Source organism: Peromyscus maniculatus, chromosome 1, assembly GCF_049852395.1.
Source record: "Peromyscus maniculatus bairdii isolate BWxNUB_F1_BW_parent chromosome 1, HU_Pman_BW_mat_3.1, whole genome shotgun sequence".
Lineage (NCBI taxonomy): Eukaryota > Metazoa > Chordata > Mammalia > Rodentia > Cricetidae > Peromyscus > Peromyscus maniculatus.
The window spans coordinates 186,982,903-187,127,081 of NC_134852.1; the positions used below are offsets into that span (position 1 = coordinate 186,982,903).

The window sequence follows — 144,179 nt, forward strand, 5'->3', positions numbered from 1 at the left end:
GGGGAGGCAGAGATAGGTGGATCCTTGAGACTTCTTGACTAGCCAAGCTAAGCTAATTAGGTAAATTCCAGACCAATAGGAGACCCTGTCTCATAAAGTAATGTGAGAACAATTGAGGAAGATGCCTAATGTCTATCTAACTCCCCACCCCCACCCCGCTTCTGTGCATGCACATCTGTGTACACATAACACACATATAAGTCTTGGAGACTGGCTGTGTAACTCAATGGTACAGCCACCGTTAATATACTTTAAGCCTCCTTCAAACCTTGGGAACGTGCACCCCCATCCCAATTTCAGATCTTGATGCCACATTCTTTTTTAAAAAGATTAATTTCTATATTTATGTAAGACCATATTATTATGATGTCTCTACTGATGATCATTAAAATGAAATTATCCTTAAAATGTTCTGAGCTCAAGCTTGACAATGCCTGTGGATCTTCACAGCTGGATTTGGCCAAAGCAATCCTCATGTTTATTTCATGAGCACAAAAGACTTCTGAACAGCTGAAGTCAAATGTGAAGTTCAGAACACAGGCTAAAGTACACAAAGAACTGTGCAATTACTTACACATCCCGGGCAGAGGATACAGAACCCAACTGGTGCAGACAACTAGCTCTTTGCTCTGCTGTTTTCAAAAACTGTGTGGGAGGGAGATGCAGATAATTGCCTCACTTCTCCATTTCCTTCTGCCTGTCTAAACATTGAGTCTGTAGTTACTTGGTGTCAGTGCTTGAAATGACAGTCAGGAAAATGAGTGCTCATTTTAGAATTTAGAATCCAACATAAATAGTAATTTAACCCCATAGGAGACTTTCTAAAAGTGCCCAACTTGAAATTCATGGTGGTGTTGACTAATTTCAGTCCATGCATACACTTTACAGAATTTAATACAAAAATACTCCCCAGTTTATAGTTAAATAATGTGGTATTTGAAAAACTATTCAGCTATTAAATTTAAAAACATGCACTTTGTCAGGCATGGTACACATTTAATCCCAGCCCTTGGGAGGCAGAGGCAAGCAGAACTCTGTAAGTTCAAGACCAGTATGTTCTACATAGCAAGCTCCATGACAGCAAGGGCTACATAGGGAGACTGTGTGTGTGTGTGTGTGTGTGTGTGTGTGTGTGTGTGTGTGTGTGTGATCTGTGTATGTATGTATTATGTATGTATGTATGTATGTATAAACACATATGCTCTGACTAAAATAGTTTTAGTATAACCTATACATCCTTCACTTAGAGGATTAATTTGTGAGATATACTATAAATATATATTCAGCCAAACACATGGACCATATAAATACTAGAAAAATACAGATAAATAAGCTTGAGTAACAATAGAAAGCAATTCTTTTATTCAAGTGTAGTGTTCCATGCTTGTAATATCAGCACTGGTGAGGCTGAGACACTAACATAGAGTGTGCAACCAGTCTGACTATACAGCAGAAAGAAATAAAAAAAAAAGCTTTTTTTAAATTTTATGATATAATTTAATTTTACATATTAGCCACGGATTCCCTTGTTCTCCCCCTCCCCCCCCCCCACCTTCTTCCCAGCCCACCCCTGATTCCCATCTCCTCCAGGGCAAAGACTCCCCTGAGGATTGAGTTCAACCTGGTAGATTCAGTCCAGACAGGTCCAGTTCCCTCCTCCCAGGCTGAGCCAAGTGTCCCTGTATAAGCCCCAGGTTCCAAACAGCCAACTCATGCACTGAGTACAGGACTCCGTCCCACTGCCTGGATACCTCCCAAACAGATCAAGCTAATCAACTGTCTCACTTATCCAGGGGGGCTGATCCAGTTGGGGGCTCCTCAGCTATTGGTTCACAGTTCATGTGTTTCCATTCATCCTGAGTGAGGTAACCCAGACTCAGAAAGACAAACATGGTATGTACTCACTCATAGGAGGACACTAGATGTAAAACAAAGATGACTAGACTGCTACTCACAACTCCAGGGAGGCTACCATGAAAACAGGACCCCAAGAAAGACACAGGGATCGCCCAATGACAGAGAAATGGATGAGATCTACATGAACAACATGGATGTGAGTGGGGGTAATGAAGGGCAAGGGTCGAGGGAAAGAGAGCTTAGGGGAGTGGGAGATCCCAGGTGGATCAAGAACAGAGAGGGAGAACAAGGAAAAAAAGACCATGATAAATCAAGACCACACGAGAATAGGAAGAAGTGAAGTGCTAGAGAGGCCCACAGAAATCCACAAAGATACCTCCACAACAGACTATTGGCAATGGTCGAGAGACAGCCCGAACTGACCTACTCTGGTGATAGAATGGCCAAACACCCTAACTGTTGTGCTAGAAATCTCATCCAATGACTGAGGGAACGGGATGCAGAGATCCACAGCCAGGCCCCAGGTGGAGCTCCAGGAGTCCAATTGGTGAGAAAGAGGAGGGTTTGTATGAGTGAGAATTGTTGAGACCAAGGTTGGATAAAGCACAGGGAAAGAAATGCTTTTAATTTAAGTTCTCTTGAAAATTACTATTTATGTATCTCCTAAAGATATAGGAGAAGCTAGACCCTCTGCCTTTCTTATGGAAGGTGGTAAACAGTCATGTCACAAGGACCAAATTTCATGAGTTCTTTAGATTCCTTATCTTGTTGACATAGAGACAATATGTAGTGAAGGGGAAGAGGACAAGAAAGAAAAGTCTAATACAAAACAAAAAATAGTCACAATTATTTCTGGATGCTTTATAGCCTAAGAAAATATTGAATTCTTATCCTTATGCCTTCAAAAATTCAAGAGGAAATCCATTTGGAGAGAGGATGGGGAAGAAAGAGGAGAAGGGAGACATGTGTATTGTCTAGTTTTATGTCAACTTGACACAAATTAGAGTCATCAGAGGAGAGGAGAGAGCCTCAGTTGAGAAAATGCCTCCAAAAGACAGAGTTGTAGGCAGGCCTATAGGGCATTTTCTTAATTAGTGATTGATAGGGGAGGGCACAGCCCATTGTGGGTGCTACCATCCCTGGGTTGGTGGTCCTGGGTTCTGTAAAAAAGCAAGCTGGGAAAGCCATGAGGAGAAAGCCAGGAAGAAGTTACCCCTCCACAGCCTCTGCATCAGTTCCTGCCTCCAGATTCCTACCCTGTTTGAGTTCCTGTCCTGGCTTCCTCAGTGATGGACTACAGTGTCAAAATGTAAGCCCAATCAACCCTTTCCTCTCTAAGTTGCTTTTTTGGTCATGGTGTTTCATGGCAGCAATAGAAACTGTTGTATTTTTAAAGTGGCATAAAGGAGTCAAACCACACAACAGAGCCCACGTGGGAGATTTATTAAGGGGAGGGGAGAGAAGGGGCAGAGAAGGGAACAGAGACCAGTCCCTGGGGACAAGAGTGAAGGAAGAGAAAGAGAAAGCCATGAGAGGTGGGCAAGGGCCGCCTTTTCTAAGGAAAGAGTAGCGAATGTGCAAAAGCGGTGCTCTTGGTGGCTGCAGCTGAGGATGTATCCCGTCAGGACCCTAAGGGCAGGCCAGTACGGATGCCTGAATGCTAACAGAAACCCTAACTTAGACAACATGGGAGAGAAGGGGAAAGAGGAGGGTGGAATGGAGAGGGCGGGTGGGAGTGGGGAGAAAGATAGTTCACACAACTGGTGCATTCTGAATTTATTTCAGAGGAGTCCACATATAAAGTACATTAGCTTTGGACCACAAAATATTGGCAAAAATGCACTCGGTGTTTGGAAATGATAGGTTGAGCGGCAGTCCCGGTACTCAGGAGGCTGAGACAGAAGCATGGCCACAAATTCAAGGCCCACCTGGGCCCTATAGTAAGTATAATTCAGGTATAAGTATAAGTCAAGTATAAGTCAGGGATACTTAGCAAGCCCCTATCTCAAAAACAAACAACAATAAAAAGAGTAATAATTTCAAGAAATGTATAGGGAGAAACAGCAGAAAAGAAAAAGAAGCAGAATACTTCATAAATTAAAAGTGATTCCCAGCCGGGCGGTGGTGGCCCACGCCTTTAATCCCAGCACTCGGGAGGCAGAGCCAGGAGGATCTATGTGAGTTCGAGGCCAGCCTGGGCTACCAAGTGAGTCCCAGGAAAGGTGCAAAGCTACGCAGAGAAACCCTGTCTCAAAAACAAAAAAAAACAAAAAAAAAAAAAAAAAAAAAAAAGTGATTCCCATCAGGATTTTTTAGTGATTAACATATGAATTAGTAATTTTAATTTTAAAAGAAAAACTTGATTTTTTCTGTTTAAAAATATTTTATATGTATGGATGCTTCACCTGGGTATAAGTCTGTGCACTCCATGTGTGCAATACCCATAAAAACCAGAGAGGCATTGGATCCCTGAGAACCGGAGTTACAAATGGTCGTGAGCAAACCACATGAATGCTGGAACTCAAACCCAGGACCTCTAGAAGAGCAACCTGTATTTTTAACCACTGAGCTCTCTTTCCAGCCCCTTTGTACCACTTTCAAGTGATTTTTTTTCCTATGGACTGTCTTAAATTCCTTTAAAAAGCAACTTTATCTAAATATAATCCATGCATGACTCAATCCATCTATTCCAAGTGTACAACTGAATACCCTTTTTCAATCGACTTGTGTACCCATCAAACACAGTCTATTTTAGAACGTCTTCCTCACCACAAAAAGAACCTCAGATCCGTTAGCAGTTAAGTTCCTCATTTGCTTCAAATGCAGCCTAGGAAACCACTAATCTGCCCTCCATCTCTGTAGACATGCCCAGTCTGCATATTTCACATAAACACTCAAACACTGTGTTGTTTGCTTTTCATCTACTGGGATTACAAATGTGTGTCACCATAACTAGTTTATTTAGATCTTTAAAATGTTCTTTTAACAATGCCTTATCCTTTCAAGAATACAAATTTGCACTTGCTTTCTCTTGAATTCTAAAATATTCTGCTCTTTGTAGCTATAGTAAATGGAATTGGTGTTGGGTTCATGTTTAGATTGTTCACTGCTGACTTAGAAAACTGCAATCAATTCTTCTAATCCTGCAACTTTGCATAACTTATTTGATAAGTGGATTAATAGAATTTACTACATAAAAGATCATAGGCATTTGAAAATTGAGAGTTCTAGTTCTTCCTTTCCAGTCACGATTACTCTATTTCCCTTTCTTGCGTGATTGCCCTGGCTGGAAGCTTCCAGACAACATTGACTAGAGGAGCTAAGAACATCATCCTTGCCTGTTGCTGGTCTTAGTAGAAAGGATCCAGTCCTTTATCCCTGAGTCTGAGGAAGGGTGTGAGCTCTCTATGGATGTCTTCACCAGGCCAGAGAGGTTTCCTATTAGTCCTGCTTTGCTGAGCTTTTATTGTTGGGTCTTGTATCAGGAGAGGTTGGTGAGCTTCTGAACTGCCTTTACCGTCCAGGGAGATGTTTATGTTGGGCTTGGTTTCTCTTATTCTATTGATACAGCATATTATTGTGTTAGTTAAATGAAGAAAAAAAAACTGAATGCAAAAACAAGGTAGAAATGATGTGAATGTTAGAGAGCCAATGTAGGAAACTCAACATCCAGACACTAGCTCCAGATAGAGCAGGCAGGGATGGAATTACCAGCGGAATAGCATGAGAAAGTGTTTCAGAGAGAACGAAGATGCAATTTTAAAGGGATCCACCATGTGACCAGCATGGTGGCTGGGCACACAATCATCCCAAGTACTGTCACCACAAATTGTCAGAATACTGGAGATGTAAAGAACAGTTAACCTGTCTACCTACCTGGGTGGTCACTGGAGAGAAATCTGCAATTTGTATCATTGTTTCCTTACAGATAAGATGTTGACTCACTCCTCTGACTTCTTTGCAAGGTTTTTTGTTTTGTTTTTGTTTGTTTGTCTTTGATTTTCTGCAAATTAAAAATGTGCTTGGGTATTTGTCTTGTTTTGTGTTCTATAAGCTTCTCAGGCCTGTGCTTTGACATCTGCCAATGGTTCTAGAAATCCTCGGCTGGTATTGTTTTGAGCACCCCTTCTGCTCTGCTCCCTTCCCATTGTAGAAATATTACCTGCTTTAAGATTGTTCCACTGGCCGGGTGTGGTGGAGGACTCCTGTAAGTCCATGCTCTGGTGAAAACAAGAGGATTGGAAGTTCAAGGCCAGCCAAGATTATAAGCAAGTTTGTAGCCAGTTTAGACCACATAGTGAGGTTTTCTCCCCCCTCTCCCCAAGAATACATTCCACAGATCTTACTTACTTTAGCCGTGTCTGAGATGCTGAACCCATGGAAAACACTTTTACTGTGTCATTGGGTTTTAAAATCTTTAGTTACTTTTATTTATTATTAAATTAATTTCATTATTATTGTGTGCATGTGTTTGCATGATGTGGGGAGGGCATGCATACCACATGTGATGTGTGGAAGTAGGAGAACAACATTCAGGAGTCAGTTTTCTCTTCTACAATAAGTTCTGGAGACTGAACTCAGGATCATCAGGCTTGACAGCAATGCTTTCTTTAACAGCTGAGCCATCTCGGTGGCCCTCTGTCAGTGGTTTTTATATTTAGCATTACTTCTGATTGTTAGAGTTTCAATCTCTCTGGCTGCTTTGTCATCTGTTTGTACATGTTACTTTTTCATTGGTACTTAATGTATAAATCACAATTATTTAAATATCACTGACTGGAACTGGCCATCTCTTGTCACCAAATGAAGCTTCCAGTACAGGAACTGAGTTACATCCAATTGAGTTGGCCAAAGGGGTACCATGGGAATCTCCTGTTGCTGGAGGGCTTCTCTCCAGGTTCCACCAAACCCCGAAGTCCCACAATCCACATATAAAATAATCACTCAGACAATTATATTACCTGGCCATGGCAGGCTTCTTGCTAACTGTTCTTATATCTTAAATTAACCCATTCCTATAAATCTATACCTTGCCACGTGGCTGGTGGCTTACCGGCGTCTTTACATGCTGCTTGTCCTGGCGGTGGCTGCAGTGTCTCTCTCTCTCCTTCTTTCTGTTTCCCCAATTCTCCTCTCTCCTTGTCCTGCCTATACTTCCTGTCTAGTCACTGGCCATTAGTGTTTTATTTATATAGAGCAATATCCACAGCACTTCCCCTTTTCTTCTTTTTTTTTTAAAGGAAGGTTTTAACTTAAACATGGTAAAATTACATATAACAAAACAATTATCGAGCAAGAATTGCAGTTACAGTATTAAAGAAGATGTCCTATCTATCTTATATTTGTGAGTTTAAGGTTTTATATCTAACTTATCTTTTATCATAACTGAGGAAATTATAACTATCTAGTCTTTAACCACATCAAAGACCTGAGAAGGAACATAATGGTACCTGAGAAATGGTAGATGGATGCAAGCAACTTTTGGGAATCTTGCAAGAGTAGACCAAGACAGCTGGCAGCCTGGACAGTCACCTAATGTTTCTCAGCATTGTTGGTGCATTCAAATTGGCTACAGGCCTAGAGTATCTGCCAGACCATTTTCAGAAGCAGGAATTCTGAAAGACCATCTTACCCTGTCTTGGCAGAATACAGTGGTTGCTTTCCTTGTGTCCCGCTTGTCCAGAAAGGATAGCATTGCATTTGTACTGTCAGCCATCAAGGCAAGGGCAGTTCTTTGCCAAGTAGGCCATTTTGTGCCAAAAAGACAAACTTCCAAATGGAAATGTCTTAGAAGCCCAACATTCTCTCCGGATCAAATTGGTGTAGCCAAGAGCAATTGTGTCTCACGTCAACAGAATTCTAAGTTATTTAAATGCCATATTCTCTAGGTCTATGAAGTGTTCGAAGATTACCTATCTATCTGAAATATATCTATGTATACCTGGAAGACTTAACTAACATGGCTACAAATATGATTATCATAGATGACTAATTATTAATTTATTTTTAATTATCCATCACAATTTTAAATGAGTTACATAAACATAATACCTCAAACAAGAATAGAAATATATATATATATATATATATATATATATATATATATATATATATATATAATAACAAAATTAACTTCAAGTTTGTATCAATAAACTAAAATTTATACCAATGTAAAACATTTTAAACAAGTTGTTCTTTAAAATTAGGTTTATTAATCTACCCTTTTTATCTTATCATCTCTATATCCTCCTATATATCTATATCATATCCCCTTTTCTTTTTTAGAAAGAGATCACATTTATAATCAACCTGTTTTAAATAAAAATATTGGTTTTTCTCTGTCCCATACCAGAGGGCTCTTCTGATTTGGGACAGAAGAATCTCTTAACCATTTTTTTAAAAAAAGCAATAAGTCTGGGTTTAGAGAGGGAGTGAGCCAATTCCACCTCTAAAGCCAGCCTGGTATATTTGGGAATTTGGGTGTAGCATCTCTTACTACTTCCTGCTGGAGGGGGGCGCTGTATCTTATGGGGACGCAAAGAAAATTTTAGGCCTATGGGGTAGTCCTTGAGGCTGTATTGTGTGAACCAGTTGCCTTGAAACCTCTCTGGATGTTAGATTATCTGGGCCATAGTGTCATCAGAGACCTTTCAGGGGGTCTTGGCTGGTGAAACCTGATGTATCTTAATCTGGAACAAATCAACAGCCTCTGGCTTTCTGTGGAAACAAAAGCAGAACCTCTTTTCCAAAGCAACATACCCTTAAATCCAAATTTTAAAGTCAGGGTACCTTTAAAATATACATATTGGTTTAATTCAACATCTTTTTCCATCAAATTTTTTTTGTAGTTAAAAATCCCAAAAACAACACAATCCAGATTATCTGTGTAATATTCATCTTTACGTGGCTTTTTTTTATATTAATTTATGTTTTTTTGTCTCTTTCAAGCCTACGTATATTTTACATACATTGTAAACGATTTTATCTGAATCAGTCTTATTGTGAATCTATTGCTTTAAACTGTAGCATTCTAAAACTGAAACGGTGCTGTGGCTGCTGGCTCCGCCTATTTCAGCTTCCCAACATGGCGTTTTCCTCCAGTTCTGTGAGTCATCAAGTCTCAGAAATAGTGGGTCTAAGCTTTTATCAAAGCAGCATGTAGCCCAGAAACCTCTTTTTTTTAAAATAGTAATAAAGACTAAATCTACCATACAGCATAATGTGCGGCAGACGCCTCATTCCCGCCATACTGCTGGTCAAACCTGGGACCTGCCAGTGTTCAAACCTGGGCGCCAGATATTGGTGAAATTATTTTGGCCACTCCACATAGTTAAAAGGATATTTATTTAATGGCGTAACTCACTAATTAAGTAATAGGTAGGTCGCAGGGTCTGGGGAAGGTGTATCGCAGTCCAGCGGTGTTCTCTGGAGCTCTGCTCAGTCAACCTCCACCGTTCAGCATCCCAGCACAGAGAGAGCACACAGAGAGAGAGCTGGCCCATCCAGCTCTCGGGTCTCCCGGCACCTCCCCTGGCCCCACCTCGTAGGCGTGACAGTTGCCAGAGTCTCAATGGGGGTTGGAACTTCCAGATCCAAGCTGGAATAGCTACCCACTACATCTCCCCCTTTTTGTCTAAATAAGAAGGTTCTAAACTAATACAAGACTATATACAAAGGAATGGTTATCAAATATTGTCCAGGAATAATGAGGGATAATGACCTAGATAAGATGGAACTACAACCAATGCAAACAATATCAAGCAAGAAACACATACTAAAATCCAGAGAAGTATAAAGCATAGGTAAATGGCATGTTATAAAGATCATTCAATGGTGCCCTATCCTAAAGAACCTGAATCTAATACTTAATATGTTCTATCTAAGATATTATATATACTAAGTTGTAACTATAACTGCTAGTCTTCAACTCGAGCCGTTGGGCACCATTTGTTGCTGGAGGGCTTCTCTCCAGGTTCCACCAAACCCCGAAGTCCCACAATCCACATATAAAATAATCACTCAGACGCTCATATTACTTATAAATTGTATGGCTGTGGCAGGCTTCTTGCTAACTGTTCTTATATCTTAAATTAACCCATTCCTATAAATCTATACCTTGCCATGTGGCTGGTGGCTTACCGGCATCTTTACATGCTGCTTGTCCTGGTGGTGGCTGCAGTGTCTCTCCCTCCTTCTTCCTGTTTCCCAATTCTCCTCTCTCCTTGTCCCGCCTATACTTCCTGTCTAGTCACTGGCCATCAGTGTTTTATTTATATAGAGCAATATCCACAGCAATCCCCAGACAATCCAACTGTTGCCAACTGTAGGTTGCTCCCAACAAACTGACAGTAAGGCCCCACTGCTGAGGACAACACCTGCACAACTCATTGAACATGGAGAAGTAGACCTGGCTCCTACATAGACCCTTCACCCCCATGTTCTAGTATCTTTGTAGGAAGGTACTCTGCAGGCTACTGAAAGAAAAACAGAAAGACCAACCCAACCACAAAACCTTTGATCTACAGTCTGTCCTGAATGCAAAATATGCTAGGGCAGTTGTGGTACAGAACTGTGGGAGTAGCCAACCAATGTCTGATCTGACTAAAGGCCCACTCTGGGAGAGGGAACCCATGCCTGACACTGCTTGGTTGACCAAGACCCAGAGACTAGATAGCCCAGAGACTAGGGTAAAAATCAAATACTTTAAAAAAAAAAAAGGTAACAAAAGGATATTCTTCTATACTCATAGATTGATGCCTTGCTCAGCCATCATTAGAGAAGCTTCCTTCTGTAGCAGATGGGAACTAATACGAAGATTCATAGCCAGACATTACAGAGACAGCGAGATCTTGGATCACACAGCTCTAAATGGGATGTTTCCATCCAACCCCTCCCCTTAGAGCTCAGGGAACCCCCCAGAAGAAGAGGCAAAAGGAATGTGTGTGTGTGTGTGTGTGTGTGTGTGTGTGTGTGTGTGTGTGTGTGTGTGTGCCAGCAAGAATGGAGGACACCAGAAGAAGAATGCAGCCTTCTAAATCAACTGAGCAAACAAAGGTCTTATAAAGTCACAGAAATGGAAGCACCGAGCACAGAGTCCACACAGGTCTTCACTATATCCTGTGTACATAATATAGCTCTTACTTTTATGGGATTCCTGAGTATGTGAATGAGTGGGTCTCTGATTCTCTTGGGGCTATTTTCCTTCTGTTGATTTGCCCTTTCCAACTTCGACGTAATGGTTCTTGTTTTATCTTATTCTATTTTGCTATATTTTGTTGTTATCTCTTAGACGCCTTTTCTTTTCTATTGAGAGACAGAAGGGGAGTGGATCTGGATGGGAGAGGAGGTAGGGAGGAACTGGAAGGTATAGGAGGGGAAACTCGAATCAGGATTATATTGTATGAGGGGCGTGTGGAATCACTGGCTGGTAATTCTAAAATCTGTCACATCGCAGCTGATTGCAGTGTTTGTATCTTCTATTTTTCTTCTTGGTTCTGGGAAGGTCTTATAATCTTTTTTAAAGCTACATAGGATGAACCAAATAATAGAAACAGAGATAAAGAGGCTGTATTGTGAAGTATTGTGTCAACTTGGCTGGGAACTGGAGCTGTGTTTATCTCCATTCTATGGATCTCCGTTCCGTACAGTTACAGACATTTTGAGTATCCTGGAAACTAGCTGATCATGGAGTGCTGTGGGATGGTCTGTATGTCAAATTGCTCTGATTGGTCAATAAATAAAACACTGATTGGTCAGTGGCCAGGCAGGAAGTAGGTGGGACAAGGAGAGAGGAGAGTTCTGGGAAGCAGAAGGCTGAGGCAGAGACACTGCCAGCCGCCGCCATGACAAGCAGTATGTGAAAACGCCGGTAAGCCACCTGCCACGTGGCAAGGTATAGATTTATGGAAATGGATTAATTTAAGCTATAAGAACAGTTAGCAAGAAGCCTGCCACAGCCATACAGTTTGTGAGCAGTATAAGTCTCTGTGTTTACTTGGTTGGGTCTGAGCAGCTGGGGGACTGGCGGGTGACAAAGATTTGTCCTGACTGTGGGCAAGGCAGGAAAACTCTAGCTACAATGGAGAGTAAGGGGGGAAATGTTCTCCCTTTAATCCATTTGACAACTCTAGTGTAGCCTCCAAGTATGGTTGTGTAACAAGGCCCCAGTCCTTAAAACCTAGCACATAGGTCCCAATACCTGCCAACATGGGAACAAAGACCTAATCCATAGATCCAGGAAATGTATTAACCTTGCTTTTTGGCTTCTGTAGTTCTGCTTCTTGCTAACTGAAGTGTGACAACCAGGATGTGGTTTTTGTGCGTTAAGGACAAAGGGCTCAGGGCTGCATGATTTGGGCAAGTGCCACTGGCCAACAATCCTTTCTTTTTGGCTTTAAGAGTGTCTGTGTGGCAGTCTCTGGTGTGCTTACAGTTGCTGATTGCCCAGGACAGCTACAACAGCCAGGCACTTTTAACTACTGCCTTCCAGATCTTGCCTCCATCTCCAGAGCGTCCTCTGGAGATTCAGTTGCTTGTCTGCTGATGTGGATGTGGGTACCAGTTTGGATTATTTGATCTTACTGATGTGACTCTTTTATACCCTGTGACCTTAATGAATCCCTAATCTTGTAAGATCTACTACTTAAAAAACAGACAAAAACAAACAAACAAAAAACTTGAGTAAATGTTTCTTTTGACTTTATTTTTTTTTTCACTCAAATTTATAATCTGTAAGCAAGCATGGCAAATGCTCAAGGTGAATAATTTGCCACATATACCCGCAATCTAGACAACATGGACTGCTCTTTTCCCTTAGCTTGTTTATGTCACAGTAACTTGGAAGTAAACAAAAACAAAAGAAAGGGTGTCCTGGGTGTGGTGGAGCATAAATAAGACCAGGCAGCATGGAGGGAAAGGATAGTCTATCTCAATTAGAGGAACTTGAGCCTGGAGATGCTGGGCAAAAAGAGTGTACCTTATGGAGCCCTTATCTCCAGCCCCAACCCAAGGAGGCTGTTCCTTCTTTGCAGCTTGCTGTTACTGGCAGCAGCCCATCTAGCATCTGCCGTTGGCTGCTGCAAATTCACACAAGCTCCCCTGGACTGTCCATCTCAGTGCTAGATGCACATGGATTGAAAACCCTTAAGTTCCCTTTACTTCATGGACTGGCTGATGCAGTGAAGAAGGGGATGTAATCCAGGGCCTTGTGTGTATCAGGCAAGTCTCTTACCACTGAGCCATACCCACAGCCTCACAGTCTCACGGTCAGCACTCTTACCGTTCTCCTCCCCACTCACCCATCAGTTTTGCACAAACAGCAGGGACACAGGAGAGCCAGGGCTAGGGGAAAGGGTATGCCGTGGAGGAGCACTTGTCCTACCACCCCAGAAGTAGCCATGTGAGTTCTGAATGAATCGCTGAAGCAACCCTGCCCCCAAAGGAGTGACAGCACCCAGTGAAGTTTTCCTACACGGACAGAACTTGTCCTCTTGTCTCAAATCATAGCAGTGTCTGCTTGTACTTCATGCACTTTCAACCTCAAAACCCTTCTTTCCTCTATACTGGAAATTTTCAGGACTAATTTGTTTTTGCCTACATGCTAGAACAGCTCAAGAGACAGAGAGGAAAGTGAGCAAGTCTTCCTTCTCCGAGACAGCCTCTGTCCATGTGCCTACACTGAACTATTTGCAGCTCATGGGCCAAGAGCCCAGAGTGGGGTGAGGAAACAATGGAGCAGAGGAGCACCTTCCTCACAAACCTTTCCCAGGGTTATGGAGTGGTGATTCTGACCTCACCCACCCTTACTTCTGGGGAAGATGATCAGCTCTTTAGGGCCCAATTTGCATTGTCTCTTGGCTTAATGGTGGAAGCATGAGCCTCCACCTGGGTTCTCTTGGGAGTAACCCTCATTTAGCCATATATGACCCAAACTTCTTTCTCCATCAGAGGCTGAACCTTACTCCCTCTTTCCTTATTTACTTTCCTGACTTCTCATGGAGATGAGGCTGACTGGGGTTCCCACCATGGTTAAGGAGGATCCCCTCTCTTGGAAGATCCAAGAACAAGAGAAGGGTAGATAGAATAGATACTGGGACTTCCTGAATATCAGCACATGTCCGACAACCAGTGCAAGCCAAACAATTCTGCAATGAATAAAAATTAAGATTCAGGATACCTGTGCCAATTCTGAAGCCACAAAGCATCAGTGTTTTCCATGCGCACAGACCAGAATCTTCTAGTTTTTAGACTTCTCAAGTTGCCTGTAATCACCCATGGTGCAGGGTCACAAGCCCAATATCAGTAATAACGTCAAAGATAGTTTTGATTCCAGGTGTGCCATGTGTGCAAAATGCCCCTATATTCAAGTCTTCTATACTGGTGCAGGGGGTGGCAGGGGGAGCATGAGGAGTAGAAAAAAGTCAAATTCTTGGTGACCTGTGTCAAAACTGCTTCATTTAAAAAGCTGAGCTGGAAATCTGGGAAGATTTCTTGGGATTTCCTCTTCTTTTTTCCTCCCTCCCTCCCTCCCTCCCTCCCTCCCTCCCTCCCTCCCTCCCTCCCTCCCTCCCTTCCTTCCTTCCTTCCTTCCTTCCTTCCTTTCCTTCCTCCTTTTCTTTCTTTTTTCTATAGATGGAAATGTCTGTTCCACCTGGTCCCACAACCGTTCAGTCCCAAATAAACATACAGAGGCTTATATCAATTGCAAACTGTTTGGCCTATAGCTCAGGCTTACCACTAACCAACTCTTACACATTAATTCAACCCATTTCTATTAATCTATGTTTTGCCATGTGGCTTTGTGGCATTGCCTGTGTTCCATTACATCTTGCCCCCTCAGCAGCACTCAGAATCTCTTCTGACTCTACCTTCTTTTCCTTGTCTTTCTGCTTGGATTTCCCTGCCTGGCTCTATTCTGCCTTGCCATAGGCCATAGTAGCTTCTTTATTAACCAATGGTAACAACACATATTCACAGCATACAGAAAGACCATCCCACAGCACTTCCCATTTTTTGTCTAATCAAAAAGGAAGGTTTTCATTTTAATATGGTAAAATTACACGTAGCAAAACAGTTATCAAGCAAGAATTACAGTTACATTATCTAGTCTATTTATATTAAAGAAAATACTCTACCATCTAGCCTATATTTGTGAGTCTAAAGTTTTGTGGGAGCCCACAGAGATTTCCTAGTGAGAACTTACTCAGGATCAGAGAATCTGAGCTTTACCCAGCAGGGCTATATAATGGGATGATGACCACAGGCATGTTTATCAGGTATTTGGAAGGATCTACACTCAGCTGTACAGTATGCTTTGATATTGCAAGGGGGAGGTCTTTTGCCTCTTCCCGTGGCATTTTATTAAAAGCTTTTTGAATAAACCTTTGAGACTGTTGGGTATTGATCCAGGCCCTCCTAAAGCTATCCTGTGTTTCTGTCTTTGTAGCTATAAGTTTTCCTGTGTCCACCTGGCCTATGGTTAGGACAAATCTCTCTCACTCACTGGTCTTGCAGCCACTTGGACCCAAATAAACACACACAGGCTTATATTATTTTTAAATTACAGCCATGGCAGGCTTCTTGCTACCTAGCTCTTACATCTTGAATTAATCCATTTTCATAAATCTATGGTTTGCCATGTGACTTGTGGCTTACCGGTATCTTTACATGTTGCTTCTCTTGATGGCAGCTGACAGTGTCTCCTCTGCTCTGTCTTTCTTCTTCCTCTCTCTCTAGTTAGAATGTCCTACCTAACCTTATTCTGCCTCACCATTGGCCAAACAGCTTTATTTATCAACCAATCAGAGCAACACATATTCACAGAATACAAAACATCCCACAGCATGTCTTTTTTCTCTTTAGCTAGGTCTCTCTCTCTCCACCTAATATTTTCTTATCCCTCGCTTCTCCTCCTAAGAACCCTATAAAAGATGGGAAAGGTAGGGACTGGACTCCCACAGTCTCCCACAAAGTTTCATATCAAATTTATCTTTTATCATGATAAGGAAAACTATAATTATAACTATCTAGTCTTCAACTCCATCAAAGACCCCAGAAGGATATATTACTTAAGTAAACAGTAAATGCATTGTAAGCAACTTCCAAAATTCTATAAATGACAGAGACCTCTGCTGCCTGGACAATCACCCAAAGTTCATCTGTAACATTGGGGCATCCATCTTTAGCCTATAGGCCTAGAGTCTCTGGCATATTTTTTGGTGAAGCAAGAAATGCAAAAGACTGTTCTGCCTAATAACAAAGTTCATCAGTCACTTTTCTCCATGTCATGCAGAATGTCTGACAGTTTCTTCTGTGAAGCAGGAACCTGAAGGACCATCTTGCCTTATTTTGGCAAAGTTCAGTGGTTATTTTACTATGGGTCCTGCACATCCAGTTCATACAATATATTGTCAAGCAGTCCAGGCAAGATCAGTTTCTTGCCCAGATGGCCAGCCTTTTCTATATTGTAAGCAAGCTCCCTAACAAGCTTCTTCAATGCTAATCATCCTCTATGAAGTAATTGGTGCTGCCAGGAGCAGACATGTCTCACTGTCCAGAAAAATCCAAGTTCTTAAAACATTTTAAATGCCATATTCTGTAGGTCTTTGAAGTCTTTGGAGATTGCCTATCTATCTGAAATATATCTCTATATGACCTTGAAAACCTAACTAGCATGACTATAAGTTTGCTATTATAGATGAATAATTATTAATCTGTATTCCTTAATTATACATTATAATTTTAAATGAGTTGCATAAACATAATACCTTAAACAAGAGTAGAAATATATATATATATATATATGTATATATATAGTATAGCAAAGTTGACCTTAAATTTGTATCAATAAACCAAAATCAATACCAATATAAAGTAATTTAAGATTAACAGTTATTTTTTAATTAAAGTAGATTCAATAATATATCTTTTTATCATTTCTATATCATATCCCCCTTTTTTCTTTAGAAAGAGATTGACTATGACCAATAATAATTTGTAACCAAACCCCCTAAACAAAGATAAACATCCATAATCCATTTTTTGGGAGTATGAGCTACTTCCTACTGATAGGGGCATTGGTAATCTTTGGGGGACCCTGAGAAAATTTTTTATTATGGTCAAGTCCTGACTAGAATAGTCTGAGGCTGGATTATCTCAGCCAGCTGCCTTGAAGCTATTCTGAATGTTAGATCATTTGGGCCATAGATTCCATTGGAGACCTCTCAGAGTGTCTTCCTTGGTGGAACCATATTAACCTGGAAGGAATCCACAGCTTCTCATTTTCTGTGGAAACAAAAGCAGAACCTCTTTTCCAAAGCAATATATCCTTAGACCCAAATTTTGAAGTCAACATACCTTTAAAAATATATATGTTGGTTTCACTTAGCAGTCCCCTTAATGAAATGTCTCTCTGAAGTTAAATATTCTAAAGACAACACAATAATATATGGTATCCAGACTCTCTGTGTATCTTCTATCTTTATGTGGCCTTTTTTTTTAAGTCTATTTCTTTTTTAAGGACTTTTTCTACTTTTTTTCTTTTTTACGCAGGCCTATATATATTTTTAAACATCTCATAACCCATTTAGATTTTCTTTCCATCTGAATCTGTCTTTATTGTGCATCTTTAATCTTTTTCTGACCTGGAGAGTTTTTAAACTGCTAATCTGTGTGGCTAGAACCAAAGCAGCACCCTGGCTGCTGGCTCCACCCCATTTGACTTTCCAATGTGGCAGAGGTACCAATGAGTCATGCTTACCTCCCCAGTTCTGGGAAGCAGTATTAAGTAGTGTGCAGTTGTGTTCTTGAGTCTGAAACTGTGCTCTCAAGCCTGTAGGTAGTGGCAGAGGCTGGGAGAAGACTGTCTGTACCTCGGCCTGTGGGAGAGACTTCAGGAGCTTGCCATGCCACTTAGCTCATGGCAACTGGCAGCCAGCTCCATCTTACAGGCAGCTGTTGGGAGACACATCTCTATACTGCTGATGGCATGAGACTATGAGACTAGGAAGCCCAGTGAGGATCCGTTACTGTGTGTTAAGAATCCTTTTTAAGCTTTATCAGGTCTATGTGGATCAATGCCTGAAGGTGAGTGAGAATTGTAGATGGAAATTTCTGTCTCACCTGATCCCACAGCTGTTCAGTCCCAAATAAACATACATACAGAGGCTTATATCAATTACAAACTGTTTGGCCTATAGCTCAGGATTATCATTAATTAGGTCTTACACCTTAATTCAACCCATTTCTATTAATCTATGTTTTGGCATGTGGCTTCATGGCATTACTTGTGTTCCATTACATCTTGCTTCTCTGACTCTACCTTCTCCTTGTCTTTCTGCTTTGGTTCCTCGCCTGGCTCTAAGCTGTCTTGCCATAGGCCATAGCAGTTTCTTTATTAATCAATGGTAACAACACATATTCACAGCGTACAAAAAGACCATCCCACGGCACTTGGTGTCAGAAGTGGAATGTTAATAATTGATATTAATAATTCTCAAGTTTTCATCAGTGAAAAAAATAAATCTTCCCAATAGCGATCTCTAAAGTCTCCAGAAATTAGATGGGGCCTCATAACAATGACTCTTCCTAGTCCATAATGATGCCATTTAGCTGATAAACACCACTGTATGATCAGCTTTGGAGTGCAAACTCTTCAGAATCATTCCAAGATGAGATGGTCCATCATATTACACTTCTAGGCAGAACTTCAGATAAATCTTACCCATTGCTCTGAGACTGGCTAACATTACAGCTTGTCCTTACAAGACTTAGCCATTGTTTTAGCTTTCTTACAGCATCACACAGAGATACCATTGCCCCCTAGACAGCAGGAAGTAATTTTAAGAAAATGATGCCCTCTTTCCCAAAAGTTTTGTTTTCTCAGAGTTTGGACAATTGTCATCTGTTAGGAGTTGGTTATAAGTTGTAATAGGGTTGAAGGTAGAACAATAAAGTTTAGACTCAGAATTCTCTTTTGGAAAAGAAGAAATGGGGAATAGATAGGATAGAAAATAAGGTAGATTATTGTATCTACTTGTAAACTAAATCGGTAACTATCAGCTTTAGATAATTTGTATTGGTATGGAATCATGTATGGTGATAAAAATATAAAATTATTTCTCTTTCTGTTAAAGATAATTTGCATATTGATACAAATAAAAACAAATGTAAAATTATATTTGTCATACTGTATGTATATTCTACCTCTGTTTAGAGTGTTTTATATATTGATACACATTAAGAATATTGTTGTCATATTGCACTATACATTTCTACCTCTGATTAAAATATTTTGCATATTGTCACAACTTTCAGGTCGTTATCCCTGTACTATACATCTGTTCACAGATTGTTTACTTTTATAATGTAAAGCCTTAGTCCTTAAGTTATTTATGTTGTTTAGAACTACAGATTTATAGTCACTCATGCTTGTGATAATCATAGTCATGTAGTCAGGTTTTCCAGATATACAGAAATGTATGTCAGATGGATAGGTAATCTTCAAACACTTCATAGACCTAGAGAATATGGCATGTTTTGATAACTTAGCATTCTGTTGACACGAGACACAATTGCTCCTAGCAGCACTAATATATTCCCAAGAGAATGTTGGGCTTTGTAGACTCTCCAAATGGAAGTGTGGTAATATTTTATTTGTGCTCTAATAAATAAATACTGCATGGAGATCAGAGAGAAATGCCAGCCACTATATTAAACATAGAGGCCAGGCAACGGTAGCACACACCTTTAACCCTAGCATTCAGGAGGCAGAGATTCATCTGGATCTCTGTGAGTTCAAGGCCACACTGGGAACAGAGCCAGGTGTGTAGCACACACCTTCTATTCCCACCAGTAGTTAACCATAGATGTCTGGAGGTCTGTACAGACAGACAGGAAGTGATAGAGCTGGGCAGAATGAGGAAGTGATGTAGCTGGGCAGAGAGGGGAAGTGAGGTGTCAGGGCACAGAAAGGATATAGGCATGAGTATACAGGAAGTAGCTCTCTGTTGTTGGAGGGCTTCTCAGCTCTCTCTTGGGCTGAGGATTTCCTAGGGTAAGAAATTGTGGCTGTAGCTTGTTCTGTTCCTCTGATCTCTTGGCTTTCACCCCAATATCTGGATCCAGGGTTTGTTTGTTTTTTTACTAATAAGACCGTTTAGCAATTCATCTTACATAGAAATTTGTCTTCTTGGCAGAAAATTGGCCTGCTGGGCAAAGAAATGCCCTTGCCTTTGCTGCTGACAGTATGTACATTGTCCTTCCTGGATGAGCAGGACATAAGGAAAAGTAACTGCTGAACATTGCTAAGACAGGGTAAGATGGTCTTTCAAAATTCCTCCTTCTGAAGATGATCTGTCAGATATTCTAAGCCTGTAGCCAAAAATGGATGCCCCAATGGTGCTGAGAAACATTAGGTGACTGTCCAGGCTACTAGCTTTGTCAATTCTTTCAATTTTTGGAAGTTGCTTGCTTACACTTCCTGTTTACTCAGGAATATTATTTTCCTTCTCAGGTTTTTGATGGGGTTGAAGACTAGATAGTTACAGTCACAATCCTTTCATATCTTAGCTAAGAACATATTAGGCACTAGAGTTAGATTCTTCAGGATAGGACAGCTATTGACGTAATCTTTGTAATTTGACATCTACCTATGATCTGGACATTTAGTGTGTATTTCTTGTTTTATGATATTCTTGTTGGTTGTATTTCCATTTTTGTTTATGTTATTACCCTTTATTTCTCCTGGACAATACTTGATAATCATTCTTATCATATATAATCTGTATTAGGTTTAGAACCTTCTTATTTAGACAAAAAGAGGAAGTGTAGTGGTATCTGCTCCACCCATGACCTTGGGCTATAGGGCCTGAAAGAGGTGGTGCTTCTTGTCTTCCTACATGACCTCTTAAAAGGAAAGGGGTCACATTTTTCTTGGTGTGATCAGACACCGGCTGGCCAGGTGTATTTACTACTGGACAGAAGAGAGGATGACTTCAGCTGTTTACTCAGTTCTGTATTTGTGAGTGTATTTCCCCAATTTTTATCTGAGTCAATCTGAATTATCCATTAATAGATTCACGTGGATTGATCTTAACATCTTTCTGTCTTCTCTCTCTCTCTCTCTCTCTCTCTCTCTCTCTCTCTCTCTCTCTCTCTCTCCCTCTCACTCACTCTTTTTCCCCCAGAAAATCAGAACTAAACTGTAATCAATTTGAAGTTTAGCTTATCCTTCTAGCCAGGTGAGTCTTGTCTCTGATAATCCATCTTCCATCTATATCCTCTCTAAATGGCAGGGCAGGGATCCTACACAAAGATCACTGGGGCTTCTATACTTCCTGAGCTATCTGGATGACATCTTGATTTTTAATTTAATTTAGAAGCAACCAACCATTGGCAAGTATGTTTGTACAGATGCCTTCCTGCAGAATAAAATCCAAACATGCTCCTCTAGACTATTAAGACTTCTGTCAGTATCACCCTCTGGCCTCTTGGCTTTCTTCAGAACACTTCAGCTGCCATTATTTCTAGTCATAGGCATGTGTGCAGCTATAATGGCTATCACTGTGAACATGACTAAATCCAAAATCACCTAGTAGACAACCTCTGGGCATTCCTGGGAGAAAATCTGTGGATCGATTGACTTAGCTGAAGAGGAAATCTACATCTTAACTGTGGGTGGTGCCTTTCCATGGTGTGTTGGTCCTGAACTAAATAAAAAGAAGCTGTGTCAGATTAGGGTGATTAACTTGACAGATCAGGATCATTGTCTACAACTACAGCCAGGTCAGTCACAACCAAATGGTGGTTTAAATAAAAATGGACCCTATAGACTCACGTATTTGAATGTTTAGTCTCCAGGGAGAACTGTTTGAAAGGATTTGGGAGATGTGGCCTTGTTGGAGCAAGTATATCACTAAAGGTAGCCTTTGAGATTTCAAAATCAGGATCAGGATGTAAATCTCTCAGCTACTTTCCAAGCTCTGCACATGCACCCATACTCCCCACCACGATAATAATGGACCAATCTCTGAAACTGTAAGCAAAACTCCAATTAAAATGCTTTCTTTTATAAGAGTTCCTTGGCCATGGTGTCTCTTCATAGCAATAGAATATTTACTAAGACAAGTACCCAGGGCTCAATAGGGTGGAAGTTGGTGTCAAAGCTGCAAACATCACCCATCCACGGGCTCGAATACTACCTACAGCTGCTTATTGAGCAAGAGTTCATCCAGAGGGCCCAGCAGGTGCAGCACTAGCACCATATGGTGGTTAGCCTTTCCCATGAGCTGTGTCATATCCAATCTCAGCAAGGTCCTGGCTCTGTAGCACCTACCCTCCACACTGGATGAGTGCTTCTGCATCTTCTAGACTCAGCCAAGAAATACAAGGAATGATCCCTGGATGACCTTGCCAAGGCCGTTGTTTATTCTCCACTAAAGGAATACTTCAAAGGGTGGGACCCCTTGAGAACACTGTCTATGGCACCCAAGTCATTTCCAGGTAGAAGAGCCTCCTGGAAAATGATCAGCTACATTCCCATGACAACCAATCCTCACATGCCTTTCTCAAACTTCTGTGGGAGATCTAGGTGCCTTTTGTTCAGAAGGTCCCCACCCAGTGGCAGCCCAGGAATTGTGATACTTCGGTGGATTTCCTGAACAGCAGATGCACATCCTCCCTGTGTGCATCCTGGAAAACAACAACCTGAATGGGCACATCTACCCAGGCTGCAGAAGGAGGTAAACAGCTGGAATCCTGTGATAGATAGCATTCCCATCCACTTGTAGCATGCCTTGGAGGCCTCTCACATGGCCTGGAGCCACTCTACGTCTGAATCGACATCAAACTGTCCAGTGCCCTTCAGAAGTGACCCTCCAGAGATGCCTCCGCAAAGCTCATCCTGCAGCCCTGGAAAACAGTTGCCATGCCAGAATCCTGGGGCCTTTTATGGTCAAGAGCATCTTGCTCAAGCTGGGTGTGATGGTTTGGATTAGAACGCTCCCCATGGGCTCATAGATTTGAATGCTTGGTCACTAGGAAGTGGCACTATTTGAAAGGATTAGGAGGTGTGGCTTTGTTGGAGCAAGTGTGCCCCCGAGGGTGGGCTTTGAGGTTTTAGAAGCCCATTCCAAGCCCAGATTCTCTCTCTTACTGCTTCCTTCAGATCTGGAGGTAGAATTCTCAGCTACTGTGTCTGCTTGTGTGCTGCCATGGCCCCGCCATGAGGATAATGAACTAAACTTCTGAAACTGTAAACAAACTCCAATTAAATGCTTTCTTTTATAAGAGTTGCCATGGTCGTGGTGTCTCCTGACAGCAATAGAACACTGGGTAAGACACTGGGCCTGTGGTTGGGTAAGCTAATCATCAACTCCTAACAGCAGCACATGGATGCCTTCTCCTGGGTGATGCACTGAGGAGGAATGGACTCTGTCTCCAGCCTAATTGGGCTCCTTGAGGAGCACATCTTTCCCAGCTTACTTTGGATGGTGCACTCTTGGCTCAGTAATAGCCTCAATTATGGGGAGATCACAATCTGGGCTGGAAGTCCATGTTCTTAGACCTGGGGCTGACACACTCATCTGTCAGGCACAGCTTCAAAGTAGCACTTGATCTCATGAATAGGGCTGTGTCCTCCAATGTTGGTGCGTGTATGCAGCCAGATGCAAGAGAGAACATAGCCTATCTCACCTACATAGAGCAGAGAGAGGTCTTCTAGGATAAGGCCATTCAAGGCCACCATGTGACTGGAAACATGGCACAGAGGGGCAGACACTGGTGTGGCTGTCAGGTCTGTGCCCAAGACTTTTTTTTTTTTTTTTTTTTTTTTTTTTTTTTTTGAGACAGAATTTCTATGTGTAGCTCTGGCTGTCCTGGAACTCGCTCTGTAGACCAGGCTGGCCTCAGACTCATAGAGATCCACCTGCCTCTGCTTCCTGAGTGCTGGCATTAAAGGCCTGTGCCACCACACCTGGCATGTGCCCATGAACTTTAAGGACCTCACTGAGACCAAGGCCAAGGAACACAGCATTGGGTGCCTGCCCATCACTGGAAGGCCACATGAGGGCAAGCAGCTATACTCTTTACCCCTATGGAGATAAACATCGACTGTAACATTGTCTTCATGAAAGGTGAGAAGGACCGGGTCCCCAATCCCTGCAGAGCCTCATCCACATGACCATGTAGACTGTAGGTGTGGAGTGGCCAGGCCCTGCTTCCAAGATGATCCCTAGCTCTGGCAATGGAAATATTCTTGCTGTTCTCAACTTTGGTCAAAGAAGCTTCTTATTGCAGTGGGTAGTTGTTGGTGGTGCACAGACTCATAACCCTTCAAAATGTTCAGAACACATGATTAGGAGTGCTCAGGTAAAAGGTGAGACATCTATATCAGCCAACCCTGCCTACAAAAAAAAGGGACATCTTAGAAGAGGAAAGTAAGAGCCAGAAGATGGGGAGGGGTGCTGTGAAATGCTTTCTTATGCATGGAACATTACTACCGTGTGCATGAACTCAGAGTAGCTGTGATTAGCTGCACAAGATTTAGTCATGAAAAAATTCCAGCATGAGTTATGGTGAGTCTATCATAGGCCCCATGCCTAGCTGAGGAACTACTGGCAGTTGATGGTTGCTGGGGGAGTAACAGTTACTTTGTTCTGAAAAAGTAGGATCCCATGGCCCAGAAGAAGACTCAACAGTCATGTCCTTATAAGGAGCACTAACTGGACACAATGGGTTACATAAAACAAAATATTTTAAAGAAGACATGAATTTTGGAAGGAAATATGCTGTAGGCACCTTAGAACAAGTTCAAAGGGAAGACAATAAAAATTAATGCTTTAACCGGTGGTTGTTTGGCAGAATAGGCCACCAGGGAAGGATGTAACATGTGACATGACTTTAGGCATGCATCTGTACACCCCAAATTCACACACAACACACAGTCTCCCCCCAAACAGGACAGTCTCTTCTGGACTTACTACACTGGTCTCTTGAGGTTTAGCTTGCTCAAAGGAGGCAGTCAACAGTAGCCCCTGGGCTTTACCTGCTCCAGCTGCAGCTGGGTGACTCTAAGCACTGTCTGCCAGCATCCTGATAACTGGTAACTTCCCAAAATGCTCACACATGTCTGGGCAGTCCCTCCAGCTTTGCTACATGGAACCAGTAGATGGGAATGTTTTTAAAGGTGTCCATGGACTGTGGCCACCTCAGAAACACAGAGCTAGCTCCTACATGACTTTCTGGATATGAGCAGAAAGGTTCAGGTTCAAAGAATGTTACTTATGACAATCCATGCTCTTTGAGCTTACCTTTCCATTCAATTATCCACCTCAATGTCCCTTCAAAGATGCACTGGAGAGATGGCTCAGCTGTTAAGAGTGCTGGTTGTTCTTTCAGAAGTCCAGAGTTCAGTTCCCAGTACCTACATGGTGGCTCACAAACATCTGTAACTCCAGTTCCAGGGTACTCAACACCCTCCTCTGACTTCCTTGGGTATGCAGGTAAAACACTTGTACAATTAAAAATTTTTTTAAGAGAATAGGCTGTTTTATTTTAAAGTTTTTTTGCAGTGTATTGAAGCCTAAACATAATAGGGATGTTAGACTCTGGGGTATCCTCAGAGCTTTCCCACATATATTTTCCAAATAAGTTTTCTTCTGAGTACAGGTGGTCTGGTGTCTAATACAGTCAATGTAAAGCTGAAGTTTGTCCCAATGTGGCTTCTCTGATGCTCAATTAAATGAGCATGTGACATGGGATATTTTCCCACACTCCTTGAATCAGAAATCAATTATTCTGTATTATGACAAAACACTATTGCCATATTCAGCATGGCTTGATCTTGGAGACCAGACTGAGATAGCCAGGGAACAAAGAAAGGACAGGCATACAGACACGTACAGAAAATCTGGGGTTGGGTAGGCTGTGTTTGCCCTAATGGGGCAGCCCCAACTACAACAGCAGCAACCAGAACCTAAGCATATTGGTTGTGGACATCTGATTCAAGGAGCCCTATTTATTTTATACATCTTATACAGGTCCAGCTCATCTCATTAGGAGGTCTCTGAAGGGGAGCAGTCTCGGGCTGTAAGCATCCTGGAGAAGGATGCTGAGGTTGATGTTTTCTGTACACTCTCTCAGCAATTGCATACAGACCAGAGGAAGGCTTTGCCAATTTTCCTAGCCAAACTTTGCCAAATCCCATGAATCTGAGCTACTGGAATACACATCCACTCAGGACTCCATCCTCTCCTAACACATTCACTCAGGGCTTTTTCCCCACACACCATGACTTAAGCACTTTATAGAAGGGCTTTTTGAGCTCACTGTTCTAGAGAGATAAAAGTCCATCTTGGCAGGCATGATTATAGGATCAAAAGCTGAGGGCTTAAATCTTCAAACATAAGCACAAAGCAGAGAGAGAAGAGAGAGAGAGAGAGAGAGAGAGAGAGAGAGAGAGAGAGAGAGAGAGAGAGAGCGCAATAGAGCACATTGGGAATGACATGAGGGTTTGAAACTTCAAAGCCCACCCCCACCGTTATAATTCCTGGAGGAAGGCCACATCTCCTATACAACCCAAACACCAACAACAACTAGAAACTGAGTATTGTATTCAAATGCCAGAGCCTGTGGGGCAAATTTCTCATTCAAACCACTACAGAAGGGTTTTGTCTTAGGGTTTTTCTTGCTGTGAAGAGACACCATGGGCTGGAGAGATGACTCAGTGGTTAAGAGCACTGGCTGTTCTTCCAGAGGTACTGAGTTCAATTCCCAGCAACCACATGGTGGCTCACACCATTGGTAATGAGATCTAGTGCCCTCTTCTGGCGTGCAGGCATACATGCAGACAGAACATTGTATACATAATAAATAAATAAATCTTGAGAGACAGAGAGACAGAGAGCATGACCACAGCAACTCTTATAACAAAACATTTGATTGAGGTGACTCACTTACTGTTTCAGAGGTTCAGTCCATTATCATCGTGGCGGGGAGTATGGCAGCATGCAGGCTGACATGAGGCTGGAGGAATAGCTGAGAGTCCTACATCTTGCAGGAAGTCAACTGACAGACACACTGAGGGGAGCTTGAGCAAAAGACACCTCAAAGCCAGCCCCCACAGTGACAGACTTTCTCCAACAAGGCCATAACAGTAACAGTGCCATTCCCTTTGGGGGCCATTTTCTTTCAAACCACCACAGGTTTCTCACCAGTGTGGATTCCTTGGTACACAATTTAGCCAGAACTGCAGTTAAATGCTATCTCTTAGCCCATAGACCGAAAGTCTTGCCTATATATATATATATATATATATATATATATATATATATATATATATATATATTATATAATTTACTGATGCCTAGTTAATTTGTCAGCACTTGGGTCCTCTGCAAGTGCAGTCTGCACTCTTAACTTCTGAGTCTTCACTGTGGCCCACCCCTTTAATTTCCTTGAAGAGCTACTCCACGTTTAAAGCCACTCTGGACCACCAGAATACCTATACTACCTCGATTAAAGCAGCTCCTAGGTTTCCATAGTGGATATCAACCTTTCAAAGATGTGGAAATTGGGATAGTCTTTAGCTACAGTTAACACTGTATCACATATTAGTGTATGTTCGCCATTGGATGACTGATCCTACCACATCATTCTCATGTCACTGTGACCAAAAGGCCCAAGGAATTACTGGGAGAAATTTTGGCTCAGAGGTTCAGAGATTCCTTCATGATGGGAGGGCAAAGCAGAGCACACCACATTATGGTGGGCAGGAAGAAGAGGGAGAGGAATACAGGTAGAGGTCAGGGCAAGATATAGACCACAAGGATAGACATTCCCTGGGGGGTTTTATATCTCTACACTTACAGAATTGGAGGCACTGGTCCTCAGAGGGACCACCTTGGGATGGGACACTTGTAGCTTCTGATCCCAATTTCACATCTTCAAAAGCCACATCTTGACTTTTTAGACTATTTGATAGGTATCTTCCAGGCCACAATCACAGGCCTGACTTGGGCTGATGTCCTAAAGTTGTCTCTCAAGGTCCACTTCCAACATTTTCGTATGGTGTATTAGTCGGGGTTCTTTAGAGGAATAAAACTGATATGATTTATTGGGGTGGCTTACGGGCTTGTCTAGCTAGTCCAACAGTGGCTGTGCTGTGACAGAAAGATCAAGAATCCTGTAGGTTCTGGATGTCTCAGATGGTCCTCAGTTTATTCCAGCAAAGTGCCGCCTTAGCAACAGAGGTATGAATTTGCCCGAGAGTGAGGACCAGCAGGCAAAACCAAAAAGCTTCCTTCTTTTGTGTCCTTTCCTGTGGACTATCCCCAGAAGGTGTAGCCCAGATTCATGGCGGCACGGGAGGGGGGGGGGGTTGCTTCCCATCTCAAATGATCTAATCAAGAAAATTCCCCAGAGCTGTGCCCAGCTGCTTAGATTCTAGCGGATTCCAGATGAAGTCAGCTTGACAACAAAGATTAGCTTTAGCTTTAGATTAGATTTGCTTCTTTCTTTGGTTTCCGGTTATCCTGGCGGTGCCCAAGAGAAAAGTTACTATCACTTAAGCCAGGATCTGGGTAAACTAGTTTTGAAACATGAGAAAAAGGGAAAGCCAAGCAGCTCATGGTTTTCCTGGGCCCCAAGAATGAAAGACGTTGATGGATACATTATATATATCAGCCAACAATTCTGTATTTTAAGTAGTATATTGTCACCCTTTCCTTTTTAACAAGTTCTCTCTGGAGTCTGCATACTGACCTCATTCCATTAGTTCAAATCCATACCATGTAAATAAGGGCTATTCAAAACTCCTTTAAAATGTTCTCTCTGCCAGGTATAGTGGTCCATACCCTTACATGCAGCACTGGGGACGCAGAGATAGGAAAATCACCATGAGTTCAAGGCCAGCATGGCTTGATCTCCATAGTGAGTTCCAGGCAAGCACAGCTACACAGTAAGACCCTGCCTCAAAATCTACAAATACAGCTCGGCAGTGGTGGCACTGCCTTTAATCCCAGCACTCGGGAGGCAGCAGGCGGATCTCTGTGAGTTCAAGGCCAGCCTGGTCTACAGAGCGAGATCCAGGAAAGGCACAAAGCTACACAGAGAAACCCTGTCTCGAAAAACAAAACAAAAAAACAAACTACAAATACATTAATAAACAAACTGAATAAATGAATAAAATGTTTACCTCTGTGGAGAATTAACTAATCTCCACTTTGACATACATATTCCAGAACTTGCCAGAGCAGCAGTAGACATACCATAATGCCTATGAGCTCTTTGCTGGTTTAATGCCGAGTGTGTAAGAGCGGCACCCATCTGAGGCTGGGTGGTGAGACTTTCTCGGCTTCTGTTATCCCCCTCATGACTTGTCTACCAGCATTTTGACCAGCTTTCCAACAAGTGATCTGCCTTTACATTGGGAAGGACCTTGATTTTCATTAAAAATGGATATGTCTTTAACTTTCTGACTCTGTGCTTGTAAGGTAGGATGACCCCCGCAACCCACCTACCTCCAATCAGTACAGAACGCACTCAGACACCAAATTCTTAGCACAAAGGAGATTTATTACCCTGGAGGGGCAAGCAGAAGGCAGGAGGAGACTGCAAAAACAGACAGCAAACAGCAGCAGCAGCAGCAGCAGCAGCAATCAGATGTTTTTGCAGGAGTGGGTCTTGAAGGAGAAAAGGGGACATCTGTGCTAGGTGAGTTGGTTAACCCTGCTTGGACATGGTAGCCAAATAATGAACTTTGATAGTTGCCCCATGGCTTCTTGTCCCGGGAGTGAGTCAGTGGCCAAATAAGGGAACGGGCCTTGGGGGGCTAACTTTAGGAATACAACCAAATAGTTTTTTGCAAGGGGGAGAAGTGGAAAAGGGAAAACCTGTCAGCGCCATGTTTGCCATGCTCTGACCCATCCATGCTCTGACCCGGGTTTGCCATGTTCAGGCCTGTTAAGGGAGCCCTCCAATGCTTGTGTTTCTTCAACAGTTTCAAGATGATTTCTGTGCAATAAAGAAATGATGGCTGCTCCTGTGAGAGACACATGTAGCACACTTGTTTCTACAGTTGACTCTGTCCACATGTTTTCCATTTTCAACAGGCTCCTAAGGGCTGAAGATCTCAGCATGACGCCTTAAGTCTGCCTGGGGACAGACAAAAGGATGATTTTTGGAACATTCTCCACCTCGTCTGAAGGTAAACAATTCTCTGACCAGGGTTTCAGGACAGACTAGTTTTGTTAGAGGTTATATTTCAGGCTACAGACCCTCATAAAAACAAGTAGAGGGCCTGTGAATACTTCTCATTGAAGAGAAAGGAACTCACCTCACTTGTGTCTCACCCCCCAGAATACATTGCCTTACACATTCCACATGGAGGCAAGCTGGCGACTGCCTTGCATTTATACAGAGACCCCATTTGGAGCATGTCCCCAGTGCTGCTGTGGTCCTGGTGGTTTGTTTTATGGTCTGAATATTTTTCAGGTCATGACTCCTGGGCTTCTCCATTGAAGTCCCAGCCAAGATCCTGCTGAGATGGCTAATACGAATGTGACAAGATCACCTAGGAGACGGCTTTATGCATTCCAGGGAGGGATTACCTAGACTGATTAGTCTGAGAGGGAAAAGCCCTGCCTTAACTATGGACATGGTACTATTCTATAGGGTGTGGTCACAGACTAAATAAAAAGGAGAGAAAGTGAGGATTCCTTTCACTGCCCATTTTCCCACATCCACTCTCAGAAAACAACAGCACCAGAAGGAAACGATGATGTACATTATCTGTGCTCAATACACTCACATCTCTAGTGGCATGAAGCCAGATATCACACAGACAGTTTCGGTGTTCACCTTCTGACCACTGCAGGTAGCCTTTTGCCTCCCCAGGCTGCACCCTAGAAGGTGTCATCTTTGACTTGCTTAACACTGTTCCATGATTTAAGAAGTACAGGACCAACCCTGGTGATGAAGAGAAATGTGGTGGGAAGTCCCTGATCAAGCTGAACTTTGCAAAGACTAGGGAAGGGTGATACCACTGTCAAGAGCTGTTCTCTGCATTCACTGACAACACCCACATTGTGGCTGTCAGGACAACTAGCAATGAATGGCTGCACCTATGAATCAGTGGAGCAGCCAAATATCCGGGCCACGAACTCAAGGGCCTGCTGACTGTTGAACCATTTTTCTAGGCAAGGAAGGACTCATCACCGTGCCAGATTCCACCCACTTGGACAAGTTCAATATCTCAAATTTCTTCCATGTGAAGAGCATAAAAAGTAAGACATACAGATGAGGCAAAGGTCAGCTAGGATCTATCTTATTATTTAAGATATACCAATGCTAAGACCTGAGAGACACTCCAGCATCTCCACAGGGGATTCAAGAGAAATGAAATCTTGGCAGTCACCATGAAGTCACCTGAGAAGAGAAAGATGGACCGGCTGAATGCTGTCCCCTATTCAAAGGGAAAGCTCAGCACATCCTTCACCTGCACTGCCCTAGTGCCATAGGCCATACATGAAGTGGCTGTCATAGATGAAGATGTACTGAGCTACCAGCTTATCATGAAGGTCTACATGAGGTTGCCCACCAAGGGAGACCTTAGCCTAGAACCATGCTATGACCTGACCCCCAGAGCCTGAAAGAATGTCATCAAGCTGTAGTTGGAAGTTTTCCTGTGTCCCAGACAGCCAGAGGTCAGGAAAAATCTCTCCCACTTGCGTCCCCCAAGTGAACACACAGAAGCTTATATTAATTATAACTGCTCAGACATTAGCTCAAGCTTATTACTGACTAGCTCTTACACTTAAATTAACCCATAATCCTTATCTATGTTTAGCCACGTGGCTTGGTACCTTTTCTCAGTTCTGCCTTATCATCTTGCCTCCTCTGTGTCTGGCTGGTGACTCCTGACTCAGCCTTCCTCTTCCCAGAATTCTCCTTGTCTGCTTGCCCCACCTATACTTCCTGTCTGGCTACTGGCCAATCAGCGTTTTATTAAACCAGTGTACAAAAACATTATCCCACAGCTTAAAGCTGGGCCAGAAGTACTATTATGATGGCACCATCTTTCACAGGTCCATCGGGAACTTTGTGATCTAAGGGTGGGGGTGACCCTACAGGTACAGGCAGTGAGTACTACTATGGCAAGCCTTTCAAAAATGAGTTCCAGCCCAATCTATCACACAGATCATGGAGTGCTCAACGTGACTGGGCCCAACACCCACCAATATCAGTTCTTTATCATGTTACATTTTTGTGCTTACCTGGATAAGAAGCATACCACCTTTGAATGAGTTGTTGGGAGTTTTGACACACTGGTAGGTATGGAGAATGTAGAAAGTGGCCCACAAACTGACTGCCCTAATGAAGAAGCACGCAACCATGGTGTTTGTAGATCCATATGCAGAGGCAGATGCCCAGATATCCCAGGAGTGGAAGAAGACACAGCACCAGGTGGCCCCAGAGGCCAAGGTCAAGATGAGCCAGTCCCAGCCTAGAAGTCAGGTCCCTCAGACATACCACCAGGGAATGGGGAGTACTTCCACCCAGCAGCAGAAGAGCCATCAACTAGCACAACTGTCCACATGGCCAAGAAAACCTAGCCAAGGTTTGGGGGACTTTAGCTCCTTGTCCTGATCCCTCCCCTTCCTGTGGTGTTTTCAATCTTCTGAAGGGACAGTTATGACACTTCCTTCCTGTCACTAGCAGCTACATAACAGATGGGCCAGGAGTTGCAGGGAGGGTCCGTCTTCAATGGCCTCCAGCTGTGTAAGGTCAGTCTAGAAATCTAAGCACACCTGTCCTTGTTAGGATTTTAGTAGAGATAGAAAGGGGAAAAGGAGAAATTAGGAGTTAGTTAGAGCTTAGAAGACTCCCAGTGAAGTACTGAAGCCTAGCACTCTTAGAGGAGTACTAAGGCCCAGTAACACCCGAGGCTGTGTGGGAGTCTGGGAGGTGATGGTAGCAAAGGACAGCTGCACCTCAGCTCTGTTGTCTGGCAGAATCAGCAGGACCCACACAAACCAGCAAATTGCTGAACATCAGTTCTGTACACAGAAGAATGGTAGAGAACTGGCCGGTGGTTGAGCACCAGACCTTAGCTTTACCTACTGTATCTTTGGCTAGAAACAGTGGTTTCTACATCCCAGGCTCTGATCTTGGCTTAGTGCTTTTCTATCCCCTAATAAAAATCCACTTTGAAACCACTTCCTCCCTGTCTATTCTGCTTAGGGAAGAATTCTACCCAATGGCAACCTATGGTGATCTTGGGAGTAGCAAATGCTTGGCTGTTTTCATCTAGCAAGCTGTAATAGATCTTTCTTTTCAGAAATCTAGAATTTGTAGCAAACTAGAATCTAGAATATTGAAGACATTTTGGATGGTAAAGAGTATGTCACAAGCTAGTGGCATGGGGATGAAAGTGAGCTTATTATGTGAACAAAACTAAAAAGGGATTTCTCCCTCACACCATGGAAGACAAATTGTAAAGCAATTAAAGGCTCTAAATAAAATGCAGTTAATTCAAGTCAGTGAGAACCTAAGGAAGAAGCTCAGTGAGGAGAGTACTAGACCCAGCACAAGGGAGGACATGCACTTAAGAGTCCCTGACAAAAACAGACCAAACCTCAGCAACAAGTGATGAATGTTTCTCTGAGTTTAATGTGAGGCTAGATTTCTTAAGTTAGATCTGCTCCCAGCCTCACAGGCTCATGGCAAAACCTGAGCTTTCCCCACTGATGAGTCTAGATTCTGAAGTTCACAGGCTGAGAGAGCACATAGAACACAGGTGAGCCCCAGCCCCCATTCATTGCCTATGTATGCAGCATGAAATAATTTTTACTTAAATAGCCAACTGCTGATGTGCCCCCCATCTGCAACCCTTCAAACTCTGTCTCTCAAGCCTCAAAGCAATATGACCAGAGAATAGGGCCTGGAGATTCCAACATCAAGATTAACATAAGAAAGAGACCAGATTGTAGAGAGACCTGAAGCCATACTTATCTTGGCTTCATCTAAGTAACAGAGTACTCTGGGCATGATGGCTAATCTTGATTATCAACTGCTACGTTTAGACTCAACTAAAACCCAAGCAGCTGGGCACACCTAAGAGGGATTTTCTCAAGTGGATCATTTGAAGTGGAAAGACCCACCCTAAATCTGAGCCATACCTTCTGGTGGCAGCCTATATAAAAGGACATAAAAGAAGGAAGATTTTGCTTTTGGCCTGCTTGCACTCATATTCAAGAATAATCTCATCTACTCTGTTGCTGAGGCATTTCCTCACTGGTATTAGAAGCTGTTGCTTCAGGTTCCAACACAGACTGGAGATTCTCTAGAAATGCCCTGGGACTCCAACACCAAATTGGGAGTGCTGAGACATCCAGCTCATGGTCTGAATAACTGTAGATTCCTGGCCTTTCTGTCAAGCAAAAGTAGCCATTGTTGGACTACACAGACCACAGCCTATAAGCCACTTTAATCACACACACACACATACACACACCACCACCACCACACCACACCCCACCCAATACTCTTAGACATTCAAGTAGTCAAAAAAAAAAATTGCCACTACCTCTTTACCTTTTCCTGGTAAGCCAGTATGTTCAAAATGGTTAAATCAAACAAAAACAACAAAAGGGGGGACTTGGCTCCTCCCATTTTTCATCTTCAGTCTTGTGCATCTATATGACATTAAACTACATGCATATACGACACTTCTTTTTTTCTTGAAGATACTTTAAAAGATGACTTCTTAGCAACTGGTTGAAAACAGCATGGTGGAAACACTCAGTCATCACAGCTGATTCTAGATCCAAGAGTCTGTGTTCATCCGTGATTAGTGAGTAAAGAAAGAGCCAAAGACTTTTAAAACGCAATGTTTATTTTTATATTGCAATTGATGAGTCCTTGACAAGCATTCTTCCAAGGCTGACTTGAAAGGACTCCACATAAATGGTTACACCAGTATCGCTGGTAGATACCTTTCAGAAACTGCAGTAATTGAGTTCATTATGAGAGAAGGTGCGTGTGGGTTGGCTGAGGAAGAAAAGACCAACATATCACATATAAATTCACAAAGGGCTGAAGTTATACACTGGAAACAATGAAGTGATTCTGATGGTAAAGTATCAACGGTGATGATCCAAGTGGACAATTCAAATAAAACTGTCTCATGATATGATTAGTTTTAAAAAAGGAAAGCAAGGTTGAGGATGTCATTCCCAAAAGCTGAGACCATGATTCAATCATACCCGCACACCAAGAACATATCTGACCAAGGAGGTCCTTCTCCTTGTTCATCATCTCACTTTCTCACTTTCTTCAGAGCACTTAATGCTCTGAACGCTTCCTATGTATTGGCTTACACAAATAAAACCTATCACCCTCCCAGAATGAAAACCCAAGAAAGCCGGGGTCTGCAGTCTCATTCACAGCTGAGGGCATCCTGAATGTTGCCCAGTGCCTCCTGTGTGAAGAGTTTTCAGTAAACATTGAAATGATGGAGAGTCAATGAATGAGCACCTAGTAGGGCCAGTGCCGAGGGCCGTGGGAGTATACAGCAGGTGACAACTAGTGTTTGACAAGTCGACCCACCAGGCGTATAACTCCCTAATGGGGAGCCCCACCTGGCAAAGCTGTGGGGTCACTGGCTGTGGAAACCAGTTGTTTTCTAACCTTCTCGGGTGCCACTGCTATGCCTCCCTAATAAGAACAGCTGTGGGGTGCTTTCCACAGCCCTTTGGTGGTGTGTTTTACATCTCTGGGCACACTTACAGTTGTGGATGGTCAGGTCATGATTTCTGTTTAAGCTGTATAATGTTGAAATATAGAAACAATACTAGGATATTTTACATTACTCAGACTGACATAGGATTCTCAGTCACAAAGACAGCCTTTTATACATTTTGCAAAGACCTTAGAACAAATTCAATACAGACTAAACTGCCCCTGCAGAATACGCACAAAGACTAATTCCCAGGTGTTGTTTATTGCTAAGTCAAGGCCAGGCTGTTTACATCAAGACATAATCCTTGCAGTAGCTCCCTTTCTGCATGTACCCTGACTGCTCAAGGTTCAGCGATTGTTTAATGTCTGGGACCCCTCACCAATTTAGAGCTATGTGCTTGGGTCAATGTGACATTATTAGCCTAAGAGAAACTATGTGACTTATCTGTGTTGTGAGAATGGGTAGGGCCCTGAAAATGTAACTTATAATTGTCCAGAGTTTGTCTGAAAGCTGCAGCGGCGAGTGGCGATGTGGAGAGAGATGGCTGTGTAGAGCTATGGGACAGTTGCTGCAGAGAGTGTGTGTGTGTGTGTGTGTGTGTGTGTGTGTGTGTGTGTGTGTGTGTGTGTTAAGAGAAAGAAGTATGAAGAAGAAGCATGAGAGAAGTGTGAAAAAGTGAGTGTGTGAAAGAGTGAATGAATAAAGAGTGAGGGAATAACATAGAAGTATGTGTGTGTAAGTATGAGAGAGCTGTGTGAAGGAGCTGCTGCTATGTAGAGGAGCTGTGCCTAGGAACTGTATAAAGGGCTGTCTGGGGAGAGAGCTGTGTAAATGAGATGTTCAGCTGTGGCTGTGTGGAGATTTGTAACTGTGTGGAGACAAGGAAGATGAAGCTGTGTAGAAAAGAGATGCAGAAGAGAAATGTATGAAAAGAGAGATGAGTAGTCATGTGAAATATGTATGTATGTATAGACATGTGGCTGTGTGCGGTATTGTGGAGATATGTAGCAGTGTGGAGACAGAAAGGGTCAGAGATCATTTCTTAAGATGAAGTAAAAGAGAATGTTATCATCAGAAGGCATGTGTGTTTCCTTATTTCACCAGTCATGGATAGATTAATACTTGTTCTTAATTACCCTCAGATAAAAAAGTTTCCTACCCCTCGATACTCTGAGGCATTCCTTTTTTTACCCTGAGAGGACCGTGGCAGCTGGTCTCTCATGGTCTGCGTTAGGCTAGAAAGTAAGGTACATTATAAAATTTTTCTCAGAAATTTACAATCATTTTCTGATCACTGGAAGAAAATTTATAACAACTCTTGCAAGTGATTAAGAGCTTAGGGTGACCCTTGGTACCAGAACCTTGTTATTTACTGACTAGATTCATGGTAGAGTTGTAGCCCTCAGTAGCTACAGAGAAAACATGGTCGACCGTGCAGGTATTGTTGAGCCTGGTACGCTGGGAACTGTGAGCCAGATGATGGAGTGGTGTTCTATATTTGTGTAGTAACCGGTTCATAGATTTCCCTCAAGAGGACAGTTTGCTGTTACTTTGAAGCCAGGTTACTTCTAGCTTCACTTTATTTGAAATGCTTCAATGGCTCCAGGCTGACTACAGAGGAATCTAAAATCTAAATAACTGACAGCTTATGTATGGAGAGACAGGATCCAGTTTCTCATGTGTGAACCAGGCTCCAGCAAACAGACTCTACTCTGAAGAAGGCAAGCAGGTATTTCTCCCCTCATCACTTAGCCTTCTTCAGCTGAGAAGCCCTCCCCTCCTGACACACACTTGGTTTAAATGCCACAAAGCCTTCCCAAGCACCCTTACCTCCAGCCCCAAGTCCCCTTCAGTGCAGCCCTGTGCTTTCTCACAAGTCCTTCTCCCAGGAGGACTTGGTCTAGAGCTGCTCCTGAAACTGAGTTTCACACCCTCTTACCATGGTTTACCCCTTATGATAAAGCTTCTTACAGGCCCCCTAAACTCCCACTCCCATTTCCCAAGAGTGTAAAAAAATATCCCCCCAGCTATTTACTATGCTTCCAACTCCACTCAAGTCTCGGTTCAGAGGGCATCTCCAATGAGAGGTTATCTTTGATCACCCTGATGGAAGAAACTCCTCCCCTTCTCATTTTCCTAAAAAGAACTGTTCTTCTCAATAGAAGAAATATAAGCCTTAGGGGACGTTTTCTTTGTAGCAGTGATGTAATATAATGTTGTATATTTATTATGTATTATATAATGTATCTGGTTTTTTTTTTTTCCTTCTAGAATGTAAGGTTTGTGAGCATGGGACTTCTTTTTGTGTATTGCTGTATTGGTGAAGATGATGGATGAATGTCTCTGTGTCTCGTTACACACTTTGCCTTGCAATTTTGCTGTTTTCTCTGCTGGACAGCAGGGATGTATACCGGTCATCTTAGTTTCCAACTCCTTCCTAGTTCTTTAAAGTAACCTGGAGTGACTTTGTGATACTCCTCATATGACTGAGTGACATCGATTGTAGTTACTCGCTAACAGTTCCCAAGAACGGAATTCTGAATCCATCCACATATTGCAAAAGCCGAAAAATACAACTGTATTTCCACTGACGCTTATCAGAAATTCTTAAGACTATATATACTTTAAAACTCAGGATCGCCGGACCGCAGTGGTTCAGGCCTTTAGTCCCAGCATTCGGGAGGCAGAGCCAGGCAGATCTCTATGAGTTCCAGGCCAGCCTGGTCTACAGAGCGAGATCCAGGACAGACACCAAAACTACACAGAGAAACCCTGTCTCAAAAAACAAAAAAACAAAACAAACAAACAAAAAAACCCAAAACCTCAGGATCATTCTCACTTAACCTCCCTTAAAAAATGCCCTGAAATCATACACATCAACAGTTCTGCTACAGAGTATCTGAGAAGTCCTGTTATCGTGATAAATAATGCTTAAGTCAGCTCAGGCTGCCAAGCAGACAGTGATGGCAAACTTTAAGAGCATGGGGTTTTGGAATCATGGCCATGTTCTGTCACGGAGTTCATCATAACTGAGAAAGTTGGGAATGACTTATTTAATGCACTGATGTAAAACATCTTTAAAAAAATGGGTGACACATTTTAATGTGTGCATTAAAATATGGATGTAAGACTATTTGCTGTATTTTATAGATGAGCAAACATGGGCTTAAAGAGGATTTTGGCCACTTGCTTTCACAGTTAGTAACTGGCTAAGCTGTATCTAAACCAAAGCTATCTCACTGTACCAAGCCACACTCTGGACCATCTCGTCAATCTGAGGGCACAGGGCACAGAATTTCTTCTTCTTTTTTTTTTTTTTTTTTTTCTTATTCTTGCCAGGTTTCTTTGTGACGGCGAATCTAAGGAGAGTTCTGTAATTCAAGAAAATGTGAAAAATCCTCAGGAAAAACCCAAGTTCCTCCTTGTAAAAACATGCTAGCTCTATCTCTACGTAGCCAATGCTTGGTTGGTCATTTAATAGAAAATTTATTTATCCATCTATACCAATGGTGGGAGGGGTTATGCAGACAGTCCTGGAACTCTATGCAGACCAGGCTGGCCTTGAATTCACACTGATCCTCTTGCCTTAGCCTCCTGTGTGCTGGGATTACAAATGTGCACCACCACACCCAGCTCCAACGTTCTGGATGTTTATAATGAGAGATCAAGAGATTTCAGATAACTAATAAAATACATAGGCACAGTTACTTCCCTGGATTCCTTTGCAGAACCATGACCTTCAGGTCTCAGGTCTGCTATCCCCTGAAACATCTAAGAAGGGAGGAGAGACCATCAAAAGGCACTAGGAGAGATAATATGGAGATAAAGTCTCTTTCAAGAACATTGTAGTTGACTATTGTAAAGCTAAGCAGAAGTTGACAAAATGTATATGTGATAAGAGATATTTGAAACTGGTTCAGAATCACCAAATATCACAGTGGTACTTTGGCATTAAGTAGTCAATAATATAAGAGCAATAAAGCTAAATTTAAAAAATCCCTACGCAGGCCTACAGCTCCAGCTGAAGACTTGGTCTGGACCTTACCACGCTTGTGGGAAAGCCTCCTATTATGATCCATGCAGCAGAAAGAAGACAACAGCAGCAACAACAACAACAACATACAGTCACTTTACATATAAAGCAGATAAATATAAAGACGAGGTATAAGAAATGAAAATAACATATACACTAAAAACATCCCAACAGAAACGGGCTTTATTTAAACCAGACAAGTGAATTCTTCCATTAGCATCAACTTCTTCAAGACTCAAGGATATGGAAATGAAAGGTGGTGCTCCGTAAGGTAGAGAGGTGAAGATTGACCAAAGAGTAACTGTCTTGCCTTTCAAAAAGCCCTTGTGAGGGTTCCCTCAATCCAAAAGACTGTTAGATCTTGGGTTACAGTGTGCATACAACATCCTCATTTGAAAGTGACCCATCTAGCTTAATGAAACCTTTCAGAAGGAAATGTCTGTATATGTGAGTATCATAAATTATATTTAAGTTTAGAAATGAAATAAAGTACAAATCTCAGTTTAAATACTAACACAGAAATTAAAAAAAAACTTTAACATTATTACTCATGATGTCTTGTTACATGGTTCCTAGGTACAAACATGTACAAAACAGATCATTATTTCTGACACCTCAACTCATGACTTCCCCTAAATCTAGTGTGACCAGATTAGCTATAAGAGCCCCTCAAAACTTTACACAGGGATTTGCTGCCATTCATACAGCATACACAAATGAGGATAATTTATGACAGACTATTTTAACTCAGTGTAAAGTAAATCCAATGAAACATTATAACTATGAGGGGTAAGAAGACAAAGATAAAATTGCATATAATGTTCAGTGTTTGCCACTTTCATTAACCCTTTCCTATAAAGTCTTCTCACTGCGGTCACATTTTTAGAACTTCAGATTATGTGTTTAACTTTGTGTTGAGTTGGTCAGCACCTTGATTCACATGAGCAATCACAACAAGGAAAGCGAAAAGATAGATAAGAGTGAGATCACGGGGGACAAAAACAGGAGAAGGACTTTTTTTTTTTTTTTTGTCCTAAGACATGAAACAGAAAGGATAAGAGAAGAGAGTAAACAAACAAACAAAGTGTTCACAGTGCAACATGCCAGAATCGTAGTTTCATTTGAAACCAAGAGCAAATCATGAAACGTCATGAAAAAATATAAGTAAAGGTAAAATCTCCTAGAGTAATTACTAAATGAAGTTAAAATTACCACAATGATCAGTAAACCCCAGAAGAAAAGTGAACAGCGCTCTCATTTCAGGCCCCTCTTAAACATCGCACAACTTTTCAAAGTTAATGCATGAACTTGGTAGGTTTGGCCACGCTGCACAATTTCTTTTTTAAAAAATACAGTATACAGAAAAAAATTATTATATTCCCCATTTTGTATCATAAGCTGGAAACCTAAGAGCAAAAGATCTAGAATTTTAAGTTATTTACAAATACAGCAGGTTCATCCACCACAGTGGCTTGGCTTCTGTCTCAAGGAGATGTCACCTTCTCTGGCAGTGTCTGTCAGTTCTCTGTCCCCATAGGAGGCTGTTTCATCTACTGCGCATCAGTCATTTTGAACAGTTCCAACAGGGCCCCAACAGCTCCAAAATAACCCTACAAAACAACAGAGAACCTCTGTAGGATTGTTTCTTGAGTTTGAGCCAAAGAACTATTATTGTCACTAGTTCTCAGAAAGCTGCCCTGAACTTTACAGACGTATAATATTAAAAACAGAATTCATGGCTGGGGATATGGGCTGGAAGCAGGACCCGAGGTTAGCATAATAGAGGCTATGCAGTTGACTTCCTGCAATACAAAACAAACAAACGCTGAACTCTTTGCAAAAAGATTGAGTGATCAAATAACTATAATTTATCTGAATGCATATTTATCTATACTAATATAGGAAAGAACTTAGGGCTGTATCTGGCATATGGTATCACTGCCTTCCTGTAAAATAGAAGCTATTATTTCTATGAAAATGAAGATTTCTAAAACTCAGCTGTTTTAGGAACTAGTGTCTTAGTCATTGGACTACTAAATGCAACAAAATACCAAAGAGTGGGTGGCTTATAAACAACAGAACTTCATTTCCTGGCTTTCTGGAGGCGGGGCAGTCCACAATGACGGTGTTTGTCAAAGCCATGCTCCTTGTGGAGTGCTGTGTCACCTTAACCTGCCTTTGCAAAGGGGGGCTCTTTTATAGCGATGCTATTCCTCTCCAGAGAGCTCAGCCCTCGGCTTCTCATAAAATCATTCTGGGGTTAGGGTTTTAGTGTATGAAGGGGTGGGGAGGATGCTAGGACATACAAACCCCAAGTCCCTAGCTAACTAGTCTCTAAAGGGCTGGAGACACAGCTCCTCGTTTGCCTGGCTCAGCAGTTACCTCAGAGGTGGCGAGGATATGTCGGGATCTTTACTGCAGCTGCTGAGGCCTTATCACATGCTAGAAATTATTCTGAATTCTTTACATGTGTTAAATCATTCCATCATCAATCACGGGGACATACTGACATCAATCCTCAACATACTGACTTCACACATGTTGGATAACTACACAGAAGTGTGGCTGCTGGGACATCTAATTCTACAAAGAACTTTTCATACTGTTCCCACAACAGTTTTAATAATAATTCACATTTCCAAATGACTTTTTGTTTTCATTTCAGTAACCACCTTCAAATCTCCACTGCTGATGAAGAAAGCTTCCACTGTATAAATGACTTCTTTTTGTGTGTGTGTGTGTGGAGAAGGTAACAAATATGAAGTTAGAAGGCAATTTTCTACTTGATTAATTTTGAAATACAGAGACCTACCTCATATGTTAGACAACCCAAAATACACATAGGACAATTAAGTCCCCCGTGAGCCTGACCTACCTCATGTTCCAAAAACAGTGCTTTCAGCTGTCCTTTAGACCAAAAGTCCATGGCATACGCTAGCAACTTCATTGAGACCATATTGATTCTGAGAAAGTTCCCAACAAATACAACTCTGTCAATATTCTGAAAAACAACAACAAACAAACAAACAAAAACAACAAGAAAACAATTAAACCAGGGCTTAAAACAGCATTTAGTAAAGACTCGTGTTATGTGTGTGGTTGTAGATGACCCCGCTCAGTCAATGTCTGTAAATGGAACTATTTCAGCATCTCCAAAACCCAAGTGAAACCGACAGAGCACTCCACAGAACAGAAGGGGCAGATTTTGGTCGGGCTACGCTGGCTTTTTTCTTAATGTGACAGCAAACTAGATTCAGTTGGGAAGAGGATCCTCAGCTGAGGTGTCTCCATCAGACTGGTCTGTAGGCAAGTCTGGGGGGCCATTTTCATGATTGATGTGGGACGGCCCAGCTCCCTGTGGGTGTGTCACATGGTGTCATGGATGGCTCGGCTAAGGCTGAGCAGGTCAGCGTCAGGAAGCAGCTTTCCTCTGTGGTCTCTGCTTCAGGCCCCGCCTCCAGGGTCTTGCTCTGCTTGCGCTGCTGCCTTGGCTTCCCTCAGTGATGGAGTTTGATTAAGAAATGAAGGCCCAGTAAATCCGTTCCACCCCAGACTGCCACCTCATGCTCTTTATCACAGCAACAGAAAGCAAACTAGAGCGTGGGCAAAGCAGACCAGAAAAGGAACGGGTCGTCAGGTTATTGTTTACAGTTATTATGCCAGGTTGCATTAAGCCTGATATATCTTCCGTTTACAAACATATATTATATATGTGTGTGTGTGTGTGTATTATATATAATATATACAATTGAAAATGGAGTTGAAGTTACAGTTAAATCTGTCCCTCAGCCCCCCCAAACTCCAAGCATAAAACACTCTTACAACCAACTTATAAGTGAAATGAATGTCTGTGGTGTGGTTTGTTCATCTACTAAGACTGGGATATAATGAAGAAACAATATCCATCTCTGCCTTCAAGAGTAGACTATCTTGTCTGAGCAACAGAAGGGTTAAAATACGGTAACATGGGTGTAGATTTTCATTCTGTGAAACACTTACGAACATTCCTCTCATTCCGTGCATGCAGACAGGCTTCGGCTCCCGCAGCTCTTCCCACTCTACCCTAAGGTATTTCTGAAGCTAAAGACTGAGCTCAGCCTGCAGATGCTGGACCAAGGCCAGTTGCCATGGTCACTCAGATCAAAGGCAAGAGAGCCTTGGATGGTTATTTTCTGCTCTGTCTACCACGAGTAATCAAGGTCTAGGAGTATCATCTTTGAAATGTCTCAAGTTTTAACAATAGATGTTCATGAAGACATTAGTCACTGAAAATATTCCGTGGGTGAAGGACTTAGGTACTTTCAGTATATTTCCATTAGAAATAAAGTCTGGAGCCACAAACTAACCAGACTACAGAACATGCAAGGTAAAGAAAGAGTTGTGGGGGGGGGGCGCTGAGGGACAGATTTAACTGTAACTTTAACTCCATTTTCAATTATATATATTATATAATATATATGTACATACATATAAAGAGGAATTTAACTAAACTTAGGGGGCGCAAAGTAGAACTCTTGTATCACCCTACTAGGAAGACAGATGGAGTAGAGTCAGCATTAAATTCTGACAAGCATTTCCTATTTCAAAGAAAGGCCAGGTGGGTCAAAATTACAAATGTTTGACAAAGAAGGAAAATGAGAGGTGACTAAGGAAAACAGAAGTGAGCTCTTCTCAAGAGTGACGTAAGGCTGGAGAGGCAGCTCAGCAGCTAAGGGCACATGCTGCTCTTGCAAAGGACCAGAGTTTGGTTCCCAGCAGACACACGAGGCAGTTCATAACCGCCTATAACTACAGCTCCAGGGTATCCAATGCTTCTGACCTCTGCAACCACCTGCACTCATGTTCACATAGCTACAAAGACAGATAGATACGCACATAATTGAGAGCAATAAAAACTAATGTCGGGCTGGAGAGATGGCTCAGAGGTTAAGAGCACTGACTGCTCTTCCAGAGGTCCTGAGTTCAATTCCCAGCAACCACATGGTGGCTCATAACCATCTGTAATGAGTTCTGGCGCCCTCCTCTGTATACATAATAAATAAATAAATCTTTTAAAAAAAAAGTAATGTCAAAGTAGAAGAGCTATGATACTCAAAATCTAGTAAAATTGATTTGTTTACTTGAAAAATTGTCTTCAGTACATATCAAAAGAAATGATTTGTTAATTAATAGAGTTCCTGCAAGCCAACAAGAAAGCAGGATCAACAATCCAATACTCAATAGGTGAATAGTATAGTAATAGACTGTTCACAGGTGCACAAAATGAGAATGACTGAACCAGCAAGAAGGCTCACTGGGTAAAGGTGCTTGCTGTTAAGCCTGATGACTTGAATTTAATGTCTCAAACCAGCAGAGCACAAGGAAAAAAACTGACTCCCAGGAGTTGTCCTCTGACAAGGACCATAGTATGTTTGCAGCCCTATACATACGTCCACACAGAAACACACACACACACAAATACATGTAATTTAAGAAACTTTAAAAAAGGGAAACACTAATAACGATTAAATATATGAAAATACATAATCACTTATATTAAGGTATAATTTCTTTTCTATTAGATTAAAAAAATATTTAAAAAAAAAAAGGTTAACAGCCCTCTTAGAAATTTATATATTATGCTTAGTGGAAAAACAAATTAGGACTATGTTTATGGAAGGAGTTTTTGTTTGTTTGTTTGTTTTTTGTTTTTGTTGTTGTTGTTTTTCGAGACGGGGTTTCTCTGTGTAGCTTTGGAGCCTGTCCTGGAACTCACTTTGAAGACCAGGCTGGCCTCAAACTCACAGAGCACCTGGCTCTGCCTCCTGAGTGATGGGATTAAAGGCATGTGCTACCACTGCCCAGCTATGGAAGGAGTTTTATGATGTCTGTCAAAATTATAATCAACGTACCCATTGATTCAGAAATTTATCTTTTTAATTTAATTAATTAATTCATTTTGTTTGAGACAAAGTTTTACTATGCAGACTTGGCTTGCCTGAAAGCAACTATGTAGACCAGGCTGGCCTCAGATTCACAGAGATCTGCCTGTTTCTGCCTCTTGAATTCTGGTACTAAAGGTGTGGGCTCCTATGCCCAGTTAAAAATTTATCTTACAGATAATACTGACATTTATACAAAATCGTATGTTGTACAAATGTGTGCATAATACATATGTATAAAACATACACATGTATATACTATAGGATTTTTGATAATGCAAAGGCTAAAAAAATACCCTAAGTATCAGAAAAATGCTCAAGTCTTTAATAGCATGTAGAGTACTAGACAGCTACTACAAATGCTGAAATAGAAATACAGCAATCTCAAGACACATTGTGTAAAACAGTGAGAGGCAATATTTTCAGAGGTGCATATCTGAAGCATGTGCAGGTTGAAAACGATGGTGGACCTAAACTTCTCATGTTTAAGCTAAAAAGAGGAGTAGAAGAAGGAGAAACAAGAAAAGAGATAGATGAGGCACGGGTGGCCAAGTCCTAGAAACCGCTCAGTATGAACTGATACATAGGAGTCCTTTATCCCCTATCCTTCACATATACCCAGAAACTTTTACAATAAAACCCCAAACCAGCAAAGCAGGATGCAGCATAGTATGTAGAGGGTAGACTGTATAGTTTATGATTATTTCCCAGCTGATTCTCCAGAAGATCTGGGTTCAGTTCCCAGGACCCACATGTCAGTTCACAATTGTCTGTAACTCCAGTCCCAGAGTATCTGATGCCCTCTTCTAGCCTTGGTGGGCACTACACACATGTAGTGCACAGAAATACATGCAGGCAAGACACTCATACATACACAAATACATTTTTAAAAAGAGACAATGTTCTGTAGAGCTTGCTATCTTTGAAAGCACATGTTTATGTCAATCCATATAAAACACAGAATAAGGACAAACCAAATCTAAAAACAAGGGACCTTCCCTAGTGAGATTGAAGGGGAGGTGAGTGTAGAAATGGACTTGCTTCCCTGACTGCCTGTCTTCTGTCTTTGGGACTCTGCACTATCTACTCAAAACTAAATAAAAGGTGCAATGCATGCTGCTGGGAGAGAACTGACATTAACAGCCTTAGCCAGCTGTGGTGGACCTTGTGTGTAACAACTGTCCAAGCAAGATGTGCCCACAGGTACAACAGTGATAAGTGTACTATGGGGGAACCTACTGCTTTCAGTTGGAATTGAGACACACTTCCCAGGAGGAAATTCACATCTGGTGATACACACCCAGTCAATACCTGTGCCTGGGTAGGTCAAGAGGCCCTCGTTGGGAAGCTATTGTGTTTGCTCAAAGAACATGATGTGCCTATCAAAATGATCTTCTAAGTAGTTGTCTGTGCCCACGGATTAGAGATGACGTCAGCTTTAGTCAGAGGAGCATTCACGTATAAATGACAGCTGAATGACCAGGCGTCTATAGCTCTTCCTCTAAGGCTCAAGCAATATAGTGGGAAAAGGAAAGGAAAGAATGTAAGGGCCAGAGGAGGGGGAGTGCAGAGAGCACTGCTGACTTCCGGCCGTGACGAGGCTGTCGGACTACTTCATTCACAGCAGCTGGGATGACCTGCACAAGGTTGGGCCTTGTCACAGGGGTGGGAAGGGCTCATAGGTCCCATCCCTCCCCGAGGATTTATACAGTCCATGGCTGATGGAGGATGGAGCAACATTGTCTTTTTTGCTCTTGTAAACAAACCTTCACCAAGACTCCTGTTAAAAAGCATTAATGAAAATCATTGGTGAGATTGAAGTGGGGTGGGGGTGGGGGGCTAGGGGGATAGAAAGGGGGGCTAGGGGTCCACTTGGGAGGAGGAAGGGGAATCAGTGCCAGTGGGAGAGGGTGCAAGAAAGAGTAAGGGAGGCAAATATGATCAAAATATACTCCGTACAGTATGAAAATGTCATAATAAAATGCATTATGAACTTATATATGCTAATGAAAAGATAAATAAAGCTTAAAGTTGGGGGGAAAGGCTGGAGTGATGGCTCAGTGGTTAAGAGTAAGAAAATGATGCACTTCCCAGCACCCACATCAGATAGATTACAACTACCTGTAACTCTAGCCCCGGGGGTTCTACCTCCTCTGAACTCTGGGGGCATCTGGCTCCCATGTATACCCCTGATGTGCACACATATACATCATTTAAAACAATAAAATCAATTTTAAAACTTAAAAATAAAAAAAAAAAGTTGAGAGGAGAGCATTTCATTATCATAACAAAACCCAACTCAGCTTCAGGAAATGTGGTGCCCCATCATATGACATGGCTAAAATCAAAGATTCTCCAATCAGCAATTGCGGAGAGCCTTGCAAGGCCTGATGACCTTGGATTCTGCTCTCCCAGGGAAATCTGATACTGCCAACCCCTGAGCTGTTCAGAGAGCCCACATTAACTCGGCAGCCTCTAGAAGATCCTTGGTCCCAGGGTAGTCACTCCATCACTGAACTGCACAGGAAACATGCAAGGTAGTTGCTCAAGCCAGCAGATAACGTGTACATTTTCTAATGTGAAAGAATAAAGGCAGTTGGCCTCTCCCAAAGGGATTCTGATATCTGTGAAAAGACCTGGCCCGTTCCAGCAGACTACAGGGCTGGAGGTAACTCTGGAAAGTAGGGGAAAGGGCACAGTTGCTCTGTGGGGCAAAGGGTGTCACTATGCAATTGACCTTTGAGAGCCATGAGCGCAGCCAGCCTACCCACACACATTAGTCTTTCAGCTTGTTTAGCTACTTGGAAAAACACACTGTAAAGGTTAAAGCCTGAAAAAATAAACCTTTGTTTCCAATGAATCTCTTGACCGAAGTGGACTTTGAAAAGCATGTCTCTGGAAGCTGATCACCAGCAGCTTCCCATTTAAACCCAAGTGGACTAGGGACTTCCAGTAAATGCTGACTGCTCTCCAGGTGACTGTGATATACTCTAGTCAGTGGTGTGAAAGGAGAGGTCTCTTTTTGTAACCACCAAGTTCAAAGCCAGGATCAGCATTAAAACAAAGCAAAACCAACCAACCCAAGCAAACAAACAAACTTGCCTTGTAATTCAGCTCGGCAGGGTCTCGACAGATCCCCTGGAGCTGCAGTTAGAGGCAGTGGTGACCGCCAGGCTTGGGTGCTGGAAACTAAACTCTAGTCCTCTACAACAGCAGCTGGAAACTAAACTCTAGTCCTCTACAACAGCAGCATGTGTTTTTAACCACTGAGCCATCTCTTTAGCTCTTCACAAAGGCTTTGAAGTATCTGTGAAGTTTTATTTATTGATCTAGGCAGAGTGTGTGTGTGTGTGTGTGTGTGTGTGTGTGTGTGTGTGTGTGTATGCACACAAGTGTGTGATACTTATGATATTTACAGTTTGAACTGTCTTTTGCAAGCATGCCATATTTCTATTTAAAAATTATGTATTTCAAAACCTCTTACTGACCTGCTGTGTCTTTTTTTAAAAAAGATTTATTTTTATTTATGTATGAGTGCTCTATCTGCATGTACTAACTTCATGCATCTGCATGTACTAACTGCATGCTCTAACTTCATGCCAGAAGAGGGCATAAAGATCCCACTATTGATGGTTGTGAGCCACCATGTGGTTGCTGGGAATTGAACTCAGGACCTCTGGAAGCCAGTGCTCTTAACTGCTGAGCCATCTCTCCAGCCCCACCCCTCCTCCCTTTTTTAAAAAAGATTCATTTATGTATTTATTTAATGTACCTGCTGTGGTTCTTATCTATTTCTCCTATTACCTGTTCCATGCCCCAACTTCTTTATCTTGTCTTCCTAATACACCTTAAGGAGAGGGTTGTTCTACTTCTTAAATCTTCTTTCTTAGAAAGGGATTCCACTTTTTTTTTTTCCTCAGAAGAATGTAATCTTTCAAAACTTGTTAATAAAGCTTTGTCTGCCCCCAGCTCTACCCGCTTCTTGTGCCCGGGGCTCTGGATGGCCTTGACTGTAGCAAGCTCTCTTTGCTTTGATAGCCCTGTACAATGCTGCTTGAACTCCATGCCACAAGGCAACACTGTAAAGAAGCTGAAAGCAGAGAGAATATCAAGTACCGCAGGTGGGAGCGTTTTATGAGTAATTATCTACACACACACACACACACACACACACACACACACACACACACACACACATGCAGGGCGAATGGCCCGTGTATTGGGATTTCTGACATGCTTCCACAGGGGTATCTATTTAAAAGTAAACTATATTATCTTTTTTCCCACTCACTCGACCCTTCTGTTCTCTAAGGCGCAACCACAGAAGAAAGGGTGAGATTCCTAAGAATGACAGCAGTTATTATACTGCCCAAGAGGGTATCTGGGGATGCCCCCGGCCCCCTGGCTTTCTCAGGGTTAAAGCCTTACCTCATTCAGCGCACACATCCGAGCAATGGAGCCGATGTTGTTGGTGATGGTGACCAGTGTGGCACGGGCGAGGTCTTCCTTGCTGATGGACTCTCTCTTTTCTTTACTCATCATGTTGCCAAAGCTATGTTGGAAATATCAGTGAGAGGATTCAAAGTCACCCCCAGGCAGGACCCAAGCTTCCACCAAGGTACTCTGGGAAGCACTATGAATAATCCTGTTTAAACTCAATGACCTGTCTTTGCTATTATGGTTTAAAAGCAGACAGTATTACACTATGAATGGCTGGCTGTCTGCTTCTTAACAAGGGACAAAGCAGTATGACTATTAACGGGGAAGAAACTTGTAATGCTTCTAGAAGCTATCTGGACAAGAACGGAACAGGGGAAACTGGCATTTTCCAGAACCTTCTTTCAAAGTTGCCTTATTTTAAGCACAAGTGGTAACCGTATTGGTGCTTCATTAAGGACAGGTGATCAAGTCTGAGATCTGACATGACAGATATTTACACCCGGCTGGTAGGCTGGCATTTATTTTAAAAAAAGAAAACTAGATGAATGGCCAGGGCGGACAGCCTGCCTTGTGTGGATTCTCTACAGCTCCTAGCCACTTAGTCTCTACCTTGATGCTACAGCAGATCCTTGAAGGCCAAATCGTTCATAGTCTCCTCCGTAAATGTCCTTCACCAGCTTATCAACATTGGTGCTGTCGCCTTTAGCTGCCATCTCCAGAGCTTCTTCAAAGGTCTCACAACCAGTCAGCAAGCAACACAGGCCTAGGAATGTCCCGCCTCCAAGACTGAAGGACAATAAGGTTGATTTTTTTTTTTAATTTTTGCTTCGTGATATGCCCATCCAAGTCCCCAGCTACAGCAAGACTATGAATGCGGGTTCAGAAAAATGCGGGAAAGCGAAGGAGCACTTTGTTGGAGAGCAGAGAGCATCTGAATCCGAGTGCTGGAGTCAGAACAGAACTCGAGGGTAGACTGGATAAGAAAAGCGGGCAGTGGCTAAGATCGAATGTCAAGAGGAACTTGCCCCTAAATTTGGGAACAGCATTGAGAAAGACTCTCACTGGTTTCTGTTGTGAGACCTTCAGCTAACTGCTAGCCTACATGCTTCATTCAGTCCGCTCACCCACGAAAGGGGCCAAACCATGGCTTGTTCTGCTTGGAGAGTCTGAAAGCAGCACATAGCCAGAGAAATGGCTGGTGTTAGAACACCATCTGCAACTAAATGCAAGTACACGGGGAAAGAAATGGTGTACGCAGAGTTCACAACTATCGAGCCAGTCTCTGGGAAGAAACCTGACTCCTGACTGTCCCAGCATGTCCCCCAAAAGGCTGCCTTCCCTGACCCTGCTTCTCTACAGTAATCATCTCATCCTACCTCAGAAATTTTGAGAGTAAAACTACTATCTACCTAATAAAAGAATGCTTTCTACTAGTCTTTAGGAAAGGGTATTGCTTACTTCTAATTACCACCCACTAGTAAGAGTAAAAAAAGTCACAAAATGGTTCCAAATGCTGGAAGTATGCTTTAAACGCTTTCCACTGTTTTGGAGGTGATGGTCCCAAAATAGACCTTGCTGCTCAACTTAGAAAATAATTTATGTAGCTGAGAATAAGATTAATTATATATCAATATCCAAGCTACCTGGTATCACGAAAACCCAAACCAGGGAAATAACTACCATTAGGGAAGTCATGGCAAGAAAGGGAACTTTAGTTCCTAACTGCTGGCCAAGGCTTCTCTGATTTACCATGCATGATAAATAGAGAAGAGCTTGCTGCTCATATCATTTGGTTCTGAAGCTTCAAAGAGCCAGTAATTCTGGGAAAACATTTTGCATTTGATCACCAGCTTTTAATTCTAAGGGGGAAAATTAAGTTGAGATTAAAGGAAAATAAATGTATGGCAAATTATACTGATTATCAATAATTACCAAGAAGACACCAGGTTATAGGCAAGGACATAGCTTTTAAATATTGTCTTCATAATAAAATTGTGTCATAGTCTCAGACTTTGATTCTAAAAGAAAAACAAAAAACCTCCAACTCAAGAGTTCTTTTTCCAAGGGCCATTTAGGTGTCGATGTGCACCACCAGCAAAAGCTACCCAAGTCACAGGTGTGGTGGCATCACAAGGAAACAGAAAGGCACACATACCAAAAGAAAGTCTACCCTCTTCTGCACACCAAACCCCACATGAATGTGTTTAATGAGAACCCTTGGTGGGTTATGAGCCACCGACATTTTCTTGTTTGCTCCCTGTATACTTAAAAAAAAAAAGTCTTGGTTCTCATTTTTAGCTTTGATGGTTTTTGTCTCTGATCATCTTCTTTGAACATTAGGCATCCACCTTGATCAAGGCATTCAACCACCAACTCCAGATGTAGGCAACTCAAGAGACTGGCTGACTTAGAAAGAAGGCAACTCATCAACTGATGTGTTGGTAGAACTGGAAATGGGGTACGACTAGAAAATGGTGAGTGATTCCAGATAAAAAGCTGGATGGGAAAGCAAGCATGCATCTGGACAGCTGGTGTGCTGCTGACAGGAGAGAGGAATGCAAGGTCACAGAAGAGCCAAGAGTCTCTAGCACTTGTCATTACCCTCAACCTTCGTATTTAGTCAAGAAATTTTCTTGCTCACAAGCAGATACATCTGTCTGTTTTGACAGACATGTAGAAAAATCCTCAGTATACCAGAGACAAAATATATAGATAGAAAAGGGCACTGGATATTATTATTCATCAGAGCACTGGAAATTATTATTCATCAGAGTGAGATGAAATCTTCAGTTTCTCGTTTTAGTAATTGAATTGGCAATGCCTATAGAGCAATGGACATTGATGGGCATACGTGTAAATTCCTGAATGACCAAGGGAGATGCACTGTTCCTTCCACTTAAGTTCCAGAGTTACTTTCTTCTTTTAACAGACTACATACAATAACATTACCTGTCAAGTATTAATTTTCAGACTGAGAATTGGACTTGTGTCACTGGAGGGAAAAATGACTGTCCCCAATCTAGGAAGCAGTGAAGGTATACAAAAGCAACCATTTAAAAACATGTAGAAGAAAATGGATATCATGAAATGACGTGGCGTCTTCCATACACTGGTGCAGCAGGGGGGGGGAGGTGGCTCCCCCAGCCTGGGGTGTGAGTATGAAGACTGGATCTAAGAGGATCCCCGATGCTCACTGGCCAGCACATCTGGCCTAACAGAATTGGTGAGCTTCCAGGTTCATTGGGAAACCTTGTCATGTATTTGTACCAGCACACACACACACACACACACACACACGGCTGCCTGTGACCCCAGGACTTGGAAGGCTATGGCTGATGTATTTTGTGGAAAATTCAAGGCTAATTTTGGCGGCATAGTGAGACACTCCCTCAAAAAACCAAAAAATGAAATGAAATGAAATCCACCAAAAAAAAAAAAAAAGGTTACAGGGAAAATATAAAAAAACACGAACAAAAACCTGGAGTTACAACTCTCAGTTTATAAGAGAAGCAACAAAACTTGAAGCTTACACAATTTGCTTCCATCAATGGTCCCCACTGAGGTAGCTCAGTGGTCAAGAGCTTGCTTAATAGCAACGGTCCCCAAAGTGTGTCCCATATGCTAATTCTCACCACTGATCCTAAGAGTTTACATCTGATGTTTTCTAACATATAGCAAGAGCGACATCTGAGCTGGAAGTGGTGGCACACACCTGTAATACCAGCACTTGGGAGACTGAGGCAGGAGGAGCATAAGTTCCTCAACATCTGGGGTTTGTAGGCATTACTCCATCTGTGAAGAAGCCACACCCACCACTAGCTCCATCACGGCTTCTCAGGATGATACAGATCCCTGGGGTCAGCACATCTGAGAACTCGTCTGTGATGTCGCTCATTAGCTATTGTGTATGCATCAACAAAAGTCTAAGTATTTCTAACCATGGGAAATGTGTAGCTTGTTATTACCTTGAGAGCAGCTTTACCAATCCAACGACTCCTGGGAGAAGTCTGTAGCGGTTGTAAAGCTTACACCTTCGCCAGGAAAGCACTCTCTAAGGGAAGACCTGCTTAGCTCAGTATTCGTATCTTGATCCTCCTGTTGGTCCTAAGGAGACCGTGGGATCCGTGTTTGTTCCTGGGCAAGTAAGTAAGCTACTGTATTCTTAAAGAAAACATGTATGCAGTGCACTTTATAGGAATTATAGTGCACATCTTTAATCCCAGCACTCAGGAGGAAGAGACAGGTAGATCTCTGTGAGTTTGAGGTTACCCTGGTTTTCACGATGCATCCCAGGCCAGCCAGAGCTACATAATGATAATGAATAATAAGTAAAATGAAAATTAAAAAACAGGAAAGGTGGGTGCCTGGGAGCAGTTTATAAACATAACAGATACTACATTCAGAACCCATGCCAACTTCAGTCGGAGTGTGTGTACCTGTAGCACTATTAATATTTGGGATCCCATATATCTTTTGCTGTTGGAGGAGCTGTCCTGTACATTACAGAATTTTATCAGTATCTCTGACTTCAACCTGCTACATGCGTGTAGTGTGTCCCACCTCCAACTGTAAGAACTAGAAATCTCTGCACACATTGGGTAATATCACTTTCTCCCAGGAACACTGATTCACACAGCTCCGCCACAATTCATAAACACACACTAAAAAGGCAGATCCTTCCTCCCAGGGTGAAGAGTGCTGCTGCAGAGACCCAGACAAGTAATGTGCCACGTTCATTTGCCATGCACAGTGGTTTCAACACCATATCCTAAGCACACTCTATACAGCACCAGTCCTTTTTAGCTCCTCTAAAAAAGAGGGTTTTGTGGTTTAGCAAGTTGGAGAAATGTTTCATTCCAAATCAGCTTAATGTTGCTCAGAGCGGGCTTTCTTAATGACACTTGACAACAGAGCCTTTTGCCATGTGGAGCTCTCCATTGACTGGAAGCTGAGCCTGCTTGCCCTTCGTGGGTCTTAGAGTGCATGTACGGGGGGGGGGGGGGATCCTCCAAGTATTCTTGACCCCCTGGAGTCACGGGGCTGTGTTCCTGTGCCCTGCATTCCAAAATTCCTACCAGCTGCACTGACTATCCACTCCTCACTTACAGGAAAAGAGGAAAAACCATTACGTCTCTTTGCTGGTTGGGATGAAATACGATTTCAAGCCATCTTTCCTGTCGTGACATCAAGAAGGTTCCCAGAGGAACTTTCTCCGAAGCATCTCTGACCATCCCAGTTCCCACCCCTGTCCCAACCAGCCTTCTCTTGGGCTTGCAGTCCTGGAGGTCCCTTTAGCACTCAGTACATCTACCTGCTGGCAAACTAGTGTGTGCCAACCTCCTTCTCCACCTGAGTAGGACCTCCAGTAGACAAAGACCGTATGTTATCAACCTTTACATGAATCATCCTCTACTCCTCTAATGTCTCATCCAAAAAACTGGTCATGGTGGCTCAGGCCTAAACTCCCAGCACTCAGGAGACAGAGGCAGAACTTTGAGTCTGAGGCTAGCCTGGGCTTATACTCTAAAGCTTTAGGGTAGCCTTAACTACAAGTTAAGATCATATGCCCCAAAACAAACTAAAACAAATATCCAATAAAACCCCTTTTTGGTGAGTATAGGAGCCTAACATATTTCTTTTAAAAACATAGCCAATGTAAATAATCCTTTACCATGTACTGCTCATCATGAAATAGGCGTGGTTTAAGCATAAAAAGGCTCTCCTAGTCGAGAGCATGTTTACCTGGTCCCCGTAACTCGTTTGTAGTTGTCCTTGGAGTACACTGCTAGAATGCTGACACCTGAGCCCATGTTAACCAGCAACATAGGGTATGGGTTATCAAGGCAGTATGGCTTCTTTTGACACAACTCAGGATTTGTGGGGTTTTCAAAATAGTAACATTCTGGCTTGCCGTTGAAGCCAACTGAGTCAACGTAAAGCAGGCCCTGAATCAAACAGTCCAGTTCGTCCAGTTTATGCAGCTGCAGGTCGGCAATCTGCAAGAGAACAGAACCCTGTTAGATGCCACAGACCGTGTTGGGAGGAGCCGAGGAGGTGTGTGCTATCTGTAAGATTCATGTTCAAAGAAATACTCTCCGACCCCTAAGTTGTGAAACAGTCACTGCCAGAAAAATAGCTGTGCCACAAGGACAAGAGCTTGCCAGATTCTTGGGAAAGCACCGATTAGCTTGTGTGATTGATGGTCTGAATACGGGCTCTTCTTGTCTTAACGCTGAGAACCTGTGAGTGTGGTCTTATTTGGAAAACAGATCTTTGCAGATATGAAACTTGAAGAAATCACTGTAGGTCGTCTGGATGGATCCTAATTCCAATGACAGGAGACACATTCAGGAAAGGTGTGAGAAGCCCAGAGGATTAAGACTTTTGACGAAGGCAGCAGAGATCTGAATGCTGCACCATGGTCTATGGGAGGCCAACAGCAAGCAGGCACCGGAAAAGGCGAGCAGTATAAACTGCCCGTGGTCTCTACAGAACTGTGTTGTTGCCAGTGCTTTGAGGGCCTCAAGAACTTTGATGGAAGGAACGTCTGTCGTTGTAAACCACCAAATTTGTGGTAAATTGTTGCAACAGCCAAGAGAGGTTAGTGAATTAGAATAGTGAGAAGCTAACAAGAATCATACGTATCCTTGACAGAACATGGGGTCCAAAAGGCCTGGGAATGGATGAAGCAGAATCCCCTGGAACCCACGAAGCCTCTTCCCACACTTGGCTCTGAAGCAGATGGACCTGGCTTTGAACTCTACGTCTAAAACTTACTTAACTGAGATGACATGGGCTGAGTTATTTAGCTTCTCAGTGTTGCTATGAAGATTTCATGATAGTCAGATGCTATCTGCATGGCACTCTCCATGCACACAGGGTTTACTAGATGGAGAGGCCCAGGAGCGTCCTTTCAGAACTCTATGAGGTAAAACTTCCCCTTCTCGGGGATAAAAAGAGAAGGTGATGAACTACATGTGACATAAAGGTAGAAAGGAAGACTATTTTGGAGAGGAAGCAGGTCAGCCAGAGGCAAGCAGGGAGTGGGACACTGTGGGAGGGAGATGAATATGAACAGACATAGAAAATAAAAGTTAATCACTGCCTCAGCTCCAAAGGACTAGGGATGTAGCTCAGCAGTAGTGTGCCTGTGCCTGTTTGTGCAGCCCTGGTTCAACCACCAGGACTGCAAAAAAAAAACCCTAAAACTTAACAATCACCAGCATGAAACTCAACCAATGAAGAAAGATATCATTAAATTTTCACACACACACATACACAGAGAAACAAACAGACAAACACACACACACACACACACACACACACACACACACACACACACACACACAAGCCCTATGAGGCTAGATTTGTGGCACATGTCTATAATCCCAACACTGATGATGTCAATATAGGAACATCATTAGTTCGAGACTAGCCTTGGCTATTTAGCTGCTTCTAAAATAATGATAATAATAATAATGACAACAACAACGAACAAAAACCAAAAAAAACAAACACCATCGGCACTAAAAATATACAAACAGGTTCTATTAGCCTTACTCAGTGGTTAAAACAAGAAGTTAGGTAAATCATCACAAGTGACCCACTAGCCAACTAAGCAAACATCCCATGGTGACTATTTTCATCCTGTCTGCCACTATTATTTATGGGGCCTGGAAAAAAATCTACACAAGTGCTAGACAGAATCAGATATTCTGCTAAAGCTAATAAAAAGCTAGATCTAGATGGTTCCGGCAGTAAAGACTGGAGTTTGGGCTCCCCAGCATTCATGTTCAAGATGTAGACATTATGGCTTCAGACCTTACAATCCTCACTGGAGCTTGCTGGCTGGATAACCTCACTGAGTCTGTAAGCTCCAGGTTCACCAGGAGACCTCGCCTCAGGAAATAAGGTGAAGAGCAATAGTGTGTGCAATATGGCTCACCCACCCACACATCTCACACACAGACAAGAACATACACATGTGACTTGGTGTCATTCATCTGATTTTTCTATTTCACACACTGATGGAATCTATACCTGCACTGCAGAGCTACACTAGGTCGCCAGAGAGGTGATAGAAATATTCTTGATACATGGGAATAAGCATTCTAAGTGACCCAAAGCAAATGCATCCCATAAATGTTTCCAAAAACATCACTTTTATCAAGTGAAACTTTTAAATGAGATATACAATTTACATTTTTAGAGGGCAATGCTATGGCTCTAGAACTATCCTGAAGCCTGAAAAACTAAAGAGGGACACAAGAGGGTACATATTATGTCCTCTGTCTTCTGTGGTTCCATAAACTGAAACCGGCAGCTCTGGTCATTGTCTTGTTTTACCTCAGATGTGCCTTGGTACCGTGCTAAAGGCTGCCCTTAATCACTGCTTAATAAACACTTAGTAAATAAACAGGGAAAGCTGTCACCTCATGGGTCACTCCAGGCTGAAAAGCGGCAATTTCATCAGCCAATCTTGAAAACATAGGTTAGCCTGCTTAAATATTAATCACAGGCTCATCAACAATATTGACAGCCACTCCCAGAGCCAACATCATAAATATGGACATAGGCAATCTGTCCATCTGGATGCCCTGAAACTACCCCCTGGGGGGTAGGGGGAGGAAAGCCTGTCAAGATGAGTGAATTAAACACGTACAACTTTGATCTGAAACACTGTTATGTCATCTTTCCCTTCAGAATGATTTCCCCAAATACAGCGTGAGTAGGAAGCACATATCTCTCCTACACTTCTTTTCAGAACCTTTGGAGCCTAAGGTTATTAAAAGCCCAAACAAAGGGAAACACAAGAGTCACTTTTATAGAGACCTTAGGAAGAAGACCCTAAGGAGAAGAGGTTCCCAGGGGCAAATGAGATTTCCAAGCGGGAAATCTGAAACTCAGGATGCTTTACGGTTTGTCTGTACACCTGAATTTACTTTGGGAAAAGCTGAAAACCTATCCTTCTGATTCCAGCTACAGAGAAATGTTTTCCATGGGCCGGAGTTTCCTTCCACAAGTGGTTAGGACAGAGATGCCAAAGGGGAGGGTAAGAAAACAAAAGGAGCCATCGACTGGCTAAAGGTAACAGAATGCTGAGGACCGTGTCAACAAGACAGTCTGTTCACGTCTACAGTTCACCTTCAGCCACGTGGCAATGGAGCACCAGCCTTTCAATGTTTATACACTGGCAGCTAACTAGCTGTTTTTTATTTTGCACATTGTAAGCCAAGAAAACACACCTGTGTTTTATCCTTTCTTAGCAATTTATAGCTGCTATGGTTTAGATACTTTTTTTTTTCCCTCAAGAGTTCACGTATTCAGAGCATGGTTGCCAGAGTGGCAATGAGTTGGTGGAACTTTCCCCAAGTGGCCCTCAATGGCACATCCTGCCCTAAAAAGAAGCTGACTGAGTTTTCTGAGTCTCTCTTGCCAAGAGAGTCCACTCCACACCCAAGTCATCAATCTGTCGGACTTTTATAGTCTAGTATGCTGGCCTTGGGATGGCTGAGACAGGAGACCAGCCTAAACTACAAAGACAGAGCCTATCTATTAAAAAAAAAAAAAAAAAAAAAAAAAAAAAAAAAAAAAAAAGCTCAAGGTCCAGAACTAATAAACCCCCCTTTTTTCCCTTCCTTTAAGAGAGAGCCTAGCCAGGCGGTGGTGGCTCACAGCTTTAATCCCAGCACTTGGAAGGCAGAGGCAGGAGGATTTCTGAGTTCCAGACCAGCCTAGTCTACAGAGTGAGTTCCAGGACAGCCAGGGCTACACAGAGAAACCCTATCGAGAGAGAGAGAGAGAGAGAGAGAGAGAGAGAGAGAGAGAGAGAGAGAGAGAGAGAGAGAGAGAGAGAGAGAGATTAGACTAGGTGACCTTGAATTCCTGAACTTCCTGCCTCACTTCAAAAGTGCTGGACTTATCGGTATGAACCATCATGCCCAACTACACCTTTCTTCATAAAGTTGGATTGCCTGAGGCATTTTATTACAGTAACCCAAAGCTGGCTAATAAAACAGTCGTGTATAGCTTAATTAAAAGGATACATTCTGAGAAATGTGTTGTTAAGCAATGTCATCACTGTGCAAATAGCACATAGACTGTACTTACACAAACTAAGACAGTGTAACATTCCCAGACAATATAATCTTTAGGATTTCTGCCACATACGCTATTGAACAAACATTGGTATGCAGCACATGGCTGCATATGTTCTAATCCTGATCTTAAATGGGCCTTGAATGATGACAAATTTGAACTATCAGAGTCAGCAAACATGCCGTGAAGCTTCCACTGGTTTGAACATAGCATAGTAAGCAAGGTGTAGTGCAACAGTCAGCTCTGGGCGCTGCAAAAGCCTTGGTCTGTAGCATTGACTGATTCCCGAGGTATAATTCCATCTGACCAGGGCCAAGTGCAAAACCCCAACCTATCTTCACTAAATGCAGAGAAAGCAAGAGATGTTTGTGTCCAGGAGCCTTTTCAAGCCAGTCAACGTGGACTCCAGTTCCTCGCTACTTGCAACTCTTAGCACTTTGGGAGTCTGAGAGATTCTGGAAATTCCTAATTCATGGTGGGGGTGTGGGGGGGGATCCACTCCAGCAAACTGCCCTGTGACTCCCCAAGGGCACTGCAGCACACCCTGCCCCCCACCACATAAATAGATGCAGGTTTACTTTTTATTTTTTAATGTGAAGTGAATTTGGGCTTGGGACTGGGGCAGAATTTCCAACAATTTCTCAAGTCACACTAAACATCTTTTTTTGCCATTCTGAACTACATGGTATAAGGCAAAGGAGTAATCTCGACATTGATGATTATACAAATATACATCGGTTCTAAAAACATTTAAAGGTGCTCTGTGTCCTTCAGTAGAAAATATCCAACCAATATTTAATTCACTATGCAGCTAGACAAGCACATCCATCTCAGTATCAAATTTGCCTTCATTTTCAATAAGGGTAAAAATTATATGTATACCAAATAATTGTTTTTAAAATAAATTTGCTAGGGCTGGAGAGATGGCTCATTATTTAACAGTGTGCACTACTCTTGTAGAGGACCCAAATGTGGTTCTAGGCATCCACATCCCACAGTTCACAATGGCTTCTAACTCCAGTTCCCGGGGATTAAATGTCCTCAAGTCTCTACAGTTATCAGCACTCACATGCTCATACCCAACCCCTTCCACACACAAATACACATAATTAAAGATAAAACAAATCTTTAAAGATAGAATTGATTTATGATCAATCCACTAAATGTTTGATTTGAATACCTATGTTACACACTTATATACCTGGATTGCATAAAAACTTCTTGGGGGTTGGAGAGATGACTCAACAGTTAAGAGCACTCGCTGCTAAAGACCCAGGTTCCTTCCATTCCCAGCACCCACATGGCAGCTCACCGTCATCTGTAACTCCAGTTCCGGGAGATCCAATACTTTTTCCTAGCTTCTGAGGGCACCAGAGACACATGTGGTACACAGACATAAATACAGACAGACCATCCACAAACATAAGTAAACAAACAAGCGAATGAATATGAAAATGTTAAAAGTTACAACTTTTTTTCTGGGAGAAAAAAGGGGTCATGAGCGGAGAGGTTCAAGAGGCCACCCTGAAGATGCTGGTGTGAGGAAGATCACTTGAGGATCACTGACGTGGGAGGAGGACCGTGGTAGCTTAGCTGAAGAGTAGAGAGAGGAGTCCATCCCCACACTCCAGCATGGGTATTTGATAAAACAGCACACTCTCTCCTAAGAGTGCCTGCCTGGCCTGACTTAAAGGGCTGTTCGCAAGAGTCGCAAGAGATGGCTGCACAAAAATGCCTTTAAAATTACTCACAACTAGTAAAAGAACTCGAGTCTTGCCTGGGGATACAGTTCAGTGGTAGAACATTGGCTGAGCATAGGTGGGCCCTGGCTTCAATCTCTAGCACTACTTAAAAATTAAAACCACAACTCCAGTCTACTCTTCGAGTTAAAATACTTTGGAAACATTATTTCCTTCTGATGACCAAATTTTAGAGGGCAAAGATTCCATAGGTGCCAATATTGTATGCTAAATACAAGCAGGCTCACTTGCAAGAGGACCTCCTTGTTTTTTTTTTGTTTTGTTTTGTTTTTGTTTTGTTGAAGACAAGGTTTCTCTCTGTAACCGCCCTAGCTGTCCTGGAACTAGCTCTGAGACCAGGCTGGTCTTGAACTCACAGAGATCCACGTGCTTCTGCCTCTTGAGTGCTGGGATTAAAGGTGTGCGCCACCACTGCCCGGCTTCCGGCTTCCTTGTTGTTTCTGGTTAGTTTGTCAATGATAACTAGTGAAGGGGCTGGAGAGGTGGCTTAAGAACACACTAGCTGCAGAGTTCAGATCTCATCACCCATGTAACAAAGTGGGTATGGTCCTATGCACCCCTGTTACCCCAGCACTGAGTGGGCCGAGACAGGAGGATCACTGGGGCTGGCTTGTTAGCTCCAGGTTTAAGAAAGACCCTGCCCCAAAGGGAAAAGAGAGGATAGATAGAGAGTACTAGATAACCTCCTCTGGCCTCCGAGAGCACGCACACTCGCGCGCGCACACACACACACACACACACACACACACACACACACACACACACACACAGGAGTATACCATCACAGACACGAAATACATGCTCCCTCGACCTGACCCCAGCCAGTTCTGTATCACTCAACTACAGCAGAGAAAAGAGATGCCAAATTACTATTTTTTTTTTAATGAGCAAAATACAAATTTATGTTTTTGTTGTTTTCTTTCCTCTTTTATTTTTGGATTTTTTTGTTTGTTTGTTTTGTTTTGTTTTGAGACGGGTTTCACTATGTGGCCTTGACTGTCCTAGAACTACTTACATTATCCAGGCTGGCCTTGAACTCACAGAAATCTGTCTGCCTCTGCCTCTCTAGTGCTGTGATTATAGTTGGGCCCCCACCACAACAGACACAAATTATATAATACACTTCACTTCCAGCACGCTTTTAAGTTATGACAGAAAAGGTTATCAAGCCCAAAGCAATTGCACATTAATTCTGAGTTACAAATTATAATTGTCAGGATTCTTTTTCTTTTCACAAAAGACCTAAGAGACCTAATAGAAACCTGAGACAGATGAATCTCAAACATGTTTAGCGAATGAGAATTCTAGCTTTTTCTCACGTACCAATGAAAGAGGCCATGTGAGAAGTCAAATGTCAAACCTGAACAGAATGGAGAACGTCATCATCTAAAAATATCTTACAACTATAATATCACAAATCCATTCCCAGACTAATCTGAGAACCAAGCTAGTAATTTTGTTTTGTTTGAGACAGGGTTTCTGGGTAGCTTTGGAGCCTGTCCTGGATTTCGCTCTGTAGCCCAGGCTGGCCTCCAACTCAGAGATCCGCCTGCCTCTGGCTCCCGAGTGCTGAGATTAAAGGTGTGCGCCACCACTGCCCAGCAACTAATAAATATGATTAAATGGTCCACTTAGACGAGAGAGGTTCACGTGTTCAAATTATTTAACTTTACCCCTTTCTCATGATTTTCCACCTAGCTTTTCACACTCTTCCAAGATTTTTTTCTTTTTGTCTTTCCCTTGTGTATGTGTATATGATGGAGGTACATGCTTGTTGGACACGTGTGTGCCGGGGTGTGAAGCTATGAATGTGTGTACAGACTTGAGAAGGACATAGGGTGCCTCCTATCATTCTCCACTTGATGCCCTCACCGAGCCTGGAGTCTATCACCTCGTGGCTAGGCTGAGAGCCAGCCGGCCGCAGCAATCCCCCTGCCTCTGATGCTCCCACCCACGGCTGGGGTTACAGATATGTGCAGCCACACCTACTTTTCTTATACAGGAGCCGAGAAGCTGAATTCATTACCTTGTGTTTGCACAGTAAGCATTCTGCCTGCTGAAGAATCTCCCCAGACCTCCTGGGAAAAGACTTAACACTGAAACTCGTATAATAAGAGCATCTTTTCTCCTGACCTCACTCAGCCAAAGACTATTATCATATCCTAGTCAAAGCATAGACCCATAGATTTTTTTTAAAAATAAACAATTAAAAGAATATCTTTTTCGTTGTTATTGTTTGTTTTTCCGAGACAGGGTTTCTCTGTGTTGCCCTGGCTGTCCTGGAACTCACTATGTAGACCAGGCTGGCTTCGAACTCCCAGAGGTCCGCCTGCCTCTGCCTCCTGAGTGCTGGGATTTTAGGTGTGCGCCACCACTGCCTGGGCAAAGAATATTTTCTAATGCCTACTAATGTCAGCCTTAGGGTGAATAAAACTCACAAGTGTCCTATATTGATGTGGAGTTTTCCCTCTATACATATTTTCTGTTGCTAAGAATATGCTGTATTACGAATACTCTTGCCGAAGTAAAGTATGAAGCATGGCAGAGAATGAAACATTAGAATTAGCAGATAAAACATCCTGCCACAAAACTAACTGTAATCTACATTGCTTCGTGTTGTTATAAATAAGCAGGATTTATCATGTGGAGGGTCATGTTTTTTTTTTTTGTTTTTTTTTTTTTGTTTTGTTTTTTTGTTTTTTGTTTTTCGAGACAGGGTTTCTCTTGTGTAGCTTTGCGCCTTTCCTGGAACTCACTTGGTAGCCCAGGCTGGCCTTGAACTCACAGAGATCCGCCTGCCTCTGCCTCCCGAGTGCTGGGATTAAAGGCGTGCGCCACCACCGCCCGGCAAGGGTCATGTTTAAATAGTGGAATTTTTCATTGTCTTATCAGTGCCATATACCACCTAACATTAACTTAATTTATTTATGGGAAGGGGGTGCCACAGTGCATGTGGAGATCAAAGGACAATTTACAAGAGTTGGTTCTCTCCTTCTACCATTAGGATCCTGGGGACTGAACTCAGGCTGCCAGGTGTGTTGGCAAGCATCTTTACCATCTCACCGGTCCCCACCTAACATTAGACTAGCTTTTGTGTTCCAGCTTGCTACATCATTAATTTAGAAAATGAATCTATACCAATCTTGAATTGACTTGAAGTCAGAAATAGTGACACACACTTGCAATCCCAGCACCTGGGAGGCAGAGGCAGGAAGACTAAGAGTTAGGGCTACACTGTAAGATCCTGGCTCAAATAATCAGCTTTGTTAGGACCATGATCTTAAATGTTAAAAAAAAAAAGGGGGGGCGGAGGAATGGTTCAGTGGTTAAAAGCACTGGCTGCTCTTCCAGAGGACCCAGGTTTGATTCCCAGAGCCATATGGTGGCTCACAATTGTTTGTAACTTAAGTCCCAGAGGATCTGACACTCTCTTGTGGCCTCCACAGACACTGGTACATAGACATACATGCAGGCAAAACACCCATACACATTAAAAAAAAAAAGGTAAAAAATAATAAAAATTTTGAATTAAAATTAAGAGACTCTATGAAACAGAAATAAAACTGAAATAGAGCCTTGTTCAATCAAAAATATCTTATAGAAGAGCCTAATTTAATGACTATCTCACCAGTTACAGTCTTTTCTGGTTATTCTAAGTTGGAGAAAGAACATCTAACACTTCCTAAAAATGTAAGTGCATTTGCTAAATATATCTAGGATGCAGTCCTCACACCTAACAAGTGCTAACTATTCAGAGTGTGCTGAAGATTTTCCACTTGGGCCTGATACTCGGAGTTCTGAAACTCCAAATGCAGTGATTCTGCACAATACCATGATTTTACACACATGTGCTTTTTATTGTTGGGCAAACTGTTTAATACAGAGAGTAGTATATATCTTTTCTTACTTTATTTCTGTATGTATCTGTGTGTTCGTGTATGTTCGTGTGTGTGTGTGTGTGTGTGTGTGTGTGTGCGTGTGTGTGTGTATGCGCATGCGTGTGCGCGAGCGCCAGATGGCCAGAAGACAGTGTTGGATTTCCTAGATCTGGAGTTACAATTGGTTGTGTGTTGCCTAGTGTGGTGACCCCCCAACCATAAAATTATTTCATTGCTACTTCATAACTGTAATTTTGCTACTGTTATGAAATGTAATGTAAGTATCTGATATGCCGTATATCTAACATGTGACCCTGTGGGAGTCTCCACTTACAGGTTGAGAAGTGATGTCCTAGATTATATATTAAATCTTCCTAAGTCTTCAGCTTTCTATTCTACAACACCTAGGAGCTTGGACTCTGGACACATATGTGCTTTAACACTTTCTAATCCATTTGCCTAAAACATCTGCATGGCCTAGTATTTATTACTTCTCCAGGTTTCTGTTTCAATGTTACCTCAATCACATCCCAGGACCCTCCCAACACTATCCTTACTTTGCCTCTATTTCTCCTTCATTTCACAGACACACAGATACAGACACAGACACACACAGACACACAGACACACACACACACACACACACACACACACACACATTTTAATATATATAAAACATCTATATACTTAATATATTGCATATTCGCTTGCTTACATGATCACTGACCATAAGGTGGTCAGGAGATGTGTTTTGTGAATAACACTACTTTAGCACACAGAAGGGGCATGATAAACTATGTGTTGGGTGGATGAACGGCTGCACAGAAAGAAGGTGGGAGAGCCTATCCGTCCTTACAAGCTTTGGATACAAGAACATCATTTATTCAAACAGGACACAGGAAGAAATCTTTCTCAATTCTGTCTTCAATTGGCCAAGACTTATCATGGAAACAGAAGACAGCCTCTGGTCCAATACCTCATGGAAACGGCTTGGCCTAACAGCTTAGCCAAAACTCCAGATGTGCTCCTTGCTCTGGTCTGTTCCTTAGGCTCCAAGCAACTGCCTGAAGGACAACATGACCTTTCTCAGTTCAGAACCTTAAGAAACGCACTTGCTCATGGCCAACACAGATTGAGTAACTCCTTCTCCTAGGGCATGAGTAACCCCTGAGGAGGGATGGAGGCATGACAGAGGTTGCATAAATCCATCAGGTCATCTTGGTTCACCTCAGGCTCTCCAGTGCACAGACAAGATAGCATGTACTGGAAGGCTTAAGGAACTGATCCCATTCCCACACAAAGGCAGCTCTCCTTCTGAATTAAAACAGGGGTTCAAGACCAGATCTTACCCAGCAGGCATTACTATGCAAAAGCCTCTTAAGGGCCTGGAAGCTTTAGTTTCTTCACACAGTGTAAGATTGCTACTTCCAGTTCATTCATCACTTCCAGTTCTTTTGTCCTGGATGGCCCTCCCCCTCTCCCCACATTGACGCCATTGTTTGCCGATGATGAAATTGAGGCCCACAGCAGAAACATGTTTCAGCAAAAGCTACCTAGCAGGTAAAGGCAGAAACAGAACTAGAATTCAGGTTTAACCCCCACCCCCACCCCATTGTGGACTTAAATTCTCACATCCATGCTCCTTAACTTTTTCATTTCAAAACTGTTCGGCTACTGAGTCCCTTCAGTGGGAAAGAGAACCCCACGCATGAGTCATCTGAGTCAGTGGCCGTGTTCAATTCTATAGCTGTGTCGGGGAGGATGGCACAGAAGAAGATGGTTAAAACCTGAAGCTAATCAGTCTCAGGTTAGTGCTGTGGGACCGCTGCCAGCTTCTCTAGCAAGTTCCCCCTGAAGGTTCAGTTTGCTCAGCATGTGCACTGCAAGTCTGAGCCCTGGATTTTATCAGCAGCAGCATCCCACCCACCCCCAAAATACTACTCACTGAGATCAGTGGAGTAAAACATGTTCTTTTGATGACAAAATTTGCATCTTCCAGCTTTATTAAACACCATGAATAACATGATCATTCATCATGCAGTGATCACAGATTTTTCTACCAAGACTCAATTTTATTTGTTCTGTGACAAAAATGCAGGAGTCTACACTGCAGGCTTGAAATAATGCATTCGATGATGCATCTCACAGGATTTTCCACTTTGTGAGATGATCAATCCTAAAATCACCGTTCCTTCACCTATGTTCAAGCACGTATCGAACTGCCTGTACTTTCCAAGACAGACCGACATTCGTGCCTTAATTTTATTGTCCCTTAGTCAGTAAAGAGCTTACTGTCTTGACCGATGAGATGGAGAAATTAGAACACAGATGTTAAGGGATTGCCTAACACAGAGAGAGAGAGAATCTAGGCTGAATGTTACCCCTCCATATCCAATACTCAGCCCTGTACACCTTAAAATGATATTCAGTAATGAAGGAATTCACTTATAAATAATAGTGACGATGTTTTCAGTGTGGGTTTTTTTTGTTTGTTTGTTTTGATTTTTTGAGGTCGAGTGGCTAGCCTTGGTCCTTCAGCCTCTACATCCTAAGTGCTAGGATCACAGGCATGCACCATCATGACCAGCCGAGGATTTCATTTTTGTAAGAGAAACTTCAGAATGGCACTCACAAAACTGAGACACGGATGAGCACAAATGGGTAGAAAGAGGCAATCATTTTTAGTTAGACATGTAGAAAGTCTTCCTGTGGATCTTAGCCTATATATCCATAGAACTGGCCTCATGATTATGTAGTAAGAAAGAGTGTGGAAAACCCAGTACTAACTGAGCTACGTGTCTCTGAAGGTGATGTATATCATATTGTCTCTACATATGACACAGCAGTAACTGTTCAATCTCAGCACCATAGAAACCATCATGGCAGCATACTACTGTAACCCCAGGAGCTGGAAAGACAATCAGATGTTCGAGTTATCTTTCGCTACATAGTGAGTTCAAAACCAGGCTGTGCCACAGAAGTGATTATGATGACAGATGTTGACTACTCAGTCTGAGCCAGGTACATATTTCCTCATTGAACCTTTCTTGGAACAGCCCTATGCAACAGGTCACGTATTTGTTCTCATATAGGTGAGGAAACCACAGCACAGACAAGTCCAAGTCCCAAGGTTAATGGTCTAGATCTTAGCATGTCTAGACTATGGTCATGTGAGAGGCTTGGCTGTTCTAACAAGGGAAAGCCCAACCTACCATTCTGAAGTCCTCCTCAAACTTGAAAGCCCCACCTCCCGTGGCACAGAGGGTGGTGTGGAGGCTGGAGAAGTTCTTCTCGCTGCCCATCTGGATGAACATGTGCATGGCACAGGTCGGGAAGCGGATGAAGTGCAGGTTCCCCTTGCGCCCACACATGGTCAGGTTTTTCAGTTCCAGGTGGACGTCTCGGATCCCAGTTTTGCCATAGGCAGTATTAGAAGTCAAATACTTCCGGATGCTCTTCAGGTTCTCCACTTCTTCCTGCTCTTCTTCTGCTGTGATATCCTTTGGTTCAAAGTAAACCAACTTAACCAGGGTTCCGCCAATATCCATACCAAACCACGGGAATGCTGGGGACAGAAGAGAAAAGAATGAGGCTGCAGGCTCAGTGTCTGAATAGTCAATGAGGAAATGCATTCACCATTAAATGTCCTCTAGGTCAACTACACGAATCTAAAATGAGGTGCAGAGAGACAGAGTCCCCGTGGCACCCACAGCTGTTCACAGCCACTCAGAATTAAGAGAGACGGCACAGGGTTCTGCAGACTCACAAACCAGCCTCGGTCGTGCTTTTGGAACTAAAGCACCCTGCCAAGCCCAGTGCTATTCCAATGTTTAAAGACATTTTTTTTCTTTTGCACAGATCATACTCTAAGTGTTATTTTATAGACTCTTAGTCAAATTAGTGGATGAGTTCCTAAGCCAGGCATGGTGGTACACACCAGCACACGGGAGCTGAGGCAGGAGGATTGCAAGTTGAAGGTCAGTCTGGGCTACAGAGTGAGACTCAGTCTCAGAGGAGAGAAGAGGGGAGGGGAGGGCAGGGCAGGAAGAAGAGACAAGACAGACTGATTCCAGGCACAAAAAGCTTCTTGGACACTTTTCTTTTGCTTCAGCCCTACAGATTATCTATCTAAACCCTCATCAAACTGAGAATGCTGGGATCTAGTAAAGGTCTTTTCCTGGTGCCAGAGCCACCTGCTTTCTATTCATGAGGATGAGGGAAAAGAGTAGAAGGAAAATATCCCTGCACACAAAATCTTTCCTAAATCTCACTGTTGTTTCATTTAGGATTCAGACATCCATTCAACAGTTGGTAAACAGTAATTTCCCCCCAATACTCTAGAAGCACGGAGCTCGGATGTGTCTCAGTCGGTGAAGTGCTTGTCTACTGTACGCGGAGCCCTAGGTTTGATCCTAGCATCACATACACTAGCAGAGTGACACGGGTCTGTAATCCCAGACCTTGGAGGGAGGCTCAGAAGTTCAAGGTTACCCTGGGCTACCGAGTGAGTGAAGGCCACCCTGGGACAGAAATCCCATCCAGAAGGAAGAGGGGGGTGAGGTGGTCTTCTGCAGCATTTTGAGGATAACAGTTTTGGAGAAGTTCTGGCAACATGTGTTAAAACTAAAAGTAGCCACATGCCTCTGATAGAGGCCGAAGCAGGTGGATCTTCCTGAGTCAGCCTTGTCTACATAGTGCGTTCCAGGACAGCTGGAGCTATGTAAAGACTCTGTCTCAAAAAACAAACAAACAAACAAACAAAAAGACCCCAAGCCAGGTATGGGACATGTCTGTAAATGTCTGTAATCCTAGCATCCAGGAAGTTGAGATAGAAGATTGCCTGTTTTGAATTCCAGGACAGCCTGAGCTACAGAATGAGACCTGCCTCAACAACACAAAAATCTCTAAGTATTCAAGGAGCACACGTCAGCCTGTGGATAGTGTACCTGGGGATGGAGAGATGCTGAGGGAGGGGTTAACTGCACATGCTTCTCTTCTCCAGTTCCCAGCACCTATGCTGGGCGACTCACAACTGCCTACAACCCCAGCTCCTGAGGGACCCCTCCTCGAGCACACATGTGCACACAGACAAACATACACATTAATGTAAAAATAATAAAAGTAAATCTTAAAAATAGAATAACCAAATTAACACAACTATTAAAACAAACTATAAACAAAGCGTATGTCCTTTAGCAAAGAAAGAGTATGACTTCTAAACTGTGGACACTAGACAGCGGTAAACATGATCTCACTGGAATTACTTTGCCCAAATTTCCATTAATGAGAAAAGAAAAAGATCGGGGGCAGTGTACACTCAGACAAATACAGATGCTTATCTCCTTCATATTTGCTTTTTGTTTTCAGACAGGGTCTTATGTAGCTCAGGCTGGCCTCGAATGCAATGCATATCCAAGGATCACCTTGAACTTCCTGACCCTCCAGCTTCTGCTTCCTCAATTCTGGGGTTACGGGAACATGCCCCCATGCTCCAATTATGGGGTGCTGGAGATTGATACTAGGCAAGCACTCTACCAACTGAGCTACCTCCTCAGCCTTTTCCACTTGGTTTTGAAAAAGAAAAAGTGAGGCGAAGAAAAGAAGACGGATGAGAGAAATCCGGTCCCTGTGTTTACGGATGTGAGCCTGCATAAGGGTACAGGAGACCTCGGATCTGCTGAGATGACAGAGGCAGAGGAGGAAAGGTGGCACGGGCAGAGGCTAGACAGAGGGAATGAGACTGTACGCATCCTGGCCACTTTCAGTGCCCGCAGCAGTCGAAAGAACTCAGCAACAGTGGGACCAAAAACGACATCAGCACTGTTAGGACAGGACAAGCCACATAAAACCTAGAGGACGCACTGGTACTACGCCAGTAACCCATCGATGACCCCACAATCAATACTGACCTCCGGGAGGAAGAGCCCCTTCATAACCTTCTATTTGGTTAAATATTGCTAAGCACAAGCAACTGAAAATGCCCGACTCTTCAAAGCACAGCGAGAGATTCCTGAACATCCTGCAAGTTATTCAGAAGTCTCAATTGCCTTTGAGCCATTTCAAAGCTTTTGTTGGCAAGGCGTCAAAGGAACCGGAAAAAGGTGTAGTGTTACGAAAACTTAGTATGATGTTTTATGAGCAGTTTGGGCTAAGGTAAAAGAGAATAAAGGTTAGAAGGACTGTGTTCGTTTAAGCAGGAATGGAAATTGTTTTAGGACCTAGAGATGGAGGAGAAGGAGTCAGGAAGGGGAGACTGAGGCTGTGTAGCTCAGGAGCATGGCACAGACCTAGAATGAACAAGAAAGGCCCTAGGTTCTATTCCTAGGACGATGGGAAGTGGGGGATAGAAGAGGAGAGAGAGAAGAAATTGGTTTTATTTGGCTATTTCAGATCTTTTTGTTATTGTTACAGGGTGGGTGGTTGAGATAAGGTCTTATCCTATAGCCCAGGCTGATATGAAACTTCTGAGCCCCTGCCTCAGACTCCTTGAGTCTGGTCGCCATGCCTGCCTTTCATTTTCTACCATCATGAACACAGCACTGCTCTTCTGTTCACACAGCAATGCTTTTCTAGGCATGTGTAAAATGGCACTCATCCTCCTGATGTCTAGATCTGCTTAAACCTAAGCTTCCCTTACAGCCACACTGTCGATGGCGATAAGAGAGAAGAGGAAGGAAGAGGAAGAACATCCCTGCAGCCGTCAATGCCCCACACATGCCACAGATGGATGTCCAGATATGTGAGTAAATTCAGCTGAACTACCAGAAGCCCATTCTAGACGCAGAATGCTAGAATTCACCCCTTGCTCTCCTTCCCAAAGCAGATGTTATAACAAAAACAAAATGAAGGGCTGATATAACTCGGCGTAAGTAGCTTATGTGACACGTGCAAGGCCCTGGGCTAAATCCCCGGGAGGAGGAGGACGTTGAAAATAAATAAACCAGAGTCATCAACAATAGGAGACCACGTTCAAGTTTCACAAGAACACTTCCACAAACAAGTGCTAAATAAAAATGACAGGAGGCCACTGTTTGGACCAAGCACCTCCCCTATCCCCAAAAGACCAAGCTAACAATTTACATGGAGTCATTCACACCCATCTGGAACTAAACTATTGGTCTGACCTCCTGAAAACTCTGGATTAGAAAAATCCCAGGAATTGTGCCCCGCCCCAAACAAGCCAGCTTCGACTAGCACGACACTGAGGCTCCTCCTGCCTAATCCTTACTCAAAGAAGTAACTTAGCTCTGAGTAGTGGCTCCTATCTATAATTCTCGCCTCGTGTCCTGAGGAGGACCACTACAAGCTGTAGGCCAGCCTAGGCTACACAGTGAGTTCTAGGATGGCTAGGATTATGAGTGAGCTCCCCCCCCCCAACACACACACAAGAAAACGAAAACAAAACATCAACGAAAGAAACGACTTGATGCTATCAATTATTTTTCTATTCTGTTTCCCTTTCTCTGCCATAAAGGAAATGACTTTTTAATGGCACATTTATTTACATTTTATTGTATCTGCTTTCAAGGCCTTTTCTGTCTGTACCAAACACCTTTGGTTGACCCACTGGAAACTGCTAGATTTTAAAATTGAAAATAAAGTCAATTAAGCCCAACATTCTTGGGATTGGGGAGAAGACTCAGTGGGTGAAGGTGTCTGCTGCTAAGCCTGAAGTAGATCCCTGGAACCCACCCAGTAAAAGAGAAAAATGACCTCAGACCTTACATGTGCACCCTGACACGTACATAAACACACTGACATGAAATAAATAAATTAAAAAACTCAAAAATCTCAAATGTTGTGATTCTACCCTTTGACAGCATATATAAATAAACCGCTGCTCTTTAGAGCAGGGAGAGTTGAGCCGGGTCGTGGTGGAGCACGCCTTTAATCCAGCACTTGCGAGGCAGAGGCAAACAGATCTCTGTGAGTTCAAGACCAGCCTTGTCTACATAGTGAGTTCCAGGACAGCCAGAGTGGTTACACAGAGAAACCTGTCTCGAAAAAACAAAACAACAACAACCCCCTCTCACCACCATCCCCCCCTACCCCACCCCCACCCCGAAAAGCAAAAAAAACCCAGGGAGAGTTGGGTATTATGAGCTGCTGCAATGGGACCCGGTCTGTTGTCATTAACAGCTCTAATAGCATGGTGAGGCGAGAACAGGCCCCAAAGAGTGAGAAGCAGACATGGGAGATTGGCAAAGATTGGTAAAAACAATTTCCTGTGATGATTTGAATGGCAGATAACTAAGACACCTGAAGCAGGAGACTGAAAGTCAAATGTTAGCAACAGGTGTTGGCTCTTTTGGGCAACCACTGACTGTAAAAGTGGGAGAAGGCAAAGTCAGAAAATAAGTTCCTGGTTTAAGAGCAAAAAGCCAAGAGGGTGGGGTCAATGACCGCACTCTGTGGAATGTAAAGCCTTAACAAGCACGCCAAGACGTGAGAGTGGAAACAACAGACGTGTGGTGGCCCACGTCTCTGGAATCCCAACACTCAGGGGGTGGAGGTAGAGGGCCAGAAACTCACGGCCAGCCTCAAAACAAGAAAAACCAAACATCACGTTAGAGAGAAATCAGCAAGAAATAATGCCCCTACTAAGCAAACTACTTTAGGGGTGGGCATGTTCCTGAGCATGCTCAGTTTAAGGACATAATTTAAGAAGAATGGTGGACACACTTTGGGCCACGTTTACCTCTAGGTCAGGGAGTAACTGTCCCAAGGGTTAAGATGCCTCTGGGCATGAGCAACTTGTGCCAGACAGTTTTATTTGAAGAAGGAAAGGCGATTGGAAGGTACACCTTCTTCAAATAATAAAGATGCCTGTCCTGCTAGTGGCTAAGAGTCAGACCTGTGGAGCAGGGGAAAACCACCCACCCGATGAAAACAAAAACTGAAAAAGCCTCTTCCTGAAAAAGGTCAATTGGCACTCCACACTTCCCGCCTCATTCTTAAGTGAGGAGAACTGCTGTCATCCTCACTGTTAGCACTGAAGTTAGGATGTACACAGCAAGATGAGTTAGAGCAGTGGTCCTCAACCTTCCTCACGCTGTGACCCTTTACTACAGTTCCTCGTGTTGTGGTGACCCCCAACCATAAAGTGATTTTCGTCTCTACTTCATAACTGTAATTTTGCTACTGTTATGAACTGTAATGTAAATATCTGTTTTCCAATGGTCTTAGGTGACCCCTGTGAAAGGACCATTCAATTCCCCCCAGGGGTCACGATCCACAGGTCGAGATCCTCTGAGTTAAGGAGGTTTGTTTTAGATCAGTCCTTGGATAAGAATAGCTCAAGGGAAAAGCTTATAATGCCATCTAGCAGCAAAAGCTAGTCTGATTCAAAATAGCATCCATTAAGTCAATAGACTGGCTTGGAAGAAGCAAAAATTGCATGTCACACAGCAAACCCTAGGAAGGAGGTGTCAGAGAAACACTGGGGATCTGCTGCAGGGATGTGCAAAGTGACTAGATCAAAGAGATATGAAGCTGACTCCTTTTGGAGTTGTACAGCCAAGGGAGCCATGAGCCTGAACCCACACAATCAGGAAAACTGCTCAAGACTGCTGGGAACTCTTGGATTCCCTAAGCCAGAAAGCAGCAGACAAGGTCAAAGGTCAAATTCTCCAGTGTTTTCTACTATGGGGCAGGAGATGCGGAACATGTTGGGGGATCAATTCCAGAGCCGTGGGCTTCCTAAGCAAGCACTCTACTCCCAGCCTGACTTTATTTTCAGTTCTTTATTTCAACTGGACAACGTTTCATTCTATAAGACAGAGTGAGCATCCTGGTAGCCAAAGCGAAGAAAGTTGTATTTATAGAGAAAGTCTAAAGAAACCGGAAACAGAACAGCAAAGAGTAGACTAGCCATTTCCAGACTAGGACAGGACCAGGGAGACAGAACAACAAAATGACTAATAGCTCACCACAAGATTACTTCAGGTTGTTCCTTGTGTGGAAAGGCAGAAGGGAATTGCCAACTTGTCAGTTCAACTTGTTCTGGTTCTTATTATTTATGGTCGTGTGTGCATGTGTGTGAGTGTGCAGAGGTCAGAGGACACATTGGGTCCCCAGGCTTGTGAGGCAGGTGCTTGTCCCCAAACCATCCTGCTGGCCTAGTTGGAAAATTTGGCTATTATTTCTCTAATCCAGATTTCTTGGAAGATACAATGAATGGCTTAGTCGCAGGTGAGTGTGTGTAACTCCATGGTGTGTGTTAGCCTCTGATGGCACTTAGTTCAGAACAACAGCCCCTGGCAATTGTTATCCAACAGACTGACTTCAAAGGGAGAAGTACCGTGGTAGAGCTGAGGAGGAGGAGGAACCACAGAGGCAAAGCTCCCTCTCAAGGCCCTGAAGGGACATTCTCCACCTCAGGGCAGAGCATCCAATAGGACGGCAGGATCCTTTCTGTATTTTGGAGTGTGGCTATTATGTGACTCCATCCACTCCCTTCTAAACGGCATAGCAATGTGCACTCAATTTTCCAATCTTTGTTTTGCTACATTAGTATACAACGGGAGGGGCAAGGGGGAACAAATAGTTTGTCTTTTGTCCAGAAGGCTCTAAATCAGCAGTTCTCAACCCGTGGGTCCTGACCCCTGGGGGTTTGAGTGGCCCTTTCACTGGGCTTGACTAAGACCATAGGAAAACACAGGTATTTACATTACAATTCATAGCAGTAGAAAAAGTACAGTTATGAAATAGCAATGAAAATAATTTTATGGTTGGGGAGGTCACCACAACATGAGGAACTCTATGAAGGGGTCACAGCATGAGGAAGGTTGAGAACCACTGATCTAAATCAATAGGGATCACACCCAAGTTGATTTAGAAATGACTTTGTATCACCTACTTTAGAGCCCTAAATAAGCATCATCTGGATGCTGAGACTAGCCCAGGACACTGGAACAGTTTCCTTTGAAGAAGATTTGGATGTATTTCATCTGCAAGACAAATATCTGGTCATCAGAAGAAGAGCACACTTGTGCTACTGACCAGATAATTCTGGTCTTTCCCTTTTAGGACCAATGAGGTCAGATAGCAAGTTCTGCCATTTGATAACTGACCTGGGCCATGTTCCTACTCAGGCTACTGAGTCGTGAATGTGTGTTCTTTCCAGAGCATGGATGGCTGGAAACTCTGCAGGACCCTTTGCCAAAGCAGCAAGCCTTAGATTGCTCTGTCATCTGGGTCTCAGAGTGATGATGGGCCACAGTGGACTCCCTGCCACCCTTCAGTGGACTTGCCTTTAAAAAAATGTATTTGATTTTTAATCCTGTGTGTATGAGAACATAGGATCCCTTGAAGCTGAAGTTACAGGCAGTTGTGATGTGGCTGCTGAGAACTGAACACGAGTCATCCAGAAGCCCAATATACTAGCTTAACCAGAGTCACCTCTCCAGCCAATTGTCTTTTTAACATTAAAATAAATTTAACACATTTATTTGTGTGTTTGTGTAGGTCAGAAGACAACTTGTAGAGTCAGTTCTCTCCTTCCACCATATGAGTCCTGGGTCTGGAACTTAAGTCATCAGGCTTAGAGCTAAGCTATCACTCAAGCTAGGACTTGTGTTTTGATATATGTGGTAGACTGAACGTAAGTGGCTCCCATCAGCTCATAGGGATCGGCACTATTAGGAGGTGTAGCTTTGTTGCAATAGGTACGGCCTTGTTGGAGGAAGTGTGTCACTGAGGGGGTAGGCTTTGAGGTCTCATATATGCTAAAGCCACGCCCAGGATGTCAGACCACTTCCGGTTGCCTTTGAGCCAAGATGTAGGACTCTCAGCTACTTCTTCAGTACCATGTCTTCCTGCACACTACCATGCCATACCATGATGATAACGGACTAAATTTCTGAAAATGTAAGCCACCCAATTAAATGTTTTTCCTTTAGAAGAGTTCCCATGGTCATGGTGTCTATCTATTCACAGCAATAGAAACCTCAACTAAGATAATATATAAACCTTTGGGCTTCAACTTATGTCCCACCACCTAACGGTTCTACCACCTCCCACCAACACACCTGGGCAACCAAGCCTCAACATGTGGACACTTGGGAAACACTTAACCAAACCACAGTGCTTGTCTGTTGTGGTTGATGTATTATGCACCGCAATAAGCTTCTCTGGGGGTCAGAGAACAGAACAGCCACTATATTAAACATAGATGTTAGGCAGTAGTAGCACATGCCTTTAGTCCTAGCATTCTGGAGGCAGAGATCCATCTGGATCTCTGTAAGTTCAAGGCCACATTGGAAACAGCCAGGCATGGTGACATGCACCTTTAATCCCAGGAAGTGAGGACAGGAAGCAGAAAGGTATATAAGGTGTAAAAAACAGGAACTAGAAGCTCTTTTAAAAGCTTTTAGGCTTTCAGCAGCAGTTCAGCTGAGATCCATTTGGATGAGGACTCAGAGGCTTCCAGTTTGAGGAAACAGGATCAGCTGAGAAGTTATCGAGGTGAGGTTAGCTGTGGCTTGTTCTGCTTCTTTGATCTTTCAGCATTCACCCCAATACCTGGCCCCGGGTTTATTTTTATTAATAAGACCTTTTAAGATTCGTGCTACAGCCTGTCCTGAGTACTAATTCCTGCATCAAATTGCTGGCTACTTGTCTTCCTGAGAAGCATCTTTCTTCAGCAGAATTAGACGTGGGGTCTGTCACCACCCCTGGGAAACGTGTGGTGACTTAACTTAAAAAGTTAAGTCCAGTTACATTCAGTTATTTCCTAACCTTTCTCCAAAAACAAGCTAGGCCTGTCAGTCTGACAGTGGCTCAAACTATGAATTGACTGCATTCCAAACACTGTGGTGAGAATTTTAAACACCTTTTGACAGTAGCTAGTGATGTCAGAGTTTTTTAAATCACAGGACCTTTCGTGGCCCAGTTGTGCTGACCCACGGACCTACGATGGCATCAAAGACCAACCTCGGACAGCAGCTCTAAGTTCATTGTCTCTCACCACTGATGATTCATGATGTGGGCTCTCATGAAGTCCACAAAGGGAATGGGGGCTTTACTGAGAATTATTTACAGAGGAACTGGAGAAATGGCTAAGAATACTGGCTGCCCTTCCAAAGACCCGGCTTTGATTCCCAGCACCCAGATAGCAGAAACAACCATCTGTAACTCAATTCCAGAAAATCTGATGCTGTCTCCTGACCTCCACTGGTACCAGGCAGGCTTGGGGTGCACATACAGACATGCAGGCAAAACATTTATACACATAAAATAAATAAATCTAAAGAAAATTATTACAGAAAAGTGAGAAATCAAGTTAACTGAACTGAGAAATGAGACAAAGCACTGAGAAGGAGGGATCAGTTTCCAAGAGAAAAATAGGCTATTGAATTTCCTTTGTCTAGGGTTTTTGTAGGCAATGACAGAAACTGGACAAATGTAGAGGAAATTCATCTTTGTTGAAACTGGTTAATTTTCTGGGCTATCGTGGACCAATGGAGGACCTACATACTCTGTGCATGTCCTCCTAGCCCAACCAGGTTGATGAGTATGTGTTATTCAGATGCTACCCAACCAGCTAAGGGTGATTGTAGCTGGCACTCCAATACATTTTAGACTCTGCCATAGCTCTTAGCTTTAACTATCTGCCAGCTTTTAGTCACTTGGCAAGCATTACTACCTTCTGACCTTGCAAGTGTCTTGCTAATTGTTAATTAAACTCTCTTAGTGGTTGATCTTGACTGATTGTTGGACATCAGTTAATAGCTGGTGTTACTACCTCTGACTTTGAAGGTGTCTCAGGTGCCGTCAACAGCATAGAGCTCTCTTGGATATCGTTTAACTATCAAGGAATAAATGGTGGCAGTGTTCTTGGTTATCTCTGTCTACAGGATGGTGTGGGGTCTCTTTCCTGAAATAGGACAGGCTTGTTAGAAGCCATCTTCACTCACAATTTAGTCTAACATAACTAACTGCATTAGAAACAATGTATTAAAAGCAAGAATGTTTAATAAGCAATAGTGCCTAACGTGTTTCCCAGAGGGGAAGGGTCTCATAGACACGATCCAGCTGGCCCACTCTACCTGGCCTTGATTCTTGAAGCCTCTTCTCTCTCTGGTCCACTTGGCTAGCTCATGTCCAGCTGCCAGCTCTCTTAACTATGTGCTCTGTTCTGTTACTTCTATCCTTGATTCTCCTTCCAACTGCAGCCTCTGTTCTCACTGTAACATGTGAGACATTGTAGGTGTTCCCAAGGGCCCTTTCCTCCCCACTGCCTACAGGTCACTGGCCCCTGCTTCATTAGCTTTAAAACAAAGACTCATTTTCTTTTCCTTTCCTCTCAGCCTCCACCGCCTGTGCTGCTTCTTTCTTTTATTTGAGATAGAGTCTGTAGCCCAGGCTATCTCTAAATTGGATGTAGCCAACAATGACCTTGAACTCCTGATCCTCTTGCCTTTGCTTTCAAGTGCTGAGATTACAAGTGTGGACCAACACACTCTTGGTTTCAAAGTTGTTCCTTAAAGTCTTTTTGAATACCAGGATCATCTGAGATGATTTGTTTCCTGTGGTAAATTTTAAGGGTATGTGGTGACCCCCAAAGAGCATAGATGATCAAAGACAAGAAGAAAACAAACAACAATGAAAACTAGAACAAGTTTCCTACTGGCTTCAGAAATCTATTCCCTCTTGACTTCACGGGATAAAGAACTAAGGGAAAATGGGAGACTCCCTCTAGTTGGCCACAGGGATTTAAGTGTCTTAGTGAGGCAACACACCCTAACAGTCAGCAGCACAAATTTCTGGTCAATGATGGTGGTCCCCAAGATTAGCACCTAAGTGGTAGTATAGCTACCTTAGTATGTATGTATTTCTCCAGTGAGGTAACTGCCCAATGACACCGAACACCTCAGAATACACCTATCTTTTTTTTCCCCAGAGCTGAGGACCGAACCCAGGGCCAGCAAGCACTCTACCAATGAGCTAAATCTCCAACCCCTACACCTATCTTTAAGTAACACGGATTGTAGTCTTCCTAATTGTAATTCGATCCCTGAATGCTCAGTTGCTCCTCTGGACATGTGTCTGACTCGGTGACCTTGGACAGTAGCCGTTCTTTCAAAGTGGCAGTAAGTTAGATGGATCAGCAGGCACAGGTGACTTAGGTGACTGCTGCACACATGAGCCTGGTGACTGAGTTCAGTCCTGAATAAGACTCCCACCAAAACAAAAAAGAGATTCAAGTGGATTACGAAATTGTGTGCTGGGGATACAGCACAGTGGTAAAGTACATTCCTACCATGTATGAGGTCTTAGGTTCAACTGCAATACCGCCAAAACAAACACACAAACACCATCTCTTTACTCATATCTTATCTCTGAGGGCTGGTCTTCTCTTCATAATATATAAATTTGGTCCATGATGTATTTTAATTATTTGTTAGTATATATAGAGAAAATGTAACTTTAAGAGGCAGAAGGGACCTCAGACTCAATATTCTGTCTAACAAATGAAGACAAAGGAAGCCAGGCAGAGTGGCACATGCCTGTAATTCCAGCAGTACTTAGATGGCAGGGACCCAAACATGGTGAGTTCCAGACCAAAATGAACTAAATAATGAGACCTTGTCTCAAAAAGTAAATAAAATACAAGTGAAATGGATTGAGGAATTCTCCAATGTCAGTCATTAGGACAGCAGAACATGAGAACCCAGTTCAGTTTCATGAGCCAATCTTCCATTCTTCTAGGGCAGTCTGAGCTGAGTTATCTGATGCTTTCATGCAAAGGTCCCAATGGATAAAAGTTGTATGGAAATGTTTCTTAATTTAGCACCCTACTGATCTGTACACGGAGGCAGACTAACAAACCACTGAGGGTCTGCCTAGTTCTTATACCCCACCATCCTAAATGCATACACACACACACACACACACACACACACACACACTAAGCCCTCCAAAGCCATATGTCAACAGCATGGAACCAAGAGTTCAAAAACTCTATTTTTAAGGACCTTAAAATGTAATAAAGGGGTTCTGTAACACTATGAGGAGACCCGTAATTACTGCACATAGAGATGTGTTAAACTTTACAATCTCTACACAAAGAAAGCAGAGTCAGTGTTTCTCTCAAGTTAATGTATGCTGTATTATCTAAGTTTAAACTGCAGTCATGTGGGAACTGCCAATGCTGTCAAGGGTACAAGTACCGAAAATGGGAATGTAAACTGGGGCAATCTTTCCCACAGGGCTATTCAGAACTCTACATTAAAAAGATCCAGATTCTTCAACCCTTGACACCTTTAATCTAACCCTAAGGACATGATTATGGGTGTGCCCAAAGAAATTAGCATAAAATTTTCAAAATTTGGCCCAAATGTGCCTCAGCCATTAAATGCTTGCCTAGTATGTAGAAGGCTGTAGGTTTGATCCTTGGCAATTAAAAAAAAAAAAAAAAAACTGAAGCATTAATGTCTAAAAATTCACGGCTGGATAAACAAATGATTATTCATTAGTACAAAGAAACAATACATCCCTATTTAAATAATTTGGGGAGGGGGCACTGGTGAGGTGGCTTAGTGGTTAAGAGCACTGGGTGCTCTTTCAGAAGGCCTGTGTTCAGTTCCCAGCACCCTCATGGCAGCTTACACCCTGTAACTACAGTCTCAGGGAATCCAACATCCTCTCCTGGTTTCCATGGGCACCAGGCATGCACATGGTTGGTTAACAGATATCTATGCAAACAATGCACTCATACACAAAATAAAATAAGAATAATTTTGTTGGACAGAACTCAAAGACATTAAAAGAAAGTTCCAGTTAGGGTTAAGGAGGGTGATTAAATGGCACATGCTGTACAATTACAGTTCTGTCAACAGATGAAATTGACCTTGAGCAATTACAGGAAGTAAGCCTAGAATCACTGTTCTCTATGGGCCACAGAACAGGATGATCTTTTCTCTTTTTCAGGATTTTCTGACACTTTTTGATTTTTAGAACCAACACAGTAAAACTATATAATCTGAGGTGTTTTTAAATCCTTGGTCAAAACCTCTGTAACGGTGTAAAAGAAAAGAAACTGCTTTAACTTTGCTTCAAGCAGCTGATAGCCGACCTCTGGTTTCCCATGGAAAACAGAATGCCTGCGCCCCCCAGTTCAACATTTCGTTTTCTTCTGAGCCAACACCTTACCCATATCAACCACCCCATCAAAGCTGGTATCACAACTCACTGGACACTAGCCACCAAGCATGGCAGGGAGTCCAGGTGCAGTGTTCCATACCTGTAATCTCAGTACTTAGTGGGCTGAGCAAATGATCTTGAGGCCAGCCAGCCTGCAACACAGAGCCAGTTCCTAACACAAAACAACAAAACCCAGACGGTGTGGATATTAATTAGTTCCTTTCAAATCAGAAGATCCAGGCACAGTGGCACACATCTGTAATCTCGGCACTTGAGAGGCTGAGGTAAGAGAACTACCATGAGTTTATGGCCAGCTTGGGCTACCTAGTTCAAGGCAGACCTGGGCTACATGGTGAGGTCCTCAAAAGACAAACAAAAATAATCTAAAGAAACCATAAACACACACCTCTCTCTCCTCCTACCTCCCTGAGACAATCTTACTGTGTATCCCTGGCTGGCTTGGAACTGGCTATGTAGTTCAGGGGGGCCTCAAACTCACAGAAATCAACCTGCTTCTGCCTTCTGAGTGCCAGAATTAAAGGCATGTGCCACCACCCCAGGCAAAAACATGAACTTTTAAGTTGAAGAAAGTGTAGTATAGATAATGTTAACACATTCTTTTCTGCACTAACATGATCATAAAATACATTTTCCTTTTATTTTCTTATTGACAAAAGGGACAAACGAAGGCGGATGGGCCTGGGGCCCACAAGATCTGGACTCTTCACATTTTGTTGCGAATTTAACCTCAGCAACAGAAATGACTCCCACACCATAATCTACTGTGCACCTGAAATTTAAACTAGATCCCTATGGCATATTTACAATCTTATTTCCTTAAAGCAACCTCGACTTTGGTGTTTAGTGCAACTAAACGTGAGAGGAAAAATTGATTATTTGTGTGTGTATGGGGAAGCAATCATTTCATGTGACAGCACATATATGGAGGTGAGAGGACAACTTTGGGGAGTGACAGCAGAGGACAACTATGGGGGAGTCCTTCTCTCTTTTCCCTGTGGATCCTAGGGATTGAAGGAAAGTTGCCAGGCCTGAGAGGCACACACCTTTGCTGGCTGAGCCATTTGGCTAGCCCTAATTACAGTTACTTTTTAAGTGACTGGCTACATTCACCACGCGGTTTCTCAAATTTACCAAATTGTACAAAAACAAACAAAAAACCCAACAAAACAAAACATCTAAGGCATATTATAAAAATACAGATTGCCTGAGTAGACGCGTGGGTCAGTGGTAGGGTGTTTGCTTACCACACGAGGCAAGTTCAATCCACAGCACCATAAAAAATAAAAATAAAAACAAAGAGTACAGTTTGCCAGGCTATCGTCTAGAGATTTGGGTTCCATGGGACTGGAGCAGTGCCCTGGAAATGTTTTCAACAAGGGGTCCCTTCAGTCAAGTTCAGAACGACTCCACTAGCTGAATCCAGATGAGTGGTATAAATAGCTGGAGCTCCTCTTAAGTGAGAAGCTGGCATGTGATCAAGCTGCTGCTCCTGGCCCCTCTGAGGACAGAGCCCTGCCATTGACAGCTGAGGACAATGCACGGCAGTGACCCGGCAGACACCGCAGTTCCCAGGACACATCTGACTGCTCCCTAGTAAGATTCTTCATGAACGTTTTTTACTTCATGAGTACTACATGTGATTTTCAAGTTTTAAATCCAGATCTTGAAATTCTAGACATCATCCCATCCTTGTTTAACCCCAGGGCTGCAGTTTAGAAAGTCTTGTAATGAAATTCCCTTGATGGCTCCTCTCTCTCAGTGACTACCACGGTAGAGGTAAGCGTGCATGTCTCCCTAAGAAAGCCAGCTCTGGCAACAGGACTCAAGTATTTAGGTCATGCAGGTGCACAGCTCTTTCATTTGCAGCCCATCTGGCTGAGTTTAACACAGATAACCACATGAAATCAAAACAAGCTGAAACATCAACATTAAAAAAAAAAAATCTATGTTGTGAGGTTAGGCTTTAAAAAGCCAGATGCTCCGGCAGGGGCAAAGGAAACCATGGACCAAGGCTCCCTTCTGCTAGAGCCAGTAAATGGATTCTTAGCTTGGATTTGGAGTAGACAGAAGTAAGATGGAGCTGGATGTGATCCAAAAATAACAAACTCAAAAGTTTGGGTGTTTTGTTTTGTTTTGTTTGTTTGTTTGTTTGTTTTGAGAATCTAGGACAAATTTTATTTTCTGTTTTAGGAAACATTTCTCAGTTGACCTTGGTGGTTCACACCTGTAATCCTCACGCTGGGAAAATCTCACACAGAGACTGAGATTAGAGGATCAATGTGTGTTCTTCAAGGCCAGCCTGGGCTACTAAGACTCAAACAAAACAAGTGCCCAGAAAGAGCAGCTTTTAGTCCCAAGGTCCTGGAGACTCCATGCCATCCTTATGACAGAAGTCACAGAAGAGACAAGTCACAGAAAAAAAGAGAGGTCGTTCTAGTGACCTCATCTTCACAACACTCATGCTGTCTGTCAAGCCCTGCATTTCCTCTCTGGGTCTTAAGGAAGGGGATGAGGGAGGCAGACTGAATTCAATTCCTGTTCTACATTACCGTTCTTAGGCTGTCTAGAGGGGGAATGTGGAAAACAGTTACAGACAGCTACAGTCACCACCTTTATTTCCAACCAAGAAGCTGCTGGTTCTGCCCAATTTCAAGGCAACAGAAGATGGATTATCAACCTTCCTTTAATGACACATGCAGCTCTTTCCTCCAAATTGAAACACTCCCTCCTAGAGGGAAGAGGCATGCTCTTAACTAGGAGGTTCATAAAACTTAAAAGATCCACATGGCCCCTCTCAAAGGCTAAGATGCGGCAATTATTCATGGACACAGAGGAGACTCTTCCATGCGCTGACTATCTGGTGTTCTGGAATGCAGCTTTCACGAGTCTTGAATCTTTCCTTATGGGTCTTTAAGCAACATAGCTGTCTTTGAGTCACCCACGCTCCTGTAAGTAACCCCAATAAAATCACTGGTTCACTATGCTAGAGTTGGGTCAAATCACTTGTTGGGTCTACGGTTGATGCTCTATCTGAGGATAATAATATGTCCCCCCCTGGAAAAGTCACATAACACCCCATTTTCTTAATTAAAATTAGTGTCTGGATGAAATAAAAATCCCGTTGTTTTGATCACACCCAGATATACCAAGGGACATGTTCACCAGACAGTGTGACTGTCTTCCGTGTGCCCACCTCACCAATCAGAGCTGACCAGAACCCACCCAGGTACAGCTCCTTCAGCTTCCTAAAGCCCTGTGCTACGGCTCAAGATGGTAATCTCATTACCTGCTTAGACAAATCCCAGTTTAAACCACCAAGAGGTTTAGCATTCTGTCTGCACAAGCCACCAGAGCATGCTGGTTTACCCTGGGGATGCTACTGATAATTTAATGTAACAGGGTAGATAATTAAAGAGGCGATGGAAGGAACAGCATTGCTAGGTAGCACCATCAAGCAGAACAAGTCTACCAAAAATGAGCTTCGCTCATTTCTTTTAGTCTCAACTATGAAAGTCTGGTAAATCTAACAGCTTGGCTGGCGTCACGGGGAGAAGGAAGAAGAGTGTTCCACCTGCTCTTGTGGCAATGCAAGATGAAGGCCAAGGTCTCAGGCACACACCTCATATAGTTTGAGAACAAGTGCATTTGTATTCATTCAGCCACTGAAAAGGGTCTTGACTTGTTTTCCTACACAGGGAAAGATACTGCAGCAAACAGAATTTAGACATGGCAATGCATTTACCCCTCTTGGCACTCACATTCTTTCTAATTCACAAGGACTAATGATTAATTGACTAGTTTAGAAAGGAAAGATGAAATCCACATGGTCTGAGCCCCACGTGCTGTTTAATTAAAACCGCTCTTCAGCACTTGTGGGTCAGCTTCTTAAAGCTAGTGACTACCGAGCTAAAGGCCAGCACTTTTAAGCCACGGCAGAAACATATTTTAATAAGACATAGGGCTCAAACTTACAAAACGTATAAACCACAGGATGTTAATGTCTGAAGGGTTTAAGTGCTCTAGCCAGCAATAAGCACATGAGATGTTCAGCTCTAGAAAATGCCAATGAAAACCCAAACAACAACAACAGCAAAAAGCATTTCAAACCCAGTGGGAGGGCATTTTCAAAGAGAGAGAGAAGCAGCAGCAAGTGTTGGTGAGGATGTACAAGAGTGCTCACTGCCATTTGGGTCGTTTCCACTTGAGAGATGATAATGGAGCGAGTGCCTGCTAATAAATGTTTTGGAAGGTGATGAAATGTTCTGAAATTATGGTAACAGTTGAACAATACTAAAGACCACAGAATTGTATGTATTAAATGCAAGAATTGTATAGTGCATTATTTTAAAGTATATATGTTAAATTCTAGTCTTTTTTGAAAAAAAAAATCTTCCTAAAATTCAGGGAGTGTTCTCCATAATCTTAAAAAAAAAAAAAAGACTAAATATGTTTTGGGCTCTTTCTAAAAATTAAGGCATAGAAGATCCAACTTTGCCCATCACTTCCTGACACCCTCAAGAATAAAGCAAACTTACTCATGTCCTCAGAAGGGATGAATCCATGCTTCCCAGCTGCTAAATTCCAATATTCTGAAGTCTCTTGGAGTAGCCTATGCTCTACGTTTAGACTAAGTGGTCAATGTCATACTGTAATATATCTGTCTAGAACCCATATGTCTGGATATAGACAAAGGAGAAAAACAAGTCTGTTAAAATGTGACTTCGAGCAGGATGCATGCCTTTAATTATAGCACTCATGGGGCAGAGGCAAGTGGATCTCTTGCAAGCTCAAAGCCATCTTGGACTCCATAGGGAGCTGTAGGCAAACTTGGGCTATACAGACTTTGTCTCAAAAGCAAACAAATAAGAAGTGACTTTGAAGAGTGAAGTAGAGAGCTACCAGGCTGGTTCAAGGTTCTGGGTTCAATGCATAATACAGAAAGGGGAAAAAAAAAAACAAAGCTAAAAAATTAGACCCCTAAAGGCAAGAGAGGTACTCTCAAGATACATAAGCATCTGTCACTTCATACACTTTCCAGCATTTGGCTGTTCAAAAGTGTTTGTGCCTGAGTGGTGGTGGTGCATGCCTTTAATCCCAGCACTCGGGAGGCAGAGGCAGGTGGATCTCTGTGAGTTCAAGGCCAGCCCGGGCTGGAAAAAAAAATCAAAAGTGTTTCCCAGAGTCAGGCATAGGGCATAGGGGTGCACGCCTTTAATCCCAGAACTTAGCAGGCAGAAGCAGGTGGATTTCTATGAGTTCCAGAATAGCCTAGTCTGCATAATGAGTTCCAAAACAGCTAGAGCTATGTAGACTCTGTCACACTCACACACACACACACACACACACACACACACACACACACACACACAGAAAAGACAGACAGGAAAAAAAGAAAGGAAGCAAGGGAGAGAGAGAAAGAGAAAAAGAAAGAGAGGAAGGAAGGAAGGAAGGAAGGAAGGAAGGAAGGAAGGAAGGAAGGAAAGAAGGGAGAGAGAGAGGAAGGAAGGAAGGAAGGAAGGAAGGAAGGAAGGAAGGAAGGAAGGAAGGAAGGAAGGAAGGAAGGAAGGAAGGAAGGAAGAAAAGGTTCCCAGGGCTGGAGATGCGGCTCAGTTTGGTACAGTGATTACCTAGCATGCATGAAGTCCCAGTTTTGAGTCCCATCAGAGCAAAGAAACTGAACATGTTATTGCATACCCACCATCCTGCCACTCCAGAGGGACAGACAGGGGGTCAAAGTTCAAGATCATCTTTGACTGAACATTGAGTTTAAAGCCAGGCTGAGTTACAAGAAACCCTGACTCAAAAAAAAAAAAAAAAAAAATTACCAAAAAAGAAAGAAAGGAGAAGAAGGTGCTTCTTGATGAGCAGTGAGAAGTAAACGTCCACAATCCAGGAACTTCAGAGGCTGCGGCAAGAGAATCTTGAGTTTGAGGCCGGTCTGGTGATAAGGGGCACCCATCCCAAAGAAAGAAAAAACAGACAACAACAACAAAAAGGTAAATGTTTTCAAACCCTTGCTTTGGAATTCTTTTGTTCCATCTTCCTTCTGAAGCCCACATAAAAGCAAGTCTCCTTTGCACAAATTTCTAAATCATGTCACAACATTTAAAGTTAATTATGGTGGTCAGGATGAGAAATGTCTCCCATAGGCCTCTGTATTTGAAACTCACCAGCAATTGAAGGTTTATTGCCTTGCCTACTTCCTGTCTCTGTCTGCTTCCTGAGTACTGATGAAATGTAATCACACTGCTTTCCCCTCTAGCCAGAATGCCACTATGGACCCTAGTACCTGGAACCATAAGCCAAAACAGATTCTTCCTTAAGTTGCTCTTGGTCCTGGTATCTTATCACAGTAACAGAAAAGTAACTAATACAGTAATTAATGGGAATAAATGACACTGTTTTGAACAAAATAAATGCAAGAAACTGTCTCATGAAACAGCTTCATTTTCATGAATCCCAACACTTATCTATTTGTTTATTTTTATATTTATTGGTTTGTTTATTTGAGACAAGATCTCACTCTGTAGCCCAGATAGGCTTCAAACTCACAGCAATCCCCCTGCCTCAGTGTCTCACACTGCAACCAGAGGCATGAGGTCTCATGCCTGGCAACCCATTTGTGTACTCTACTAGCTTACACAGTACAGGCAGAACCCCAATTTACAGAAAAAGTGCAAATCCTAAATGTTTTTAACAGCTTTTTTTCCCCTCAGAAATTTGACTCAGAATTGATGCAGTAGCATAGAAAGGTTTACAGAAAGTCTTCCATAAAAAGCTGAGATCTAAAAATATTTAACAACTCTTCAGTCTGCTCATGATAAATATAAAAATCAAGTCATCCAAGCCTTTTAGCAAGTGCTCCAATGCGAAGAGCGCATTACCCAAGGCCTGGCAGGTTACACATTTACTTCTTAGGTAACTGACCTCGGCCGAAGTGAGAGCAGTGGCCAAGCAGAAATGCCTAACCCTTGACTACAGTGTAGTTGAAACTGGTGCACATGTGCTACAGCGGTGCACTGGAGCATGTGCTACTAACTCACTTATTGCTGACATCTCCCTACAGGCCAACAGAACTGCAGGTCTGTTCACAACAGCTCAGAAGATGCTTACCACAGCTCTCTCGAAACCATCCAGGCCAGCAGCAGAACCGCAAGAGCCAACTAATGTGACCTTGCACGGTGTCAGGATGTTAATGTCAATTAACAGGGTGGGGTTTTGTTTTTGTTTGTTGGCGTTTTGTTGGTGGTGGGATATTTGTTTGTTTGTGCGACAGGGTCTTGTGTATCCCTGGCTATCCTGGAATTCATTATGTAGAGCAGGCTGGCCTGTGAATTCTAGGCAAGCACTCTACCGTCGTCTAAGCTATAACCTTAAACCACCACCGACAACAACAAGAACAAAATTAAGAGTCTTGAATGAAATATTTGAGCGCTTCAAGGTTATAAGCTGCACATAACTCTATACAAAAAAAAAAAAATGGTCACTGAATGAACTAATTCAAATAATTTACGTATTATCGGAGACTTCACTGTATTGCACCTCAGTATAAAATTGCTGTTGATGATACCTCTAAGTTATTAAAATATACTAAAGGATACTCATTCTGTCAAGAAAGGCAAGAATGTATAAAATGTCTCTGAAGCATATTTTGATAAAACTGACAGAAACAAACTAGCTCTGGCGAAGAGATGTGGCACAGAATTCGTTTAGTTCCTGAGAATTCTTAACAAATATAGAGGTTCTAAGGAGATTTACTTTCTCTGTCTGCTTTTGTGCTTTGTTTTGAAACACAGTCATAGTATCTAAACTAAAGATCAGTGTGGCAAATTCCACAAAATTCAGCAATCCAGGGACCCCAGACCCTGAACCTGAACTCAGCTCTGTACCCTAACGATTTTCAAGATAGCACATCTACCTGTTTTTACTGGTCTTTTTTTTTTGGCAATCTTGAAGAAAAGGAGGAAATATAATTATTTTACTACTATCCCTTGCTCGGCCTATAAGCATACTTCTCTTAGAAATGGATTCATCTATAGAAATATGTCCACCGTAAATCAAACAGTGAAAGGGAAGATGAATAGGAATCTCACTTACACAACTTAAGTAAAACATAGCTCTCTGAACAGATGAAGATAGGTTTCTTCTGTATCCCAGAATCTAATCAATATTTATATGTATAATTCAGCCATTATTTGGCTTAAAAGGGCTTATTGGGAAATGTTATCATTTTTACTAGTTTCTACAGAGAAAATATTTTCCAGTTTCAAACAACTTTGGACTTTGGAATTACAACCTGTTTTTATGTTAAAAAAAATTAAGTGGAAAATGCTGAATGAAATCCAGATCCCTAGAACCCACAGAAAAATCCAGGCACAGTGGCACATGCTCATAGTCCCAAAGATGATCAGACACACAAGCAGATCCCTGGAGTTCACTCGTTGGCCTAGTCTACCTGGTGAGGTTCCAGGCAAACGACAGACCCTGTCTCAGACAAAAGGTGGGATGTGTATAAACAAGAATGACACCTCAGGCTCTGGCTTTAATGTATACACATGTTCCCTGACCTCCAATGTGCACACATGCATGCATACACCATCACACACAAGAGCACACAAACACACATGCACACTGCTATCCCCATCCCAAAAAATATTGTTCTTTCTCTCTCTCAGGTCCCAGCCCCCAATCTGTCTGTGTGTTTCAGAGGTTGCTCTCTGAGATATGTCTGTAGCCCTGGCTGGCCTAGAATCCACTATGGAGATCAGGCTGTGGCACGCCTTTTTCCTCTGCTTTGTTGAGTACTGGGATTACAGACATATGCCAGCATACAGACATATGCCAGCACTCTGGCTTATTTCTTCAGTCTTAATCTCTCTCTCAAGACAAAAATGATGAAGAAAATACTAATTATTTCTAGTCTAGTGATTTGAGAGTGATCCAAATGCAGCTTTTTGATATAACATTATTTTATTCCAAGAATGAGATTTCAAATCTCAGACCATAAACAAATGGTTAAAAATTAATCACATACAAACAATAACAGGCACTTGCAAACAAAGGGATTCTCTGAGGACAACACAATAACGTAATAAAATAACAAGTTTTATTGTGACTAAATAACTAAATTCATTTATCTAATTATGCATTCTATAATACACTACTAACTTTAAGGTTATATTTTTAAACAGGTTCTCTACAGGAAAATATACAAAAACTTAGTAATTGTAATGAAATGATCCCTGAGATTTACCTTCATAACATCCAGTGTGTCAAGAGGGGAAGCTGAGTTCATAATAAAAGAAAAAAAAAGAGAAAAGAAAAGATTTCACATAAGTTGCAATTATAGAAGTGGAGTTATGGAGAACTTGGCAGTTCCTAACACTCTGGTCTCTAGTTTTGAGTAACGGTTAAATTTTCCCTAAGAAAAAAGCTTTCTGAAACCCCAGCACTGTCCAAATGTTCTTTCAAGACAAGGGAGTCACAACAGGTGATCTTTGAGACAAAATCTGAATGGTTCTTGGCCAGAAACATCCCTATTTTGCCTCCCAGATCCTATTTATAGAAACGAACAGGACAATTTCCTTTTCATTTGGCTGGAACACACTTTAATTTACCTGCCATAGCACTAACCTGAAATAAAGATACCGTGGTCACTGCACCCTGACACTCCAATAGCAGTTAGTCATTGTACGCCACCTCACAGGTAGCACAGGCCTGACCAATACCTGAGAAGTAGGGGCAAAAGAACCATGAGTCTAGGGTCATGCTCCGCTACATCACGAAAGTCTGGGGCCAGCCTTTCTTCATGAGACCCTGCTTCAAATAAACCAATAATCACCTCAGAGAGGGTGATGGGCCCAACTGAAGCCCTGTTTAAAGCTATTTAAAGGCAAACACTTGCTGCTTTCCAAATCACAGTGAATAAGGACCTCAAAATAGTTCAAGTCATTCAAAAACAACGACAGTGAATCATGAAACACATATAACTAAATCTAAGGTTATGATTTTCCTGGGGCTAAATGTTTGGTACACACAGGTACATTTATCTACAAGCATGAATAAACACATTTTCTTCTCTTTTCAATGCCCCCTACCCCAGTGCATGCACAGTGAACTACAGCTCCTTGACCTCATTGACTAATCAACTGGTCAACCTGGCACCGAGCCCAACTGTGTTTGGAATAGCAATCTAAGAAGAAGAAAGAGATTATCGCAATATGGTTCTAAAGAAATTCTATCTCATGCCATAGTGGACCCTTAAGTATGTCTAGGACATTTTTCCCCCAAATCAAGAATAGAAGCCAGGGCTCCGTACATACTAGGCAGAGGTCCTACCACTGTGCTACATCCTATACTTTTCCCTCATTCTTTCTTTACAATTAACTTATTTATTTATTTATTTATTTATTTATTTATTTATTTTTTATTTTTTATTTTTTATTTTTTTTTTATTTTGAGGCCTGGCTGGTCTGGAACTGTGTTGATCAGGCCAGCCTCAAATGTGCTTTGTAAATGAGGACGACCCCAATTTCCTTCTGTCTTCACCTTCTGGATGCCTGTGGGGATTACAGGCATATGGGGCCACCCCTGGCTTGAACAACTTTCTTAAACATTCCAGCAAGAGCCCAGAGGTACGTAGTACCCTGAAACCCTGGATGGGAGTACCCTGAAGCCCTAGAAGGGAGTACTCTGAAACCCTGGGAGATAGTACCTGAAAACCCTGGGAGGGAGTACTCTGAAACCCTGGGAGATAGTACAAAAAAAACAAAAAAGAAAAAATGAAAAAAGTAAAGAATAAAGATCTCTGATTCCCTCATCTGATTTTCATCTTCAAGCACTGTGACACTTGGCAAAGCAGAAACTGTTGACCTTTCCTCTAGCTCTCTACATCAAACGCTTCAGTAATTCAACTGGTATGACTGATTACTTCTCTCTAGTCCTGTGGCCTGTGGCCTTTTACTGGAGTACTGGTTATGACCAGCATGCCACCACCTTGGCTTCAAACCTCTTCATGGGCTACAGGTAGTTGGAAGCAGACATGATGATGTGCATCTATAACTCCAGCTGCTTGAGAGACGGATGCGGGAGGAGCTACAGTTCAAGGGCAGCTTAGACAACATAACAAGACCCAGTCTCAAAAACTATAAGTACGAAATTTGAAAGCATAGGTAGTTGGAGAAGCAGGATAGCCAACAGACAATCAGATCCTCAGTCACACACTCATGACTCTGCTCACGCCTGTAACTATCAAGCAACTAACTGCTCCAGGTTCACCAGCTTAGAGTCGCAGGAAACTGAAAACACACCAGTACTTGGCCCACAGGAATAAAACTGATTAGATCCTATGGGGTCCCACCACAGTCATTAAATCTGATTCCAAGGCCACCAAGCTCATGCCCTCTTAATCCCCTTCCCATCACTCCCAAGGAGCCTTCTTGGGGTCTTGAGTTAATTCCGGCCAGTAACCCAACACCACACATACTGAACAACATGAGTGGGGCTTGGCAGACAGAGTATTGACCGGTCTTAGTTCTTTAGGGACTAAGGATCCTGAGGAAGAGTTAAGGTAATATAGTAATCCTCAAATATCTAATGGGCTGTCATGGAAAAGACTGATTAGATAAATTGTGAAGGACCACAGGGTAGAAGTCATGGGGAGAAGAGGCAGGTTTTGACCTAGACCATCTGTACAACCACCAATAATAATAGCTAACAGGTACTGAGTGCCTACATTGTTCAGGAAGCCTCAATATACTGCTGACTTGAATCAAACTTAACATTGCCCAAGCCCACCCTTGCCTTTTTATCCCAGCACAGTCAGCTTTGGGAGATAAAGGATTTGCTCATCCAGAGCCCCAGAGAACTTCAAGTCACAGGCACTGTCTAAGCTGGCCACAGCTCACAGGTTTATGCAGACACAGTCTTCCTTTACGTAGAGTCCTTGCAGCCTCAGCCCCAGTAGAAACTCAAGGCCAGAGCACCAGAAGGACCTCATGGTAACGCTGAAGGCACCACACAGCTAGACACATCCATCTCATCTGTCACCTACCAGAAGACTATAAGGCAATTTTTTCATTTCCCAGAGAACAGGTTAAAAAGATGGCCTAAGAGCTAGATGCAGCTGCTCCAAAATCTTGTTCAATTCATGCAGTTCTGAAAAAGAAAAGCTGTGATCTTTCTAATCCTTCTCATCTTTATCTGCCTCACTCAAAGGCTGAGATATCAGTCAAGATCAAAAGATACTGCTTTAAAAATAATTTCGTAAGGGTCGACGAGATGGTTCAGTGGGCAAAGGCACTTGCTTCCAAGTCTGAGGACCCGAGTTCAAGATCTAGGACCCACAGGATGGAAAAACAGAATCAACTCCTGAGAGCTGTCCTGTGGGCCACCACAGACATACTGTGGCATATATATGTAAAGCCACTTAAATGTAATTTGAAAAATAGTTTAAAATTAAACAAAAACGTTGTTCTGACACCAAATTAGCAGTTAAAAACTACTCCCTTCTCTTATTTACTAAGTAGCCAACATCACTCTTGGACAGGATGTGCCTGTGTGGTCTCAGGGTGTAATGAGCCAACCTATGAGTGTAACAATGAAGTTAAGACTTGATTGCCATATAGCCTGCTTCTAGAAACATCAAAGGACATTTGGAAAATCTCCTTTCAGGAGGTGATGGAAGATGGGATTAGAGAATACTCTAAAACCCAGTCCTCAAATGATCCAAAGCATAAGCATACACTTGATACACATTTTCCGTATCTGGTCCTCTCTCCAGCTGGTAAGATGGACAACTCTGTTTCTGTTAATGAATGCACCTCGGGGAAGTTTGGACCTCACCCTAGTCTACACTGCTAGTTAGGGGAGATTTTAAATCCAGAGTTCCTCTTTCCATAGCTCTTTCCTCTATAGAACACTTACCTTCTGGAATTCCATAAGATTCCTGCCCAGCAGAGTCAAAATCCTGTGTCTTCTGTTTCTTCATCTGTAGGCAACTGGAACCCTCACCTCACAGGGCACCATATAAGGGGGTCCACTTAGCACATAGGAAGTTGGGTGCTCTTTAACGTAGGCTGTTGCTATTTTCACAGACATGGATAAACTTACTGCCAAAGCTGTACAGACTGCACACACCTATCTGCTTTTAGTTTTACAGAACTGGTCCCTATTCCCAATGAAATGAGAAAAAGAAGGCCATCTGGAGAGGGAGATAGGCTTGGGTATAATTATGGCCCTGACAATCACTATCTACATGTCTTCAGGCAGGCCACTTCATTCCTCTGAGCCTCTCCCCACCTGCACAATGGAGAACGTGCATGCACTTCTGTAAAAACAAACTTGGAACAAAGGTACACAGCTCTTGCTCAACGATGGCTACCCGCAGGCGCCCACAACTGCCACAAGGCTCTCCAAATGACAGAGAAATCACATTGGCCAGGATCATGATTTCTATGGCTACCCCTAAACAATAGCATTCCCTCGCCCCTTTGAATCATCCAATACTCTCAAATACATTCTCAGGGAGAAGAACATACTCATAAATATCCATTCAACTCGAGGCATCTAAAAGGTGTCATAAATTAGGTAACATGATACCAAGCTTGACAACTGCACTATCTATAAAAAAAAAAAAAAAAAAAAAAAAAAAAAAAATGTTACTCAAATGTCACACTGAGTACTGAGTACACTGAAGTTTTTATGTATGAATTAGAATATTGTCATTCCAAGGCGGGTGAATATTGGCATACATATTAAAGCTAAGGCACACTACTTGAATGTAATAAACATCGAACAGGGCTGGGGCTATAGCTCATGAGATACTACTTGTCTAGCACGTACAATGTCTTGGGTTCAATCCTAGATACTGGGGGTGGGGTGGAGAAGTTATTTTGTTTTGGCCTTTTTTTTTTATTTTTTGAGAGACTGTCTCACTCAGTAGCTCAGGCTGGCCAGAAACTGACTATGTAGCCCAGCTGGACTTGAATTCTGGACAATCCTCCTGCGTTAGCCTCCGCACTGCTGGCTTTCCATGTATGAATCATCATCCCCAACAGACAGCTTGTAACACACATACACAATGAACACACAAATTGGCACCAAAAACACAAACAAAACAAAGGCCTGACAGTGAAAACTAACTTCCACTACAGACAACTCTTTGCAAAATTGCAATAGGTTTCATCTTATTCACTTGTAAAATGCCCCTCATTTTAATTAACAGCTAATAATTAACAGCACCATTTCCAGCTCTGGTTATAACACCAAACAGATCCACATTGTGTGTGCTTAACAGAATCCTGATCCTTAATCACAGACAAAGGAAAAATTTTAAACTTATTGTGTGTGTGTGTGTGTGTGTGTGTGTGTATGTATTGTGTGTGTATTGTGTGTATTATGTGTGTTTATGTTTATTGTGTATGTGTATTTTGTGTGTGTGTAGTATGTGTAGTATGTGTATTATGTATGTGTGTGTACTGTGTGTCTGTGTGTACAGAGTATTGTGTGTGCGCTGTGTGTGTTTGTGTGTACTGTGTATGTGTATTGTGTATGTATTGTGTGTGTTTGTGTGTACTGTGTATGTGTGTATTTTGTGTTTGTGTGTATTGTGTGTGTATTGTGTATGTATATTGTGTATGCATTGTGTGTGTGTGTGTGTGTGTGTGTGTGTGTGTGTCTGTAGTGTGGGGGCGTGTGGGGTGGCACATAAAGACTGGACAACAGCTGGCAGAAGTCAGTCCTCCTCCTACATGGGTTGCAAAGACTGGCTGGCCATGAGCTGTGAGGTTTGGAGGCAACCCTGCTGAGACATCTCATCCTAGGCCTTCAATTTCAGTCTATTTGGAACATAACTGGCACACCTAAAGCTGGGCATGGCAGCACACGCCTGCAATCCCAGCCACTGGGAGGATGAGGCGAGAAGAACACAGGACAAGACCAGTCTGTTCTACAGAGTGAGTTCTAGGCCGGCCTGTGCTATGAAACCTTGTAAGGAATAGAGGAGGAGATGACAATTTGACCAGGACCCACAGGGTAGGCCCTGCTTACATTTAATATTTTGTAATTGAATGTGCACTACTTCTTGTCTGTCTGGAATGACTGATTACGACTAAAGAAGAAAAGAAAGGCAGATATATCTGTACTCTGCAAATAACAACGAGAAAATTTTCCCTATTTCTTTCCATGCTGACTTTTCTGCTTGGCCAATTCAAAAGTAAAGCCTGAGTGTCCGAGCACAGTATCTCAATATTTTAAAACTTTATTAGGTCCTGTACTTTCACAATTGCAGCTAAAACTGATAACAGATTAAGTTTCTGTCAAATTTGTATCCATGTTAATACATAACGATTCATTCATTTTCTGCTACCACAATGCTCTCTTTGAATGATACAAGAAATCAGAACCCCTTATCAGAAGGCCACCAGCTTGGATCACCTGTAACTCCTGCCTGCTACCATGTGATGGAAGGAAATGGTGCCTGTTTTTCATACTGAGTACCGTGTACCCAGTTACCACCTAAATATTCTTCTACTCTTTCCATTAATGCTGTGCCGCATCCAAAACAATATCCCTTGTATCTAAAATCACTAGTGTTTCTCTTCCTTTCCCCCTACATTGATTTTTTTCTTTCTCTCTTTCTTCCTCCTCCTCCCCTCCTTTCCTTCTTCTCCACCTCCTCTTTTTGTTTGAAGACAAAATCTCCCCCATGTAGCTCAGAGTTGCCTGGAACTCCCCACATAGCCCAAGCTAATTTGAATCTTTAGATCTTCCTGCTCTACCTCCTGAGTGCTGGGATTATGTGCTGGGCAAAGTGCCACCACATCAACCTAACACACACACACACACACACACACACACACACACAGCCCTAAACACACACAACTCTAACACACATACACACCTCACACACATATACACACCTCTCACAGATAAACACACACACACACACACAACTTTGTGTGTGCACCCAAAACTATTACGTTATTCCTCTATCTATGTGGTGGATTGGTTCTAGGAGCGCCCGACTCCTCCCCATCTGAGGATACCACAGTCTATTCATGTTCTACATGAAATGGCACAGTTGCCTAGGATATACTTTAAGTCAACTGTAGATAACTTGTAACATCTAACCCAATGCAATTGTTATATGAAGAGGTGTTCTGCTGGCTGCAATCCAGTTTGTATATGTGTGTGCATTTCATGATGTAAAGACCTAGCTACAGACTAAAACTACAAGCTGACATTCTGCATCAATCAACAACAACAGCTAAACAAACAGGCAAACAACAAATTAGCAAGCCTTTCATAGTGGCACATGCCTGTAATCTCAGCACTTGGGAGGCTGAGACAGGAAGCTTGCCATGAATTCTAGGCCATCCTGAACTATGCAGTGAGTTCCAGCCAGTCTAAACTGTTTCAAAAACAAACAAACAGAAAACACAACAACAACAACAAAAACATTATCAAAATCTCAATTCAGTAAACATTCAAAATTACTCTTAAAATGTAGCATATTATAGCTGATGTGGGGGTATGCCTGTAATACCAACTGTCTGGAGACTGAGACAAGAGAATCATGAGTTTGAGCACAGTCTGGGCTACAGAGCAAGCCAATCTCAACAAATAAATAACATAAAATTTTTAAATGCCGTATTTGTTTTGTTTTGTTTTATTGAGACAGAGTGGTATGTGTCCCAGTCTAGATTCAAATTCACTATGCAGGATGATCTTGAACTCCTGATCCTCCAGCTCCTACTTCCCATGTGACTGGATAAGGAACATGGGATAACATGCAAGCTTGGGATCACTGCTGGAGATCGAGCCCGGGGGTTTTGTTCATTCATAGACAAGTACTCTACATCCCTTCTCATTGACTACCAAAACCCATACTAAACCAAACCAAACCAACAACAAAAACAGAACTATTTGTTATTGTGTGGGGGTGGTATATGGCACGTGTGTATTACATAGTTCATTTTTACCTATCTTAGTTTGTGAATGTGTGTATATGTGTGTGCACATATGCCATAGTGTGGGTGTGGAGGTCAGAGGACAAACCTGCAGAAGCTAGTTCTCTCCTACTATTTGGGGCTGGAGAATCTAACTCAGGCCACCAGGCTTTGCTGCAAGGCCCCTTACTGGCTAGACAGCGCCATATCTAGAACAGCTATTTTCTGAGTGATGGAACCATGAGAACCTTTTCCTACATTTCTGTAGGAAAGAAAAACAAGTATGGGATTAGGAGTGCTGTAACTAATAAAGTTCAGTCTCTTTTACTTAGGCCTGCGTTGCTTTCTCAAAGGAAGCCAGTCTGAGGCAGCACCTACTGCTCCATTGCCCGTCCTGAGATTCATGGTGGCCAACAGTGTTTACTGATGACAGCCGGAAGGTACAGGGGGAGTGTAGATTTTCTCCTGTCATCCGCACACAAGTGCTACGTGGTCTGATTACCTTCCTTTCACTCACTCATCCTGAAACACAAAGGTTGAGTACTAGCTTCGTCCACACAACTGAAATCCAAACCCAAGTCATCTGGATGGAGGGAGGGGTGCCTTTACACAAGGTCGAATGAGTTAGGCATTCCTAGCACCTGGGAACTATATTCATTCCCAGACTTTTGGAAATGAGTTGACCACCCCAGCCAGGCGACTTCACCTGTTTCACAAACATCAGCATGGCAGAGTATGTCATCAGTCAGCCAGACTTCCTCCTTGGTGTCGGGAGAAGCACCCTAGGAAACTTAAACTCAATTGGAACCTGCTTTGTGCTTTTGAGTCAGCTTTTCAAAGGGAGCTTTTTGATCCATATATATGCGCACGCTAAATAAAATCACCAGGACTATTTTTAGCTTAATGCTGGATATAAAATGGTTGGCAAGTATTAACTACCTACTAACCAAAATAAAATGTAACAGAGAGCTGTCAGGGAAAAAAAAATAATAAAACCAGCACAACAGAGTAGATCAAAGGACCCTCTCTATGGATCCTTCACTGGGAACCATGGAGGTCTTCTGCCATAATCAGCTACAGAAATGGAGGCAACTATCCAGTGAGGTGGTGATGCCACTTGAACCACTTTTCTGCTTCAATACCAATCACATGTGCATGCTTCTCCATTTCAGAGTGCATAAGAATACATCATTTTTAATCAGACTTCCAACTTACCTGTAAAGGAAGGAACAAAAGCAGTCAACAAGGGTAGTGAGGGTGAGAGTCAGGCAGGGCTTAGGAGTAGCTCTGTGGCCAGTATGTTTTGGGCATGTGGGAGGCCCTAGTTTCAATACCCAGCACGCGCGCGCGCGCACACACACACACCTAATACACACACAAATACATGAGAACATAATTAAATGCTCGCTCATATAGCCGGCTAGACAACTAGTACAGAGCTCACAAAGCAAGATTTGTCAGCTCTGAAACATCATGTAATCCTGTAAGTATAAGAAACAACATCTAGGGTTGGGGATTTAGCTCAGTGGTAGAGCACTTGCCTAGCAAGCGCAAGGCCCTGGGTTCGGTCCTCAGCTCTGAAAAAAGAAAAAAAGGAACAACATCTAGTTCAACTTCAGCATTCCAAGAGCACTGGTACCATAGTTTATCTCATGCCTGCTAAGAGGAAGGGGCAGACAAAGTAACTCAGAAACCTGATGAAGAAGTTGGTCTTAGCTAAGTTCTCCAGGAAGTAAGGTAGGATGACATTGAGGTGACAACATTCTCCTTTCCTTGTTTAGTAAAACCAACAAACAACTGATCTGATTTTTGGAGGGTGCTGTGAGTGAATCCCAGGGAGTTTTGGATGCTGAGTTTCTACATCTTCTTCTACTGAGCCATTCTCTCAGCCTCCTGACTAATTTCTAGGTTAGAACACCTTCGTGTGTGTTTTGTTTGTTTGTTTTAATTTATATATACATGTGTATAAGGCATGTGCACAGGTGTCCTTACAGGCCAGAAGAGGGTATCAGATCCCATAGGGTTGGAGTTACAGTTACAAGACATCTGGAGTTACAAGACAGTTGTGAGCCTTCTGATACGGGTGCTAGAAACCAAACCCTGGTCTCCTGGAAAAGCAAGCACACACTCTTAACTGCCAAGCCATCTCTTTTGTGCTCAGCCTAGTTGTAAGAAAGAAACTTTGGTAGTGAAATGTACAGGTGTACTCCTTAGAGCATGCACAATTTATTTCAGAACTGTGTTTCAGGGCTGCAGAGATGGCTCAGTAGTGAAGAGCATTAGTTGCTCTTGCAGAGACATAGGTTTGGACCAGCCCCTAAATGGTGGCTCACAACTACCTGTGACTTCAGTACCAGGGGATCTGATGCCCTCCTCTTACCTCTGATGGCGCCAGGCATGCATGTGGTATAGAGGTATACATGGAGGCAAAACATTCATACACATAAAATTTTAAAAAATATTTAAAAAGTGTAATATGTGATTAAACCTACAAAAATTAAACATAATAGGATAATGAAAAACAAGCTATGATTAAATCCTTTAAAAATTGGTAAATAAGCCTGGGTGGTGACATACACCTTTAATCTCAGCAGTCAAAGAGCAGAGCCAGGTGGGTCTTTGCAACTTGCTTGTTCCCAAGATAGCTGATGCTACATCGTGAGACCCTACCTCAAAGAGCAAGCAAACAAAAAGTTGTAAATAAACCAAGTGTGGTGGTTTACTGTAGAGACAGGAGGATCAAGGAGCTCGAGGTTATTCTTGGGTACACTTGGAGCCAGCCTGGGCTACAGGAGATCCTGTCTGGAAAAAAAAATAATAACTTATAAAAAAAAGGAATTTATAAATAAAAAAGAATGAAAAGTTTTTACTTTTCTGTCAGAAACACAAGCCCCTTAACTTCTGACACAAAGCACGCAGGCAGTTACATTTTATTTTAAAATAACCCCTAAAGCTTTGTAAACATAGTTAAGACTTAGATTAGTTTTTCTCTTTCTTCAAATCACTGTTAGAGACTGTATTTTCAATTCCTCAAAAAGTATTTTAAGACGTGCAGAGTAAGGCACGATGGTAGAGGCCCGTGATCCTAGCACTTGGGAAGCTGAGGCATGAGTACCAAGAGTTACAGACCAGCCTGGGGCTGGATCACAAAATCCGCCTCTAAAACACCAGAGAGACAGCAAGTCAGGGCCCTTGCCACCGTGAGTTTGATGACCTGAGTTTGATCACCAGAACCCACATGTTGGAAGGAGAAACCAACTCTTCCGAGTTGTCCTCACCTCCTCGGCCGTTGTGGTGTGCTCACACCCACATACCCACCACCACACAGTAAAAAAGAACAGCCACAAAAAGAAGACGACAATTCAAGCCCTCAACTCTGCCTCTCTGCCACCCCCACAAGTCACTATGTAGATCAGGCTGGTCTCAAGCTGGAGTCTCCTTACGTGGACTCCCCAGTGTTGGGATCATAGGTCTGTGCCAACATTCCTGCTTAGTTCTTTCTTGGAGTCTAGCTATTGTCATCGAAAACTACAGTAAACTCTTTAAAATGCAGATCAGAGAAATAACTAAAATGTGGTTTCACAGAAGTAAAACCAATCAATACGACACAGGTATCAGTCAATATGAATTTCATAAAATACATTTCCAAGAACTATAAAAAAAGTCTGCAAAAACTCAGACACTAAATAACTGTCTTACAGCCACAGCCAAATCAAACCTGCTGTGTAGTTTCCGAATTCCACACACACCTTAACATTTCAGACCTACGAAATGCGCGCCCTGGATTCACCCACAGTCATGTTAAAGCGTTTTCCAAAGTTTTAGAAACTAATGCACTGCAGAAAAGCTATGAAAAGAGATAAAAATCACGAACAAAGGCTGAAGGAGTTATGCTGTTTGCCAAAGATCAAACTTTTACAGAAATTTAAGCCCAATTTAGTCATTTCCCAACACCAAACAGTAATGTAAATGCAAAAAGTAAACGTTTGAATGCGTTCACTTTACCGTGCACTCTACTTACTTTGCTTTTTGCCATTTATAAGCTTCATTAAAGACACTCAAAAAGAGGTAACCAGTTGAATGGAGTTAGGCTCAGATAAGAAAAAAACAGTCGTAAACTCTACCTACGAACTGACATCCCAGAACAGACAGGAGAAGAAGGTACCCTTTACAATCTACCATTATATATACAAGCCTCGGATTGTGAAACAACGCACTTTCAGCTCTGTACAATCACAAACACTCAACTCTACCCACTCCAGAAAAAAATAAATAAATAAAACAATCCACCTGCAGGCCTTATTGGTCCACACAGTTCCGGCCCACATGGTGTCAGTGGGTGTTTCCCTCTACACAGGCTGTCTCACTGGCTGTCGTAGAAACACTGTTTAATAGGCTGTGATTTTGGGGGATTGTCAAACTCCACGCCTCCAGACTTAAGCTTGCCAACCGGCCCAAGATACTGGCGGTTACTCGGCGATTCAAAGGGCAAGCTTGGTAGCCTGAGCTGCAAACTCCAAAAGATATGCTCGGAGAAGGGAGCAGTGAGCCGGAGCTGTGCCAGCCTGCCCTATCCCTAGTCCTAGACCCAAGATCAGTCGGGTGCATGCACCGGGCCACCAATAAGGGCGGGCAGAGCGTTCGCCTTTTCTCCACTATGACCGAGGGACCAGCTACAGTTAGTGTCAGGCGGATAGGACTAGCCAGGCACCACCGCGGGCCACCACCTTCAGCGCTCAGCGCCTCTATGGAGGATGCAGTCCCGAGCGGGTACTTGGCCGCCCCCTCAACCGCAGGCACCGCCGTTCCCTCCCGTCGGGACTTACGCGGCCTGTTCTTCCTCCCGGAGTCCATCCTCCTCCGCAGCCGGCATTTCTTGGCCGGAGAGTCATGCTGGGAGAACAGCGGCTGCGGCTGCAGCTCGGACAAGAGCTGGAAGCGTGCGGGCGGCGGGTCGCGGCTGCAGGCGGGCGGCGGCGGGTGGAAGCCGTTGTGCAGCAGCCCGTTCACGGCGGCCGCGGCGCCCTCGGGGCCCCCCGGGGACTGCAGGGCCGCGCGCTCGTGCTGCGCGCCGCGGTCGCCCATGCCCGGGGCTGGCGGGGCGGTGCGCGGGCTCCGGCTCAGGCGGCCTCGCTGGAGGTCACGGTCGGGCGTCCTCCTATCCTCCGATCCTCCCTGCGGCTTGCTATCCGGCAGCCTCGGCGCCGCGGCCGGGGGCTGGCGGCCCAGGCGCTCCTCCCCTCCTCCCGCCGGCGCCCCCGTGTCTTCCGCGACCTGGCCTCCGCGCGCCGGGCTGGCTGCTCCCGCCCGCAGCATGTCGGCCTCGCGTGCCGCACCGGGAACCTCCGCGGACCCCGGCCGGGGCGCCCGCCTCCCCCTCATCCCCAGGCCGAGCCACTTCAAATGCGGCTTCCTCGCCTCCCAGACCTGTCCCCGCCACTGAGCATGCCCAGTCCTGCCCGCCACCGCCACCGACGAGTTTTAACGTGCGGAATGAAGTTCTCAGGGTTTGCGAAGAGGAGATAGGCGGATCGGGCTTTGTGTGGCGGAGCGAGCCTAAAGGGTACTGGGTGAGGTAGGCACGAGACAGCCAGAAGCCTCGGGAGGAATGTGGGAGGAAGCCAAATATTTGCAGAGGTTTCAGGTTTGCTAATCCTATCCCCAGTGGGCTAGTACCTTTACAAGGTCACTCATGCTCACACCCCCGCCCCCCCGAAAGTGTGTGTTCCTGCGCGCGTGCGTTAATGTCACCAAACTACTCCGAGGTCTGAAGGGAGGGAAGAGAACAATTATTTATAGAAAGGTAGGCAGCCTTGGAGAAGGAGGGGAGTGAAATTCTTTGGCTAGAACACGCACACAAACAGCATGTGTTCTTGAGTTAGTGTCTTTTGCAGAGAGGAAACCTAGGAATACAGTGTAAGGACAGTGAAGGACAAAACTAGGCAGGAATAACCCGTGCTCGAAGAGACCAAGTAAACAGATACGATCCCAAGATATAAAAAGCGCATTCCTCACCCAGAAAAGACGGAGGGGGACAGCGTCTTCTCCTGTTGTTCATGGAGTAAAAAGTTGCCCCTGGCTATAAAGGGGAAGCAGCACCATGAGCTCTGAGTTAGCCCTCAGTGCTGATTCCTACTGTCACCGAGCAAAAGACAAATTCAGTATGGAATACACCTGTAATAGGCAACCAGAGTGGCCGTGCCCAATAGGCGGGACACACTCAGGTGCTGGTGATCTCATGTGGCCTAAACTTTTCTATCTGTCCAAAGGGGGCTCTTGTTTTTCACAAAAGTACCTAGTGCATGCAACCTTGGTTCATAATAAATGTTCACAGGAGTCTGATGTGAACACTAAAGTAAGGCTCAAAGATCAGAACTCTGGAGTAGGATGCTTCCTAGCACTGGGTTCTATCCCCCACAAAGGAACAGAGCGAACATTAAAAAAAAAATCGCAGGCCATTGTTCCAAACTGCTATGGATAGGGCAGACTGAGTCCAAATGGAAGCCCCTCTCGTAAGTTTCACATCACCAAGCTGAAACTAAACTATCTGACCCTCTGAAAAATCTGTTAATGTCCCCCAAACTGGCCAGCTTCGACAAGATGAACTTCCCTCTACCTTAATCTTTGCAAAAGTGACCTATGGTTAACCTTCCTGTCCCTTGAACTAAATCTTCCAGGAGTCCAAAAGTGGCATTAACTGTGCCCAGGATTTATACATACATGGTGCTTTGAGGATTTCTTCCAGCAGAGCACTTCCCAGAATCAGAATCAATGAATCCACTCTGTTCCTTCCACTTGTATTTTCAGGCAAGCAAACTGAGGTACAGAGAAATAACTGAGCTTAAGACAAAGCTGGGGGTGGGGGGCTGAAGAGATGGCTCAGCGGTTAACACTAGCTGCTCCTCCAGAGGACCTGGGGTCCCACATGGCCACTTACAACTGTCTATAACTCCTGTTCCAGAGGATCCGACACCCTCACACAAGACATACATGCAAGAAAAACACCAATGTACATAAAATACAAATAATATTTAAAAAAAAAAAAAGAACAAAGCTAGAATTCCACCTAAGTCACTATCCTCTCTGCTTCTGTGAGTTCATAATATTTAATGACTCTGAGAAGTTGCCTTAGGTAATCCAGCCCCCTGCCCATCTGCGGCTTTCAGTTCCATTCCTTGACAACTTGTTCCTTCGGGCTATAATCTCTCCTGACCCCTATACCTGTCCACACATCCTTATTCTAGCTATAAAGTACATATAGCCTACCTAGTGACACAGGCCTGGAATCCCAGCTACTCAGGAGGCTAAGCCAGGAAGACTTCAAGTTCAAGGCCTGCCTTCACTGCTTAGTCTGTTCAGGCCGGTTTTCAAAACTTAATGAAACCCTGTCTCAAAATAAAGTAAGATAGCTGGAGATGTATAGCTCCATGATAGAGCATTTGGCTAGCATAGCATGCCCAAGGTTCTAGGTTCAGTTCCCAGTACTGTTAAAATAAAATGCGTATGTTCCCTTAGTGTCCACAATATTGGGTTATCACTGCATTGCTACAAAGATGAAATGAATGAGTAGAAATGTGTGTGGTTGAAATGATGCAGTTACATCTCATTTGATCACTATTTCCCCCATTGCTTTGTATACTTGATTAAGGCAGATGACTCTTCATCACTGTTTCTCCAGGCAGCTCTGGATAATCACTCGGGGTTGAACAAGTGACTCTGGTCTTGGGGGTTCTCACTTTATTCAGTAAATTTGCTAAAAAGCCCCCATTGCCACTTCTCCGTATTCAAATTCAGACAGACTCAAGCCGAGTTGATTGGCACCGCAGTAACTTCAAGGACACATCCTTCAGCTTGATTCCCAGGCATGGTGAGGGAGGCCGAGCCAAGTGGCTCAGACCCAGACAGGGCAAAAGTCCTGGTACAGAACGTCTCTCACCTGCTTCCCTTTCGGGCTGGTGCCCTGGTTACAGCCGGAGGGAAGGCAGGTGACATCCCACAGGTTTATTCAAGGGTGTGTGTAGGTGGTGAACATGAGCCATCATATGCTCCAGGAGAGCTGGAACAAATAATGTTTGGGAGTGCTAAAAGGGGAGGTGCACAAGCTACTTCTTTCCATCTGCTCATTCATGATTTGTCAACCATTTATTAAGTGTGTATATGCTGAAGACCCTAAAACAGACTCTTGGGATACGACGGCAAAATGACACCTTTGCTGCACTTCGAAGGTTGACTAGAAACACAGAGATCATTGGTGTTCTCACCTCAGTGTCATAAGATGATCCAGAGTCTACACGCTTTTTCTTCTGTTCCGTGAATTGGCTAGGGCTTTGCACATGCCAGCCAAGCCCTTTACCACTGAGTTAGTGCCCCAACTCCCTTTTAGTATTTTGAGGCAGGATCTCACTAATTTGCCAAAGCTGGTCTTGACCTCACTCGGTAGCCAAGCAGGCCTTGGATTTGTGATTCTGAGTAGATAGGATTACAGATCTGTACCAACAAATCCAGTCAAGATTTTTTTTTTTTCAAGACAGAGTTTCTCTATTTGCTTGCTGTCCTGGAACTCATTCTGTAGACCAGGTTGGCCTCAAACTCCAAGACAGCCAGACAGTCAGAGTTACTTAATAGAGAGACCTTGTTTCAAATAAAACAACAAACAAACAAAAACTCGCATGAAATTGTTACCACATTGGAACATGGGATTTGAGGTCATCTGAATCTGTGTTCCTGGGACATGGTTACCCATATTGGGCTCCACAATAAACTATTCTTTATTCCTTTTGATGTTGTAGCTGGTTTTTGTAGTTGTTGAGATAGGACACAACTCATGGAAATACTTTACTTAGGTTTACCCACTTATCATAAAGAATTCTGATGAACAGTTATATGAAGGTATTGGAGCAGGGCTATTTTAAAAACCTACATCTGCTTCTGCCTCCCCAGTGCTGGGGTTAAAGGCATGTGCCACCACCTCCCAGCCAGCTGAGAAATTTTACTTTTCCTGTTTTGTTTTGTTTTGTTTTGTTTTTTAAGTATCTCACTGTGTAGTCCTGGCTGTCTAGTCTGGGACTCAATTTGTAGACCAGGCTGCCCTTGATCGAAGTTCTGTCTGCCTCTGCCTGGGACTAAGAGTATAGGATACCACTCTGAGCATTTTGTCTGTTCTGCTAGTCCTTGAAATAACCATATAGCCAAGGATGGCCTGGTAATCTTGATTCTCCTGTCTCTACCTCCCAAGTTCTGGGGTTACAGATACTACACCCAGCGGAAAGTTTTTACCTTTTTTAATTTTCTTTTTTATATTTTTTTGTTGTCTTTAATGGCCAAGCCATATCTCCAGCCTTAATTTTCTTTTTCAAAAGAGGACCTTGGAGTTGGAGATGGGTGTGGTGGCTCATGTCAGTAATCCCAGCACTCAGGAGGTTGAGGTAGGAATATTGCCAAAAGGGCAAGGTCAACAAGAGCTCCATAGCGAGATCCTGTCTCGGAGAGAAAGAGGGAGATCTGCCACAGCCTCCCAAGTACCATGGACTGTAGGCATGAGCCTGCTTGACTTCGTCCTAATCTTTTCTCTCTTTACCTTCTCTTCAGCTCTTCCCCAGCTTTCCTTCCACACTGTTCTTCTCCGCCTCCCTCGCTTCCTTTCTATGTGTGTATGTGTGCACGTGTGTGTAAATAATTAGGGGTTGTGGTGCTCGGGATGGAATCCCGCCAGGGCAGATGCTCAATCACTGAACTATGACCTTTGCCTTGTAACCTGGTTTTATTTTTGTTTGCTTGATTTGCACCTCCATCCCCATGTGTAAGCCTGGCTGGCCTAGAACTCGCTATGTAGACCAGCTGACTGACTACATAATTTGAGGCAGTCCTCCTATCGATACCTGCTAACTTCATGCCCTAATCCTTGGGACTGTAACCTGATATAGCCCAGCTAGTCTGGAACTTGCTGTGTAGATGAGCTGGCTCCCAAGTGCTGGGATTAAAGGTGTAGAGGTGTAATGACATCACACCCACCATTATGCTAGTTTTTGAGACAGAGTTTAAAGTGATGATTCTATATGGGACTTGCAATTTATTCTTTGTAAATTAATTTTAGTTTAGCATACAAGATTTTTAGTATTTTACTTTTTCCCGTTTGTTCTCCCCTCTCATACCCTGCTCCCTTTCGCTGGTTCTTTTTACAATTTGCTGTTAATTTCTGGGAAAAAAAAAATGTCGATAAAACCCATCCACCGTGCTATATTATTGTAGACATTTTAGTTACTTGGGAAAATGGTAACAAAGTCAAATATGCCCAAGCTTAAGCTGGTGGAAAAACAAAACAAAACAAAACAAAACAACAAAACAAAACAAAACAGGGCTCTATCCCCAGCTTGGCAAAATAAGAAGAAAAACAAACACAAAAAGAAAAAGACCCCCTACCCCCAACTCCCAACCTCCCACCCCTCACCACCACCCCCATGCTTATCTGCATCCAACCCATCAGCTCTGAGAGCAGACACACTGGAGACTCACTGTTAAACCTAAGCTCTCAACCCAAGGGATCTAACAGGAGAGTGTTCCCCACGCCATTAGAGACGACAGAAGGCGACCAGGTCGTGAGAGCCCATTTCAACCTCCACCAGCTCATCTGCTACATAGACACCCGGGAGAGGAGAGTCTGTTAGACCTGGAAGTCAGAGGTTCTTCACGTTTGTTCTGGTTTTGGCTTTGAGACAGGATCTCACTATGCAGCCTTAAACATGATCCTCCTTCCTCAGCCCCTCAAATGCTACAATTACAGGCACAGGCCACCAGGCTGGCTTAGTTTACATGTTTTAGTTCACTTACCCTGTCCTTGATTTCATACCCTGTCATCTCAAGAGCATGTCACCAAGTTCCTAAAACCCTTGGCATTTATTGAGGGTTAAAAGTATCTTTTATATAACATACTCCCTTTTTAAATTATAACTGATTTTATTCTCATTAGGTAGCTCAGGGTCGAGCCAGAGACAGGCTCCAGATAAGGCTCAGCACCAGAAAGTTAACAAGTGATCAGAAAATCAGAGAGCTGAAACTTTGTCTTTCTTAGAGGGAGAGCAGGGAATGGTAGAGGAAGGGTCTTACTTTAACCCAGGCTGGCCTGGCACTTACAATGCAGCCCTGACTGGCCTTGAACTCTTCTCAGCTTCCCCACGATGGGATGATAGAAATGAATCATCACAGAAGGTTGAGGGTTGAATTTTCAGCCTCATCCAACAAACCTTCAGGAAGCTTTAGGTAGCTAGGGACTAAACTCCATGGGCTCAGAGAGACTGAAGCAGCATGCACAGAGCCTGCCTGGGTCTGCACCAGATCCTCTGTGTATATGTGATGGCTGTTAGCTTGGTGTTTTTGTGGGACTCCTAACAGTGGGAGTGGGTATAGCTCTGACTCTTTGTCTGTTCTTAGGACTCTTTTCCTCCTGTTGGGTTGCCTTGTCCAGCCTGGATATGAGGGCTTTTGCCTTGCCTTGTTTTGTTGTGTTTGGGTGTCTCTTTTGTAGGCCCACTCTTTTCTGAAGAGGAAGCAGAGTGGCGTGGGAGGGGGCTCTACGTGAGGTGTGGGGGGAGCTGGGAAGAGTGGACTAAGGGGAAACTGTGGTCTGGACATATTGTATGAGAGAAAAGTATTTTTTCAATAAAAAAAAAGAAAGGAATTTAATGAACTTCCATGGTTGTTCTAATTTTTGTTTTCTTTTTGAGACAGGGTCATCTCATATAACCCAGGGTATCATCAAATTGGCTATGTAGGCAAGATGGCCTTGAACTACTGATCCTCCCATTTCTGCTTCCCAAGTACTGAGATTGCAATCCTGCACCACCAAGCCCAGCACTCCGGTGTGGGTTTTTAGAGATAGCCCTACCCCCATACCTTGCCAATGTATCCTTTCATCTAACTGTTCATCTGAACTCTTTATGATAAGTCAGTAAACCTAAGTAAAGTATTTCCATGAGTTGTGTCCTATCTCAACAACTACAAAAACCAGCTACAACATCGTAAGGAATAAAGAATAGTTTATTGTGGAGCCCAATATGAGTAACCATGTCCCAGGAACACAGATTCAGATGACCTCAAATCCCAAGTTCCAATGTGGTAATAATTTCAATACAGGTTTTTGTTTGTTTGTTGTTTTATTTGAAACAAGGTCTCTCTATTATGTAACTCTGACTGTCTGGCTGTCCTGGAACTTGCTGTGTAGACTAGGCTGGCCTGGAACTGACAGAGATCCACCTGCCTCTGCCTTCCGAGTTTGGGATTAAAGACACGAGTCGTCATGCCCACCTTCATGAAATCTTTTATAGTAAGAGAAAGAAAAAAGTCATAAATCAAGACACTTTCAAAATACATTGCTTGAAACATCAGGTAGGTGGGTTAGGACGAAGCATGAAAATCTGTTACAGATCTCATGTTATAGTGATATTCTTAGCTTTTAGATTGGTGATAGCGAGTAACTTGCTAAAAATACATCTTAGAGGGTTTTTTGATAGGCACAGCTTGTTAGGCTGGTCATAGAAGTAGGCAAGGAGTGGCTTTCAGAGGAACTAAAAATAGCTCAAGATAATTTAGCTTTGGCCTACAGCATTTTAACTTTCCACAGTCATGAAATGTAGTCATTTGGCCATGTCCAATCTTCAATACACAACTTTCTCCTATTTTTCTTCCTTTGGAACCTGAGTTCACACTAACAAAATTTGAACCCAAGGAGGAAATTCATGGGATACCAAGGATGGAGCCAGTCAGCATAGAGGTCACCTAGCTGGAGCTTGCAGTTAGTGTCAGAGACCGAGGCTATCTTCTGGTGCCGAGTCCTTACTTCATCTGTATTAAGTCACCTGCAGGTGGATAGTGTTAGAACCGAGGTGTAGGGCAGCCACCCCCACATCTGGTTACAGAAGCCTTATGTGCTGTTTTTGTCAGTGTGGGAGGACAGAGAACAGTTGTTTTTCTCTACTCCCACACACTTCCTAACTCTGCCGGAGAAACTGCTTCTCCCCTTCCCTGGAGACCTGATGCCATGACCTGTGTTAACATCTACCGCCCGCACCGCATTGAGTTCCTTACAGTAACTGGACTGCTTTGCTTCTCCCTGGGATTTGCATTCTAGCATCTTACATTCTTGTTTGCAAAAGAGCTTTTTTCTCCTTAAAAGAATCTCCTAAGCTGGCTGTGGTGGCTGGACCCATGAGCCCACCATTCAGGGGGCAAACACAAGAGGACTAGGAGCTTGGGGCCAGCCTAGGCTACATAATGAGACCCTACCTCAAAAACCGCACATAAAAGAGTTGATGAGATGGCTCATCTGATAAAGGAACTTGGCGTGCAAGCCTGGCAATGTTAGTTTGACCCTTGGAATCCTTGTAAAGGTCCAGACGCCACAAAGTTGTCAGGTGACCTCTGCCAGGGTACTTGTGCATGCACACACAAACAATATTTTTTTAATTAAAAAAGTAAAAAATTCAAATTCAATCCCCAGCAACAACAATAAAAATAAACCACAAAATTCTAGCCATGGTCTCTTATTTTGTATGTACATTTACATGTCAAATATTTTAAGGATCTATTTTCTTCTTAACTATGTGTCTCTTCACGTGACTGCAGGTGCCCTCAGAAGCCAGAGATGTCCCCACTCCCACTGTGGCTAGATTTACATGCAGTTGTAAACTACCTGGCATGGGTACAAGGAACTGAATCCAGGTCCTCTGGAAGAGCAAGCCAGTGAGTGCTCATACAGTCACACAAGATATTTACACAAAAATTTTAACTGATGGCCACTGCTACAAGTACTGAGTTAAAGAGCTGGGGATTTAGCTCAGTGGTAGAACACTTGCCTACAATGAGATCAAACCTAACTGTTAAAGAAAAAAATCCTGTCAAATACTAGATTTCATTGATAACTGAGAGGGGGGAGTCCCCTCCCATTACAGATTACACATTCTTCTTGGGGTGGAAGGAAAAAGGAGATAGCAAATATGTAAGTCAATAAATGAATACAGGTTAATAAGAGACACAATTAAAATAGTATAAAACTCCGTAAGTGGAAGAAGGGGTCTGTTTTTAAGGGAGTAATAAATTACATTATGTTGGTAACTGAAGGTTGAGATGTGACCTCTCATGTAAAGCAATGGAAAAAAGGAAATGAATACGTGTGTGTGTGTGTGTGTGTGTGTGTGTGTGTGTGTGTGTGTGTGTGTGTGCATGCCATCTCTCCAGAATCAAAGTTCCATGATCCTAGGTGTTGTGACCATCATGTCAGCAGCCAGCCAGGCATAGATCTGGAGCAGTAGCTGAGAGTGTACATCATATCTCAAGCACAAGGTGAAGGGAGAGCTAACTAGGAATGCTTGGGTTTTTGAGACCTCAAAGCTCACTCTTGGTGACACATCTCCTCCAACAAGGCCACACCTCTCAATCCTTCCCAACTGTGGACCAAATGTTCAAACATATGAGCCTATGGAGGACATTCTCATTCAAATAACTACACTGGTCAAGGGAGTATGTGCATATGTCCTCAAGAATAATGGAAAAGAAGGGCGGTCCTTACATGATAGGCCCTTCTGGACTTTTGGATTTGTCTTACCTGCCTTATTTTCCAGGCAAAGATATCTACAAATAGTGAAGCTTATCAGCTAGCTGCAAATGAAGCTACCAGATTTTCTGTGTTTCATATTTAACACAGTCCACAATACTCCAATGACCAAGATGTATGGGAATTTCCTACCCATCATACATACACAAAGTAAATACCCAGCAGTATCATCAACCTGCAATTCAATTCAGTTCTGCCACTTTTCAGATTCCACAGGTCAAGATGTCAGTCTCACAGGACCTCTACTATCAACCAATGTTAAGTGCAAGGGCCAGGTTGTGACCTCTATTTCTGATCAGGGGTCTTATGACTTGCTCCCTAGGTTTGATTACTGGCTAGAGTAGCTCAGAGAACTCCAGTGACTGTAGAGGATATTATAAGGATACAGATGAACAGGCAGATAAAGAGATGCATGAGTCAAGATATGGCAGAGGAGTTGGGGAATGAAATGTACTTTTTTTATTCTGCAAGACATTCATTAGATGATTTTAGAAATTGAATGACATAACTCCATCCATTCCCATCTCTCAGCCTACAGTAGACATTTGATACAACTGTAGTCAAAGAAATGTAAATTAGTCTAGAGGTACTTTAGAATTGAGGCATGGTTCTGAAACAGAACAGGTTTGAACTTTTGTAGCAGCAAGATGCTATCCCAGAGTCATGCAGCTCTAAGAACTGTTATAGCTCTAGAAGCTCTTTAAGGGTTTCAGGGTGTCAACCAAGAGCAGTCCTTTGAAGAGGAAGCTTGGAGAAAATAGGTCATTGACAGGAGGAACAGGGGTGAAGTGTATCTCATCTATGACAAGTCTTGAAGCCAAAAATCTGAGTTTTGGAGACTGGGGCAAGAATGAGTCTCCTTGCTTGAAGCAAATGGTTGAGTCTTGGAGGCTGGCTCAAGTGAGTTCTCTGTCCACTGCAGAAACTTAAAGTGTGGTAAGCCCCCACTGAGGCCTTCTTCAAGTAGGCTTTCTACCTAGAACTAGGGGCTTTGATATTCAGAAGAGCATATCTTTAGTACTCTTCTTTCTCCTCATTTTCTATTGAGCTTTCAAAATTTTTGTCTCTGCAGCCCTGAAGTTTCAGAAATTATAAAGCACCAACTGGACCCTGATTGGCTGACTAAGAGTATGCAAATAAGATGAGAATTGTAACCAATCAAGGAAGAGCTACCAAAACTTTCTGTCCTGTTTGTTTATGGTGATCCTTGCATGGCTTCTGCCTGCTACTTTCAGGCATGGTCAGACTTGAGGGTCTGGCAGTCAAGAGCTGGAATTTTTGTACAACTGGAGCTTTTGTTTCTTTTGCATTGTCTTTGCCCTACAAGCTTGATTTCTTTACCCATCAGAGATCCATGAATGGGTCTATTGTTTTTTATTTATTAGCATTTAAAAAAATTCAAAGTCAACAAAGCACCATACAGGATCCAGACACCATGTATATTTCTCATCTTTTCATGGTTTTCTTCTTTTATATGACTTTACTCTCTCTTTAAAGATTTTATTATTTTAAACTTTTCTTTATTTTTTATGACTGTCTATACCCATTTTCTTTTCTTTCTTTAGCATCTAAGCACATTTTTAAGTACATTGTAACCTGTTCAGAGGTTTTCTTGGCCTGGACCTGACTTTTTGCGTATCCATGCACTTACAGTGTTCTCTGACCACAAGAGACAAACTTTAAACTGCTAAGTGGCAGCTAGGTCCTCTGTGTGCAGTTCGGCTTAGCACATGGCCTGGCAGCTGGCTTCACCCCACTTCAGGTCTGTGAGAGTGGAGCCTCATGCCTGTGGACCCCTGCCTGGAGCTGGCCTATCCAATTCAAGGAAGTTTCTGGGTCCATACGGTAGAAGTGTTTACCCCCATTCAAGTGCTTGGTAGCAGGGTCTCTTAAAAGAGCTGTGCCTCTATATGCCGTGGGTGCCGAGCCTACTGGGAATTTTTTTAAAGCTTTTCCAGACCCTATGTTTAGATTTAGTGATGAGAAGATAGACTTCTTTCTCTCTTATTAGTGAAATATAAGGTTAGATCACTAGCTTATAAAATGAGGGCAAAGGGAGACGAAGGCTTGAGGAAGGCTGACAGACATGCAACAATGGGATATCAGATTAATTTTACAAGTGAGTATTGAGCGACCACTTGAGGACAGTAAGAGGAATATAATGCCATCTGTAAGATGCCCAGTCATCTCCAGCTTGACCTCATTGTTAAATGCCAGGAAAATAAACATCATTTAATATTTGAAGATATTACTGCTAGGTGTCTACAAAGGTAAGTGCTCTTGATCCCTATTTTTATTTTTCTATGGTGCTGGGAATTGTGTTTACCATGTAGGTGTTCTAAATTGAGTTGCATCACTAGTCCTATCCTCTTTAAAGATAAGAACAGATGAGCTAGAGATGTACTCAGTTGGTAGAGTGCTTGACTCGCATGGGTGAAGCCCTGGACTCATCCCTAGCACCACAGAAACACTGTGCACAGTTGAGCAGACCTGTAATCTGAGCTTGTGGGAAGAAGATGCAGGAGGATAAGAAGATCTACCTTGGCTACAGTGAGTTCAAGGTCAACCTAAGATACAGGAAACCCTGTCTCAACAACACTAGTTAAAAATTTTCCTCAGCATGATGGCTCATGCTTGTGATAAACTTGGGAGGCGAGGACAAGATAATTGTCATGATTTTGGGACAGCCTGGGCTATAACGTGAGCAAGGCCCATTTGAGCTACAGGGTGACACCTTATCCCTAACTGCAAAAGAAATAAAACAAAACAGAAAATGTAAAATAAAAAAAAAAAAAATCTAGGCATGGTGGTATACCCAATCCAACTGCTTCAGAGGCAGAGGCAAGAGGCCTATCATGAGTTTGAGGTCAGCCTGCTGTACCTATTGAGGTCCAGGCCAGCCAAGACCACATAGTGAGACTTTCTCTCAAAAGAAGAAAATATTCAGTGTGCCTAAGTTCACCCAGTTGCCCAGAGTCATGCAACCAGCTTATGTGGCAAAGTAGAGGAGGTGTTTGGACCCATGCTAAGCCACACTGAAGGCCATATCCTTACATACAAGATAGGCTGAGGTAGTGGCTAGAGACTGCAGAGTGGCTACAGAGCTTCCTGGCAGCTAAAGTCCAGCTTTCACAGATCATTCACTCCGGGAATGAACTTCAGGGCCAGACCCTTCAAAGACCAGCTTTCAGCAGCAGTCCCCTGCTGCTGCCCCACACTCGTGACTTCAGATCAAAGTCTGCCAGTAATGACCAACTGCCTTTTAACATTGGGAAATATGAACAGATGACACAGGGGCCAATTCAGCTAGAGCAGTGTCAAAGGACAAAATCACAGCAACTCAGCTTGACGGGTTTTGTTGGCTTTATTTTAATTACAGAATTGGGCGATACTACATTAAAGAGAAAATGTGCTCCAATGAAGTTAGCAGAAGTTGGTTGTAAAGGCCAGAAAATAGATGAAGAAAGCAAAAAAATAAAACACAAAACCAAAGCTTGGCCAGGATGTCTGTCAGTAGCCCATGCTGGCCTAGGACTCAATGTGTATACCAGGATGGCCTCAAATTCATGATCCTCCTGTCTGCTGGGATTATAAGCATGTGCCAGCATGCCCGATTTGGTCACTTCAAAGTTACTTGTTTTTGTTTGTTTGTTTGTTTGTTTGTTTGTTTTTAATGCTGCATCAGAGAGATTGGACAACATAAAAATAACCCATGGGTTATCATTATTGGGTTACTTCTGGTTAGCTATTTCTGTGTAAGGATTAAGTCAGAATGAACATCATTATCAAGCCAATTGGGTAAATGAAGAAATTGGATGTTATCTTTCAAATCCTCATTTTTTATAAGTAAGATAAACAGCTTAGTCTCTCCCTTGGTAACTTGGAAGTTCAGATCGATCCTGATTTTCATCCTGGAGTGTTAGGACCCAATGTAGGACTAATCAGTTCAGAACAATGGTTCACTGTCATTTTTATTTAGCAATAGTATTTGAACTTATTCTCAATAGGTGTTGCTCATTTAAATATCTTTTGGGACTCCATGGTAGGAAATATTGTATTGTTTAACTTCCTATTTTTGTGTGATAAACATTTATTTTGCTATTTTGAGGGGGAAGGTCTGGAATTTGAAAAGGACTCAGGAAGAACAGCTCAGACTCAGTTCCATGGTGATTGGGATGGCTGAAATGGCTACAAATGGTGGGTCTGGCTCAGTGGGGATCACAAAGCTGTTACAGTTGTAATGTCCTACTTGCCATTATGATAGGGCCTTTGGAAGTCAATTAGATCATAAGAATGGAAACCTTCACTAATAAGATGAATACCGTCATAAGAGACCTAAGAGAGAGCCTTATTGCCATCACATAAAAACAGTGAAAAGTTGGGGCTGTGCATCTCTTAAGAGGGTATTCAGCACAGCATGATCATACTGGTAGTTTGCTGACTTACAGCTTTCAGGTCTGTGTGAAATAAACTTGATCATCCAGATCCAATCTCCCCAGTCTCATCCATAGCTCTGTAACAGGAAACCTGCTGCAGACTCCCCCTTCCTTTCTGCCTCCACCTCCGGTGGATCACACAGATCTTCCCCTCCAAACTTCCTTCCCCCAACTCATCCCATTATCCCAGCCTCCAACTCCAAGCAGGCACTCCCTGAGAACCCAGAGGCCCCTCCAGCCAGGGAAGCAGGTAGGTGTACAACAGGTCTTTACCTCCCCCTCTTCTCCTCCAAATCCAATCCTCTACACTCATCCCCAGCTCTGTGGCAGGCCACCTGCTGCTGCCTCCTCCTCCTCCTCTCTGCTCCCATCTCCAGGGGATCTTCCAATCTAACCTTCCTCCCCACTTACCCTACTATCCCAGCTCCTAACTCCAGTGGATATTCCCTGAGAACTCACCAGCCAAAGCTTCCAGAGAAGTAAGTAGGCCAGTGAAGTAGGTAGGAGAGCTTCAGATCTTCACTCTCTCTCCTCTCTGCTGTGGAATAATCCTTTTGCATACTGTGAATATTTGTCACTCAGATTGGTTTAATAAAATGCTGACTGGCCAGTAGCTAGACAGGAAGTATAGGTGGGACAGCTAGACAGAGAGGACTCTGGAGAGAAGAAGGGCAGAGTCAGAGGAGTCACTAGACAGACAGACAGAGAGTAAGCAAGACATGCCAGAGAGGTAAATGCAACAATCCTCAGAGCATCACATAGATTAATAGAAAAGGGTTAATTTAAATTGTAAGAGCTAGGTAGTAATAAGCCTAAGCTATCAGCTGAGCATTTATAATTAATATTATATATCTATGTTGGTTATTTGGGAACTAGAGTGGGAAATAAAAGTCTTCCTACACCTCTCCTTCATATCCAACCCCCAGTCTCATCCCTAGCTCTGTAGCAGACTACCTATTGTGACCTCTCCTCACTCTCTGCCCCCATTCTCAAGGGACTAAGCAGATCCTAGTGGAGTACCCTGCTTTCCTCCCTCCTGTGGATTCCCTCAGTTCCCCCAACACCTCTGCCCATTTCCATTCCTAAGTGTCAGCTCCCAATACCTAGAAATACATTTTCCCAGTGGCCACACCTATCAGGATCCCAGAAGAATTCCCTACCAAGCAACATACCCCTTCCACAACCTAGGAACCAGAGAAGGCAACAGAAACCAAGGAACAAAACACCCACTCAACAAAGACAAGACCAGATATCAGTATCTAGAATTACAATCTTCAGATGCCCAGACAGCAACATAAAAACATAATCAACAATAGCCCAGGCAACATCCTTCAACTGAAGCCCAGTAACCCTACTACAGTAGGCACTGAAAATTCCAGCATAGCTGAAGCACCAAATAAAGATCTTATAATAGTATTTATGAGTATAAGAGAGATTCTTAAAGAGGAAATGAATAAATCCCTTAAAGAAACCTATAAAAACACAAACAGTAGGAAAAAATGAATAAAATAGTTCAAGTCACTGTTCTATTGCTGTGCAGAGACACCATGACCAAGGCAACTCTTATAAAAGAAAGCATTTAACTGGGGGCTTGCTTACAGTTTCAGAGGTTTAGTCCATTATCATCATGGTGGAGAGCATGGTGGCATGTATGGTGCTGGAGAAGTAGATGAGAGTTCTACACTCTGATCCACAGGCAGCAGAAAAACAGAGTCTGGACCTGGCATGGGCTTTTGAAACCTCAAAGCCCACTACCAGTGACACACTTCTTATCATAATCCCATACCTCCTAATCTTTCTAATCGTATCAAAGAGTTCTATTCCCAGGTGACTAAGCATTCAAGTATAGGAGTCTAAGAGGGCCATTCAATCCAACCACCACAATCCAAAAGTAGAAATAGACTCAATAAGGAAAACCCAAACTGAGGGAAATCTGGAAATAAAAAATTTAGGAATTCAAACAGGAACCTCTGAGGCAAGCCTCACCAACAGAGTATAAGAGATGGAAGAGAGAATCTTGGGCATTGAAGACACGATAGAAGAAATGCATACCTTGGTCAAAGAAAATGTTAAATAAAAAAGAAAAAAAATGGGCACAAAACATCCAGAAAATCTGGGATACTATGAGAAGACCAAATCTAAGAATAATAGGAATAGAGGAAGGAGAAGAAACCCACATAGTCAGAAGTTTTCCTGTGTCCCACCTGTCCTGGAGCCACTTGGACAAGTAAACACACAGAGGCATATATTACTTACAAACTGTATGGCCTAATAGCTCAGGCTTCTTGCTAGCTAGCTCCTATAATGTAGCCCATTTCTATTAATCCATAAGTTGCCGTGTGACCGTGGGTTACTGGTACTTTTACATCTTGTTTCTCCTGCCTGCAGCTGGTGTCTCTTCTCTGCCTGTGCCTCTACTTTTCCTATCTCTGTCCTGGATTTCCCACCTGCCTATAAGCTGCCTCGCCATAGGCCAAAGCAGTCCACTTATTAACCAATGGGAACTACACATATTCACAGCATACAGAAAGACATCCCCTGGTGTGGTGATATTTTATTTGTGCTTTAATAAATAAAGTTTGCCTGGAGATCAGAGGAAATAGCAAGTCATTTTAAATAAACAAAGAAGTCAGGAAGCGGTAGCACATGCCCTTAATCCTGTCACTTAGCTGGCAGGATCTCTGTGTGTTCAAGGCCACACTAGGGAACAGAGCCAAGCATGGTGACACATGCCTTTAATCCCAGTACCAACTATAGAGTTCTGGAGGCCTGTACAGGTAGGAAGTGACAGAGTTGTGTAGGAAAAGAAGGTGAGGTAGATGAGCTAAGACAGCCAATGAGGGAACAGAATAGAAAAGGCATATAAACATGAGTATACAGGAAGAAGCTCTCTTTGGAAGCTGCTGAGGTGAGGTTAGCTTGTGGTTTGTCCTATTCCTCTGATCTTTCTCTAAGGCTTTCACCCCTATATTTGGCTCTGTGTTTTTTATTTAATAAGACCATTTAGAAATTCATCTATACCCCAGCACTTCCCCTTTTCTGTCTAATCAGAAAGGAAGGTTTTAACTTTAACATAGTAAAATTACATATAACAAAATAGTTATCAAGCAAGAATTACAGTTACAATATCTATTTATATTTGGCAAATTTAAAGAAAATATTCTATCTATCCTGTATTTGTGAGTTTAAAGTTTCATATATAATTTATCTTTTATCATTACTAAGGAAAATTACAATTATAACTATCTAGTCTTCAACTACATCAAAGATCCCAGAAGGATATAATATTACCTAAATAAACAGGAAAAGCATTGTAAGCAACTTCCAAAAATCTAGAATGACAGAGACAGCTGGCTGCCTGGACAGTCACCCAAAGTTCCTCTGCAAGGTTGGGGCATCCATCCATCTTCAGCCTACAGGCCTAGAGTCTCTCTGTCACTTCTCTCTCTGTCCTATAGAATGTCTGGCAGTTTCCTCTGCTAAGCAGGAACCTGAAGGACCATCTCTCCTTGGAAAGTTCAGTGGTCACCTTCCTATGGGTCCTGCATGTCCAGTTTAAAGAACATCCTCTCAAGTAGTCCAGGCAAGAGCAGTTTGTTGCCCAAATGGCCATTATGTGTTAAGAAGAAGATAAACTCCCTATGGAGTGTCTTTGATGCCCATCTTCCTCTTTGAAGTAAATCGGTGCTGCCAGGAGCAGATGTGTCTCACTGTCCAGAAAAGTCTAAGTTTTTAAAACATTTTAAATATCACATTCTGTAGGTCTTTGAAGTGTTTGAAGATCACCTACCTAATTGAAATGCATCTATGTATACCTAGAAAATTTAAATAACATGACTGTGTGATTATCATATATGACTAATTATTAATCTGTATTTCTTAATTATACATTACAATTTCAAATGAGCTGTACAAACATAATACCTTAAACAAGAGTAGAAATATGCATACAGTGTAACAAAATTAACTTTAAATTTGTAATAAACTAAATCTATAGCAATTTTAAACAAGTTGTTGCTCTTTAAAAGTAGATTCAATAATCTACCCTTTCATCCTATTATATTTATATCATATCCCTTGTTTTTCTTTTAGAAAGATATTGACTATGAACAATAACAATTTGTAACCAATCCCTAACAAAGACAAACATCCATAATCCAATTTTTGGGGATGTGGTCATAGTTTTCTAGGCTACTTCTTGTTGATTGTGGGCACTGGTAGTCTTATGGGGACACAAAGAAAATTTTAGGATTATGGTCAAGTCCTGACTGGAGTAGTCTGTGGTGCTGCATTGTCTGAGCTAGTTGCTGTGAAGTTGATTTTGGATGTTGGACCATCTGGGCCATAGTGTCATTGAACACTTTTCAGGGGGTCTTGGCTGATCAAACCAAATTAGCCTGGAAGCAATCCATAGGTTCTCATCTTCTGTGTAAGCAAAAGCAGAACCTCTTTTCCAAAGCAACATATCCTTAGACATAAATTTTGAAGTCAAGATACTAGTGGCCTTTATCATCAAATGCCTTTCTGCAGTTGAAAATCCCAAAAACAGTATAATCCAGACTGCGTGTGATTTCCATCTTTACATGGCTTAACTTTTACATTACTTTCACTGTCTCTGTCCTGGATTTCCCACCTGCCTATAAGCTGCCTTGCCATAGGCCAAAGTAATCCATGTATAAACCAGTGGGAACAACACATATTCACAGCATTCAGAAAGACACACACACACACACACACACACACACACACACACACACACACACACACACACACAAAACAAACCCAGGTCAAAGGCACAGAAAAAAACACACAGATTTTCAACAAAATCATAGAAGAAAATTTCCCTAATCTAAAGAAGGAGATGCATATCAAGGTACAAGAAGTATACAGAACACCAAATGGACTAGACCAGAAAAGAAACTACCCCTAGCACATATAATCAAAACACCAAAGGTCTGTGGTAGACCATGGGGACATCTGAAGTTGGACTGAATGCTTTTTTTTCATTGTGATATGGCTACAAGCCTACGGGGGCCAGGGAGTGGAATGTGGTGGTTTGAAAGAAAATGGCCCTCAAAGGAAGTGGCACTATTAGGTGTGGCTTTGTTGGAGTGGGTGTTGCCTTGTCACTGTGGTGGCAGGCTTTGAGGCTTCATTTATGAAGGACACTCAGTACAACAGTTTACTTCCTGTTACCTGTACAAAATGAAGAACTCTCAGTTACCCCTCCAGTACTATGTCTGCCTCCATGCCACCATGTCCCATCATGATGATAATGGACTGAACCTCTGAAACTGTAAGCCAGCCCCATTGTCACTTGGATAAAGCAGCAGCCTGCAGCACAGGAAAAGATATTTATCAACTGCATCCAATAGAGGTGCTGTCGTCTGGCCTCAATCTCACAGATCTGCCTGCCTCTGCCTCTCAAGTGCTGGGATTAAAGACATGTACCACCACCAACTTTTATTTTATTATTATTCCTTGGATGCCTGTTTGTTTTCTAATGAGAGAGAGAAAGGAAGTGGATCTGGAAGGGAAGGGAGGTGGGGAGGAATTGGGAAGAGTAGAGGGAAAGGAAACTGTAATCAGAATATATTATGTGAGAATAAAAGCTACTTTGAATAAAAGAAAAATATATATTAAAATATATACTATGAAGCTGGGCCAACTGGCTGAAGCTCATTGATCTCCAGCTGCATGACATTGAAAGACTACTCAGTGTACTTGACCTGGCCTGCATGATTACTCCATATCTGCCAGGGCTGCTGACTGCCCTTCAAACTTTCATCTCCTTGGCACAAGCAACACATTGTGGAGTGGAAAAAATCCAGAAAAAAATCTTTATCTTATAATGTTTCTTTAAATTTTTGTGGGTGATTAACTTGAACTAACTTTAAAAGAAAGGAGAGAAGGGGAGATAATATATGTATCCTACATGGAAGGAATATGTGAGGGGTGGGTAGAGATGGTAGAAATGGCATTTAGTTCAAATCTTTGCTTTGCTCTTAACTGGTGAGCTGTGAGATGATTTGAGGCAAGTTGTCTAACTGCTTTCTGATTCATTTTTTCTCAACTTTAAAATGGTGATGACAACATCGATAATACCTATCTTACAGAATCATTAAAAGATTGGAATGATATGTAAAAAGCAATTTGAACAGTGCCTGGAAAAATAGGCCAAATTAGCAATAGTTACAATTGTTGATTGAACAAGTATTTATTGGAACCTACTGATGACAGATGTTGCACTGCTAGAAATAATAACTTAAAGAGAACGTGATTCTGACTATGGTAAGAATGATAAGAATAAAATATATGAGGAAGCAGAAGTAGAATGAGGAGAAATTCACATTCATCTAGAACTGTCGAGTTTGGAGCATTTCCCTTCTTATGAGGAAGGCAAGAGATACTCCTTAAAGGAGGCAATATTTAATACCAAGAGTTAAAATAGTAAGTAAAGGGGCTTGGAGAGATGACTCAGGGGTTAAGAGCACTGCCTGCTCTTGCAGAGGTTCTGAGTTCAATTCTCAGCAACCACATGATGGCTCACAACCATTTATAGTGAGATATGGTGCCCTCTTCTGGCATGCAGGCATTCCTGCATACAGAACACTGTATATGTGATAAATAAAAAAAAAAAATTAAAAAAAAAAAGAGTGAGTAGATATTTGCCACATATGTGGAAAAAAGGAGGAAAAAAGTTATTTTGGATGGACACCCCTCTCTCTCTCCCTCTCTCTTTCTCTCTGTCTCTGTCTCTCTCTCTCTGACTCTCTCTCTCTCTCTCTCTCTCTCTCTCTCTCTCTCTCTCTCTCTCTCTCTCTCTCTCTCTCTCTCCTTTTCAAATGGAAACACATGAACTATGAACCAAAGGCTGAGGGGCCCCCAACTGGATCAGGCCTTCTGAATAGATCTCTGAAGTATTCAAAGGCCACCTGGCCAAACATCCTAAATGTCATGCTAGAAACCCCATCCAATGACTGAGGGAACCGGATGCAGAGATCCATGGTCAGGCCCCAGGTGGAGCTCCAGGAGTCCAATTGGTGAGAAAGAGGAGGGTTTGTATGAGCAAGAATTGTTGAGACCAAGGTTGGAAAAAGTACAGGAACAAATATACAAATGAAAGGAAACACATAAACTATGAACCAATAGCTGAGGAGGCCCCAACTGGATCAGGCCCTCCAGATAAGTAAGACAGTTGATTAGCTTGATCTGCTTGGGAGGCATCCAGACAGTGGGACCGGGTCCTGTCCTCAGTGCATGAACTGGCAATTTGGAACCTGGGGCTTATGCAGGGACACTTGACTCAGCCTGGGAGGAGGGACTGGACCTGCCTGGACTGAATCTACCAGGTCGAACTCAATCCTTGGGGGAGTCTTTGCCCTGGAGGAGATGGGAATGGGGGGTGGGCTGGGGGGAAGGCGAGGGGTGGGGTGGGGTGGGGTAGGAGGGGGGAGAACAAGGGAATCCATGGTTGATATGTAAAATTAAATTTAATAAATAAATTTTAAAAAAATGGAAAAAAAAGAAACATAGAAAACACACAGTGTGGCAGGGTGGGGAGGATGCTGATGAAACAGAATATAATGTACAGTGTGTTTGTGTTGAGATGAGTATAAATCCTAAACAAGCACTGCAAAGATAATAGAGAGTGAACCATGTTTGTTTCTGTGGCAGATGGTGATGGGAGTTATTTCCTAAGGGGAGAATGAGAGTTGTTTCTAAAGCAATGGCCCCTGCAACAAAGGAGGCATGGGTATTGTATTTCAGGAGCCTACACATATAGAATAATGCAATTGGCTTCAATATAAAAAAGAAAATAGGCATATTTGGGGCCATGCATAGGTCAAACTATGGAGCATATTTAAAAGATTAATAGGTAGATAGAAATGCCTATGGGCAAACTTTGGTTGTATCATAGTTTTAGCAGAATATATGTGGTAGTTTGAATGTAATTGACCCCCATAAGCTCACAGGGAGTGGCACTATTAGGAGGTGTGGCTCTGTTGGAGTAGGTGTGGTCCTGTTGGAGGAAGTGTGTCATTGTGGAGGTGGGCTTTAAGGTCTCATATATGCTCAAGCCATGCCCAGTGTTTCAGACCACTTCCTGTTGCCTGCAGAATCAAGACAGAGCTCCTTCTCCATGCTTAGCTCCTTCTTCAGGACCATGTCTGCCTGCATGTCATCATGTCCCACCATCATGATAATGGACTAAACTCTGACAATGTAAGTCACCCAATTAAATATCTTCCTTATAAGAGCTGCCATGCCATGGTATCTCTTCACAGCAATAGAAACCCTAAGACAATATAAAAGAAAGGATACTTTAAAAATGTTTTTCAGATGTATTATATTTTAAGTGTATGAGTATTTTTCCTGCATAAATGTATATGTATCATGTGTGTGCCTAGTGCCCACAGAGGTCAGAAGAGAGCATCAGATCCCCAGATGGTTGTGAGCCACCCTGTGGGTGCTGGGAAACAAACCTGGATCCTCTGGAAAGCAGCCAGTGCTCTTAACTGCTGAGTCCACTATCCAGCCCCAGGACATTGCTTTTTTTCAGAGAATATATCAGTATGTAGCTAAGGCTCACCCTGAACATGTGGCAATTCTCCTGCCTCAGCCTCCAAGTGCTAGGATTATAGGCATGAGACTCTCACTATGTCTCCTGACACTGTGTGCTTGCATGTGTGCATTTATGTACAGTGATATATGTGTATGTGGCAGGCAGAGGTCAAACTCTGGTGTCTTTTCTCAAAGCTGTCCACTTGGCTTAATCTGAGACAGGGTCTCTCATTGGGACCCAAGATTAGCCAATTAGACGAGGCTGGCTGGCCAGCAAGCCCCATAAATCTGCCTGTTTCTTCCTACCCAGCACTTGGATTATAAGTGTGTACCACCATGTGGACCCTGGAGGTTGAACTCTAATCCTCAAGCTTGTTTGGCAAGCACTTAATTGACTATACTATCACTCTAGTCCCTGCTTTGTTTTGTTTTTGAGGCAGAGTCTCCTGTAGTCCAGGCTGGCCTTGAACTCCTTGTTTTCCTGACTACACTTTGAAAATGATTGTTGGAATTACAGGTGTGGTCCACATTTAATTTTATTTGGTGCTGAGGATCAAATTCAGAGTTTTGTGAAAGTTGGGCAAGCACTGAGCTACATCCCCATTCCCCAGTAACATTTCTGAATGTGCATTAATATAGATCTTTCCCTTAAAGTACCTGTCTTTGGAGTTAATAATAAGGCTGCCCACATCTGAAGGTCTGTGTGGGTAATTAGCTGTGGTTTGATCTCGAAAGGAGAGTTGATTGAAAATCCTTGAAGAATCATGTTTGAGGCCTGATTCCTATGTGCTATATGACAGATTGATAGATGACCCTAGATCATTAACTAGGGTACCAGGTAGTAAATATTTGCAGCCATCTAGGCAAGAGGGCAGTGGGAGAAGAAATTTAGGTGTAGCCCAGGCTTTTGGCTGAGCAGGACTGAGCAGATGAAGGAATAGGATCAGTTAGAGAGAATGTCATATGGTCTCTAATGTAATCATTACAAATGCCACATAGCGCCATAGAAAAACATACATGATCTTATATTCACTGACAGAGGCAGCCCATCATATCTGTACCATTTATGACCAGATACCCACCCCATGTTGTACATAATAAACAGATGAGGTCCTAGGTTGCTGCGTAGTTGGTGTACTCCGTCAGCGTGTGCACAGTCCAGCTTGTCTGTGTGTCTGTGTACCTGTGTGTATCTGTCCTTTCTTAATTCCCTCACAGCCCCAGTTAGGTTTTTAGGACTGAAGCATGCTTGGCAAGGCAGGACAGTCTATGGTATTTAGAGAGACCATATCTCAAACCCAAATTAAAACCCTCCACACTCAAAGCACACACTAGCTTCTTTTATTAAATATCTCTCTATCTCTCTTTCTGTCTATCTATCTATCTATCTATCTATCTATCTATCTATCTATCTATCTATCTATCTTTCTTTCTTTCTATCTATCTATCTATCTATCTATCTATCTATCTATCTATCTATCTATCTATCTGTGTGCACAGATGCGTGTGTGTGAATGTGTCAGGGCACAAGTGTGGAAGTCAGTGGACAGCCTGTGGAAGTTGGCTCTCTCCTGCCACCATGTGGGTTCAGGTGACTCATCTTGTCAGCCCTAGCTTCTTTTAATATTTCCAGAATCTCAGTGGCTTTATTCAAGAAGACTCTTTTTGTTGTTTTGTGTGGTCAAATGGGAGTTTTGCTAACAATCATTTTAGAACTCTTGAGTGTTTCACCTAATGAATAGATGATGGGTAAAAGAGAATCAAGGCTGGGCAGTGGTGGCACACAACTTTAATCCCAGCACTTGGGAGTCATAGCCAGGCAGATCTCTGTGAGTTCGAGGCTAACCTTGTCTACAGAGTGAGATCCAGGACAAGAACCAAAACTACACAGAGAAACTCTGTCTTGAAAAGCCAAAAAATAAAAAATAAAAAAAAGAGCATCAAGGATGGTATGGAATGTTTTCAGGATTATATCTGTCTTGGTTACTGTTCTATTGCTATGAAGAGACACTATGACCAAGGCAACTCAATTGGTAGCTTGCTTACAGTATCAGAGGGTAAGTTCATAACTATTCTGGTGGAAAGCATGGCAGTAGGCAGGCAGGTACTTATCTCTGATCCACAAGCAGGAGGCAGAGAGAGAGACAGAGACAGAGACACACAGAGAGACTCTGCCTAGTGTGGGCTTTTAAAGCCCCAAAGCTCCTCCAACAAGGTCACATGTACTCCATCAAGACCACACCTCCTAATCCTTCCCAAATAGTTCCACTAACTGGGTATCAAATATTCAAACATATGAGCCTATGGAGTCATTATCATTCAAACCATCAGAATATGACAACTGCCCAGGTTTAATTGGCTAGAACTAAACTACCTGGCACTTCATCCTCAGCTAATTGTAGCACAGGTAAGAAATGTTTAACTTAGTACCTTTGAGGAAAAATAAATGAATTTGGAAAGCCCGTGGCCATTCTTTGACATTTTTTCCTTTCAGTCAATAATTTTCCATTTCCTTCTTCCCATACGTAGAATGCCTTTTCCCACCATGACTCTCAGTAAATTACTCAGACACTGTATTCAACTAAAACCCCTGGTGATGCTAACATCTAACCAGCTCACGTACAATTTTTTTGGCTGAGTGATTTAAAAAGCAGCTTTCTACTTCCTTTGCCTTCCTCATCTCCAAATACACAGCAGTATGGAGAGACAACTTCAATGTCCAACTTGGAAGACGTAAACTGTCACTAACCTAAAGAAGGTAAAAGATTGTTTCCTAGGTCAGAATGCATAGGGGAAGTTATTTTTTTCAAAACAACGGCAGTGGGGAGCAGCTGGTGAGATGGCTCAATGGTTAGAAGCACTTGTTATCAAGCCAGACGACCTTACTTTGATCTCTGGGAGACACAAAGTATAATAGGAGAACTGATTTCTGTGAGTTCTGACCTCCATACACATAACATAGCATGAGTCCTCCCGCTCCCAAATAAATAAATGTAAAAAAAAAAAGTAATGCATATTCCTTACACAAAATAGTAAGTTTCAAGACTACATTTTTGTTCATCTGTATATACTTTGAACATATTCTCTCCAATTAACCCTTCTTTCCCCTTTCCCTCTCTCACTATTCTCCCTCTTCTTTCAAAATACTTTTACTTTCTATTAATTTTGAGTGTATGTATTTGTGTGTGTTCTATACGTGAGAGAAAACACATGATAATAGGATGGGGGGTCTGGCTTATTTCACTTCATATGCTGATCTCCAGTTATTTCTACTTTCCTGCCAATGTCATAATATCATCTTTATGGTGGCATAAAACTCCATTGCATGTCTACGGCACCTGAGAAAACGGTTTCAATCATCTGTCTATACTAAAATTTGATTTTGCTCCCTCGGAATCCTCCTTGTTGTGTATTATCTTACATGGTGATTTTGAAGTTGGCAAATGGGAGTGGGCTTTCTTGGAGGTATATAGATTTTGGAGTACATTCTCTTATTGCAGGGAGCTAAGAACTGTTTTATTCCTTTACTAGTTTTTATCCCAGAGTTTTGCTTTCTTTGGAAACACAATTTTCTTCGGAAATGTAAGGCGTTACATTGCTGTCCTCTGCAGTTCCTATGGCCTTATATACTTTCTTGATATACTCTCAGTCCTTGTGTCCTTTATTTTGTTTGATTCATTCTCTCTTGAATGCTGCAGCTTCATGTCCAGCCCTGTGATACAGTGAGGACTGATGGGAAGGCTACATGTCTAGTGTGCTCTTTGCCATAAAATAGTAAATTAACAGGCTTTTGTTACTACTAGTTTTCTCAATATGATTTCCTATAATTTGAGATCTACAAGTAGTTTAGTTTAAGATCCCTTACATCATTCCTCATTTTCCTTTTTGCAAATTGCCAGTACTTGCTAGCCAGCAGTAGTCAATACACATGGACAGTTTGGCTCCCTGACGCTGCTTCTCTTGGACCTGACAGATCAGTGAGCATATGGTTTGCCTTCTAAGTTATTATTACAAGGATTTTTGCCAAGTGCTTTGCTATTGCAGATCATTGCTTGCCAACTTTTCTGCCTCTAACATCAATTTTCTCTCTCCCTATAAGTGGTAGTCAGTGTCACCTAGTTTACATTTTTGTTTTAGTAGCACTCTATTTCAAGGTCTCATTCCTGGTTTTATTTATGATAGAAGTGTTGGTTGCATGAAAATGACTTTCAAATTTCAATGGCTTAAGACACTAAACACACTATACCCACACTCATTCTGCAGTCCATTTGTAGCTTGGGCTGGCCTTTCAAACTCAGGGAAATCCTTCTGCCTCATCCTCCAGAGTGCTGGGATTACAGGTCTTTGTTGTCACCAGGCTGCAGTTTATTTTATTTTATTTTATTCTGATTTTACAAATCTTAATCAATAAAATACACATGATAATGAAGAACCCACTTATTTTACAATACTAAATATGAGAAATGTCATGTAAACATTGTCTGACTCTGACTATAAGACAGATAGGTAACAATAACAAGGAGGCCATTTGGACATCCACTTACATATCTATGTGTAGGAATGAAAAAAACATGTAGGTCAAATGTTAACAGTGAGAGTCTAGGAGTCTTTTGGTGATGGATCTTCAGGATGATTTTCCTTTAGACTCCTAATTTTTCTTCATATTAAATATGTCTAAAGTATTTACTAATAGAAAATTAAACTGAGTAAACAAAATACTGCTGATCTGAAAGTCTTCACTTATGAAACCTTGAATTTTATAATTCTTTATTTTGCCTATCTAGAGGACTCACTCCACCTCCACTAGCTCAGTTTCTTAAAAGTTTCAATGTGTTTTTAACAGTTGAGGTCAATATAAACATACTACTATAAACATGAAGCTAAGTGGTTTGGTTTTTTTTCTGTAGCTTAATTCTTTATTTAAGATTGTATTTTTTAAGTGATTAAATTCATACTGGTGTTGTAAAAAGATAAATTAATCTAGAACAAAAGAGAAGCGTTTGGCTCTTTGATATAGGATTGAAGAAGGATGGCAAGATTGTTCAATGGATAAAAGCACTTGCTTACAACCCTGATGATCTAACTTCGATCCCTGTAAGCCACAGTGGATGGAGAGAATTCATTACTAACATACATACACACAAATAATATTTTTTAAACAATTTAAAAAGATTTATTTCATTTTATGTGTACGGATGTTTTGCATGCATATATGTCTGCGTATGCACCACATTTATGCCAGGTGCCTGCAGAGGTCAGAAGCTGTTGCCAGATCTCCTGGAGCTGGAGTTATAGATGTCTGTGAGCCACTGTGTGGGTGCTGGGAATTGAACCCAGGTACTCTGCAAGAGCAGGAAGTTCTCTTAACCACTGGGACATCACTCCAGCCCCAATAAATAATTTAAAATGGGATTAAAAGTCTTCTAAGTAGATATATGAAATCATTGCTTGAATGAATATAATTTTTAAATTCATGAAAAATAAATCTACATGAAAGTCACTCCATTTTACATCTTTCTTACACAATATATTGATTTCAATATGAGAAAGAATCCAGATTTGTTCCAGTTAAGTGTTCCTTAATAAAGTTGTCATTCTATTTCTGGCAAGCACAACTTCCCACAAGCTTAAGTCATGTGGACATTTCAAGATAAAAATAATTCAGATTCTGTTATTGGGATACACGGCATCTGCCTAGTGTATCTTGCTGGAAGGGAGACTGGTCTGGGTTTGGATTCCAAACCCAGATAAGTCTCTGGATTCACCCACTTGTGATCTCAATCAGCGTGGCCACAGGGCATCCAGTTAGAGTCTGCAGCTGCTGCTCTTCCCAGTCTAGGAGCACCTGCCCTGAAACAATTGGAGCTCGATCTTTACGTGGATTTCTGTTTAGATTTCAGTGAAGAGTGCTTTCACCTGCTGAAAAAGCTAAGCCATCTTGCCAGCACTATTTTAAATGTTTGAAAAGATTTTCTCTAATATGAAATTACCTAAAATGACAGAAGCTAGTCTTAGTACCTAGGCGAGCCTAAGGTTAAGAGATCGTGTTTTAATAATAATAATAATAATAATAATAATAATAATAATAATAATAATAATAATGCTAGTTACTAATTATTTATTGTAAGTTGTAACTGTCTTGTGTGGAGAGATGGCTAAGTGGCTAAGAGCACTCATTGATCTTACAGACGACCAGTGTTCAGTTCCAGCATTCACATGGTGACTCATTCCATGACTCCACTTTTGGGAGATCCAGCATGCTCTTTGCCCACTGTGTGTACACAGATATATATGCAGACAAAACACTCATACACATAAAAGAAGGAATTTTTAAAAAATGATCTATTAATTTCTGGAGATACAGCTCAGTGGTTGTGTTTTACCAGCATAGGCAAGATCCTGGGTTCAAACTACACACACACACACACACACACACACACACACACACACACACACACACACACAGAGGAAAGTGAGGGGAAGGAATGGAGGGGCTAGTAGGGTCAGATATACCTGAACTGTAAATAACTCCAGTGATTTCTAAATGGATCTTCAGAGTTCTAAGAGTCCATGAAGGACTCAGTAGTGGTAAACGAGGAAGACATAGAGTAGTTCATGATTAAAGAAGGCTGTTGTCTCTTTTGCTCCAGCCCAGTCATGTTGCTTTTATTTATTTACTGTTGTGACCCTCTTTGTTTTAAGAGTAGTATTTGTACTAAAAGGGTTTGAAAACTTCTGCAGAACCACAGCACTCAGGAGGCAGAGGCCTGCAGATCTCTGTAAGTTCAAGGCTAATCTGGTCTACATAGTAAGTTCCAGGACCACCAGAGCTGCATAGTGAGAACATGCCTCAAACAAAAATATAACAATATAAACATAATAATTCCTCTCACAATCCAATCCCTAACACATCACTTACATGAAAAAAGATCTCTCTCTCTCTCTCTCTCTCTCTCTCTCTCTCTCTCTCTCTCTCTCTCTCACACACACACACACACACACACACACACACACACCATGGTGATTTATAAGACAGATGGCTCTAAAGGGCTCAGTATTGTGGAAAACAGAAAATGGAACTGGAATGACATTGCAGGAAGGAATCACTGCCCTAAACTCGTGAAGATGGCAGCATCTGTAAATTGTGAAAGGCTTCAGTCTTGCTCCAAGCTTGGAGAAAATGAATCTTGGGACTGTGAGGCACTCCCAGATCAAACAGTCAAGCTGATTCTTGTAACATCATCATCATCATCAGCAGCAGCAGCAGCAGCAGCAGCAGCAGCAGCAGGGACTACCAAGCAGTTCTCTCTGTCCTTTCATTGTTCTGTGTAGCAAACAGGAAAACAATTCCAGAACAGTAACACTTGGGCACCAGAAGCAGTGTAGTACCCTAGGAGTGCTGTGTCCCCTAAAGAAGCAAGAGATCCCGTGCCCAAATATGCCACTGGCTCCATCCACCTAGGAGACCCTCCTCTTTCTCCCGTGTCCATCAGATGGGTGTAGAATGTGACAGAGATGCACACACACACAGACAGGAAGCTCAGCAGCTAAGTGAAAGTGCAAACACAAGGACAAAACCATAACTCACCAAATATTTCCTGAAAATTGGAAGAGTTCTGGAAGAACAGCTTAGCGAAAATAATGAGGAATAAATATTCAAAGAAACAATAGAGCAAAATTTCTCAAAGAAAATGACAGACAGGAACATCAGTGGAAGGGCCTGTGACTGCTACTTAAAACGAGTAGGAAAACAAAATTTAAAACCTCGGCTTACACCTGGGCACTTACTGGCAAAATTTCAAAAAGTGAAGATAAAAGGAAAAAAAATCATACTTTTAGAACAAAGGAAAACAAAATCAGATTACTTAACAAAGTATGAAGGCTTTGAAGACAGTGCAATATTTTCAAAATAAAAGCATTAAATGAAGGTAATCCAGATGAGCCAAGATTTGTTAATTTTCACAAATACCTTATAAATGAAGGGAAATGGAATCTTCACAGTTTTAGGACTGTGATAGAAAAGTGTTACATTCATGAGACCTGTATCCAGGCTAAATGCAGTAGTGACAGCATTCAGAACAGTAAGAAAGCAATCCTTTTCTTGAGACTCTAGAATGGATGGACTAAAATTACCCTTGGGCTGCTAAGGAGGGACCTGGAATAGATCACCTCTTTTTCAGCACGTTGATGAATTTTGTTTCTGCCATTTACAACTGGATCTTATGTAGTCCAGTCTGATCTTGAGGATGACCTTAAACTCCTGATCTTTCTGCCTTCACCCCAGCCCCAAGTGATGGGGTCGTGTCTCCATAACCAGCTTTGTTCTTTACATGTATTTTATTGTATTTATTTAGATATTTGATAGGGGAGGGAAGAGGCTATGAGCTATCATGGTGCACCTGTGGAGGTCAGAGAATAACTTATGGGAGTCACCGCTCTTCTTCTACCAAACTGAGTTCTACAGATCAAGCACAGGTAGGTCATCAAGCTTGATGTCAACTGCCTTTACCTGTTGTGCCATCTCCTGACCCCCAGATTATTTTTGAAACTGGATCTCAGTACATAGTCCAGACTGGCCTTAAGCACGTTGAAGCATGCTGCTTCTCAGCCTCTCAATTGATGGAGTTGCAGGTATGTGCTGCTATGTTTGTCATGAATGAGGATCTTGAATGACAAAGAAAGGCAGTGAGTAGACAGGTAAAGAATTTTGCCACAGCTGCCTCAAGGCTTTTTTCTTTCTTTCCTTCTGTATATCTTACTTTCACTGTTTCTCATGTTTGACTGGCTGGCTGTGGCTGCCTGGCTTCTTGCCCAGGGCATCTCACTCATTCTCTCTTCCTTATTCTCTCATCCCTCATTCTTGTGCCTAGATTTCTCCTCCTTTCTCTGCCGAGCTATTGTCTGTTCAGCTCTTTAATAGACCAATCAGGTGCCTTAGGCAGGCAAGGTAAAACAGCAACACATCTTTACAGAATTAAATACACATCCTTGCAGCGTTAAACAAATGCAGCATAAACAAATGTAACACATATTTATATAGTTAAAAGTAGTATTCTGCTGCTTAAGCAAATGCAACACATGTTTACATAGTTAAAATAATATTCCACAACAGGCTGTATCATAGATGTCATGTTGGGCAGAAGGTAAATGCTGAAAACATTACTTTCCATGGGAAGTTCTGGAGGAGGGTTGAACAGTTGCCTAGTAACAGTAGAATTTTGCAGTTTCCTTCCAGTCCAGCCTGTGTGCAGTGTTTGTGCTGCTGGCACAAAATGCTTATTGAACCAGTCAGAAAAGATTTTTCTTGTTACTGATACTTTCTTATTTGCATAGCAATGCAATGGCAAACTGTCCACATCTTTTAAATAATTTTGGATGTGAACTTTGTCCAATCACTGCTAGTTTTATTTTGTGTTTGCCTGCAACATTAGCACACCCAAGAACAGTCAGCTTTTGCATGGCATCCCTGAAATTCACTGGTGCCTTTTCATTGGCCATAGTTAAGGCTTTTCTAGGAACACAGCACCAATAATCAGCTGTTTTGTTAGCATTATAAATTTGTTCAGGGCTGAGGTTTTCATCAGACATTATCTTAGCAAGTTAATCAATGTAATTTTTGACAGATTCCTGATGGGTAGACGCTTTCCTACCACATTTTAAGATACTTGATTCCATGATGCTTTTTTGCAGCCAGTCTTCTGAGAATTCACATGCACTTTCAATGTTTAGTTATTCATGGTATACTCTAACTTCTTTCATGACCAACAAGCCCATCAGTGGTATATCTTTTTTATCTTTGTTGAATCAATACATGATCCAGATCTTCACTTTTGGCTCTATTCAATGTTTTTCTGTTTTTCATTAGTTGTTGGTTATCACTGTCTCTGTACAATTTTAACAACTTGTCTTTCTGTTTCTTTAAGTCACATGTGGTGGTGGTTCCCACACCATACTCATCAGTAAAACCAGCATCAAGCTTCTGCAATAATTCTACTTTCTGAGCTAATGATAAAAATAAATGCTTCCTCTTCTTCTTCTCACCATTAAGAAGACCATGTGATGGATGGATGGATAGAAGAGCTGGGAAATCAGAGGCTTCGTGTTTGCTCACTGTAGGTTTTGTTGTATCGAATTCCCCTCAGGTGCCTGCCTCCTCTTCCTTGGGAAGAGGCTACAAGCAGCGTGGGTTACTAATCCGAGGGATATCAAATGAATCTACTTACACAAAACTCTGGGGTCCATTTACTTTATTCTTCTGAGACAAAATTCTATCTTTCCAGCTTCAATTCTTCTCTCATACTTCCGTTCTCTCTGTCCCTTCTCCTCCTGTCCTCTCATGGTTCTATCTAAGTTCTTTCTATCCCATTCTCATCTGAGTCTTTGTTCCTATCTCTCTCCTCGTTCCTTCCTCTCCTCTCCCTGCAACCCGGGTCCATACACCTACCATCAGCAATACTCTGGCCCTGTTACTTTCTGGTCCAGTGGGGTAAGTCTGCTAGGACTTACCCTCATAGCTTGATGCACCTGTTATGTAAAAACCCCTTTGTTCTAAGTAAGCTGCTGTGAGAGAAAGGGAGGGGGGGGCTCTTGCGGTGTCTGAGCTTAATATGCACAAGAAGCAAAGCTATGTACCTAATGTCTGCCTGGCCTAGGCAGTATCTCTGTGTGGATATTTACCTACCAGGTGGCCTGAAGAGCTTATTCTGTCTGCCTTTTGTCCTTGGATGCTTTTGTCTGGAGCTGGCCCTGGCTTTGTGCGATTACTAAAGGAGATAATTGCCCAAGGCAGACTTCTGAATTCTAATGCTAAAAATAAGAAACAGAAAGCCTGGAAGCAGGAAGCCTTGCCTGTGTGTCTGTATCCAAATACCTTAGTTGTACATGCCCAAGGAATGATCAATCCACACTGTTTAGAAGTTCTTAGGAGCTGGGCGATGGTGGTGCACACCTTTAATCCCAGCACTCAGGAGGCAGAGGCAGGTTAATCTCTGTGAGTTCAAGGCCAGTTTGGTCTACAAAGTGAGTTCTAGGACAGGCTTCAAAAGCTACACAGAGAAACCTTGTCTCGAAACACACACACACACACACACACACACACACACACACACACACACTCACACAGACACACTAACACAAAAGAAGTTCTTAGGAAAAGAACCAATTGGGAAAGCTGCCATAACACACAAGAAAACATTGCAGGAACCAACTAATATATATATAAAAGCTAATATCACCAAGATTCCTTGAGGCTTGGTTTTTTCCTCTGGAAGAGCCCTGCTTCTTCCAGGTATTAGCTATAGTCAGCTGAATCCTGCTTCATATTTCTGTGGCCCACAGCATTATTGCCTAATCATCCTGCTGTCAAGTGTACTAAATACTTTTGGGTTTTAGACTGTTTTCTACTTCTGCCTTATTTTTCAGTTGCAGAATGGAGAGCAGACCTATATTAAAGATATTTATTTGATGATTGTTCTTACTATATACTGTAGCCAAATTTCTATGCGGTCTTATTAAATAAAAAAAAAAAACCCACAGAGCCAAATATAGGGGTGAAAGCCTTAGAGATTAGGGAAATAGTGAGAGCCACCAACCACCTTACCTCACCAGCTCTGTCGCCTCCAAAATGCAACTACTTCCTGTCTAACCTGTACTTTTATTGCCTTGCTTTTCTGCCCTCTCATTGGCTCTTAGCCCAGCTACCTCACTTTCTTGTTACTGCCTGTCTGTACAGACCTCCAGGTCTCTATGGTTGGTACTGGGATTAAAGGCGTGTGTCATCACACTTGGCTGTTCCCTAGTGTGTCCTTGAACACACAGAGACCCTGCCTGCCAAGTGATCAGACTAAGGGAATGTGCTACCACTGCCTGACTTTTGTTTACAGCTTGCTATTTTCTCTGATCTCCAGGCAAACTTTATTAACATACAAATAAAATATCACCACAAGTAAAATATCACCACAGTGTACAGTATCATTTGTTAAAGTTAATATCTTTCCTTTCCGTTTAGGTAATATGCGATAATTGTTCTTATTGTATATAGTTTTACTACATTAGAGTTAAAACTCTTCCTTTTTATTTAGACAAAAAGGGGAGACTGTTGGAGGAGATCTGCTTGTGTTGATTACTCCAAGACCACCAATAGGGTTTATCTTTGACTCAGAGAGTGGAGTCCACATTCAGCTGGCCAAGTGGACCACAGTTTCCTGGTGGACTCACACAGAGATAGAAGGACACATTTAGGAGGAAAAGACAATCCTAGAGGTTCCACTGTCCTTTTTGATCTGGGAAGTGGAGAGAGGTAAGATCATGTCTCGGTCGCTCTGTGGATCTCTCAGGGTTTGTTTTGTTTTTCAATAGAAAAGATCTCAGTGTGTAGTTCTTGCTGGCTTGATATTTGCTACATAGTTCAGACTGGCCTCAAACTCCTGGGAATCCTCCTGCCTCTGCCTCCCAAATACTGAGATTACAGTGTATACTACTATGATGGTCATTCAATCAGTTTTTAACTGCTTCATAAATTGTGCATCCCAAATGTGACTCAGAGTAATTGTTTTCAAGTCTGAAACTGAAATACATTTTAGACATTCAACAACCAGAAGCTTCAAGAACTCTCAGAATTCATCTTTTGTAGTCTGGTCCTTATTTCATGCACTACTTATGAATTTCTACTGAAAAGCAACTTTTCTTCCTCATTCCTATTATCTTCATATTTTTTGGATCTTTATCAAATGCTAATATTACTAAAGTCTGAAGAAGGTTTATTTGCTCTCAAGTCTTTGGCTACTTTTTCTTTAGGGGCAAGGGCAGGATTTGGGTTGGGAGGGTGATAAACGAGTTAAGTCCATGTTGATGCTTCTAGAAGTGTGAAAAATCCAAAAAATAAATATAGAAAATGTGTAAAATGCAGCAAGACTGGAAGAAATCACATCTCTGTGGTGAAGTGTGAACACATGCAGACTATTTCCACAGTGACTTAGTTCTAAAGCAGCTCTTCACCCTGAACAGAAAGGTACAGGAAAATGGTAGAGATTATTTTTATGGATTGGTTAATTATTTCAGAGAGTAGCCCTAAACTAATTGTTTATATTGCTCCTATGTTGAACAACCAGATTTTTAGTCCTTGGGACGTTACACCACAAGAAGAGGCCAGCCTGGTCTACATAGAAAGTTCCAAGCCAGCCAGCCAGACACTGTGATAACCTGTCTGGGGGGGGGAGCCTATAAAGGCCTTATTTGCATATGTCAAAAACTGTATCTTGGGACTGGAGAGATGGTTCAGCGGTTAAGAACACTGACTGCTCTTCCAGAGGTCATGAGTTCAATTCCCAGCACCCACATGGCATCTAACAACTGTCTGTAACTACAAGATCTGAAACCCTCACACAGACATGCATATAGGCAGAACACCAATGCACATAAAATAAAAATAAATAAATTTAAAAAAACTGTATCTTTTGAGATATTTACTGAAATTGGTCTGCTTTTGTTTGTTTTGTTTTGAGTCAGGATCTTACTGTGTAACTCTGGCTGTTCTGGAACTCACCATGTAGACCAGGCTAGCCTTGAACCCACAGAAATCCCCCTGCCTTTGCTTCCAAGTGCTGGGACTAAAGATGAGAACTATTGTGCCTACTTTTAGTGTGCTTATTTAGCAATTAATTAATTAATTAATAATAAGCTACCTGTGACATCTTTTCCTTAGATAACTGAAAAACCAAAAGCGTACAATAAAACATTTCTAAATTAAAAGGCATAGATCCCGCTGTCTCCAGAGGAAGTTAGACTTCACCACCAGGTCTGTGATAGTTGGTCAAGGACACTGTGTGGAATCTATTAGCACCACCTTGTACTGTTTCCAACCCAACCCAACATATGATCTCTGTCAACATTGCCACTTGGATTTTAAGCAGTTCCATTTTGGTAATTTCAAATAGAACTAATCATTGGTTGATATGGTTTCATGTATTTCCCAGATTATGAGCAGTGAGGGAAGGTCTTGAAATGTCAGTTGTAGATGTAACCACCAGTCTTATTAAATAAGAAACACAGAACCAATGTAAAAGAGAAAGCCGAGAAGTCAGAGCTCAGAGCTAAAATCTCACCCTTCCTCCTGCGGTGGTTCCAGCTTTCCAAAAGTGAGATATTTCCTGTGTGTATGTCTTTTCATAGTCTTTTATTATACCTTCTCATTGGTTGTAAACCCAAACATGTGACTGCCTCGTCACTGTCTGTATGTACAGCCCTCTAGATCTTAAAGGCGAATGTCTCCAATGCTGGCTGTATCCCTGAACACACAGAGATCTATGGGATTAAAGGCGTGCACCACCACCACCATGCTCTGTCTATGGCTCTAATAGCTCTGACCCCCGGGCAACTTTATTTATTAACATACAATTAAAATCACATTTCAGTACAATTAGAATACCACCACATTTCCCCTTTTCTATTTTAATAAAAAGAAAAAAAGCAAAAGGTTATAACTAACAAAAGAAAAACTATATACAAAAGTACAATAACTATATACAATATATACAAGTAATAAATACCTAAACAATGTCTAATCCATTTGTATTTGACAAATCAGAGAAAATAATTCCATTATCTATCCTATTTTGGTAAATCCAAAATGTACATAATTCACTTTCTATCCTAATTAATCTTCAACTATAACTAACTAATCTTCAACTCCCTCAGAGATCCAAGAAGGAAATAATGTTAGCTAACAAAAATAAAAACAAGAAGTGCATGCAAGCAACTTCCAAAAAATTTGTGAGTTATATATAAAGGATGATTCCTTTTCCTGATTGTATCTTGTAATTGAATAAATAGTGAAGTTAATTCTGAAGCATCATGGATAAATTCTGCAGTCTCAATATGTAATACCACTCTTTCAGCATACTGAGAGTCAGTTACTCTGTTGAGAGGTTCTGAAAAACCCATTAATACCAACAGAATAGCATACAATTCTGATTTTTGAACTGAATTATAAGGACTTTGAACCACTTTACTTAAATTTTCTGATTTGTAACCTGTCTTTCCTTGTTTGTTAGCATCTGTATAAAATGTACGAACTCCAGATATGGGTTTTTGCTGTACAATTCGAGGCAAGATCCAATCAGCTCTCTTTATAAAATCAATTCTATTGCTTTTGGGATATTTGCTGTTAATTTCTCCCAAAAAATTACTGCAAGCTCTTTGCCAAGGTTCACTTTCTGTCCATAATTTTTCAATGTCCTCCTTAGTTAAAGGTACGACAATTTCTGCTGGGTCTATTCCTGCTAATTGACGAAGTCTCAATTTTCCTTTCCAAATCAAGTCAGAGATTTTTTTCCACATAAGTTTTTAATTTTTTATTTGGTTTATTTGGTAAAAATATCCATTCCAATATAATATCTTCCCTCTGCATTAATATTCCAGTAGGAGAACGCCTAGAAGGTAAAAATAACCAAACTGCAATCCAGCTTTGGATCAATACAATCCACGTGCCCTTCATATACTTTCTTTTCTACCAAGGCCAATTCCTTCTCAGCTTCAGGTGATAATTCTCTTGGACTATTTAAGTCTTTGCCACCTTCTAAGGTTTTGAACAAATTAGGCAGTTCATCATTTTTTACCCCAACAATAGTTCGTAGATGAGAAATATCTCCAAATAATCTTTGAAAGTCATTAAGAGTCTGTAGTCTATCTCTCCTAATTTGCACCTTCTGGGGTCTAATTTTTTGTAGCTCTATTTTATATCCTAAATAATTAATAGGATCTCCTCTTCGTATCTTTTCAGGAGCAATTTGTAATCCCCAGCAAGGCAAAATTTTCTTTACTTCTTCAAATATTATTTCTAAAGTATCTGCATTTGAGTCAGCTAGTAAAATATCATCCATATAATGATAAATTATAGATTTAGGAAATTTTTTACATATCACTTCCAATGACTGTTGTACAAAATATTGGCACAGAGTTGGGCTATTCAACATTCCCTGTGGGAGGACCCTCCATTGAAATCTTTTAACCGGTTGAGAATTATTATAAGTAGGCACTGTAAAAGCAAATCTTTCTCTGTCTTTTTCTTGTAAGGGTATTGAAAAGAAACAGTCTTTTAAATCAATAACTATGAGAGGCCATCCTTTTAGTAACAGAGTAGGCAAAGGCATCCCAGATTGTAGAGAGCCCATTGGCTGAATTACTTTGTTAATTGCTCTAAGGTCTGTTACCATTCTCCATTTACCAGATTTCTTTTTAATAACAAATACAGGAGAATTCCAAGGGCTGGTTGATTCTTCAATATGCTGAGTATTTAACTGTTCTTCTACCAGCTCTTCTAAAGCCTGGAGTTTCTCTGTTGTTAAGGGCCATTGCTGAACCCATACAGGCTTGTCTGTTAACCATTTTAAAGGTAGAGCTGTTGGTGTCTTTGGGAGATCATCAGTTGTTGTGCCCTGTTCTTGTATAATATGGATGGCTGGTGACCACTCATTAGAACAATATCTTCTAATATTTCTCTCAGAAACATGTGCTAGTTTATGATTTGTTTCTGAGATTGGAGGGATGTTAATCTGAGTATTCCATTGTTTCAACAAGTCTTGACCCCACAGGTTCATAGCTATGTTAGCCACATATGGTTTTAATTTTCCTCTCTGTCCTTCTGGACCTATACATTCCAGCCATCTTGCACTCTGTTTCATCTGAGATAATGTCCTAATTCCTAACAGTTGAACGTTTACCTCCTGAAGAGGCCAAG

General features: G+C 42.4%; 1 protein-coding gene and 3 pseudogenes across 3 annotated transcripts; 3 read left to right on the forward strand and 1 right to left on the reverse strand.

Moving 5' to 3' along the window:
• The first annotated feature begins 21,941 nt into the window (after positions 1 to 21,941).
• LOC102927654 (tuftelin-interacting protein 11 pseudogene) lies at positions 21,942 to 29,884 on the forward strand (annotated as a pseudogene).
• Positions 29,885 to 30,024: 140 nt separating this feature from the next.
• LOC143271213 (RING-type E3 ubiquitin-protein ligase PPIL2 pseudogene) lies at positions 30,025 to 31,502 on the forward strand (annotated as a pseudogene).
• Positions 31,503 to 31,506: 4 nt separating this feature from the next.
• Positions 31,507 to 32,499, forward strand: LOC102928247 (RING-type E3 ubiquitin-protein ligase PPIL2 pseudogene; annotated as a pseudogene).
• Positions 32,500 to 39,791: 7,292 nt separating this feature from the next.
• On the reverse strand, positions 39,792 to 105,911 carry Pank1 (pantothenate kinase 1). Of its 3 annotated transcripts, none has more exons than XM_042269863.2 (7): positions 105,854 to 105,911; positions 68,936 to 69,288; positions 55,730 to 55,983; positions 50,597 to 50,773; positions 49,976 to 50,099; positions 42,502 to 42,627; positions 39,792 to 41,236 (listed from the first exon to the last, which is right to left on the reverse strand). In XM_042269863.2, the coding sequence occupies exons 1-7, from the start codon at positions 105,894 to 105,896 to the stop codon at positions 41,177 to 41,179; spliced, it is 1,137 nt and encodes a 378-aa protein (XP_042125797.1). In that variant the 5' UTR covers positions 105,897 to 105,911; the 3' UTR covers positions 39,792 to 41,176. The 3 variants fall into 3 exon arrangements, with proteins under 3 accessions (XP_042125797.1, XP_076418762.1, XP_006985727.1); XM_076562647.1 differs by lacking the exon at positions 105,854 to 105,911 and adding an exon at positions 104,665 to 105,361; XM_006985665.4 differs by lacking the exon at positions 105,854 to 105,911 and adding an exon at positions 103,860 to 104,089.
• Positions 105,912 to 144,179: the final 38,268 nt, after the last annotated feature.

Excerpts from the sequence above, each read along its gene's own strand:
- Pank1 (XM_076562647.1), bottom strand. The coding sequence starts at position 105,220 with ATGAGGGGGAGGCGGGCGCCCCGGCCGGGGTCCGCGGAGGTTCCCGGT. Across the intron at positions 50,100-50,596 it reads GGATCTGCTGTAGCATCAAG|CTTTGGCAACATGATGAGTA; the intron begins GTAGAGACTAAG and ends TTTCCAACATAG. Across the intron at positions 42,628-49,975 it reads GGATGTGTGCGCTGAATGAG|AATATTGACAGAGTTGTATT; the intron begins GTAAGGCTTTAA and ends GTTGTTTTTCAG.